The sequence below is a fragment of the Gossypium hirsutum genome, chromosome D02 (genome assembly GCF_007990345.1).
Source record: "Gossypium hirsutum isolate 1008001.06 chromosome D02, Gossypium_hirsutum_v2.1, whole genome shotgun sequence".
NCBI lineage: Eukaryota > Viridiplantae > Streptophyta > Magnoliopsida > Malvales > Malvaceae > Gossypium > Gossypium hirsutum.
Genome location: NC_053438.1, coordinates 66,301,122 through 66,424,346, shown reverse-complemented (window position 1 = coordinate 66,424,346; position 123,225 = coordinate 66,301,122). Strand labels below are relative to the sequence as shown.

At 33.5% G+C, this 123,225-nt stretch overlaps 8 protein-coding genes, 1 non-coding gene and 1 pseudogene across 10 annotated transcripts; 5 read left to right on the top strand and 5 right to left on the bottom strand.

Annotated features, from left to right (window-relative positions):
* Window positions 1–13,403: 13,403 nt before the first annotated feature.
* On the bottom strand, window positions 13,404–15,842 carry LOC107909316 (frataxin, mitochondrial). The gene is made up of 5 exons (XM_016836796.2): window positions 15,554–15,842; window positions 15,385–15,457; window positions 15,269–15,316; window positions 15,089–15,183; window positions 13,404–13,949 (listed from the first exon to the last, which is right to left on the bottom strand). The coding sequence occupies exons 1-5, from the start codon at window positions 15,778–15,780 to the stop codon at window positions 13,820–13,822; spliced, it is 573 nt and encodes a 190-aa protein (XP_016692285.1). The 5' UTR covers window positions 15,781–15,842; the 3' UTR covers window positions 13,404–13,819.
* A 2,620-nt stretch (window positions 15,843–18,462) lies between these two features.
* Window positions 18,463–18,543, bottom strand: TRNAL-CAG (transfer RNA leucine (anticodon CAG)). The gene has a single exon. It is a non-coding gene; the product is annotated as a tRNA-Leu (tRNA).
* A 3,214-nt stretch (window positions 18,544–21,757) lies between these two features.
* LOC107909315 (uncharacterized) lies at window positions 21,758–26,151 on the top strand. Of its 2 annotated transcripts, none has more exons than XM_016836793.2 (5): window positions 21,758–22,161; window positions 23,083–23,542; window positions 23,640–24,897; window positions 25,039–25,185; window positions 25,306–26,151. In XM_016836793.2, the coding sequence occupies exons 2-5, from the start codon at window positions 23,492–23,494 to the stop codon at window positions 25,926–25,928; spliced, it is 2,079 nt and encodes a 692-aa protein (XP_016692282.1). In that variant the 5' UTR covers window positions 21,758–22,161; window positions 23,083–23,491; the 3' UTR covers window positions 25,929–26,151. The 2 variants fall into 2 exon arrangements, with proteins under 2 accessions (XP_016692282.1, XP_016692284.1); XM_016836795.2 differs by lacking the exon at window positions 21,758–22,161 and adding an exon at window positions 22,206–22,521.
* A 1,818-nt stretch (window positions 26,152–27,969) lies between these two features.
* Window positions 27,970–34,403, bottom strand: LOC107909314 (universal stress protein PHOS34). The gene is made up of 3 exons (XM_016836792.2): window positions 29,074–34,403; window positions 28,507–28,551; window positions 27,970–28,211 (listed from the first exon to the last, which is right to left on the bottom strand). The coding sequence occupies exons 1-2, from the start codon at window positions 29,831–29,833 to the stop codon at window positions 28,544–28,546; spliced, it is 768 nt and encodes a 255-aa protein (XP_016692281.1). The 5' UTR covers window positions 29,834–34,403; the 3' UTR covers window positions 27,970–28,211; window positions 28,507–28,543.
* On the top strand, window positions 33,138–34,543 carry LOC107907783 (G-type lectin S-receptor-like serine/threonine-protein kinase At2g19130; annotated as a pseudogene).
* A 13,233-nt stretch (window positions 34,544–47,776) lies between these two features.
* On the top strand, window positions 47,777–50,793 carry LOC107909313 (G-type lectin S-receptor-like serine/threonine-protein kinase At2g19130). The gene has a single exon (XM_016836791.2). It carries the CDS (start codon window positions 48,077–48,079, stop codon window positions 50,540–50,542), a length of 2,466 nt encoding a protein of 821 aa, XP_016692280.1. The 5' UTR covers window positions 47,777–48,076; the 3' UTR covers window positions 50,543–50,793.
* A 1,966-nt stretch (window positions 50,794–52,759) lies between these two features.
* LOC107909312 (exonuclease V, chloroplastic) lies at window positions 52,760–56,979 on the bottom strand. Its single transcript, XM_041089029.1, has 7 exons — window positions 56,481–56,979; window positions 56,276–56,380; window positions 55,610–55,731; window positions 54,590–54,739; window positions 54,273–54,426; window positions 53,758–53,834; window positions 52,760–53,208 (listed from the first exon to the last, which is right to left on the bottom strand). The coding sequence occupies exons 1-7, from the start codon at window positions 56,850–56,852 to the stop codon at window positions 52,959–52,961; spliced, it is 1,230 nt and encodes a 409-aa protein (XP_040944963.1). The 5' UTR covers window positions 56,853–56,979; the 3' UTR covers window positions 52,760–52,958.
* Window positions 56,980–58,997: 2,018 nt separating this feature from the next.
* LOC107908217 (vicilin-like seed storage protein At2g28490) lies at window positions 58,998–60,487 on the top strand. The gene is made up of 4 exons (XM_041089028.1): window positions 58,998–59,305; window positions 59,406–59,576; window positions 59,674–59,754; window positions 59,843–60,487. The coding sequence occupies exons 1-3, from the start codon at window positions 59,122–59,124 to the stop codon at window positions 59,730–59,732; spliced, it is 414 nt and encodes a 137-aa protein (XP_040944962.1). The 5' UTR covers window positions 58,998–59,121; the 3' UTR covers window positions 59,733–59,754; window positions 59,843–60,487.
* An 18,445-nt stretch (window positions 60,488–78,932) lies between these two features.
* LOC107908216 (uncharacterized protein At5g23160) lies at window positions 78,933–80,598 on the bottom strand. The gene is made up of 2 exons (XM_016835457.2): window positions 79,848–80,598; window positions 78,933–79,736 (listed from the first exon to the last, which is right to left on the bottom strand). The coding sequence occupies exons 1-2, from the start codon at window positions 80,127–80,129 to the stop codon at window positions 79,257–79,259; spliced, it is 762 nt and encodes a 253-aa protein (XP_016690946.1). The 5' UTR covers window positions 80,130–80,598; the 3' UTR covers window positions 78,933–79,256.
* A 37,273-nt stretch (window positions 80,599–117,871) lies between these two features.
* Window positions 117,872–119,042, top strand: LOC107909311 (transcription factor MYB4). Its single transcript, XM_016836790.2, has 3 exons — window positions 117,872–118,107; window positions 118,204–118,333; window positions 118,465–119,042. Exons 1-3 carry the CDS (start codon window positions 117,975–117,977, stop codon window positions 118,967–118,969), a joined length of 768 nt encoding a protein of 255 aa, XP_016692279.1. The 5' UTR covers window positions 117,872–117,974; the 3' UTR covers window positions 118,970–119,042.
* Window positions 119,043–123,225: the final 4,183 nt, after the last annotated feature.

The following is a 123,225-nucleotide window of genomic DNA, read 5'->3' as shown; positions in this document are numbered from 1 at the left end:
CACCAAGATTCTGCTCATCGTGATCCATAGGTGCATCGCTAGTCATCATTGCGATATATCCTCCTCGCATCTATGTTACCAACCGATCCTCCGATACCAACTTCACCTTCTGATGTAAGATGAGGTACTGCCCCTGCTGAGTGTATCCATGGTCTCCCCAATAGACAGTTGTAGAGGGTTTAATATCATTACCAAGAAATCCACCTCATAAGTGACTGGGCCAATCCTTAATGGCACCTCAATTCTACCCATAACCTCCTTTTTGTTCCATCAAATGCCCTTACTATGCTCTGGCATGCTTTCATGTGCGAACTGTCTATTGGTAATCGACTAAGAGTGGACAAGGCAATACATTTAGTGTAGATCCATTATCAACCAAGGCCCCGGAGTGTGTACCCTTTGCATCGGACAGTAACGTGCAGGGCTTAGTAGAACCTCTTCCTCTGGATGGTATTTCATCATCATTGAAGAAGATAAATTGTCAGCACCAATTGTTGATCAACCGATCCAGCTTGTTTACCGAAATATCGTCAGCCACATATGTTTCGTTTAGCACCTTTAAGAGTGCATTCCGATGTACTTCTGAGTTTAAGAGTAAAGCTAATACCGAAATGCGGGCTGGCTGTTTGTGCAGTTGCTCCAACACTGTATTCGCTGTGTTTCAAAAACTTCAAAACTCATTTGCCTCCTCTTATTTTATTGGTTCATTTACCAATGGCTCAACTTCTACTGCTTTCCTTTCCTCTGCTCTTTCTTCCAATCCTCTTCCCTGGGCGACTCTGCTTGAGCGTCATATCCTTTTCCATTGCGCGCGTAAGAACCTATTTCCTGATTTCTTTCTGCTTCTTTCCCCAAAATGGTCACATTACACCCGTAATTCCACGGCACCATTTGTTATCTTTATAAGAGAAATTTGATGGTTTCTGGATTACAATTTTCGGTGTTACCTGAGCCCTAACCTCATTACCCTTAGGGCGTGAGATAATGACCACAGGATGATTTATTTTTGGAGCCTTTGTTCCCAACTCTGTCGCGCATATGCTCCTCATTTCTTTCACATCTTCATAAAACCTCATCTCCTTGTTATCCATCATGCTTTGAACCAAGGCCTTGAATCCTTCACATTCTTGGATTTCATGCCCTGTTTCATGGTGAAATTCACAATAATTTCCCATCTCATGCCCTTTCTCAGAATCTGAAATAACCAATCCTCTTTTCGCCATTTCTTTCCAGACCCGTTTCAATGGAGTTTTTACTTCAGCAATGTCAGTCTTGACTTCTTCTCCCGTACCTTCGCTAACTATATTCACCCCTTATCTGCGTGATTAGGTAACGGATTCTTTGCGTTAGGTGAGTCGTCAAGTTTGACAACACCTAAATTGATAAGTCCTTCTACTACCTTCTTGAAGGCCGTACAATTTTCTATCGAGTGCCCAGAAATTCCCGCATGATAATCACATTGCGCGTTCGTATCATACCATTTGGATACGGGGGTTGTAGAGGACTCAAGTAACGAGGAGCAACAACATGTGCATCGAATAAAGTCTGATACAACTCCTTGTATGACATCGGGATTGGCGTGAATTGGGGCTTTTCAGTAGTTTGCCTAGCTCCCGACTCTTGTCTTGATGATCCCTGTTGATTAGCAACCACTTTCTTTGGTGATTCACGGTAATTGACCTACCATAAGTATTCATATTATTCACTTCATTTTCTCTTTTCCTCGGGGGTGCCCTCCTATTATTTTCTCCTCCATCTATTTTTCCACTTTTAATGGCATGCTCAATCATTTCACCATTCATGATTATATCTGAGAAACTTCTTGAAGCGCTTCCCAACATGTGAGTGATGAACGGGGCTTTCAAATATTAATAAAAGCGTCGTCATCTCTTTTTCCAAAAGCGGTGGTTGCACCTGAACCGCCACCTCTCGCCACCTTTGCGCATATTGTCTGAAGCTTTCGTTCGATTTCTTCTCTAAATTTTGCAGAGTTATCCTGTCAGGCATCATTTCTGAGACATGATTGTATTGTCTCAAGAAAGCCTGTGCTAAATCCCTCCAAGTAGCAATTTTAGCTCGGCTCAGCTGATTGTACCACTTTGACGCCGCTCCCGTAAGACTTTCCTGAAAGCAATGTATTAATAATTGATCATTATTAATATGCCCCGTCATTCTTCTACAAAACATAGTAATATGGGATCCTGGGCAACTAGTCCCGTTGTATTTCTCGAATTCCGGCATCTTAAATTTGTAAGGGAGCACCAAGTCCGGAACCAAGCTCAGATCCTTTGCATCTGTTCCATAGCTTTCGATGCTTTCTATTGCCCTAAACTTCTCTTCTATCCATTTCCATTTCTCCTCAAATTGTTTTGGAAATTCCTCCTTCGCCTTGTCCTTTTTAACCATCTCGTCAAGATCTGGGACCGCAATATTATTCGGGCTATCACCGGGATTAAAGCCCGCTCCGGGTTGAAAATTCATTGGGATTGAAGCATCGCCTTGGAACTGCTGGGGTCTAACCGACACAGAGGGTCTCCGCGAATGCAGCTCAGTCTGTACTTGCGCATGCGGAGGCGTGAAACCTGGAGGATAAAGTGGTTCACCATTGTTTTCTTCTTCACTAACAATCACAGGACCTTTACCCTTATCTACTCCCTTCAATAATTACGTCATCTTAGCCACCAGATCATTTTGGGACTCCTCCATCTTTTGCACCATGTCACGCTGAATCTTTTCTATTTGCTCTTTCATTTGCGCCTGCAACTGGTCTTGCATTTCTTTTTGAAGTCGCTCTAGCTTCTCCAACCTTTGGTCCATAATTTTTGCCTTAGCTCGGGTGCCGTAACTTTGTTGGTTTTCCAGGTTAACTGAAATGATTTTATTCGATTAGGTTTTTTTTAATGGTCATTAATGCATATGATGTGATGCAATGCATGAAAAGAATGCAAAGAAAAAGAGGCACTGATTCTAATTCAACTTCATTAGAAAACTTTACTAGATAAAGAGCTTCTTTACATAAAATAGACTACATATACGGCTTTGCCCTCACACTCAAAGCCTTAACCTTTCTAAGAAGCCAAGCTAATTCTCGGCCCCTGTCCGACTCTGACTCATACTTCAAACTTAATAGATCAGCCTGAACCGCTAGAGTCTGCAGATGATCAGCTACTTCGCGCACTTGAGCCACCGCCTCTCCCATAATATAATCCCTTTCTCTAATCTGCTCTTGAGACCGACGGAATTGTCTTTGCCACTGCTCATTATTTCTTCCAGAAGCTCTATCCGGATTTCACTATTTTGCAATGCATTCTCTAGCCCTCCTATTTGTCCTTTTAATTCTTCAATTTTGTCTAAGCTCGCCCTTAATTCAACCGTAGCATTACGATTACAGTACTGGTGAAGCGATCTTTCTAGTTCAGTTATCCGGACCTTCAACTCCGTCTTCTCGTCTTGGCAAACTAGTAGACTCTTTCCCAAGGCGACTTCTCGAGCCCGAGTATCCTGAAATTTCTTTTCCCATTGATTAGCTCTCGTCTTTTCCTCCTGAATTTCTTGTCGCCATTGTTCTGGCGTTTTACCCAAGCCAGCAGTTCTTACCGACCTGCGCAACTTCTTGTAATCTGTCTTCAGGCTGTCTAAATCTTCTTCTGCTTTGTTCTTTCCTTTTCTCAATTTATCGGCCTCTAATCTTTGAATGTCCACATCTAGTCCTAACTGCATTTTTCTTCCTCTAGTTGTTCTATCTTCTTCCCCAATTCTAAACTCCTTTTTCAAATTCTTATTTGATGATTTCCATCTCAGAAGGCAAAACTTGTAAGCGTTCCTCTAAGGATCGAGCAGTTTCTGAATTTGACGCCGGGATGTCGTCGTTGATCCTTTGATCACGCCACTGACCATACTCGGGGGTAATTGTCGGACCCACGGCTAAGATCTTCATTCGACGAGTTTGGTTCCAGGCACTAGATATTTCTCGAACCTTCTTCTTGTAATTGTCCTCCCTATAGGAAAAATCACTATAAGCCAACCCCTGCGTTGCTGGTATGAATTGTCGTGATCTATACTGTCTTGATACGAGTAGAGGAGCATATCCGATAGCTCCCCATATCCCGAGTAGTGGAACCCAGTCAAAATCTCCACATCGGTACAATATCTCATCGGGAATTAACCAAGGAGCCCTCCATTCAATATCTTCATCCTGGAGATTCTGGAGTATCTCTATCCATTTTTCTTCTGAAATATCATCCCGTCTTGGCGTGGCCACCAATTCTCCTAGAGGGGAGTAGTTATCAGAGAATACCCGATAATAGACCTTTTCGACTTTCCAGAAGTGGCTATGGAACCATGCCAATAAGAGCTGCGCGCATCCAATAAACCTTCCCTCCCCTGCTTTTCGACACGCACTCAAGGATCTAAAAGTTTCAGCGAGTATTGCCGGAACCGGTGTAACCCCTTTACTAAGCCGATCGAACAAATCAGATACAGCCTCGTCTATGTGTCCTAAAGCTTTGGGGAAAACCACTAGTCCATAGATACCTAAAGCGAAGACATCAACCCTTTTCTTTAAGTCAGGATGTACAAGCACCAAGTCTCGCAAACTTTTCCAAGGAACACATTTACTGTCGCCCTTCTGTTGGATCCGGGCAGCGACCCACTGCTCGCTCATCCCAGTGATGTTCATTAATTTCTTTAACAACGGAGGGACACAAGCAGCTTTGGAATAAGCCTTGTCGACTTGAATCTTTGGGCACCGAAGCAAGGTCGTATACTCCTCCACAGTAGGCGTCAAATCTACCTTCCCAAAAGTGAAACAACTGTAGGCAGGATTCTAAAACTGAGCAAGGGCTCGGAATAAATACTTGTCCACTTTGACACTAAGTAGATAAGGTAAGTCACCGTAGTTACAATAGAACAGCTGCTTGGCCTCGACATCCCATTGATCCCAGACTTCTTTTATTTCTCGAAGGTCATTCTGGACTACACTGATACGGGTAAAATCCCACAATTCTGACACGTACCCTTCGGTAAGACTATCGCCTTTCTCCCGTTGTGTCGTTTCAGCCCATATTCGCACAGCCGCATTATCCTCTACTTTATCAACAAACCCCTTTTCCATAATAAGCTTTCTACCAAGAAACTGAACGCAAATCGACACCTCTTTTAGAATGAAGATGCCATGCAATCACAAACAAAGTAAATTAGCATTAAACACAGAATAAGATTTAAAATAAGCGACAATAAATACAACATTCATTTAGGTAAGCACTAAAAATTTGGAGTAGCTCTACCTAGGTCAGTTCCTATGGCTCATTACATGTGGTTTGGTTCTAAAGCAGGGTACCTGAACCAGCAAATTCCTCGATCCTCACCCATTATAGGCTCATATGGACCAAGTTCGATTCAGGGGGATACATTTCCCTATGGCCATGCGGAGATGAAAATCTCACGAAGACATAGGTACGGATATATCCCGAAAGCGATTCACTATCCTATGCGGAGGTGAAAACCTCACGAAGGCGTAGCTTCTCACTCCCACTTAAAGGTGTGACCAACGGTCATGCAATGCAATGCGGAAAGATACCAAAATTTAAACAAACAGAGCAAATATAAACCCCAATGGTGATGATTATGATAAAGACAGATAAAATGCGATGAAAGGATCGTAATTTTAAACCGAATTTTCAATTTTGACAGAAGACAAAAAGTAATCACCAAGTGGCTTGACCCTCTTATCAGTGTCCCCAGTGGAGTCGCCAAGCTGTTGACACCATTTTTTTGGATGAAAAAAACGGGATCGACTTGGGTTTTGAAAATGAAAAAGGGAGTCGCCACCAATTCTTTTTGAGGTGTGATTGGGTCACCTTGGAAAAAGGTTGTTTTTAATAAATAATTTAATTTTATTAAAACAACGGTTTTGGTCTACGAAATTTAGAAAATGGGTTCGGGAGTCGGTTACGTACGAGGAAGGATTAGCATCCTCGTAACGCCCAGAAATTGGTACCTAGTTGATTATTTAATGTCTCAATGTCGAAAATTGAGAACTTGAAAGAATTAAAAATACGATCCTTGTATTAAAATGAAAATTTTTGGAAAAAGAAATATATTTCACGTTAATCGAGAAAGAGAATCATATTCAGTAAGTTAGGACACAATGTCTCGAATTCTCGATACGCAAATGAAAAGTGCTTAAAAAGATCACGACCAGTAAGTTAGGACGCAATAGTTTTTAATTCCCAATGTTGTTTAAAACTTGAGTTTGAAAAGATTCGTGTAATAAAGTTTAAAAGAATATTCAATTGTTTAGATCAAATGAAGAAATCGCAACCCAATACGTTAGGGCACAATTTTTCAAAATATTAAACATTGAATATGGTATTTATTTCGAAAAATCCTCGTCTCGAGGAAACAACATGTCACATCCAATGCGTTAGGACACAACATATTGAATTCTCGATAACGAACTTTTTATCATTTTTAAAAAAGAGTAATCCCGATTATTTAAATTCAACGAAGAAAGTCGGAACCCAGTACGTTAGCGCTCGATTCTCTCGAAGATCCAAAATACCAAATATTACTTATTTTTAAAATTTTTCATTTTTGATAAATTTGAGTAAAAAATAGAAGCAAAATAATGATAATGATGACAATGTAAATGAGATAATACAAGCACAACTAAAATGAGCACCAAGTAAAATACGTAATAAACAAATCAAAGATACATGAAATAATAAATGAATAAAAAATCTAAAGCATTCCATAAAAATAATAAACGCTTCAATAAATGAATAAATAAATATCAAATATAACAATGATAACAATATGAATTATAAAAATGAAATATTTATGTATGTGCATCTATATATTTAAATTATAAATTATATGAAGGTATATATATCTATATATACATAAAAAACAAATACGCATATCTATGTATATATATATAAAAATTATAAAGCATAAAGAACATAAGTATATACATATATGTAAAAACGTATGTTAATATACGTATATATATATAACAAAATATGAAAAATGGTACAAATAAATAAATAAAATGCAATAATAATGATAATAATAATAATAAACTCAATAATAAATAAAATGATAGGATTAAACTGAAAACAAAACAAAATACCAGGGGAGAAATCAAAATAAGATAAGGCCACAAGATCGATTTGCGATGCACGCAGAAGAAGGGGGATCGATTGAGCAAATTTCCCCAACCTTATGCGCAGTGCTCCGCACTGGACTAAATCGAAACGCATAAAAAGCAAATAGCCAAATTTAAAATTTTGAATGGGACCAGATCGCGCCATATTGCATGAACAGAGGGACCGGATGTGCAAATAGTCCCTCCGAGCCAGAACGCGCGGATCTTAGACCCGTTAGGGACGGGTTTTCGGGTCTTATAAAAATAAAAGGAAAGAAAAAAAACTAAATCATACATCATTTTAAAAAAAAACAGAGACACCCTCTGGTTCTCTCTCCCTGCCACAGCCCTTAAACCCAGGCCACCGTCTCCGACTCCAAGGCCAGTGGCCGGAGTTACGCGAGAACGGCCCCTTTGCCTTCCCTTTTTGAAGCGTCCCCGAAGGCTAAGCCTTCTCAGCCGCAAGACCAAAAGGAAAAGGGATGAGATGCCCCTTTCGGTTCGAATCCAACGACGGCGAGGGTGGGGTTCCGACACCAGCCCGTCGAAGCGGTAAGGTATTTCTCCTCTCCCTTTTAACTTCTTTTTCTTTGTTGAACGAATGTAAAAAATATAAACAGAAAAATAAAAATAAACAATAAATGAAGAATAAATTAAATAAGAAACAAGAACAGAGAAGAATCAATCGGAGTCAACCTTTTGATCTGTTTTTCCCTTTTTTTGATTCAAAAAACGTTGTCCCCCCTCTTTTTACAGAGATATTGTTTTTGCTTTTATATCCCATTTACATTGTATTTTAGTTGTATTCTTTGCATTATCTGTTGTGTGCTCCGACTTTCTCTGCCATTTTGCAGGTGTTGATGAAGCTAGGCACGGTGGGTGGCGATGGGACAAGGCAGACGGCAGAGGGAGGGATGCGGCGCTAGGTTTGGCTAGGGTTTCGTTTTTCTGAAACCCTAGTTGGGTTTTTAGGGGGAATTGGGCTCGGGTTTTGGGTTAGGTTTTAGATGGGTTTGGTTTATTTTGTAATTGGGCTTGTAACGGGTAGTGGGCCACCGGGTAAATGGGCCTGCAACAACTACTACACATGACACCCTTCGTATTGTCGACTGTGTGGCACAATGGGACAAGTGGGTACCTTTTATATATAATCCCAAAACATGAGGGATAAAGGATCCTTTTCTTTCCCCAAAGAAAACCTAAGTATTTCTGTCACACCCAGACTTGTTAAAGTCTTAAGTTATGTGGGGGACTTGCGTATTAAATTGAAAAGTTTTCTAATCTAGAGGATTCTTTTTACAAATAAGCGTTTTTGGCAGGCTAGTTGAGAAAAAAAATGAATTTTAACTTTAGTCTGGTACTTAAGAATTAGATAGTCCTTAGTGGGAGATAGGATGATTAATATTATTCCAGGTGGTTGTTGATTTGATATTGATGATGTGCAAGAGGATTATATATAAGAGAGGTGTTATTCTCCAAAATTGTTCTTTCATTTTTTTGATCTTTCTTCATCTTTCCTCTGGTTTGCCATAGAAGAGAGGAGGCTTACAGAGCGTTTTTGCATGGATGAAGAGTTAGAGGTTTGAGACTTAGAAACTGGAAATTTCATAAGCTGGTAAGCTTATTAACCTTTCTATGCTAACGAATTTAAGAAAAGGAAATAAGGTTAAGGATTTTAGTCATACATCGAATTTGTTCTGTTAATTATTTAAATAGCATTTGCATGTAAGTAAAATATGATTCTTATGATGATGAATTATCTTTACTGGAATTCTAAAATGGTGGTTATGTTTGTAAACTGTCGGAGGCTCATGTAGCAAGGGAGAAGCGTATTAGATGGATTTGACGTCAACTTTCAGGTAAGTTTTTGGACTCAGGTCTTAAATGAATGTATCTTGTGTCATTAATACTGAATATGTTTGAATTAGTGTTTTACCAATGGTGAATCAACTTGTGACGAAGTGATAATGTCTTGTGTGTGCATGTGTTGTTAAATGCAAATATCGTTTGGTTGTGAGCCTAATCATGATTGGATAGACAAGTGGTTTAGCGTGATGTATATTGCTTAATGAGATGTAACTGTATGGTGAGTAAATATGAATATGATGCATAGATAGAATGATGGATATGGGACACATTATATGATAAATAGTATTTATTGGCTAATTATTTATGTGATGTGCATGTTAATTACAACTGTGGCTTTGCGGAGGTTCGAATGGACATGCATAGAGATCACATATGCATTTATTTTTACTATGGCTTTAAGGGAGGTTCGGTTAGACTGAGCTATTAAAGAGTTCAGATTTGTATAGGGAAAGGTGCGCACCAGTATATGAGAGCCCTTTATCGGACGTTTGAGTGCCCCTCGTGGGATGTATGAGAGCCCTTTATGGGACGAATGGAAGACCATGGCCATGGAAGTCTATGAGTACTATTTGATATGTAGAAGCCCGTTAGGACCATTTAAATGTGGAAGTCCGTCAGGAATGTCTTAAATGGGGAAGTTCGTTAGGACTATCGTAAAAGTGGAAATTTATCAGGGTTATATTACAAATGGGATTTTGCACGAAATGATCCGCTTGTATGAGTCTGCCAAGAATGAGTTCATTTTCTAGAAATCCATTACTATATGCGACCTATCTGTTTATGTGAAACCGTATAAGAAAGATATGAAAGTTCGCCACGACTATGTCATATGTATGATTCCACAAATAGGGGATTCATTGTTAAGAATCTGCCCACAAGTTATCTGTTTCAAAGAGATAACCACCAGGAGTGGACTATCTGATTGTGAAACAGAGGCAAAATGATAAGTATTGACCGATCTGTCTACTTGATTGGGATGAGTAGGCTTTCTATATTTAGCTGTAAGGGTATCTTCTTTATGGATCCAAGAGGATCGTAATACGAGTTTGATTTCAATAAGACAAATCGCTCTTAACAACCCGCAACAGAGATTATTCGCCAAGAATGGCCTTATGTGAATATCTGTAATCATTGGTGCAATGTGTGCTATGGGAATTATTTATGGATTATCTTTTCCAAGTTCACAAAGTAAGAATCTGCGAGGATTTCCCTTTTGAGGAAATAGATGCATAAGAAAATATGAAGGAAATTAATGAAAAATAGAATTACTAGGGGGAATCCGCCAAGAAATCATTCACTATTAGATCAGTATGCTGGTAATGTATCTATCAGATCTCATCGGTGGAAGTTGTATGTATACTATGCTTAGTATAACTAATTATGAAATCTTCCACTTCCAAGTCATCAACAACATATCAACTACAATCAAATATGATGGATTGTTCTTCAGTTTGCAAGAATAAATAAGTAATGGTAACACTAAAGGAAATTTGTCAAGTTTGAGTAGTTCAATGTATATGATGTAATTAATAGGACAATAAGATTGGCGTACTACCCTAATACGAGCAAGGCAATCGTGAAGCCCCAATGAAGTGCAAACATGTTAGCGTTGTGTCAAAAATGTATGAAAACTCATTAAATTCGTTAGAACTTACTTGTGTTATTATGTGTTGTAGGTGAATAGGGGATTTTGAGAGTTTGAGAATAGACCAAGCCAAAGTTCATCATGCAACGACAGATTTGTTTCTTAGTTGTAATATGCATACATCGGGGCGACCCAGAGGCGAAGTCTCAGGGTCTTTGTTGTAAATGAAATTTAGTGGTCAAAATACAAATTTTTAATACTAAGTGATTATTTTAATAAATTAAAGTTTACTTTGGTGAAGTTGTTGTATAATAAATTAAAGTTTTATCATCGACATAGATTCTTGAAAATTTTGAATTTACTTACTAGTTGTATCAAATATATTCTTTGCCTTCATTCTTTTATTATTGCGGATCATAATATTGAAAGTATCAGTTACATTTTAAATTGGTATGTGGCATCCTATAGTTTGGACACGATGATTAGGTTGAGTAAGGGGTGTTAAAATTTCCCCCTACTATCTCCTTCTTCCTCCGCTCTTAACCTCATCTTTTTCATATTTTCAATTCGTCTTTATTTTAAAAACCCAAAAATATAGATATGTAAGAAAATTTCGTGTTTTCACCTTTTTTTTTTCACCAAAACTCACTACCGCTAACCCTTTGGGTTCTTGATATGTTATTTCTCGCTGACTACTCTCTTTAAAACTTAATTTTGAAACCCTATATTTTTTGGATCATATTCTTCAAAAATTTTAGTTTATTATTTTATTTTTGTTGATTTCGTGTTGAGATTTTTGCTTTTGAGAACTACCTTTTTCATTTTTTTTATGCTAAGACTATTTTCAAAATAAATATTTTGAAGGTATTCAGAACATGCCTAGAACAACTATACATAGGGGCTATTGAATGGTTATTTCAGGACTTTATTGGTTGTCGCACAAAGCCTAAAATGCCCCAGTTATCCCCACATGAAATAATTTCAACCCTCAATTTGAAAATGAGTGAAAAAGAAAGGAAGAAAAATAAGAGAAGGAAAATAAAGAAATAAAAGGAAAAAGGGAAAGGAAAGTTAAAATAATTTAAAAAAAAGAAATAATTTCACTCAAAAGAAAATATTTAGGGATTAGTTATACAATTTAACCTAAAATGTCGTCTAAAATGATAATATTAATGTGCCATATCATTTTGTCATTATACTCTTAATGGGAGTTAACGACTGAGTGACATAACATAATATGTCAATAACGTTAATGATCATATAATAATGTTTTAAAGTTCAATGATCAAAATATAATATTAATCAAAGATAAATGAAACTTTAGTATATTGAAGCACAAAACAACTTGTATCAAACATTTTTATAAGATTGGGTATAGAATGAAAATGAGAACCCCAACAAGCATCTTTAGCTCACTTTAAAATGCCAACTTGGTTTGCACCTTTTCTATAATTAAAAACTTATTAATAGCTAACATATCTACAATTTTAGCTTCTTGAGCAACTTGTTTGCAGGAGGCATTAGCAAAATTTATAATGAAACTCAAATTATTGAAAAACACATGAACAAAATGCACCTCTCTAGTTGCAACAACAAAAGCAAATTGTAGGTAATGGTTTAGACAATGCATAATGTAAGCAGCAGGACAATCAGTAAAGGATAATGCTTGCAGTCCTTTACATTCCCTGCATATATTACTAGCCCTATTGTAACTTTGACAATGATATTCTGGAAATCAAGACTATGACAAGAAACAGTAACATGTATTTCATTCTTAAGAGATCAAACAAAAACTCTCTCATAAATCCATCCCTATCAACAAAATTTAAAAACAAGAGTTATTTGTCTTCTTTTCGACTCAATCAGGAGCTTCATCAATAATGATGCAAAATTTTGAATCTCCAATATCTTAACTCTTCTTCTTTCTCATTTTATTCATATTTTAAAATTTTAATGATTCACATTTTTATATCATTGTTCGATTAGTATAAGCAATGCAAACAAAGAAAGCCATATAACATTTATTTTAACAATCCAATGACTTAAACGAAAAATTTTAAATAATTTAATGACCAAATTATAACTTATTTTAGTTAAGTGACCAAAACGAAAACTTAATCATAATTTAGTGCCCAATGGTGTAATTTATCCAAATTTTTATGTATGTTTAATGTTATTATTAATTTATGTTTCAAAAAAGTTCCAACATATTTCCATCCGCCCATAATTTAAACAAGTGTCAACAAAGCATTGAAACCATAGGATGTTTTGATCCCCTTCGGACAATAGACCCAACTCTAAATTCTGCTTTGAACATATTAAGGCATTACGGTCAACTAAATTATCAGGAATAGGGTTAAATTTTGTTTTATGCATCATTGTTTCAAGCTATAGGAACCGTAGATTAGGCACTAAATATAGGTGGTATACCTGCCTTATCTTGTCTTCACATATCTTTGGGCGTGCTATGGATATATATGCTTTTGAGGCCAATACTTGAAGACTGTGAGATAACAATGAAATCTATACCTGCATTTATGTCGTTTTTTAGGCCAAATTTGACAAACAGACCCCACTGTCTTAAAGCAGTCTACTAGTATTAAAGGGGATAGATATATTTGATAAGAGTACGACCCTCAGCATCAATAATAGGCACTACTGCTAAGTGACATAAACACAAGATTCCATCTAATTGTTCAAACCATAAGAGTCTTTGATGCTCTTACTCATAATGCCTAGGCTCACAAACCTTGACTATAATATCTGTGTGCGTATTTCATCCGGTGGTTCTCTGTTTAGTAGTTGATAAAGTTGCTTAGGCTACTTTATTTGGCAACCTGTTGCAAGAAACAATGACACCCACGTTCTCAATATAAGTACAATCACGAGGGTGAACAGACAATCCTCTGACACTTGTAACTCAGGATCAAACCGCCAATGACCTTGCTATTTTCTTTAGAGGTGGTCATGGTCTTTAAACAAAGTACCGCAGGAGTTTCTACAACAGGAGAAGTTAGGTGAAAATACATGTTTGTTGAACCATAATTTATTGGGGATCAGTTCTAATTTCTAAGTTGACACATGGTAAAATTATATCCCAGGAGGGGGTTTAAGAATCTTGAGAGAGAGTTTGTTGAAGAAAATCAACTGCTTTAGAGGTGTGCAATAAGCTTCAAAGCTTTGAAAGTATGTGAGTATATCATAGGATCTACAACAGTCTATGAAAGATTGACTGGTTCACCACATAGTTGCTCCAATTCACTTTCCAAAAGTTTGAACAAATTTGCTTTAGTTCGTCGATACACCCAAGCTTGAGTATCATGATCCCAGTCAAATCTAGATGGACCACTGCACAGAGAACATTACATGAAGATAAAAAATGATAATTCGTCAAAACAGACAGAAACATGATTGCCGCAAAGAAATTGGGTAAACACACACACAAGCACTTTCTTTTGAACTGCCGGTAGTTAAACATTGTTGTCAACTAAAGTCCAAACATAAAATCAGATGAATATTAGAAAAATCATCTTCTACATCTAAGCGATTCCATTTAATAGTAAAATGTCAATGTAGAAAAAAAAATCAAATAAAGGGTTCAAAGCAGTTGGAATGTAACTAAGTAGTTCAAGAAAAGGAGAAAATGTCACCACTGGTAAATATATCTGTTTCTCTTAAAATAGGTGGAACTTGATTCCCTACAATTCCTACCCTCATTTTTCATCTAAAGAAAAAAAAATTGCATGTAGGAAGGTTCAAACTTTTTCCTGCCTTGTGGTGCATCACTCTAAAGGGCAAGCAAGAAAAAGGAAATGGCAACTGAAGTTGATAAATCAGAGATAATATGATATGATGCCAACATTAACCGGCCACTCTTTATAGGCTAAAGAGCAGTATGGTTTTAAGTTCAAAATGATATGCTAGTTATATATATATATTGAATGTTTACAGATGTTCGTGAAGAACGTTGATTTAAAATCACTAAAGTGTTCTACATTTCTCTTTGTTTTCCTTCAAGAAAATATACAGTTTTAGTTTGAAAGTTTTGAGCAAACGCCTCAGGAAATAACTAACAAAGGCCTCTTCAGAAGGCATCTTTTAGTTGCATAGCTGCTTTATTTTACAAATATGCACCCATGAATGATCTCGAAAACTCGGACTCAGCTAGTCCAGCACTTTTATTCATACAAAACCTGATATATTTTCTTTCTATCTTACAAAATAATCACCAGCTGAAATCTACATGAATGGTTTGAAAACATAATAACATTTTTCTGGAAACTAACGCAACTTTTCATGTATACATCTGAAGTCTTAGTTAATAGACAAGTGAAAATTACAATGTGTCAAAGACTAAATGAGGAATCAAGTCCAGCTCAAGGAAAGACAAATATAAACAAAACAGCACCTTCAATTCCAAAGAAGACAATGCCATATCCAGGATTTCACAAAACCAAATAATAAAGAAGAATAAGAAACAATGATACCTTATAGGTGAAGATAACCAAATTTGTCGATTAGGGGTCTGCTTATTCATCACATAGGTGCCCAGAGCCCCAAGTTTTAGTGTCAATACTTCATTCTACTAAATCCAAGCAAATATGTTAACTTCCACAAAGAAGCCAAGTAATTTCCAAAGCCAACAATCAAGTTTTTTTAACACTTACCCCATAATCTACATCGAAACCATCCATGTCAACAATATCACCATATTCCTGTCACAAACCCAAAACTAAATTTAAAATAAAAATAATAATTTAAATGAAAAAAAAGGTTAACTTACCTCTAATTTTTCTTGAAGGTCATGGATTGTAGAATTAGCTATTCTATGAAATTCATCTTCCGGCAAAACCGAACTGTTACAACAATAAGCATTAGGGGAAAAAAGGGTCATACTTAAAATGATTTTATAATCAAAATTTAACGGATGACTCGAAAGATGGTGTATTTACCGATAATCAATGGGAGCAGGTCCCTGAGAATCCTGGGGGAGATTAAGAGGGTCGGAGCAGAAGCTTCTAGAAGAGGCGAATGGCCAAGGAGAAACGTTGATCCTGGAAGCATTTCGAAGAAGAAAAAGAAGACGAGAAGAGCGGAGGGGTGGGGAAGGCGAAAGCGAAGGAGATAAGAGAAGTTTAGAGATTCGCCTGAGAAGGGTTAACCTGGAAGCCATTGTCATCGATCTACTCTGCTAATCGCTAGTCCAAAAGAGGAAAGACTCAAATGCTAGTTGGGCTTCCTTTGTGTGTGTTGGGTTGGGCCTAATATATTGTAATCATAAAAAAATATTTCATAAATTAATATTATAATTTAGGTAATTCATTAATTTTACAAAATTTTAAATATTTTGTTAAATTCTTAAAGAATTTGGTGATTAGGTTGGTGGTGAAGGATGTTCATAAATTCAAATTTATATTAATTCCATAAAATAATATTATTTCGCACAGAATAAATCCTGTAGAATATAAACAACACTCTTTTTCAAGTAGAAGAAGAAAACATCAAAGCCATTGATGAATTTCTAACAAATAGATGTTAAGATGCTGAACCAAAATTTTCTTAAGAAAAGTAGTATCCCAAAAGGACCTGATTTGATTTATTTTAGCAAAGCAACCCACTTTTTTGCATGCTATTTAACGGTTTTAAATTTTTGATACGTCTCTCTCTTTTCTTTTTCTTTTTCTTTTTTAATATTTTAATATATTTTATATGACATTTGTTGATCGTGAAATCTAATAACTCTACTAATGGTGTACCAAATATTTTTCCATAATAAATGGGCTAGTATTTGGTACACTTGCGGCTTTAAAAAATTGTCCACACGGCCTAGCACACGAGCGTGTGGTTGGCCATGTGACCCAAGTTAGAGAGTTACACAGGCATGGACATGGGCTGGGACACGGCTGTGTGCCTTACATCGAACACCCACACGGCCTGACCACACTGGCGTGTGTCCCCTGTACCTTGGAAAAATTTTGAGATCTTGAGAAAAATTCTCTAAGTTCCTAATTTAGTCCCGACTTGTTTCTAAAGCATAAATTGGGTCTCAAGGGCCCATTCAAGGGACATTATGATTGAATATGTTTGATTGTGGTCATGAATAGTAAATGATATGTGTAAACTATTTTTAAATCTGTAAACTCTAGTAATGCTCCGCAACCTTATTCCAGTGACGGATATGAGTTAGGGGTGTTACAGTACTAACATATGTTTAAAGCTTGATTTGGTAGTATTAGGGTTTTGTTATGGCCTATGAGAGTGCAATTTGAAGTGTTTAGGTTGGAATTAAAAATGGGTGAGCAAGTGGCCTTGAAATGGCCAATTTTCGTCCACATGGGCAAAGACACGGGCACGTGTCTCAGTTGTGTGTGACACACGGCCTAACACATAGGTGTGTGGTCTGACCATGTGTCCCTTGCATCCTTAAAATGGAGAAACAAAATGCCCAGGTTTTTTGCACATGGCCTAGCGCATAGGCCTAGCACGTGGGCGTGTAGTCTGGCCTTGCACCTTAATTTTACAAGTTAGTATGCTCACATGGCCTAGCACACGGGCATGTGGCTTGGTCGTGTGACCCAAGTCAGAGAGTTACGCGGGCATAGACATGGGCTGGGACACGGTCGTGTGCCTCATTTCGAATGCCCACACAGCCTAAGACACGGGTGTGTCTTTTGGCCGTGTTAGCCACATGGTCTGGCCACACAGGCGTGTGTCCCCTGTACTTAAGAAAAATTTTAAAATTTTGCGAAAAATTCTCTGAGTTTTTAGTTTAGTCCCGATTCATTTTTAACGTGTAATTTGGTCCTCGAGGGCTCATATAAGGGACAATATGAGTGCTTATGATTAGTTTCTAATATGAATGTTAAATGATATAAAATATTTGTATTTGATCGAAAAAGTTCGATAATGCTCTATTACCCTATTCCGGCACCGGATTAGGGTTAAGGGTGTTACATTCTCACTCCACTGATAATGGACAGAATAATTACTCTTATTTTAACAGTTTTCTTCCATCGGCCTTAAACCAAAGAGTGACTTTCAAGTTATCTATATATAATTATATAATAGATTATGGTGCACTCACAAGTCACAATGTGAGCAGAAAATATATGTAACAATTTAAAAAAAAAACTGATCTACTTATCAAATATGACTTTAGTTTTTAATCCTAATATTTTGTGTTTTTAATCGTAATAGTTTTTAATCATACTTTTCGATAATCTTATTATATAAATTTTTTATTTTGATTCATATGTGCATTGATGTGTTTTTATCACTGCACTTTGTACGCTTGTATCGACTTGTAATGTTCATGTTACTAAGTATTTGTTCACTCGAGATTACTTGATGTGACTAAGGTTGGGGGGCCATGAATGTCGCAACCCCTTGACAGAGGGGGAGCCGGGATGACTGCGCCAGGGAGTGAATTCGCCGGAGTTGACGAGCTGGAGATGTCAACGATATGTTGATTGCTGGAATTGACGAGCAGTGTGCAGGAGCTTCACGGGGTGTTAAAGTCAGGTGGAAGTCGTTGCTTCTTTTCCTTTTAGTCAAGCTAATTATTTTGAATGTTCAACCACCCTCGTTTTCCTAGAATTATTAAGGACTACGCCAGGAATTTTTATCTGAATTTATGTGCTTTGCTAGAGACTCGCATCAGTGGGCGAAGACTAGTGGGATATGGCTTGTTTAGAAGGTGTTGTATTTTATTTAATAACTCAATGGATAATTTATCATAATTATTCAAAATAATAACTTTATATAATTTAATTGAATAATGAAGTGAAGTACTTGTTACTACATGTAGTCACTCAGCCAATAAAGGTAAGGGTTATTCTTGTTGTCAAGAGATTAAAAAATTTGTCAAGAATGGGATTCGAACCCATGCCCTTTCGGACCAGTACCTGAAACTGGCGCCTTAGACCAACTCGGCCATCTTGACTTGAGCCCAATATCTTGCTTGCAAATAACTTGTATGTTTTTAACCTTTTTTCGAAAAAGGAAGTAAATAGCCGATAGGTAACTGGACTTGGTATTTCGTAGCCTATATGTGTCTTTTAGCATAAAAATCCAACGCATTGATAAAAAAATATAATATGAATATGTAAGTATATTAAATTATAGGTAAACTACATCCATTATCACTCTAAAATAAGTTTATCTTACTTTGATCATTCTAAATTTTTTTCTTAATATAGTTACTCTAATTAAGGTAATTGTTCAAATTAGTCATTACCATTAAAAATTTCGTTAATTCACTAACGGATTGTTGATATGGTGCATTAACTAATTGTGTCACTAAACCTAGAGACCTATTTATAATTAGCCCAAAACACTTTGTTTTTATTTTGTTGTTGTTTCTCTTCTTTTGCCTCTTTTTCTGTTGGTTTTTTAGTTTTGGTTTTTTAAAATGACATAAACATATTTGCATTATGAATACCTCCATAACATCGACAACATTACGAATCAGCTTAACTAGAATCCATTCGTCTTTATACCAAATTTGGAGTATAGTAACCTCATCATCTTGCGAAAGTAATGCTCCTATATCTAAATCAGAGTGAGGGCTAAAAAATATACTTATATACATAACTAACAAATAAAAAAATCACAAAGTTAAGCACTATTACTAACCTATCTCTTCTACAAGTTCCCCTTAAAACTCACAACACTAACTTCTTTTTTTACCGTTTGCAAAGTGGGGGAGTAAGGACGACTGTGTTTTATAAGAAGGGGGACAAAAAATTTCTTTTTGGAGTCACGCCCGTGCCCGACTAGTTAAGAGCGGTTTCACCACCCTATTGAGTGGCACCCCGGTCGTTGATGTGACTTGTCAATCACGACAATTGACCCTTACACACATGACAACTTGTTTTTAACTTTTAAATCGATGCCATCAACAACGGCAACACCAATATTTTCCTCGGTATTTCTTCAGTATTTCGTGTTAATACACACCACTTAAAAATAATAATTTTTTTCAGCTGGAACGATTTGCTCATGAAGGATGTACTGTTGGGGTCAATGTCACCTGACAACATAGCGTGACCGAGTTTTATTGTTCAAAACATATTATTTTCGTAAATAATCTACAACTAGCCTCAAGATTATGACACCTCTAAGCAAAATTGTGCAAAACTTACAAAGAAAATACGACATTTATCATTTACAAATTTATGAAAGGTTAAAATATGTCATAAGTTATATTTTTTGAAAATTTTAGAATTTAGTTCACGGACTTTTATTTTCAGAAATTTAGTTTCTCTAGTTTTCTGATTTCAAAATTTAGATCTAATAGTTAATACCATTAAAGTTTTTTTTGTTAGATTTGATGATGTGACATTTTGAAATAAAAAATTTCACCTGATAGCCATGTAATTAAAAAAATAGTGTTTTAATTAACTTGAATTTAACAAAAAAATTAATAGTGTTAACAATTGAAATTAAAATTTAAAAATTAAAAAAAAATAAAGACTAAATTTTAAATTTTCGAATTTTAACCTTCATAAAATCGTAACATCTTGGTATTAATGGTTGAAAATATTTATCTATAAATATCAAATATCAATTGGTGCATCTTGAAATAATGTTGTGAAAGAAGATAAATCCAATTCAAGGATTTGAAAAATATGAGACAAAGGAGATTACTCAGATGATTGCATGGAAAAAGAATCTCCAACTTGTTTTAATTTGCACAGCAAAAAGTTGACGACTAGATGTCTTAGATTTTTAATGTAGTTGTTCTAGTTTTCTTTGTTCTTAATTCATTTGGCAATCTTTTAAAGATTTCCAAGAATCCGAGCTATCAAATTCGACTCCTAAGGGTTAAATTTTGTTGTTAGCCCTTATATTATATATAACTTACGTATTTAGATCATGTATTTCTTAATGGTACATTATTTTCAAAATTTTATGTGACAAACATATCATCACATGTGTAATGCTACGTTAATTTGCTATTTTTACTGTCGAAATCATTTTAAAAATTATTATATTATTTTTATATAAAAATAAATTTAAAAATATAATACATCAAATACACTAAAAATATTAAAATAAATGTTTCTCAACAAATTGAAAATAAATTTAAAAAATATTTATACTTAAATAACACTAAAATAGGTGTAACTTAGCAAACAAATGTTACTAAAATAGTAGCAAAATTAACAATAAAATAATATTTATAAAATATCTAAACAATAACAACAAAATAGTAGCAATATAATAGCGAAATAACAGCAAAACAGTGGCAAAACAACAACATTTTTTTTTACAAATTCGGGTCTGACTCAAGTAAAAAAAACTTACCTAATGCCCAACTCGTATAGAAAACATACATTATTTTTTTTGTTAAAGTCTATTTTCTAGGGCCTATATTTTTACCCAAACCCTCCCACTTTCAGGTGGACCTTTTAACAGAGTCGGATGACTCGACCCATGATTAAGTCTACTCACACTATCAAAGATTATTCCAAAACTACTAATAGAATATTTAATTAATTTAATTCAGTGTATATATATATATATATGTATAAATCGGAGGAAACCAGATTCAATAAACAGAGATTGAATCTTGATAATTGAAATCTTAACGAAGGCTTTAATCACTAATAAAAAAATAATTTTCACTAATGTATTGATAAAATAGGTAGGTTGTTGAAATTTTGAAATGGTTAGTAATATTTGAAATTTAGTTTATTTATTTTCATATTTAGGAAATTGTTTTTTTGGTGGGGTTTAAAATTTAATTAATGAATTTTCATTAATTTTGAGAATATAATATTTTAATATTCAAAAATTAAAAGGCTATAGATAAGGCATATTTAAATTTAAAAGGGAAATTAATTAAAATTTGAAGATTTTTAAAAGCAAACAAATTACTAAAGTTAAATGCAAAAGTAGGGTTTTTAAAATTTGAATGTGTGGCAGTTAAAATCATAGTACTAGAGGAATATTAGGCATTGTTTTGCAGATTTGGTGGTCCAGGATGTATATATAATTGTTAAAGCCTACTGTTTGAAAATGTCAAATCTGGTTACCCATAATTTGTAGGGCATTTTGGCTTGTTTTGAACACACAAATTTGCCTTTATTTGGGGCGAAAGAGGCATCTTGAGCTGTATAAATGGTCAAACAATCCCTTCTTTCCTTTGCTCTCCTTTTTATTTGCACCTAAATTTTCACCAAAATATAAATGATTAATTGTTTTTAAAATATACAAATAAAATATTCATACCCTCCACGTGTAGATGAAAAATAAAAACAGATTTATAATAAGGAAAAAAATGAGGGCCGTAGATTTGGGTTATAAAATCAGTGCCAAAGCTTAGGGTTAGCGTTGAACCTTAAACTTACGCCATTCATTCAAAGGAAACGAATAACAAAAAGGAAAAAAAGAAAACTGTACATGGTTTTACAAATTAAACATAAAGTACTAACAGAAACCAACGTGCTTGTTATTTATTGTGTTTTTTTTCTCCATTTTCTAGTAGAAGCTGCCTCTCTCTCACCTCTTAGAGAACAATTAAAGTCCTTGCTTGTAATAATCTGGCTATTGAGAGGTAAGATCGTTCATTCTTCCATTTTTCTTCCTGGGGTTAATGTTTCTGTGTTTGCAATCTTTGTGCTTTCATCCAACATAGATTAAATTAGTGGGTCTTTCTTCATTTCATGCGATTTGAGTGGTTTTTATTCTTGGGTGTTTTTATAAATGGTTGGTCTTGAATGTTCTTTTGTGTTTCTGAGATAATTCTGTTTCTTTTTTGTGCTATATATGGGATCTTTGTTGTTCTGAATCTCCTACCTGTTTTTATTTTTCTGGGTTCATGTTTGTTTAGAATGAGGGCTAACAATGATGAGATTATGTTGTATTGATTTTCTTTGGATTGGTTTTCAGTGGCATATTCCTTTTAAAACTGAAGGTAGCTGATTGGGCTTGCGTTCTTATGTTCCATATGAAATCTAATTATTATCTCTTTGTTGTTTGACCATTGGTTGATTGGTCTTCTCCTTCATAGCTTGATTCATTCATATCTCTTTTCTGTATCTGAAGATTTTGATATGGATTTATAATTTGATGTTTTGAGGATGTTTGATTGCCTTGAATGAATATATTGAATAAAATAAAAGTGGAATCTTGTTGAAGTCTCATTAGATAGTTATTTACAACGTGCCCTTATAACAAGAATTGGAAGTTTCTTTCTTTTTCTCCTCCAATTCTTTGGACAAAGAAGCTTTGTTAGCTAGCTTAGTTGTTTCTTTTGTCATCTAGAATATTATCAAAACAAGAAGCATTAGGCATTGTAATCTGATTGTCTATTCTGTTTTGATGTTTGAATTTTATCTTGCATTTTTTCAATCTAGAGGCTAACAATCTGAAGTTTTCACTTTTTTATTCATTACTTGGCTTTAAACTATTCTGCTTCAATATCTACTTGTAGATTATGTGATCCTTTTTATGTTTTTTCTTTCATTATTGTCAGGCAGCAGGTGTCTCTTATGCTTGTTAGGGATTCAGTTTTCTTAGTTGTGAAAGACTCTTTTTCACTCTGGCCGCTGCAACGAAGCTAAAATTTTCTCGCACCTCAAAGTGGGTGTGGGGGGACAACAAAGAGCTGATTCTGCTTTGTGTTTTAAGGAGATCAAGATCATCCCATATCTGGAGACTGCGACGTGTTTCAGAGGGTCTTTCGCTTGATTATGGCTAATGTCTGTGTTCGCTAAAGCACCCAGAAGTTCGATTGTACCTTGTCTTTCTTTTTTAACGGTAGTAGAATTAGGTGCTTTCCTCAGGTTTTTGAACCTTAATGATTACAGTAGTTTGAAGCTAGCTTTCTATGTAAGACAAAAGGTAGGTCTCTTGTGGATGTATTGCTAATCTGTATCACCACAATGGTTAGGTTTTCCTGCTTCAATGCTCATATCGGAAGTCAGAAACCAAAGGTAAGTCCAAGATTTGCTATTGGTTCTTGACAACTTAAGTTAAATTTGGGCTGTATACTTTAGTGTTTCCTGACTCAAGTATCCACTTGGCCATCAGAAAACTGTTCAGCCATCTGTTGAAGCAATGCATACAACTATAGAAGATTTTTCTCAAGTTCAAGCCCCTAAGGAGTTGACTAAAGCTGCAAACATGGACTCATTCTTTCCAGAGACACAAACAACTGCTGAGATTCATGAAAGTGTTGAACCTGTTACGGTTTCTTCTTCTCCTAACCCTAGCTGGAAATCAGAGGACATAAAAGACGGAGTCATTCTTGATAGCAGTTCCAGGGTCCTTCAGAATCCGCATTATCTTAAGAAGTGTAGATCTCTCGGAAGTGGCCTTTGCCTGGAAGGACGAGTTCCTGGACAAAATGATACAGATGATCAGACTGATCAAGGATTTTCATCTGATTCCCATGACCATGGGTTGGTTGAAGATGGCAGCAAGCATATAGCAGTGAGCCAAAATGCTTCATTCTCAGAATCTGTTCAAGTAAGCTCTAACCATGTCTATAACGAACCGGTTTTCTCTATAGGAGACTCTCTACTTCCAGAAAAGGATGGCCATGATATCTCTAATTTGCCTTTGCCTTGTGAGCGTGCCAATGCCTCTGGTGATCATTCTCCCAATAATGCACCTGTGATTGTAAAATCATGTTCTATGCCGAATATTGTTGCATCAGCACTCCTTTTTGGAGGACATTCTCCTCCAAAATGTTTGGCACGCCGTACAAGATCCTCTGAGGATGTGCATGTTCTCAGCATGAGACAAAAGGAGACCTTAATTCATGATGTTGATACTGAGGTGATGCGAGAACAAGAAAGAGACGATGGCATGCATAAAAATCATAAAACTAACTTTGAAAGTTCTTATGAGGGATTTGAATCTTATAGTTGTTCCGCATCAGCGAAAGACTGGATAGTGCCAGTTTCAGATGAGGTAAGTTCAATGAAAATGCTGCAAGAAGAATTGCGGGTTCTGAATCGGAATGAATTGACTGGCAAGGATTTTAAGATTAAGCGAATTGAGGATTGGGTAAATGGTCTTCAACATGTCCGCCCATCAGAAGACTCAGTTGAATTATCCCATCCCAATGATCAGGTAAAAGCAGAACCTGCTGTCTATAATGATTTGACTGCTGCAAAGGTGGATGTTAAGGTAACTCCTGGCATGGAAGCTGCAAAAAGATATATATCTTCTTTGAGTGCCTCAGCAACCACAGCTCAACTGGCAAATCATGGTTTGGTTGTTATACCGTTTCTTAGTGCATTTGTCAGCTTGAAGGTACTTAATCTATCAGGAAATGCAATAGGTAGGTATCTTCAACTGCAAATAGTTTCAGTTTTGGATTGAACTTCTATTTTGACATCTTTTGAAGTCTTATGATCTGGAGTATACAGAACTGTCCTTTTGTATAAATCTGCTTTCTCATTATTTGTACATGTACTTACAGCAAGGATTACTGCTGGTGCTCTTCCTCGAGGACTTCACATGTTGAATCTGTCAAGGAATAATATATCCACCATTGAGGGTTTACGTGAGCTTACTCGACTTCGTGTGCTGAATCTGAGCTACAATCGGATATTTAGAATTGGTCATGGTATGTGACAAACTGCACGTGATTAGCTGTTCTATTTTCCTTGCTAAAATACTCGTTTACCTTCCAATATTTCAATCTTCTAATCTACTTCCTGTTATTCTGTCACATAATCCATTGAAGGTTTGGCTTCTTGTTCCTCTCTTAAAGAGTTATACTTGGCTGGAAACAAGATAAGTGAGGTAGAGGGTCTCCATCGTCTCTTAAAATTGACTGTTTTGGATCTGCGTTTCAACAAAATCTCTACTGCCAAATGTCTTGGCCAACTTGCAGCAAACTATAATTCCTTGCAAGCCATTGGCTTGGAAGGTAACCCTGCACAGAAGAATGTTGGAGATGAAAATCTGAAGAAGCATTTGCAAGGGCTTCTTCCAAATTTGGTTTACTTTAACCGGCAGGCTATTAAAGTCAGCACAGTGAAGGATGGTGCAGAACGATCAGTTAGGCTAGGCATCAGTGCCCATCAATTTGATCGTGGCCTTAGATCAGAACACAGAGCTACTAGGAAGAGCAGCCATGGTACTTCTATTCACCGGCCATCCTCTTCATCCACTCGTGGTCACAAAAGCCAAGTGGCTTCCCCAATGCAGTCAAGAGGCAGGCATGGGCGCTATCCTCCTAGTGGAGCGAAGGCAACAAATAATCGTCAAAATCATCATGTAGATCTTGGTAGCAAAGTTCTCAACTTTAAATCAGAGCTTTCTATGCGAAGGACCCAAAGCGAGGGAACTCTGGGGCTTCTATGAAGTAGAGTTACTTTGATGAGTGGAATCTGGTTTTTGACTATTTCACATTCGAGTTAGTTGGTTGTCGTAACTGCAATAAATGTCACTCAAGGTATTTGGTGTGACTAGACATTTTTAGAGTAGATTTTGCCAAAATGGGATGGAAGTTCTCATACTTGTACTGTTAGTAAGTTTCTTATTTGTATGCGGGGAAATGTGTGGAAAACAATAATGTTGCATCTCATCTCTTACGTTTTGTACCCTTTTTGCTTGCATAAGTTGCTGCTTTCTCTCTTGTTGGTTGCTGGTAATAGTGACACAACACACAGATCGGAGCCTTCTTACTTGCACCGCTCGAATGCGAGACAGAAATTAGAATATCCTTCATGGTACCTCAATTATTCTCCATTTAAGCCTCAATCGCCGAGGATGAAGGCTTTGTTGAAAATTTTAATCGCCTAATTATCTTAAATGAGTTTCATAACTCACTATAAACATGACAAGATAATTCTTTTTTACAAAAAAGAAGTGTGAAAAACTTAAGTAAATAAAAATAAATTCAATTATATTTTATTTTATTCTATTTCATTTAAAATCAAGTTGTACTTTATCAATTAATTTAATTATATAACGCATTTAAATTTAGGGAAAATATTTAGTACGTTACCAGTGAAGTTTGTACACTATAAAAAGTATCTGTCAATGTATCAAATACTAACCCCTAAATACTAAACAAATTGGATAAAAAAAGTTCAGCCCTTAATGTAAGAACAATTATGAAATTCATAGCCTACCTTAGTCCAATTGATTTATTCAATTTTTACAAGTCAACTCGAACAAGTAATCCGAGTTTCGAGCTTGAGTCGAATTTTACAATTCAAATAAAAAATTGATGTAAATACCCCTTTGATTCCTATTAATTTTGAAAATGAGCAAATTTATCTCTCTCAACAAAAAATTCTAAAAATTTCAAAAATATTTATAAAAATTCAAAAATTTATACTTTCAAAAAATTCTAAAAAAAGTTAAATATTTAAAATTTTTATAAAATAATAATTTTAGAACCTAAATAAGTTATTTTCTAAAAATAGTTTCTAAAATAATAATTTTCTAAAAAAGCTTATTGTTTTCAAATATATATGATTTCAAATTTATGAGTCATAACATAGAATTAATTATACCCTAAAACAATTTTAATTTAAATGCTTAATTTTTTTAATTTAACTCGAACAATTCAAATAGACTTAAATTTTATTTCAAGTTAAAAATGATAAAATTGAACACAATTTTTTTACTCGATTTGATCAAACACTCACCCTTAAGCAATCGTATTGCTCATTCAGTGTGGGTGGAACTACACGCATGGGTGAAAGACCGGCATGCTAATACATATCTAGTTGCATTCATTGTCATAGAGGTGTTCATGGGCCGAGTCGCCTGGCCAGACCCGACAGCCCACCCGAAATATGAGAAGGTTCGGGCAAAAATATAAGCCCAAAATATGAATTTTGGCAAAAAAAGACCCGTTTAGAAAATGGGCTGAGCCTCAAGCACCTCTTTTTTGGCCCAAACTCAGCCCGAATATATAATAAATATACATATTTTAATTTTTTTAATTTTAAAATATTTTTAAAATACTTTTTTATTTTTATTTTTAAAATAATTTTTGTGTTTATTTAAAAAATGGGTCAAGCCGGGCCGGACTCAAGCTTAGAAATTTTTTCGCGGGCCAGGCCTGGACAAAATTTTAAGCCCATATTTCGGGCCGGGCTAAGCCCAAGCCTAGGATGCGGGCTGAATTTTTTCTAGGCACAGCCCAAACTCGGCCCGGCCCATGAACATCTCTACATCGTCACATTTCATATCATGAACATGTTCTCAGCCAGTTTCGGTTCTACACTAGTCCAACAATTCAACCAAATCAGGCATCAATAAGGTATGGTTAGCCATGGTCATTGAACCAAATGACCAGGCTGCCGACCCCGGTCCCATCCAAAGATAGATGACCGCTCACTCGACCATGATGATACCAAACAAGTGCAACACCTGAAAAAGGGTGCAGTTTTGAAGTACAAATATCTGGTATTCCTACGGTATTATTAACATGCCTGAGCAAAGAAATCCAGTACGGCAAACCATATACATATACATTGAAGAGTTAATTGTCGAAACACAATTAGCAGGAAGCACACAAGAGAAACCCAAGAGCCCTATACAAAGCATACATGTTCGTCACCACACAAGATTCTCACTCTTCTTTGACACCACAAAGTCTTCACATTTTGGATTGCCTTTCACCCTTTGCTGCAATATCATTGCAGGAGCCATATCAGTAATCAATCACCTCATCCGGTAATTCAAAATAAAAGTTGACACTTAATTAGCAAAGGAGTTCACTAGATATAAACATATGTAAAGCCAAACTATAAGTCCGAAAACTAATAATGCATTAAATGGCACATTATCAATATGGGTTTTACATTAAGAACAAAGCGTTTGTTCTCTGCTACTATTAAAAGGCAATTCATAGGTGTGAAGGGAAAGAAAGAATTCAGAAATGGGTCTCAAACAGATTAAAGCTAGGAGTCATATTAATTACCTGAATCAGTAGGCACTCGTCAGTGCTCCAAGTCATATTAAGCATCTGAAAACAAGAAATATGAAGCAATGAGAAGTAATTTTTATAGTTAATATACATAATTGTTTAACTTAAAGATTACAAAAAAACAAATAATACTAAGGCCTTGCATGTTTCTGCGGCTCTAGAAACAATGGTAACACCAAACACAACATGTAAGGCCTAAAGTATTATGTGTTATGCACTAAATTCCGCATCTCCAAGTCCATAGGCCATTTCATTAGGTTAATTCCAAATGTCTATAATCATGATTTCTAGGCTAAAATATCATGTGCCAGTGCTATCCCTTCAATGGTTTCATAATCTTCATTATTTTCATTATCTTTCCCAGCCAATACCCTAACAACTAAGCAAAACCTCAATTCAGGCTGCTACTTGTTACTTCTCACAAGTCATAAACTATAGTATTTGGAACTTCTACCAAGCATTTCATCATGTTCATAAAGCCATAAAAACTCAATTACAAATGGAACCAGTTGATAACCATCAAACACAGACAAAATCAATTACAAATACGAAAACCCAAACCTGTGTGTCCCTCCTCCGCATCATGATACTCCTGTTCCTCTTCAGGTACCGGCTGCAGCTCCACATCTTCAACAATGTTCTTCTTCGTCACCTTCTCGGCTCCACCATTTCCATTTTCCTCATCAGGGTACCGGACCACTACCACAGGACAAATGCAGTGGTGGACGCAATAATCACTAACGCTTCCTAGCCTTCCCTTGCAGGTTCTTCTAGAGGCTCCGAATCCTCTGCTCCCCATGATCACTGCACTCAGCCCTAATCTCTCCACTTCCAAACACAATCTCTCCTTCATGTCATGGTCTTTTACTATGTGGATTTTAAACGGAATCTGAGCATCCACTAACGGCTGGGCCAGCGTATTCGCCTTGGTTGTCGTGAAAACGTCGAAGTCGTTCTCGAGTTTTTGCTGCGACTCCTCGTCGGAGTGATCGCCACTGATGGCGGTGGCGTTTTCGCGATTATTCGTGGAGTTGGGAGTGATTTGGAGTTTGATAGAGCCCCAATCGGCTCCGTAAAGGACGGAAGTCGGACGGACGTGGAGGAGGACGACGGCGTCTCCCGGACGAAGGTAATTCTGGACAGCCCAGCGGACGGCATAAGCACTCTCGTCGCTTAAGTCAACGGCGATGGCGATGCGACGCTGAGAACCGGCGATGGGGGTGGAAAAAGGGAAACGTGGGGAAGAGGGCTGGATTCGGAGGGAAGCGAGGGATGGAACCTGAAGGTCGGGTTCCGATGGACTGGGTTGTTGTGGATTCATCAGAACAGAAGACAAAGGTTTTTGGTTGACCTTTTTGGGGTTTGGGAATTGAAAATCACAGAAATTTGGGTGAGCTCTGCCGCTAATGGGAACTATAGATCGAATGCGCCATCCAATTTTTCTTTAACTTTCCTCACGTGCAGTAAAGTTATTTTTTTTTTCAAATTTAATAAAAATAGAGTTAAAAAATTTAAAATATTTTTTATAAAATTAAAAAATTCAAATAAATCTTTTTTTATGAGTTAAACTAACCCACTACGTTTTAAACAAGATTCATACAAATATTTATACTTAATATTTTGTCACGCCTTAGTATTTTAATTAGGCCGCTTTCTTTATTACTTTTCAGATGAGCTTTTACATATGAAAGTATTTTTTTTTAAAAATTAAAAATTAAAAATTAAAAATTTTAGATATTTGAAAAAATTGAAAATCTGGAAAAAAAAATTCAAAATATGTAAATTCTAGAAAATTTAAAACATTTCTCTTTAAATATTGTTCTGCTTCTAGAAAACGTATATCATGAGTTTTTCCACTAGGCCCATAAACTTGAAGTTGCGCCATTGCACCTTGCTAATTTCCCTGGATTTGGTATTTGGGCTTCCAACTGTGCTTTTAATTTGTTTATTTTATGTGAGAGCCCCAGTTCCGGAGCGTTGCTGCACCTGCATTTTAATGGAGACCAAGCTGCCTTTGCGCTATTTTGTTTACTGGTACGGCATCTAAAGCCGGTGTTCGGCTAGAAATTGTTCATTGTGTGATCTGTAAAACTAAAATGCCAATGCCGTAAGCCAAGCATTTTATTACATGCAACACTTTTTATCGAAAAAGGTTTAATAACTAAAATGCCCATGTTCTGTGCGGAAAAAAGAAAGGCCATACTTGCCTTCTCAACGAGCTTTGATTGAGATTCAACAATAAAACTATTCCATTGCAATTGTTACTTAGATATGTTTTGCTCTAGCAATCCGTGACCTGTTCTTCCTTGTCCCAAATAGCTTTGTGATTGTCCTTTGAAATATCTGTGTTTTTTCCCCTCCCAGGAATCCTCTTACAGCCTTGGACAACAGGAATAAAAATCCATGTTTGAAACTATCCCTACCACTCTTTATTTGGTTTTCTTTAAACAGCCAACTCTCCTTAGGAGCAGACACCATCTCCGCAAATCAGTCTCTCTCCGGTAATCAGACCATTGTTTCATCGGGTGAAAACTTCGTGTTGGGCTTCTTCACACCAGGTAAGTCTTCCAACTACTACATAGGCATATGGTACGGCGGCAAGGTCTCTGAACAGACCCCAGTTTGGGTTGCAAACAGGGAGATACCGGTCCGTGATATATACTCTTCAGAACTGAAAGTATCTGATGGTAACTTAGGTTTGTTCAACGAGTCCCAATTACCAATCTGGTCCACCAATATTAGCTCAAGCAACTCAACTTCTGTAGTAGCAGTCCTTGAAGATACAGGGAATCTTCTTTTAAGAGATGGTCCTTGTTCCATATTGGAGTAGAATTCTTTATTTTGAAGACCTCCAGTATTTTCTGACAATGGCTATCCAAGATGAAATTAGCCCAAAAATGAAGAACTTAGCCACCTTTTTCAAATGATTTTATCCTCTAGAACAATGGTATGATATGATTATGTTTGAATTTCTCAAAAACACAAGAGCCCAATGGATCTTAATAATCTTTTATAAACCCTAGTACTTCATGCAAAATGGTCCTGCCGCACAGTTAGGAGCATTTCCTAGTGCATGCTTATTTCTCATAAGTTTAAATCCTTATGACTACAAGGAGTTGCAAAAGGATCTCTGCCAAATTAACAGAGTTATCCCTTCATAAACATGGCCTTTAGGAAGTACATTGGCACCATGGGATATAGATAATGATCCACCGACACCTTATCAAAAACAGTTGAAATAGGCTCTAAAATAATATCAGACAAATATACCAGATCTAAAAGAATGGTCACAGGAGTATCCAATATATTGCAGCCAAGCAGCACAAGATACACCAGCCTGGAAAGATATTTATGAAGATACATCTGACAAGCCACCTGATGACTTGGAAGAAAGAATTGAACAGCTGGAATTAAAGTGCTATACAGCTAGAGAGGAGAAGAAAAGAAAATTAGAATAATTAAACATTACCTTCGACATAAGTACAAATTATGACACTAATTGAATGAGTCATTGTCTGCTTATAAATTATTATCCTTTACTTTTATAAAAGTTTGTATGAGTCATCGCCCTCTTGTAAATTATTGTACTTTTACTTTATTAAAGTATGAGTGAGTCATTGTCCTTTTGTAAATTATTGAACTTTACTTTTGATAAAGTTTGATGAGTCATAGTCCTCTTATGTATGATTGTCTGTATGAGTCATAGATCAGATTCCATCTTATCTAGAATTCCTTCTCTATATAAGGAAGGAAAACTCTCAGCAAGATATAGCAAGTTTTGGAAATAAAAATAGAAGTGTGATTTTATAAAATGTCTAGCTAAACTTTTTAATTCTTTTCCTTCTTGATTTGGTATATCGATGAAAGAAAATCTCCCGTGAGTTTAAAAGTATGCTCTGTGCTTGCCATACACCGGATCCTGCACATCAAAAATTAAGCTTAGACCAGGGATACTAAAATTCATGTAAATTTAAGGAAGTAGTCTAAATTAATAGTATTAACAGATAAAAAGCAGTGCCTATTTAAGTGGCCAAAAGGAGAAGTCTTGTTTTTGGCATAACATACATGCTGTTATGATCTATTAATTCCAGATATCCCGGCCTTGTCTTTACCTGCTACGTTTGACACCTTTGCGGTAAAGTTTTGATCATCCAACACACATGGCTTCCTGGTGGTAAGATTGGCTTAGATAAACGAACCAAACAAAGTCAACTTCTTATTTCATGGAAAAATTCAGAAGATCCTGCGCCGGGTTTCTTCTCTCTGGAGCTAGATTCCAGAGGAACCAATCAATATCTTATTCTGTGGAATAGGACCGAGTATTTCTGGGCAAGTGGACCTTGGGGTGAACCAGCAAGGATTTTCAGCTTAGTCCCAGAAATGAGATTGAATTATATCTACAACTTCAGCTTTCATTCGGACGAAAACGGAGAGTTATTTTACTTATTCGCTTTATAATCCTGATACCATATCTCGATTTGCTATGGATATTTCAGGGTGTGTAAGGAAGACCAAATTGCAGTGCGACAATGCTAGTGTTGGCAGGGGGGGACCAATTCTTAGAAAGCCGCAACACAACTTTCCCTGCACATCCACGAATTACGATAGCTGGTAGCAGCATGTAATGCAAATCAACCTGTCTAAAGAATCGCTCTTGTACTGCTTATGCTTATGCTTATGAAGACAATCACTGTTCTATTTGGATTGGAGGCCTCTTGAGTCTGAAACAACTTGGACAAGATGATGGATTCTAATATTTCTAATGAATCTAGTTCCACAAATAGGAAGAGAGTGATTGTTATTGCAATTGCTTTTTCAGTAGGACTACTACTTGTAGGCCTAATGATTCTTGCAATTATGAAAGGGAGGACACAAATATCACTCCAGAACCGGAAGAAGGTCCACTCATGGTCTTTGGATACAGAGATTTACACAAGGCAACCAAGAAATTCTCTGAAAAAATGGGAAAAAGGAGCCTTTGGAACTGTTTTCAGAGGGACTTTGCCAGATGGAAGTACTATAGCAGTGAAGAAGCTTGAGAGCATCAATCAGGGAAAGAAACAATTTCGTGCAGAAGTCAATACAATTGGGAAGACCAATCATATTAATCTCGTTCGTCTTCGAGGGTTCTGCTTGGAGGGTTCGAGAAAGTTGTTGGTATACGATTTCATGGCAAACAAGATACCAAATTGCCCTTGGTGCAGCAAGAGGACTGGCTTATCTCCATGAGAATTGTGTAAACAGTATCATTTACTGTGACATCAAGCCAGAAAACATTCTTTTAGATGTTGACAATTGTTCAAAATTGGCAGATTTTGGACTAGCAAATCTTCTAGGACGAGAGTTTAGTCGGGTCCTGTCCACCATGAGAGGGACAGTGAGTTATCTGGCACCAGAGTGGATATCAGGAGTGGCTATAACACCCAAAGCTGATGTTTACAGCTTTGGAATGATGCTTTTGGAACTTGTATCAGGAAGGAAAAACTCCGAACAAACAGTTTATGAGGAAGGTACATTCTTTCCACTTTGGGCTGCTAGACAAGAGAACGAAGGCACTTACCTCCTCAAACTCTTAGATAACAGACTGAATGGAGATGCCAATTTAGAAGAACTCTCTAGAACATGTAAACTAGCTTGTTGGTATATCCAAGATAATGAAATCCAAAAGCCATCAATGTGCCAGGTAGTTCAAATCCTAGAAGGGGTTATGGATGTAAGGTTGCCCCCAATTCCACGATTTCTACAAGAAATTAGTAATGATGAGGAGCACTGATTTTTGTTGACTGACTCAACCATAAGCGTGAGTTCAAAGGCGTAGGGCATGCTTAGTTGTCGCTACTCCAAGTAGAAGTCTTTCATCCTGGAATGATTTCACGAGGCATGGAAACAAAATACTGAAAACACATTCAACATGTTTAATTAAAAAAATTCGAACTCGATTTGATATTTATCGAGTAGAGCTCAAGTTATTGATTGAGCTGCATTCAAATTTGGTAATACTTGATTTGAATGGTTCATAAACTTTATCAAACTTTTTATTTTTAATATATTTTTTAAATAATTTTTTGTTTCTAAATTTGATAATAACCCTATGCTTAATTATTGTGTCTGACTTTAAGCTCAAATTTTAATAAGAAAGTTAGTAAATAAACTTAATCAAATTCGAACTTAAAAATACTTTTTTATTTGAGCTCGAGTGACTCAACTCAACCGGATTTCACCCCAAAGTCATTTTTACAAGTTTTAATTTCTTGATAGTAAACTCATGATTTTAAATACAGTGGCTTGTTATGGCTAGCTTGTACTTATAATTATTTACAAGATAAGTATAGTCAGAATATTTGGAATCTAAAAAAAAAATCAAAATTTGAACTAAAAATATTTTCCAAATATATATATATTAAAAAAAATTCAAGTAAAATTTACTCCTATCGAACGATTAAGAAAAACCAGGCAATTAGTGGAAATCAAACTCATTCAACAAGTGAGAATGAAATAAAAAATGAAATTGCAGCATTCATAATGAAAGATTCAAATAAGAAAAATTGACAACAAATTCACTATGCAGCTTTTTTGGTAGACCAGATATTGGGTTTAGAGTGCTGGGCTTCACCACAGCAGGACCATACATGCCGCCACGCATTCATGTCAGAGTCTTGGTAGCGCCGCCCAGTTTGATTTGGTTTAATGTAAGACAAGACAGGGGGAAATAAAGTCAATTAGGCAGTTGAGTGAATGGTGGGTAATGTTGCAAATGCAGTCCTGCTGGAACACCTCATTGTTTCGTCATTTAGCATAATCCAAATCTAACAACACAAAAGAAACTTTTTTTCAGGATATATCAAACAAATTAGATTTTGTCCAAGAACTTCATCAACCATCACTATCTCTCAGTCCAGGGCAACAAAGATATCTAATATCATACTAAAATAGCATAAAACCATAAAAAGTAGGCTAATGAATGAATCAATGGTGTTTAAATATTTTTTAACAACATTTTAAAATATCAAAACATAAAAGTTTTAATATGGGATTCACTTATGTTGGTGTAAAAAATATATTTTTATATGATTAATATTTTAACAATTCAACTATTATCGATATAATAGTACTCGTCATGTATGTAAATTTTCAAACCAATCTAGTATCCCTATCATATCAATTTAAAATAGTGTATATATTAATATTTATTGAATGATTGAATTTTCTTATACAAAATAAATAAATAATTTTTTTTATTTATGTCAAATTTGGCATACATGATCTATATAAATGAATAATTGGATCGTTAAAGTATTAATTGTACAAAAAAATGGTGTAAAAATACTTTAGTTTTACAATGGTGTAAGCTAATTAAAACATTATTTTTTAATGATGTTGACATGTCAGACCACGTGCGTTTCATGTTGACATGACATTATTTGTCTCATATATCACGTCAACAAATAATTTAGAAAATATAAAAATATTAGAAAAAGAGTTCATAATAATTCAAAAAATTAGCATAGAGTACACATGAATTGCTATGCAGGCCACCATGTTTAAAAAATTAACATTTTAGTTTTTTTTGTTAAAAAAAATCAATTCAACTTGTTCTCAAAGGCTGATGATTAAATTTAACTGGCATAAACGTCATTTTAGTATTTCTTTTAATTTTTTGCTTTTGAACTTGGGTTTTTTTATCAAATCTCCCAAAATTGAATGGAGAAGTTAATGTTTTTTTAATTTTATTGATTTGATATACAAATGGATTGCCACATGTCAGTATGTAATTAATTTTTAAAAATTTAAAAAATATAAAAAAAATATTTTTTTAAAATTAAAATCATAAAATTATTTAAAAAATATAAAAATTTTAATTTTTTAAAAATTAATTAAATGTTTATATGTGAATATTCTATACATAAATTTGGAGGAAGAAAAGGTCAATTATACATACAAAAGATAGAGCATGGAATGTTTCTTGTGGTGACTGCAGTTGATAGTGGAGGAAAAGGTCATAAGTCATATTCCAGGCTTCTAGATCTTGCATAGATTTGGGTAAAAGTTCTTGAATGGAATATAATATTGACTTAGACAGTACTAAACAGACCTAAAAAGTATTGTATTTCTTATAACACAGCCTTCCAAGGGAAAATAAATCTCTTTTTTTCAACATTAGTAAAAGATCCACAAATCATATATTAACTTTTATTATAATAGTAAAACTAATATGAAATAATATCATTAGGTTGATAGAGTTTATTTATCCAGTATTATCAGTGAAATATTTTAACTTTATCAACCAATTTTAAATCTTTAATTTTATTGTAAATCATACATGTGTTTCTCTTTAAATTTCTTGGGTTAATGTAATATTTTTCTCCAAAGTTTCCCCCAATTTATTTTGGTATTTAAAGAATTCTTTATATCAATTTAGTACTTAAGTTTTCAATTTTATTAATTAATGCCGTTTAAAAACAAGTGCGTCACCTAAACTTTATTTTCTTGAAATAAATTTAAAAAATATATAAATATAGCAAAAAAATCAGAAAAATTCTCAAAAAATTTATAAAAATAATGCAAATTATATAAAAAAAATCCTAGAAATTTAAAAATATTTATTTTGTTATAGAAAAACTAAGAAAACAATAGTAACAAGAAAAAAGGTATATGAAAAGTACATGAGAATTTTTATCGTATTCAAATTTTATTTATAAACTCCTTTACATTTAATAGTAATAGTCTCCCATTGTGTACCGCCTCGTTAAAAACTTTTGCTAAAAAAACTCAATGGGACAAAATATTGATTAAAGGAAAAGAGAGCAACATATTTTGGATTCCCTCTAATGATGACATCACTTAACATTTTTTAAATGGCGCATTCTAATTTTGTATACCAGACTCTCAAATGTTGTGGTTAGTAATGTCTTGATAAACAAATCTGTTAAATTATCACTAGAATGAATTTGTTAAACTCCAATATCACTTTCTTTCTCAAAATCATGAGTGAAGAATAATTTTGGTGAAATATGTTTTGTTCTATCTCCTTTAATGTATCATTCCTTTAATGGAGCTATACATGCTGCATTATCTCCGTATGGTTGGCGCATTTTCTTGTAGAGGTAAATTGCACATGTTCTGGATATGTTGAGTCACTAGTCTTAGCCATACACACTCTCGGCTAGCCTCATGCATTACAACTATTTCTAGATGATTTGAAGAGGCAACAACTAATGTTTGTTTTGTTGAACGTCATGATATGGTTGTACCTCCACATGTAAATAAATAACCTATTTGGGATCAACCTCAATGAGGATCCAATAAATATCTAGCATCTGCATAGCCAACTAATTGAGAATTTAAATTATTTGAATAAAATAACTCCAAATCAATTGTTCCTTCCATTCCAAGCTTTACATGTTGGAGAAGAGTTAAATCTTGTTAAAAAAACTTACAAAAAATGTTACATTAGGTCGTGTGTTGTTCGCTAAATACATTAATGCCCCTACGACATAAGATATGGTACTTCAAGACCAAATAGCTCTTCATCATCCTCATAAGGACGAAAGGGGTCTTTATTCCCGTCTGGTGATCTTAAAACCATTGGGGTACTCAATGGATGTGCTTTATCTATGTAAAATTTCTTTTAAATCTTTTTCGCATAAGATGATTGATGGACATGGATTCCATCCTTTAAATGCTTGATTTGCAGGTGGAGACAAAACTTTGTTTTTCCAAAATCTTTCATTTCAAGTTCTTTCTTTAAATAATTTACTGTATCTTGAAGCTTTGCAAGAGTTCCAATAATATTTAAATCAACAACATAATCTGCAATTATCATAAATTTTGATCCAGATATTTTTATAGAAACACATGGGAAAATTGAGTTATTTGTATAATCTTCTTTCAACAAATATTCACTAAGATGGTTATACCACATTCATCCAGATTCTTTTAATCTATATAATGATTTTCTTAATTTTATTGAATAATCTTTCCTGGAAACTTTATATCCTTCTAGGATACTCAGTCTTTTAGGGATTTTCATATAAATTTCACTATCTAGTGAGTCATATAGATAGTCTATAGCAACATGCATTAGACGCATATTAAGCTTTTCATGTACTGTCAGACTTATAAGATATCTAAACATGATTACATTCACCACAGAATAATATGTCTCTTTATAATCAATATTGAGCCTTTTGCAAAAATCCTTATGCTATAAGTCATCCTTTATATTTAATGACTTCATTTTTCTTATTCCGTTTTTGCACAAATACCCATTTGTACCTAATCGGCTTTACATCTTTAGGTGTTTGGGAAATAGGTCCAAAAACCTCACATTTAGCAAGTGAATTTAATTTTGCTTGTATTGAGTCTTTCCAATTTGGTCAATCTTTTCTATTTCTACATTCCTCAACAAATGTAGGTTCAAGATCCTTATTTTCTATTGTTATTTCAACAACAATATTATAAGTAAAAATGTTGTCGACAACTATATCTTTTCAGTTCTATTTTTTCCTATAGTGGCATAACTTATCAAGATCTTTTCATTATCACTATTTTCAGGTACTTGAACATTTTTTGGGGTTTTCTAATCAATTATGTCTTTGGCCTTTTCTTGGGCACTTGCCTTTATAATACAACCATCTTGAGAATTTATTCCTTTATTTTTACGAGGATTTGCTTACTTTCATTTGCACTAGTAGATTGTCCTATAGGAACATTGTTAGAATTAAGTGACCCGAATCTTTATTTAAATAAAATACAGTGGTAAAATAAAATAAAAGTAAAATCCCTATAGAACTATACTTCTTTTATTTTATTTTAGAATAAGGTTTTTTAAACCTTATTAAACTCCATCTATTTGATATTGATTAGAATAAGGTGTTTCAATTTTACAACACTCCTATTAGAATATGGTTTTACAAGCCTATAAATAGACATGGTCTACTCCTCTTGTAATTATTCAAATTCGACATAGTGAATTATCTTCTCCTCTGCCCATAGTTTTTTTTCCGAAAGGGTTTTCACGTAAAATATGTGTGTTCTTTATTTTTCTCTCTCTTTTTCTTTGCGATAAATTGTCATTACCGACGTTTTATTTTTTACAAATTGGTATTAGAGCTTCCAGGTTATTTATCTCAATCACGGTAGTGGCTTCTTTGAAGTATAAAATTCTGCTGTTGGATCATAACACTAGATTCGCGTTGTGGCAGATAAAGATGCAGGTAATTTTTACACAGATGGACTTAGAGGAAGCCCTGCTATGGGTAGATAAGATGCCTTCAACATTGACGGAGGAAGAAAAGAAATGCAATGATCAAAATGCGTTAACACAGTTACATCTGCATTTGTCTAACGAAATTTTGTAGGATATGATGAATGAGAAGTTCATCGCTGGATTATGGAAGAGTTTAGAACAAATATGTATGTCGAAAACTCTAACTAGCAAGCTGCATATGAAACATCGTCTTTATGCTCATCGTTTGGAGGAAGGTGCACTTGTGCATGAACACTTAACAGTGCTTAAAGAAATTCTCTCAAACTTGGAAGCCATCGAGGTTCAGTATAATAAGGAAGATCTAGGGTTGATTCTACTTTATTCGTTGCCTACTTCTTATTCAACCTTTAGAGATACGATTTTATATAGCCGCGAGTCTCTCACAATTGATGAGGTATATGATTCTTTAACCTCGTATAATAAAATAAAGCATCTTGTGGTTAAAAACAACTCTCAAAGAGAGTGTCTCATTGTTCGTGGAAGACAAGATTAGAATGTTGATGATGATCTGAATAGAATCCTCACGGTAAATCTAATGGTAGATCGAAGTCTTCAAACAGAGGTAAAATTTATAACTTCTACAAGAAGAAATGACACATTAAATCTGAGTGTTATAAGCTGCAAAACAAGATCAAAAGGGAGGCTACGAATCAAAATAGAAAACAACCAAAAAATTTCGGTAAAGCTGATGTTGTAAAAGACTACAGTGATGGTGAACTTCTAGTCGCTTCTATCAACAATTCTAAAGTGAGCGAGGATTAGATCCTTGATTCGGGCTGCACCTTTCACATGAGTCCCAATCAGGATCGGTTTACAACTTACGAAACAGTGTCTAAATGTGTTATTTTGATGGGAAATAATACTTTATGTAGAATTGCAGGTGCTGAAACAATTAAAGTTAAGATGTTTGATAGAGTTGTCAGAACACTTAGTGACGTATGACATGTTCCAGAATTGAAGAGAAATTTAATTTCGTTGAGTACTTTTAATTCAAATGGGTACAAATACACAACTGAAAGTGGAGTTTTGAAGGTTTCCAAAGGTTCCCTCATTGTGATGAAGAAGCAAAGAAAGACTACCAAGTTATATGTTTTGCAGGGTTCTACTGTTACTGGTGATGCAGCTGTCGCATCCTTTCCCTTGTCAGATGATGATATTACTAAACTTTGCTATATGCGCCTAGGGCATATAAGTGAGAATGGCATGGCAGAATTGAGCAAAAGAGGACTTCTTGATGGGCAAGGAATTTACAAACTGAAGTTCTGTGAACACTGTATTTTTGGGAAGTAAAAGAGATTCGATTCACCAGAGTAATCAATAACACGAAGGGAATGTTGGAGTATATTCATTCTGATCTGTGGGGGCCATCTAGAGTGCCTTCGAGAGGTGGAGCTAATTATATGCTAACTTTTATTGATAATTTTTCCAGAAAAGTATGGACGTTCTTCTTGAAGCAGAGAAGCGATGTGTTTTCTACATTTAAGTCTTGAAAAAATATGATTAAAAAATAGATGGGAAAACAAATAAAATACCTCCGCACAGACAATGGCTTAAACATCTGTTCTGATGAGTTTAATAAACTGTGCAAGTTAGAAAGGATCGTGAGACACTTGATAGTTCGTCATACTCCACAGCAAAACAGCGTTGCAAAACGAACGAACATAACGATCATGGAGAATGTTCAATGTATGTTGTCAAATGCCAACTTACCAAAGTCATTTTGGGCCGAGGTAGCCTATACTGCATGTTTTTTTATCAACCGATCTCCATTCGTTGCCATTTAGAAAAAGACTCCACAAGAGGTATGGTTTGGTAATCCTGTTAACTATTCTGATTTAAAGATCTTTGGGTGTCCTGCGTATGCTCATGTTGATAGTGTAAAATTGTAACCGAGATCCATTAAATATGTTTTTCTTGGTTATAAAGCTGGTGTAAAAGGGTATAAGTTATGGTGTCCTGAAAATAGAAAAGTTGTGATTAGCAGATATATTGTTTTTGATGAAACTGCTACGCTACCTAACTTATCTCTTAAAGGCTCTTCCAATAAAAAAAATCAAAAGCAGGTGGAACATCAGATTAATGTAGAATCTACAACAGAGTCGACTCCTCAAGCTAGTACAAAAATTCAAAATAGATTTGCTTCTTCACCATAATACTTTATCGTCAAAAACAGAACTAGAAAAGAAATTAAACCTCTAAAAAAGTATGTCGAGGCTGATCTAGTTGCTTATGCTTTAAATGTGGCTGAAGATATAGATGAAACTAAGAGCCATCTAATTATTCTGAGGTGGTTAGTTGTGAAGACTAAAAAAAGTGGATGTTTGCTATGCAAGAGGAGATGAAATCACTCCACAAAAACAAAACATGAGATCTTGTCAAATTGCCTAAAGGTAAAAAGGTTGTTCGTTATAAATAGGTGTTTAAAAAGAAAAAGGGGACTCCAAGAGTTGAAGAACCCAGATATAAAGTAAGGCTTGTTGCAAAGGGTTACAGTTAAATTTTAAGAGTGGACTTCATAGATGTGTTCTCCCTAATTGTGAAGCATAGTTCGATTCGAGCTTTGCTTGGTATTGTGGCCATGCATGGTTTGGAGCTTGAGCAATTAGATGTAAAAATTGTATTTTTGCATAAAAAACTTGAAGAGAATATTTACATGCAACAACCAGAGGGTTTTACAGTCTCAGAAAAAGAGGACTATGTTTACTTGCTGAAAAAGTCCCTTTACGGTTTGAAACAACCACCAAGACAGTGGTACAAGAGGTTTGATTCCTTTATGACTTCTCATGATTTTAAAAGAAATAGCTTTGACAGTTGTGTTTACTTTAAGAAAATAGTGATGGTTTTTTTGTGTATCTACTCTTTTATGTTGATAACATGTTGATAACAGTGAAATATAAATGAGAGATAAAAAAGGTCAAAGCCTAACTAAGTGAAAAATTTGAGATGAAAGATTTGGGACTAGCAAAGAAGATACTTGGTATGAAGATTCTCAGAGATAGAAAAGCAAGTAAATTGTACCTAAGTTAGAAGGGGTACATTGAGAAAGTTCTTTGCAGATTCAATATGCAGAATGCTAAGCCTGTTAGTGCTCCTTTAGCAGCCCATTTCAGACTTTCATCTACTTTGTCTCCACAATCAGATGATGAGATTGAGTACATGTCACATGTTTCATACTCTAGTGCAGTGGGATCTCTCATGTATGCTATGGTTTGGTCACGTCCAGATTTATCATATGCAGCCAGTACAATTAGCAGATACATGGTGAATCCCGGTAAAGAACATTGGAAAGTAGTTCAGTGGATTTTAAGATACTTACGAGGTACTACTGATGTTTGCTTATAGTTTGGAAGAACTAGAGATTGAGTTATTAGGTATGTTGATGCTGATTTTGCTGGAGACCTTGATAGAAGAAGATCTCTCACAGGTTATGTCTTTATAATCGAAGGTTGTGCAATCAGTTGGAAAGACACTTTGCAAACTACAGTTCCTTTGTTTACCACTGAAGCTGAGTACATGGCGATTACTGAGGCTTGTAAAGAAGCTATTTGGTTGAAGGGGCTCTTTAGTGAACTCAATAAAGACCTTCAAATCAATACAGTATTTTGTGATAGTCAGAGTGCCATCTTCCTTACAAAAGATAAAATGTTTCATGAGAGAACAAAACACATTGATGTTTGGTATCATTTTGTTTGTGATATTATTGCTTGTGGTGATATTGTTGTGAGCAAAATCACTACTTATGAAAATCCTGCAGATATGATGACTAAGTCACTTCCTATAACCAAGTATGAGCATTGCTTAGACTTGATTGGTGTTCATTGTTGAAGTTAAATCCTTAAGGGGTTTTATGGAAGAGGTGGAGAACTTGTTCGTTGAGAGTTCGCGATGAAGAACTTATTCATTGAGAATTTGTGTCAAGGTGGAGATTGTTAGAATTAAGTGACCTGAATCCTTATTTAAATAAAATACAGTGGTAAAATAAAATAAAAGTAAAATCCCTATAGAACTATACTTATTTTATTTTAGTTTGGAATAAGGTTTTTTAAACCTTATTAAACTCCATCTATTTGATATTGATTAGAATAAGGTGTTTCAATCTTACTACACTCTCATTAGAATATGGTTTTACAAGCCTATAAATAGACATAGTCTACTCCTATTGTATTATTCGAATTCGACATAGTGAATTATCTTCTCCTCTACCTGTGATTTTTTTTCCTGAAAGGGTTTCCACGTAAAATCTGTGTGTTCTTTATTTTTCTCTCTTTTTCTTTGCGATAAATTGTCATTACCGACGTGCTATTTTTTACAAACATCAATTCTTATTGGAGCATTTTCAGCTGGTATATGAGATTTATTAACTCTTATTAGGTCAATAAATGCATTCGGAAGTTGATTTGTAATATTTTGTAAATGTATTATCTTCTGAACTTCCAATTCACTTTGATTTATTTGAGGATTTAAATGAGATGGTAATGATGCATCCCATGTAATTTCTTTTACTAGTTGTTTTCTTTTTCCCCATAAAGTTAGAATATTTTTCATCAAAGTGACAATCGAAAAACCATGTCGTAAATAGATTTCCTGTCGTTGGTTCAAGATACTTAATCATTAAAAGGGATTCATACCCAACATATATTCTCAATCTCCTTTGAGGACCCATCTTTGTGTGTTGTGGTGGAGCAATTGGAACATATACCACACATCCAAAAATTCTAAGGTGGAAAATATTTGATTTCTGACCAAAAGCCTATTTAATAAGGAGAATTTATGATAACTTGTTGGTTTAGCATGCAAATGCTGCAACATGTAAAACAACATATCCCCATGCTGAAACTAGAAAACTTTATTCCCATAAGTAATGTTCTAGTAATAAAATAGAGGTGTTTAATAAATTATTAAGCTTGACCATTTTGTATATAATCTGGATTTTTTAATTTTCATTTTAATAGACTTACAATAGTCATTGAAAGCCTGAGATGTGAACTCACTAGCATTATCAAGACGAATTGTCTTGAATGCATAATTTGAAAATTGTGCCCTTAATTTAATTACTTGTGCAAGTAATCTCACAAAGGCCAGGTTGCGAGTTGAAAATAAACACACATGTGACTATCAGTAGACATATCTATTACAACCATAAAATATCTAAATGGTCCACATTGTAGATGAATGAGCCCACATATATCACCTTGAATATGTTCAAAAAATTCAAGGGATTCTATCTTAATCTTAACTGTTGATGCACTAGTAATTAATTTACCAAGATAACAAACAACACATGAGAATCCTTTGAATTGAAGAACCTTCTAGTTCTTCAATGGATGACCATGTGAATTCTCAATTATGTTCGCATAATTGATGATTTGGGATGGCCTAACCGGTCATGCCAAATAGTAAATGTATTTGAATTAGTAAACTTTTGGTTTACTATGACTTGTGTTTCAATTGTACTAATAGTTGTATATCACAAGCCTCAAGATAAGGCGTGTAATTTCTCAAAAACACATTTCTTTCCAAATATAACTTTTAGATTTGCAAACACTCAATATGTTTCTCATTTGTAGTCTTAATATGATATCCATTTCATTGGATATTTTTGAAACTCAACAAATTTCTCCAGGACTTTGACGAAAATGGTGCATTATTTATAATAAACATTACCCCTTGGGGTAATAATATCATAGCTCTTCAGAGCCTTCAAATAATTTTGCACTACCAGATATAGTGTTGACATTTTTATTGCTTGCAATTAAATAAAAAATATATATATTCTATCGTTAAGTATAGCATGCATTGTAGCACTGTCTACAAGACATGTGTTTTCATTCTTGATTTTGGATTCAACCAAAAGATCCATATTTTTCATTAAAACAAAGCACATCATAAGAGATATTGTAAATACTCAAAAATTATAACAAAACATACTAAAGTCACACAAACATGAATAACAAGAATTATAAAATCATTAAAGAAATATAAAATATTATTATATATTTTAAAATTCTTGATTTCTAGCCTCAAAGAAATCCTCTACATCAAAATGGGTTATATCAACAAAGTTTTTAAAACCATCATCATTGTGAGCAAGATTAGCCTCTACATTTTTCGATATGCCAAATTTGTTTCAATATTCTTTCTTTTCCTTTGGATGGAGGCTTGATAAAGCTTTAGAAGATGTTCAGACATACAATAGGTACGTGAACAATATCCGCTCATACCACATCAATGTCACAAATATTCAACACCTTTTGAAGGATTGTTTGGACAATCATCTTTCTCTTTCTTTTCTCTTTTATTTTTATTTTGGTAGTCATAATAATTATTAGCACCTTGGTAATGATAATTTAGCGTCCTCGACCACATCCATGGACATGGCCCCGACCACGACTATGAACACGATTGCGAGTTCTTTCATTTATATAATTAATGTGTATTGTCACATTCACTTCTGGAAATGAAGCAAAACAAATAAGACGACTTTTATGATTTTTCATTAACAACTCATTATTTTGCTCAGCCATCAAAAGGTATGAGATTAGTTTTGAGTATTTCTTAAAATCCTTTTTCACTATATTGCTACTGAATGAGCACATTAGATGCGTGAAAAGTTGAGAAAATTTTCTCCAATAAGTCATCATTAGCTATGTTTTTTCCGCATAATTTTTATTGAGAACTTGTCTTAAATATTGTAGTATTATACTCAATATTTTATAATCTTGCAACCTCAAGTGCATCCAATCATAACGAGCTTTTGGTAAAATTACTATTTTCTGATGTTAATATCTTTCTTTTAAACTGTACCACAATTCAAGTGGATCTTTTATAGTTAAATATTCTGTTTTCAATCGTTCATGAAGATGATGATGAAGGAAAATCATAGCTTGGGCTTTATCTTGTTTAGATGCCTCATTACCTTTGGCAATTATATTTCCAAGACCTTTAGCGTCTAAGTGAATTTCGGCATCTAACGCCTATGACAAATAGTTCTTGCTTAATATGTGAAGAGCCGTAAATTTAAGAAATTAGAATAGGAAGTGATCCCTAGAAGTTTAACCAACTTTGTTCTTTTTAAATTGTTTAATACTGAAAACCTAATGGTGGTTTATAAGTCTTAATAGTTATTTTATGTAGGATCAAACTTTACTTTCTATATAATACCAATAAAAAAAGATAATCATATTGATAACGTGTTATAGAAAAATTAAGAAAACAATAATAAAAAGTAAAAGGTAAAAGAAAAGTATGGGAGAATTTTTCTCGTATTCAAATTTCACTTACAATGAACTTTATTTATAAGTTTGTTTACATTCAATGAAGTAAATGAGCCTTAATTGTTTCATTGAAACATCTAAGTTACTCTCATATTTTATAAATGAGCTAGAGAATTTTATCTCATCACTTTAATGAAGGATTAATGGGGTTATAGATGTTCATTGTCAATGTATTTACAACATATTTTTATTTTTTAAATAAACAAAACACAAAAAAAAGAGAAAATATAAAAAAATTGTCAAACAAATTCAGAAAAATCTTAAATATATGGAACCGCCTTTTTTGTTTAATGGTGTTAATGGTTAGGAGAAATTGAAAACAGATTGAAAACTTTAGGTACTAAATTGATATAAAAAATCTTAAATATCAAAATAATAATTAGGTAACTTTGAAGATAAATAATATATTAATCTAACTTTATTTGAAGAGTGTTAAAAATTGTACTCTAAGGATATCAAATAATTGTTGTTGTTTATTTTTAATAAATAATTCATGTTTATTATTATTATTATTTTTGGATAAAATCTAACTTCATGGGTTTTTATAATTCAAATAGAATTTAATAAGTAAATTAAATTATATAAATTTAAATTGTCATCATATATTTAAGCACTTGGATTTAAGGTAGATAGAGGTAAGCTTTGCAGGTGTAAAACCAACCAACAGCACTGGAGTAAATCATAAGTATATGAAAGAGGGGGGAGAAGTGCTACGCGGTCCAGTTGACCTTTTCAAAACAACCTATTTCTTTGACTTTTCTCCTCCATTTGTATTATCAATGACCGAGAATGATTGATGCTGTGTCGATACGAGGTTACTAAAACGCCCATGTTCTGTAAGGAAAAAACAAAGGCCATACTTGTCTTCTCGACTAGCTTCGATTGAGATGCAACAATAAAACTACCCCCCATAGCAGCCATTGTTTCCTCACGACATGTTTAGTCTCGTGTTTTAAATAGCCTTTTGAATTGTCCTTTGAAATATCTGTGTTTTCCCCTGCCACGAAATCCTCTTACAACCATGGATCCATGGCTGAAGCTTTCTGTACTAGTCTTTATGTGGTTTTCTTTCAACAGCCAACTCTCCTTAGGAGCAGACACCATCTCAGCAAATCGGTCTCTCTCCGGTAATCAGACCATTGTTTCATCGGGTGGAAACTTCGTGTTGGGCTTCTTCAAACCAGGTAATTCTTCCAACCAGTACATAGGCATATGGTACGGCAACAAGGTCACTCAACAGACCGTAGTTTGGGTTGCAAACAGGGAGATACCAGTCCGTGATACACAATCTTCAGAACTAAAAATATCTGATGGTAACTTGGTTTTGTTCAACGAGTCCAAAGTACCAATTTGGTCCACCAATATTAGCTCAAGCAGCTCAAGTTCTGTAGTAGCAGTCCTTGAAGATAGTGGGAATCTTGTTCTAAGAGATGGTCCCAATTCAACAACACCTTTGTGGCAAAGTTTGGATCATCCCACACACACATGGCTTCCTGGTGGTAAGATTAGCTTAAATAAACGAACCAATCAAAGTCAACTTCTTATTTCATGGAAAAATTCAGAAGATCCTGCGCCGGGTCTCTTCTCTCTGGAGCTAGATCCCGAAGGAACCAATCAATATTTGATTCTGTGGAATAGGACCATACAATACTGGACGAGTGGAGCCTGGGATGAACAAGCAAGGATTTTCACTTTAGTTCCAGAAATGAGATTGAATTATATCTACAACTTCAGCTTTTATTCAGACGAAAACGAGAGTTATTTTACTTATTCGCTTTATAATCCTGATACCATATCTCGATTTGTTATGGATATTTCGGGGCAGATTAAGCAACTGTCTTGGTTGGAAGGTAGCAAGGAGTGGAATTTGTTTTGGTCACAGCCGAGACAACAATGCCAGGTTTATGCTTATTGTGGGGCTTTTGGCAGCTGCACCGAGGGAGGTTTGCCTTTCTGTAATTGTTTGAGAGGTTTCCATCAAAAGTCGCAATCCGCTTGGAATCTGAGCGATTTTTCTGATGGGTGTGAAAGGACAACCAAGCTGCAGTGTAAGGAGAATCGCACCCTTACTAATGGAAAGCCTGATAAATTTCTAACAAGCCCCAACGTGAAATTGCCTCAAAATGCTCAGCCTGTGACCGCTACGAGCATATCGGAATGTGAATCAACCTGCCTTCAGAATTGCTCTTGCACTGCTTATGCTTATGACAGTGATGGGTGTAGAATTTGGATAGGCCAACTCTTGGATCTGCAACAACTTGCGGATGATGCTAGCGATGGCAAAACTCTATATCTCCGATTAGCGGCATCTGAATTTTCCAGTTCCAGCAACAATAATGGAATCATTATTGGAGCAGCTGCAGGGTCGGTGAGTTTAGTCCTGGTCCTTGTAATATTTGGAATCTGGAGATGGAGGCGGCGGACAACGATAAACCCGAAAGCTGTTGACGGCTCGCTTCTAGCTTTCGGATATAGGGATTTACAGAGTGCAACCAAGAATTTCTCTGAAAAGCTTGGGGGAGGAGGCTTTGGTTCTGTTTTCAAAGGAACGTTGCCAGATTCGAGTGTCATCGCTGTGAAGCAGCTTGAGAGCATCAATCAGGGAGAGAAGCAGTTCCGCACAGAGGTCAGCACAATTGGGACGATCCAGCATGTTAATCTAGTGCGGCTTCGAGGGTTCTGCTCTGAAGGTATAAGGAAGCTGTTGGTGTATGATTACATGCCAAATGGTTCTTTGGATGCCCATCTTTTCCATGAAGAGAAATCTAAAGCTCTAACGTGGAAAACAAGGTACCAGATTGCACTTGGTACGGCTAGAGGCTTAGCTTATCTTCATGAGAAGTGCAGAGATTGTATTATTCACTGTGACATCAAGCCAGAGAATATTCTCTTGGATGCTGAACTCTGTCCCAAAGTCGCAGATTTTGGCTTGGCAAAGCTTATCGGGCGGGACTTCAGCAGGGTCCTGACAACTATGAGAGGGACAAGGGGCTATCTTGCACCCGAGTGGATTTCAGGAGTCCCGGTTACAGCTAAAGCTGATGTCTACAGCTACGGGATGATGTTGTTTGAGTTTGTGTCAGGAAGGAGAAACTCTGAACAATCTGAAGATGGAAAAGTTAGATTCTTTCCGACTTTGGCTGCTAGCGTAATGACCCAAGACGATGATGTGCTTACCCTATTAGACCCCCAATTGAATGGAGATGCCCCTGAAGAAGAGCTATCAAGAATATGTAAAGTGGCTTGTTGGTGTGTCCAAGATGATGAAACTCGCAGGCCATCAATGGGTCAGGTAGTTCAGATCCTAGAGGGTGTTTTGGATGTGAACCTGCCTCCAATTCCGAGGTTTCTACAAGTGCTTGGGGACAATTCGGAGCATGTAGTCTTCTTCACAGAGTCATCTTCAAACCAGAGTTCACAGACACCGAGCTACACCTCAACTGCGTCTTCTCAGGCGAAGAGTAACACATCATCAATGAGTTCATGAATCTTGAAAAACATTTTCCGGAAATAAGTTACGGTAGTTTGGTTTCAGCATGTGTAAATATGTTGTAATTTCAGAGCTGTTTTTACATTATTTTCCTAATACGCAAGCCATTCCTATTAATAGTTGCTTTCTTTATGGAGATTGGAGCATGTTGCTTGCATAATTTGAGCGAAGCATTGCTTCATATCATGCGATATATAAATGTAACATGGTATGCATGTTTCTGTGGTTATAAAGCTTTGTTTTACGTATAATTGTTTGTTACCTTATTTTTTAGTGATCAATTGTGTAACATCTGAGACATTGGTTTATATCGGTAATTTAGAGACAACAATCAAAATTTACTTGTTATATCAATCATGCATTGAGCCAGTTAATATAAAAATCTTGATCAAAATTTTATTATAGTTTCTTGAAGCAAATTAAGAGACGTATTATGGTGTAACTAATAGTAATACGTAACCTAAACCATTGGATAAGGCTTTGAATTCACCCATCCCGTAATGAGACCGGTGCTGGAGCTTACTCGCGAGTTGCCGGTCTTATTATTGAATTGCAATATATGTTTTTTATACGTATCGCATTTTCTTCAATAAATATTGCTGTTGTTGCAGCCACCGCTGTGAATTATCTTGCAGTTGTGGCTATGAAGACCAAGAAAGTTAGTCCCGCCTGGTTCATGTTTTCAGTGTTGTTATTGTTCATGTGTTTGTCTCTACAAACCCAAGTCTGCTTTGCAGTTGATACCATCTCCAGAAACCAATCTCTTTCTGGTTGTAAAACCATTGATTCAGCTGGCGGAGTCTTCCAGCTTGGTTTCTTCAGACCAGGAATGTCTTCCAACTATTATATAGAGATGTGGTTCAAAAAAGTGTCCCAGCTCACTACAGTTTGGGTTGCAAACAGAGATAAACCTATCCATGATATATATTTATCGGTTTTGAAAATCTCTGATGGTAACTTAGTTCTGTTCAATGAGTCTCAAGTGCCAATTTGGTCTACAAATGTTAGCCAAGGCTCAGGCTTAGCCATCTCAAATTCTGTAGTTGTAGTTCTTTTAGATGATGGGAGTCTTGTTTTGAAAGACGATCTGAATTCGTCGACAATATTGTGGCAAAGTTTTGATCATCCAACAGACACCTGGCTCCCGGGTAGTAAGCTTAGATTAAATAAACAGACAAAGCTGATGTTTGCAGCTTTGGAATGATGCTTTTGGAACTTGTATCAAGAAGGAGAAACTGCCAACACACAATTGATGAAGAAGGTACATTCTTTCCAGTTTGGGTTGCTAGACAATTGATTGAACGCACGGATCTCCTCAAACTCTTAGATAGCAGACTGAATGGAGATGGCCAATTTAGAACTCTCAAGAACATGTAAAGTAGCTTGTTGGTGTATCCAAGATCTGAAATCCAAAGGCCATCAATTGGTCGAGTAGTTCAAATCCTGGAAGGGGTTATGGATGTAAGCCTGCCCCCTATTCCACGATTTCTACAAGATTAATGATGACCAGGAGAACATATTTTTCTTACCTGACTCAACGATAAGCATCAGTTCACAGGCACCGGCCATACTTTAGTTGTTGCTACTCCAAGTAAGAGCATTTCATCCTGAATGAGTTCATGAGCCTGGAAAACAATATGCTAAAAGCAAATTCATGATGTCTATATTTGGCAATGAATATAGCTTACACTTCCCTTAATTCCTAGGAGGGTAATTAGCACAAGCATCATGGTTTCGGACACAGTGGCTATCGTACTTGTTAACTATCCGTATTTCTATGATCCATATTCATAGTTTGAGCAACCTTGACTCATCAAATAAAATAATGCATCAAACTAGAGATTTAAGAATCAGAGTTGATATTATGGTGTGAAGCAAAAACTTCTTACTAATATATAGTCATAATACATATTAAAGGGCATAGTAGCATATTGTCTTTATTCTAGATGAAAGAAGGCAACAATTACGAGAAAAATGAGTCAATGTTGTTAATTCAATATAGCCACACACAAAAGGAATAATACAGTAGAAAATGGAAATGGGAAAAGGAAAAGACATAGAATACATCATGCAAGTATTTCGAAACTGCTAGAAAGCACAACAAAGATCTTGGTAATATACTTTCCTAAAACGGTAGCCAAAACTAAGTATCTATATATCCTAATCGCTTTCAACATGAATAATAAATTTAAAATAGAAATCCTTGAACTCAAGTTTTAATAAAAATATGTATAATTCATAAATAACAATTAACTGTATAAATTACAACAATCGTTCACCTAGTCCTACATACATTTTTGGAGCAGATTTTACAGCAATTCTTGCAAATTGTCAATGTTTACATAAGAAGTAAAGAAGAAAAAATGCAGAAATATGATCTATACATTTAGGATTGAACTGTCGACTATCATTTCTAGCTTGAAGAGCTGCTATGATCAGAGCTAGAAGAAGAGCCTCGCGGAATATTAGGAAATGGGTTTCCAGAGCAAATTGAAGCAAATTGACAATGGCGACACTTCCAACGTTCTTCTTGCGGGGTGTAACTGGCTTCTCGTTCACCTAACCAGAATTCAAGATTGCTTTGAATTTGTCTTTTGAGCCAATCAGGATTATATGCAAATTCATCTTCACCCAGCACTGACTGATCTTTTTGTAGTTCATATCTGCTTCAAAACAACCACATCATACAGCTCGGTGAAAAAAACGTTTGCATATAACTCTAGCTAAGTTGATTCACGTAGTTACTCTTGAAAAGTAACATCCAACAAATCAAGGTCCTTCTTAACTTTCCTAGTCCTCCGTTGCAACAAAATGAATATATCTCATATGATAAATTCTATTGAGTTCCCACCATAAAAAGTTTAATAATAGGGCTTCTCGTCTTAATATAACAAAGGTTTCTTAACTTTCCTATTTTATTTATTTTACTGTCAAGACAGTTGTAGGGGATATCAGTGAAACAGAAATTAAAGTGGCATTGGAGCACACAAGGCTGTTAAGTGTCAAAATATATTTTAACATTTAGCTGTTTCTGATTTGACTTCAATCTTAGCAACTGTCAAAACATACCATGTTTTACAAAACTTAATCAAAGGCCTCTTCTAAAACAATTGTCCATTTGATTCTATCTATCATATCCTAAATGTTATCATGTCACTGGTAAAGCAAAAATATTCAACTACCCTGTCAAAGTGCTTTAGTTTTTCACTCACCTCAATAGTAGCCGGTCGTGAGAGGTGGGAAGCATGCTACATGTGTTTATGTAATATTGAATCACATCATCGAGTGTCTGCACAGAATACAAGGAGAAAAAGCAACTATTTGAGTTAAACTGGATGCCATGAAGATAAATTGGTTACCTTGGTTACTCTTAACTCCATGTTTCACCCTTCACCATAATGCAAAAAACAGTAAGAATTATTTGCTTGCAACAGATTAACCCATCCTTGAACTCAGAGTTCACTTCAATTGGTTTATGCAGCTACCTTTAAGATGTGCCTTTTGGGGTTTGAATATTAATATTTGCAACCCCTTCCCTTAGATGCGACCTCCTTTGTACCAAAAAAGAAGATTAACCCATCCTCATTGATGAACAAGACACCAAAACCAAAAGATATGAATAGAAGTATCATCGATTTTGTCTAATAAAAAGATGGTACATCACCCTCTAAATACCCTGGCCATTGCAGATCAAATGGAAATAAATAAATAAGATACATAAAGTTACCTTAGCTGGAAAACCTGAACTAGCAGTTCTCTCTCTGATATCCTTCGATAACATGTAGCTACGATTCAATGAAAAGAAATCGAAAAATTGTCCAGAAGGGAAGCTATTTGCAGCCAAGGTGTCCCACAAATACTTGTAGCACATCAATTGAAGCCTACCACAGAAAATAAGTTAGATTCATGAAATTTGGTAGAAGCAATATGATAAAAGTGGATAAACATGCTAGTGGCTAGTCATTAGGAAGATTCTGATGCATTGTATATATATCAAATCTTGATAATAATTGCATTATTACAGAAGCCAGTAAAATATCCAACCTTCCATTTCTGCTTTGTGGTTCAGCAGGAAGAGTGTCTCGTACACGAGTCTTTGTGTCTACTAATATCGGGTTTCTATCACTTCCATTTTCAGGCATTCGCAACTCATCAATAACTCCTACTAGCCATATGCCTTCCACAAAGCCTACTCTGATATTATATAAGCAACAAATTCCATGGTAGGGAAATAACAATGAAAACCAATAGCTCTTATTTGCGTAGCAAACCATTATTTAAATGTCATTTCACCAACCTTTTCAACAAACAAAAACTTTGATAAACAAAAGCATGCTGAAAAAATTGTGCAGCATCATTTCTATGACAATTGAAAATTTGTAAGTATTAAACTTCTCTTTGATTGCTTCGTCTACATACCAATTTCATTAAGCCCAGAAGCATCACAGGAATAAGAAAAAACTATCTTGAATGTTTAACTGGAAGAAAAGTAATTAAAAAATAATATATATACACATATATATAGCCAAATCTCATTAAAATTGCTATTTTGATAATATGATCTGAGTTTTACAGACATTTGATCTAGACTGCCCACAAGTACATGCCTAAGAGAAAAAAAAAATTCTGCTAATCAAGATATGACAATCTTGAACTATGGATCTAAATTATGTTGTTTTTACTCTTCATTTTTCTTTAAGTACCCATGTTTGCCACATATCTAGACATAAGAATGAGGATATGACCATCCAAGGAACTTTACATAGAAAGCTTTAAAAAGATTAAGCGTATTTGTGTTGGGCACATACCTATGTCTGACACACATCCAAGTTCTAGTAACACAGGATCTAAAAACAAAATCTTTGAGAGTTTCTTAAAACCACTTTCTTAGTCAATTTGTCAAAGAAAAACCTTACGTGAAAGATGTAATAACCTAGAGCTCAAGCATGAAAGGTTATTCTTTCATGCACAGTAAAATTGTTTATACGGCTGAGTGTTTTGTGAAGCATGAAAAGCCAGAGATGGATTTTGATTGTGGAGATAACATAAACTGTTGGAACTTACAGTGGCAGCTCACGTGTTATTCCTTCAAATAGTAATTGATTTGCACAAGTTATGAAGTTAATGAACTTCAATGCCCAGCTATCTTCAACCGACTTGATATGAACTTTTACTTTTTTAACAACCTGCAAAGAAACACAATTTATGTCAAATCCTTACATTAAGTGTATCTAAAGTGAACAATAAAAGAAAAGTTGACAATGGAACTCTAGACAAGATTACCAAAATGAATGAAACAAACAACTTTAGAACATATAAGGTAATTTAAGCTTAAAAGTAAACCTCAGAGCTATGTACAAGCGTCACTTGGAAGTATTTCCATTCAACCCAAGTTTTGTTATCCAGTTTAACCATTAACCGGGTAAGTTTCAGAAATGATGCATGGAATATGTGTTAAAAACTAGTGTAGTGAAGAATTTGGGTAAATGTGTTAAAAACTAGTGTAGTGAAGAATTTGGGTAACACAGCATTTGATATACAATGCACCGTATAAGGAAACAAATTTAACTAATGAATTGAAGAGAAAATTTAGCCTAAGTTTGAGAATATGAAGGTAAATGCATAAACTATAAAGATTCTAACCGAGACATGTCAAGTAAGCTGGACAAGCATGTAAAGAGCAGTCGTATTTAAGGGAAATTTGAAAATTCATGAGCTTAAAAACAGCACCTCTTCTTCAAGTTTCACATGGCGAGCTTTACCAGCTTTCATAGCTTTACTGATTTTTCGTTTCCCAAAGAGGAGGGAAAATTCCATTTGCTTTTCACACCATTCCTATGAAGATTTCCATTTAATTAACAACTAACTAAAATTGGAAAGCAAACCAAACCCATAATCTAAAAATCCTTGAAAACGTAAAAACAAATTTCAATACTGTGGCAGTAATATCTGTGACGGATAACGCCCGTTTCCTTCTAAACCGATGCAAAAAGGGCTGAGCAACTCTAATCCTCTTCTGGGGATTCTTTAAATAGTCGGAATCCTCTATATCAAGCTCACTGGAACCATTTAAACCACGCTTAGATAAGAGGGTAATGGAGTGGATTGTCCTGGAGTGGGTTTGAAAGCGGGAAGTGGGTGAACAAATTGAAGAAGAACTGGAGGAAGAGAGGGAAGAACGAGTTGCGGCATAAGCTGCTTCGATGAGAGCCATTTCTTCTTCACTCACGAACTCGATCGGGATAGTGGGAATCGTTTCGTGTTGAGAGTTTGAATTGGGAGGAGTGTTTGGAGGCGACTCAGTCATTTTTGTTTTGAATCTGACGAGTTTTTTGCGGGGAAATGACCGTTGGATTTGGAACTAAACAAATAATCGTTTCTTCAGATTTTGCAGTTTGATAATTGAGTTTTCCACGGTAAAGAAAGATTGCTTCAGCTTTGGGTTTGCTTCATCCCTTTTCGAAAAGGGTAAATTTACTTTTTAGTACTCCTTTTTAATTGATACTTCCGTTACACAAAATGGACCAAATGGTACTTTTGACAAATAGTATTAATTCTTTTTATGTAGAGGGTTTGGACAAAAATATAGGCTAAAAATAGATTTGTACAAAAAAATAAGGTTGTTTTAAAAATGGGCTGGGCCTCGGGTAAGACATTTTTTACCTCGAGCCTGGCCCGGCCTGGCCCGAATTCACTAAATGACAAAAAAATTGCTATTATTTTATTATTTTAATAATATTTTCTTGTTATCTTCTCCCTATTTTGCTATTATTTCACTATTATGTTTACTATTTTGTTGTTATTGTTTAGATATTCTATAACACTTGTTTTATTGTTAATTTTGTTATTATTTTAGAGATATTTTCTTGTTAAGTTGCATATATCTTAGTATTATTTAAGTATATATATATTTTTTAATTTTTATTTTCAATTTGTTCGGAAATATTTATTTTAATGTTTTTAGTATTTTTGATGTATTATATATATTTAAAATTTTTTTGAAAAAAATTAATATAAAAAATTTAATATGGGTGGGTTGGGTCGGACCCGGGTTTTAGTATTTTTATTCAAATCGGGATTAGACAAATTTTTAAGCCTATTTTTCAGACCAGACCTAACAAATGGATCTAGAGTTTTTACTTTGGCCCGACCCGTGATCGCCTCAATTTCATATTGAAACTAATATTTGACATCACAATAATCTCATCATTCAAAATTTTAAAAAATTTATTAAAAATCTGAAAAGATACATAAAATTACATTACATGTAATATAAAAAAAAGCTACAAGACTCAATGAATATTTTCATGATTTTCATTTTATTTTTTATAGAATTTAAAAAAATCGTTTTTAATAAAAAATTATTTTTAATTTTTTTGAAAGATTAATTTTTTTTCTATTTTTATTAAAAATATACTTTTTAATAAAACATCATGTAAATTATAAAAAGAAATGTTTCTGACAATTTTTCTTGATTTTATTAAAATTTTTTAATTTTTTTAACTATTTGAATTTTTAAATACATTTTAGATTTTTTGACTTACATTTTTTTTTAGATTTTTATAACTTCTGAGCGTGAGATGATCACAATCCAAAGATACGTATACCAAAAAAGTAGATTTAAGAAATAAAAAATGACATCTTTTAAAAGAAATATCTTTATTTTTCCTTTTTACACTTCAAAGAAGAAAGAGGTTTGAGGAAGAAAAAGAAGATTCAATTCCTTGCATGATAACACCACAAAAATAGTGTTATTTATATGTGATTTAGTAAATAAATTCAAAGTTGCGTGTAATTTGAATTTAAAGGGAAAACATGCAATGAAAAATTAAATAAACAAACAAAAAGAAAGAGCGAGGAATATCAAGTACAGGTGCCCATGGGCCGGGCTGGACCCATAAAAAATCCTACCCACGTCCTAGGCCCGGCCCGTATGTGCCTGAAATTTTGTCTAGGCTCGGCCTGAGAAAAAATTCTTAAGTCCGAGTCTGGCCCGGCCCAGCCCATTTTTAATAAACACCAAAACTTTATTTTAAAAATAAAAAATAAAAAAATTATTTTAAAATTAAAAAATATATATATTTATTATATTCGGGCCAAGCCGGGCTAGGGCCAAAAAATTGGTGCCCGAGGCCCGACCTTTTTTCTAAACGGGCCTCAATTTTTTGCCCAAACCCATATTTCGAGCCTATATTTTTACCCGAACCTTCTCATATTTCGGACATGCCGTCGGGCTGGGCCGGGTCGCGTGGACATGAGCACCTCTGGGAATATGGATTGGATCCTTACTAAAACATACATCGACTTTGTCATGCATATTTCTCACCCAGTTTTAAATCATCATCCGCCACCTAAACAGACAAACCATGGATGATTTACACGCGTCTCCCCCCACTTCTTTACATAAACCACTTCAATCACCTCAGCTCAAACCAAACCAGTTGCGAAAGAAACAAAAAGATGGGTAAAAGAGTGTGGCTTTTGCTGGTAGTGATTGTTCTTGGCTATGGAGCAACAATGGCAATGGGGTACAAAGGAGAGAAACCAAAGAGTGGTGAAGGAGATGTAAAACAGGAATGGTTCTTGTTGCCAAACTCAGAGCCTGTAATAAAACTGATGCTGGAGAAATGAGGGTTGTGAAAAGCCATGGACGAAGGATTTTTGAGAAACTATTGCACATTGGGTTCATTAAAATAGAGCCTCAGACCCTTTTCCTCCCTCTTTATCTTGACTCTAATCTGATACTCTTCGTTAATACCGGTATGTCAGTTTTTGTTTCTCATTTGTGATTCTATTGCAATTTATTACTTTTTTCAATTTTCATCATCTTTTGCTTCATGGGACTTTGGAACCAATGTAGGTCAAGCCACGGTAGGGTTGATCTACAAAGATCACATGGTGGAGAGGGAATTGAAGAATGGAGATGTGTATCAGATCCCAGCTGGTTCAACGTTCTGCATTTTGAACACAGAGGAATCTCAGAGGCTTCACATTATTTGCAGCATTGATCCCTCTGAGAGCCTCAATATAGGTACTTTCTAGGTATAATAACAAGTTACTTGACTTGTATGCGAGGGTCGAATCCAAATATGTATCTAACATGGGCATTTACTATATATGCATTGCAGTCTTTCTATATTGGTGGAGCAACCTAGCCAACATCAGTCCTTGCTGGGTTTGGCTCTGAAACTCTATTAACAGCTTTCAACGTAAGAAAAATACATTATAGCTGTAGCTACTACCATCGTGGTTGGCGGTGCACTGATGTTAACATAATAATAGCCATGATTTTTACAGGTCTCGGTGTCGAAAGTGAGTGGCATTTTGAGAAAACAATAGGAGGGGCCAATTGTGTATTTGACCCACTCTCATGGATCAAGCATTTGGACAAAATTCCCATTACTTGAGCAACAAGATAGACTGAAACACGTAAAGAGAATGGTCCAAGAATGAACTAAAGAAGAGAAAGAATGGTCATGGTGGAAACTATTACCCAAGATTTTTGGAATTCAAGACAGTAATAAGAAGCATAAAGCTCTAAAATCCTACAACATATACAAGAAAAGCCCTGATATCAAGAACAACTATGGATGGAGAACTGAAGTTGATGGATCCAAATATAAGCCTCTCAAAGACATTGAAATTGGCATTTTTCTTGTCAATCTTAGAGCGGTAATCAATCTCAATCAATTTACCAAGTTTTAGCGTATTAATATGATACGGAAGAAAATGGAGGAAGATAGTAGAGAGAGAAAGGAGAAAACAAAATTCTTCACTGAATTTTCATAACCGTTTTACCACCCTCAATCCTTTGCTTAAAGATGGAAATCAACAACGATTATGGAGTTAGTTGAACGAGCTGTTATGCTACAGATGCACCCTTCCCATACGCATTGTTTCATTAAACTAATAATACTCAAAACACATAATTTTTTAACTCGACATAGACACTGACTCGCAACACATCCTTTGACTAAAGGTTTTAAGTTTTAGTCCAAAACGTTCTGCATCAATACATCTAAACAGAACAATAAATAACAGAAATAATAGAAATACAAAACAATGTTTTCAGTCCATAACAATTACTCCTTCCCCAAAATAGATCCTTGCCTTCAAGGATCAAATGTTGGAAATTGTTGCTTTAGGTCCTGCAGATTCCCCTAAGTTGAATCTTTAAGGAACGTGTTGGCCCATTCTACCAAGACTTCTATGACAGCCTGATTCCCTTTCTTCACCATGCGTCTGTCCATTACTCAAACTGGTTCCTTGGTCATAGCTCTATCAATGCCCACCAGTGGCAAACTAGTATAACTTAGGGCCTTTCCTACATATTTCTTGAGTTGAGAAACGTGAAAAGTAGGATAAATCTGATAACCCAATTGTAGTTTTAGCTTGTAAGCCACCTTTCCCACTTTTGCTTCTATACCATAAGGACCAAAAAATTTGGGAGAAAAACTTTTGGTTGAAGATTCTTCTTATTGTATGATGCCTATAAGGCTGTAGCTTAAAATAAACATAATCCCCAACTTGGAATTCTCTGTCATTGCTCTTGTGGTCTGTTGTTTGCTTCATGTTGTCTTTGGCCTTTTTCAAATAAAACTTAAGCAACTTCCTTGTTGTCTCTTTCTGTTGGAGACTTCTATCCACTATGTCAACAGAAGATGAACCAACTAGGTAAAATAGGCGATGAGGAGGATCTTAGCCATATAGAGCCTCATATGGGGTGGAGTGAATGGTTGAATGGAAAGTGGTGTTATACCACCATTTAACTAGGGGCAGCCAAAGCATCCAATCACCAAGTCTTTTACCATTCACACACTTGAGATATTCCTCCAACACTCATTGAGTACCTCTATCTGCCCATAAGTTTCAAGGCGATAGGTAGTGGACAAATGGAGGCTGATGATAGTCCCTATATGAAATAATAGATTTTGGAGTGCCATGCAATTTGTAGATCTAATTTTGGTACTCTTGAGCTATTGTTAGGCAGTAAAGGTGTGAGACATAGCCACAAAATGGCGATACTTGGTTAGTCTATCAACCATAACCAGTATAGTATCCTTTCCCCTTGAATTTGGTAGGCCTTCAATGAAGTCCATACTCACAGCTGAATATGCTCTATCAAGAATTAGTAGAAGTTGCAAGAGTCCAGGGTGAGCAAATTTATCTTTTGCATTTTTTACAGATGTCACATCTTCACACCCACTATTTAACATATATTGATAAGCCTTTCCAATAGAGGAGTCCTACAAGCCTATGACTGGTTGTATGCATGCTAAAGTGACCCCCAACTACTCCTCCATGAAAATGCTGAAACAAGTCCTTCTTGATGCTGCCACTATCACTAACAACTACCTTTCCCTTTCTCCTGAGTACCTTGCCATCCCATGAATATTTGGGATGCAAATTTGGAAATTATTGCACCTTTGAGTAAAGTTGATGAAGCTTAGGGTCAACCAACTAGAAGTCCTCCACTTTAGTCCATATATCAGACAAAAGAGTGCTACTAGTGTACTAAAGAAACTGGCCTACCTATACTTATGACCTTGATAAAATATTTGTAACAGCCCGATTTTGGTTCTAGTCGGAACAGTGGTTTCGGGACCACAAATCCGACGAGGAAAAATGTAATGGCCTGAATTTTCAAAGGTGTCAGAACGGTGATTCGAGATCACTAAATTTGACAAATGAGTAGAAAATATTATTAATTTAGTGAGTATAAGTTAAATGTGAAGTTAGAAAAAAATTTTAAATAGTGAATAGTGCACTAGAAATAAATATTAAAATAATTAGAATAAAAAACGAGGTATTGAGACATCAGAGATTTTAAAACGAGCCATAAATATTTTTATAAAAAAGTTAGTATTAAAGTTTCGTCAAGAAATTTTAAAGTTACGATAATTAATTGAACAAAAAGGACTAAATTGTAACAAATGCAAAATTATAATAAATGATTAAATAGCTTAAATGATAAAAGGAAGAGGACTTAAAAGGAAAATAGACCCAAGGTCTATTTGGTCTGGACGGCAAAGGTATGAAATCAGCAAGAAAGTCAGGAGAATTAAGGGTAAAATTGGAATATTGCAAAATTTACTTAATAAAGTTAGGACCAAAGTGGATATCTAGATTTCTCTTCATTTTTCTGCATTCTCATAAGCTAAAACACCATAGAAGGGTTTCTTCAATCTGGTTCTTCATATTTTTACTGCAGGTAAGTTCAATTCTTGATTATTTCTTGAAATTTTTGTGTTTTTGGGACTTTTACAACTAGGCCCACTTGTTGAATTCATTAGTTTTTGATTCTATGAAAGAATTTGAAAGTTGCTATGAATACATGCTGGAATTATATGATTATTTAGCATGAAATTAGAGCTTTAAATTGTTCATATGCTGATTTTATTGAAAGAATTGAATAGAAAGTGAATGTTTGGGACCTAATAGTAAAAGAGTTTGAAAATAGAGTTATATTTGGAAATTTTGAATTTCAATAGTTGTGATACAACTTATAATGTCTAGGGAAAGTATTAATTAAGAAAATTAGATTAATTGAGGGGTTAATTGAGAAAGGACCAAATAGTATAAACTATGAAATTTGGGGCAAAATGGAAATCAGCATTTTGCACTAAAGTAGTTTTGGACAGCAGAATTAGTATAACTTTGAAAAATCACCAAAAATTATGGAAATTGAATTAGAGGGTGAATAAAATATGAAATTAAATCTTATTGAGTCTAGTTTCTTATAAAAGAAACTATGTAAGCAAAGGAATTATAAATCATGAGATATAATAGATTTTGTGAGACAAGGTCATAATGAATTCGGGTTCCCCTGTTTTGATTTTGTAAAATCATTAAAAATTTTAAAAAAATGATTATAAGTTATAATTTATATGGTTAGAATCCTTAATGAGTCTATTTTCATAAGAAACAAATGGAAACATCATCCGAATTTTTTATAATGAGATAATTAATTTTTAGTGAAGAGTGGTCGGAACTGTCAGACAACGAAACAGGGGAAAATTTAAAGAATAAATTGTACTATTTTGCTGAACCAAAAATTCTGAAAATTTTATGGTAAGAAGATATGTGAGTCTAGTTTCAGGAAAAATTTACAGATCTAATTTGGAGCTCTGTAACTCTAGATAAAAATAATTTAGTGACTCAGACTCAGACGGATAGCTTGAATTTTACATACAAGAAAATAGTGAAAGTATGAATAATGTTGTTTAAGTGTGTTATACACATTAAGGATGCGGAATAGAGAGGAGGAGGAAAATTGAGAAATATATGAATGATTTGTGTATAATTGGTCATATGCTTGATTATAATTGATAAACGATGAAATAGAAATGATGCTTATATTTGTGCATTATTGGTCATGGTTTAAGTTCATGTGTGAAAATAAAGTTTCATAGTATGTGTGTATGGTATATTCGGTATATGATTGGCATGAATAATGTCATGAATGGTTTATGAATTAACACATGTTGGTAAGCCTGATACATGAATAAGTGTTGTGCTCATCCATGCTTATAATGCTTATGCTATATGTGTATTTGGCTGACATATTTGATGTATATGCTTAGGCTTTGGCCAAGTAGTGGCTAGATTATGCTATGTTAAATTTATAAGTTATGCATTGAAATGGTTTATCATGTGGTTAGCCCCAAAAAGAGTTATGTTTAAATACAGTAGCTGGCGACTATGGTTGAATGATATGTTTATATCTTATGTGATGTGCATAGAAAACGAGTGTGGAAAGATGATGAAATAATAAGTTCATATGGCTGAAATTTAATGATTAAGTGTTAATTTCATGAAATATATAATGTATGATGAAATGTATTTAGTGTTGAAATGAGAGTAAAATAAAATTGTGAAAATCGAATAAATGATCAAATTAAGCGGAACGTCGGATTTGAGTACTTCTGATCAAGAGATAAAGTGATAAGTGGTAGCTTTAGCTACACTTATTTGATCAAGTGAAAAAGTGATAAGTGCTATACTTATCTGATCAAGTGACAAAGTGATAAGTGGTAGCTTTAGCTACACTTATCTGATCAAGTGAAAAAGTGATAAGTGGTAGCCTTAGCTACACTTATCTGATCAAGTGAAATAGTGATAAGTGGTAGCCTAGCTACGCTTATCTGATTAAGGACAAGTAATAAGTGATCATACGTAAGACCATAGTTATACTATGGCAAAGTGAAAGTGAAGTACTCAATTTTCCGTAACCGTTCCTTAATTTTGATCAAGGATGGTAAGTGACAAATGGGCCCAAAAGAATTAAAGCAAATGGATAAGTGGTTGTGTATTTATACCAGGATGATGTTGTTATTTAAGCTAAAGTGATATTTTCATTGCAAAATTGAGAATTTCATAAATGTGTTAATGAATGGTATAATCGATAAACGTTGAGTTAAATGGTAAATACGTATTAGTGTTAAACTTAGTGACATTGAATTGTACGTGAATTAAATGGAAATTGCTAGTGATATGATTTAAATTGTGAGCATGAGAAATTGCGAATTGAATGAAATGTAAACGAAGCATTGAATTGCATGAGTATGTATCGGGTCTCGTAGGCCCAATTTTATTATGATTATAATGTTTTGAGGATATATTGTGAAGAGCTATAAAAGCATGTTAATAATTTTGAAACTTTTAATTTAGATGAAATTTTATAACTCGGTTAAATACGTTCGCAAGTGTATGTGTTCTAGTAATGCCTCATACCCTATTCCAATGTCGGATACGGGTAAGGGGTGTTACAATATTTGCTACCACATTCTGTGTGCCCTTTCTATAAGTGACTACAGAGTTATATCCCAACATCTTAGCCACCTAGTTTTGTTGGTAAAGTGTGATAGGCCTATCAATTAGAAACCTCAGACTATGATGATTAGTTCTAATCTGAAAACGCCTGCCAATCAAATAGGGATGTCACTTTTTGACTACCAATAGAACAACTGGCATCTCCTTGTCATAAATAGAAAGTGCTTAATGCTTGACTCCAAAGGCCTTGCTTGTAACACCTCTAACCCACATCCATCGCTGGAATAGAGTTTCGGAGCATTACCTATCAAACAGACATAATTTCAAGACACAATCAAACGCATCCAAAATATATCATAACAATCATCCTAGGTGCCTAACCAATGTACCTTCATAGGTACACAATTATATCAATAAAACATATCAATAGAACATCATTCAAAGCCAACTTGTAAACATGCCAAATTTAATCTATTTTACCTAAATCATGTTCATTTTAGCATTAACTTAAAATATGTCATAATATGACCTCAAACATAAACACATATTATATGTATATAACCAACAAATATTAAACTTATAATCCCATTTACTTTACAATCAATCCACAAAATAATTATTATTTAGACACCCTAGATACATGCCGAAATAAAAGGATAAAACATCACCACGTTTGAGATCATGACCGTTGTTGGATGCTAAATCGGCGATCAAAATTAAATACCTAACCTGCTCACCGAAAACAAAACTGTACGCTAAGTAAAAACTCATTGGTATTTCTATAATCCGAATAAAAAATATGAAATCACAAATATACAATCTAAATATTTCAATAACTATATCACATTTCATTTGTTTCACAATATCGCAATTCTCATATCTGTTATATAAATAACTTTTCACAATATAATACACATATCATTTAAACAATAATTTTGTCCATTCCATATCCAATTTATGAATACGCAATTCATGTGTGTCAATCCATATTTCAATCCACTGTCCCATTTTCATTTCACATACAATATCATCTAACATCAATCATAATGCAATTTCAATTAATTACCCCTATTAACACGACTCGGATTCGGACGGATACACGGATCCAACCAAACACACCAGTTTGACACTAAGTGCCTCATCGGATAATTCGAAGTAATAATTTGACACCCAGTGTCCCATCGGCTAAACCGAAGTAAATTGGCACCCAGTGCCTCATCGAATATATCCAAAGTAATAAATTGACACCCAGTGTCTCATCGACTAGAAGTCGAAGAAATCCCTGAACTCTTCTAATCCTATGGCATGCCATCTATATCCGACTCAGCTCGATATAGTTAATAGGGTTTAATTTCATATTTTAGATATAATCAATATCCAATACTGATTTTTCATATAATCACATAATTACACATATATTCATTTCAATTTAAAAAAATCAATTCATTCATAATATATATATCAATTCAATCAATTCCCATCAATTTAAAATCAATTCAATATCAAAATGTCAAATACTCACCTCAACTACTTACCATAAGCATTAAATCAAAATTTAATAATTAATAACTAGATTCGGATTATAGAAATACAAACCGGATATTCCGAGCTATTCCTCGTCAACTTTATCTTTTTCCTTTTTAGTCGAGGGTTCCGGTACGACATTAGCTACAGAATTAAAATAATTAAAATTTATCAATACAACACAATTCAATCTCATATTTAATATTTTAAATTTTTACTCAATATTTACTTAAATTCCAATTTAGTCCCTAAATCGAGACTAACTTTATTTATTTACAATTAATCCTATATTTTCATACAAATTCAACTTTTAACTAAATTTAACTCCCTAATTTAACTTAAATCGCTAAATTTCAAAATTTCACAATTTAGTCCCTATTACTCAAAATTTACAATTTATTCTACAATTTAATCCTTTTTCATTTCTAGCTTAAAAACCTATCAATTTAATCCCTAATACTAAAATTATTCAACATAGACAACACTTAAAAACTCAATAATTTCTAAAATTTTGACATGGGTCGGGTAGTATTTAATACCGGGATTCCAAAAACATAAAATTACAAGAAAATGGACTAAATCGACTAACCAATTGAGTTTTGAACAATTGAAAGCCCTAGCTTGTCTTTCTCCTTCTTTCTTTCCTTTTTCCCTTCTGTTTCGTTTTCTTTCTTTCTTTTCTATTTCTTTTATTTCTTTATTTTATAATATAATATAATATAATATAATATAATATAATATAATATAATATAATATAATATATATACTTAAACATTAAGTTTTAATATTATATAATATTATAATTTATATTTTTACTTTAAATTTTATAATAATATACTTATGTCGTCTCATTTATGAGCAATGGCATAATTACTTCTTTAGTCCTTTTAATTTTTCGTTGATCTATAATTCAACTTTCACCCTTTATGCAATTTAGTCATTTTACCTAATTACTCTTAATTCATGTAAATTCACCTAACCAAAACCTAATTAACCACACAACTAACTTCGTAAATATTTCTAATAAATATTTACAAGTCTAATTTATGAAAACAGAGCCTCAAAAATACATTTTTCAACACTCGTGACTATCGGGTTGTTACATTGCTGAAAAGTGCTATTGGTTTCCCTTTTTGTTGTAAAATAACCTCAATCCCCTGGCCACAAGCATCAGTATTAATGTAGAACTCAGATCGAAACTCAGAGAGGGCAAAAATTGGAACTCTACATATAGTCTGCTTGAGTTGTTAAAAAGCATCATTAACTGAATTGGACCATTCCCACACCGCATATTTCTTTAAAAATTTAGTTAAGGGCTTAGCCATAGCACCATAGTGCTTGACGAACCTTCTATAATAACCATATAGACCCAAGAACCCTTTTAATTCTTTGACACACTAGTATTGGCTAATTAAGCATACTCTCAACCTTGGAAGCATCCATTACCATTGACCCATTTGAGATAATATGATCCAAATATTCTATCTTGGTGGTGCCAAAGTTGTATTTGCTTTTCTTGGAATATAATTAATGCTACCTTAGCAACTGTAAAGCTATCTTAAAGTGTGACATATGATCAGACCAATCAATTGAATAAACCAAAATGTCATCAAAGAACACTAGAACCGATTTTCTAAAGAGGGGTTTAAGTACATCATTCATCAAAGCTTGAAATCTAGAGGAGGCATTTGTGAGACGAAAAGACATAACTAAGAACTCATAGTGGCCTTCATGTGTTCTAAAAGTTATTTTATGAATGTCTTGCTCCCACATTTTAATTTGATGGTAACCAGACCTCAAGTTTAGTTTGGAAAAGAAGGTAGCTGCCTAAGCTCATCTAGAAGTTTATCTATCACTAGAATGAGGAACTTATCTTCAACAGTGAACTGATATAGCTGCATATAATACACACAAAGTCTACAACTGCCATATTTATTTTTAACATAGAAGAAGCAAATGAGCTATTGATATCCCTGATAATGCCTACTTGTAACATCTCCTGTATCAACCTTTCCAACTCATTTTTTTAGTTGTTGGATAATGGTAGGGCCAGATTTTCACCACCATATTCTCATCTCTAAGTGGAATTCGATGATCTTATAATCGAGAAGGGGGTAATCCACTAAGAACCTAAAACACATTGTCATATTCTACCATAAATTGTTGGAGGTCCTAACTAGAAAGTTTAACAAGTGCTATCAAGGATGCTTGATTGCTTGAAGTCAACTCTAATGTACAAGGACTCTGTCCTAACATGAAGAAGTACTTGAAGGACTGAGTGGCAGAAAAAATTTGAATTGCACTAGGCATTATGCCTTGTAAGGTGCAAGTGTGCCCTTGATAGTATAATTGCATTGTAATGAAAGTAAAGTTTCAGACAATGGACCCTAAGGACAGTAACCATTGGATCCCCAATATTAAATCATGAAATCAGCAACAAACTAATTCCTTTGTGCTTCCTAAGGAATTATTCTACAATGCCCTTGGGTTGACATACTGGCCTCATTAGCAATGGTGACTTTCAACTTGCAAGAGTGTTCAATTGGTAAAAAAAGCTTCCTTACCCGCTTGGCATCCACAACACTGTAAGTACTGCTTGAGTTTACCAAGATGATGACCCAAGTTGTCCCTATTTGAGCTGTCATCCTCATGGTATTATGACCATGAGATCCTTATATTGCATGTAAGGATAAAATATGATGTGTGAGGGCCTCTTCCTTCTGCTCAGTGATCTCGATTTGTTCCTAATAGTCTTGAAATTCTTCAGATTGAGGACTCTTTACTTCATCATCTACATCTAATTAAAGGTCCAACAGAAGTTGATACAACTAAATTCATGCACTTGTGATCAGGAGTGTACTTGGCTACACACCAGAAACATAAACCCTTCTTCCTTTTATGCTCCATGTCATTTTGTGTGAGGGACTCAGTAGGACCTTTCTAACCATTTGTACATAAAATAACCCCAATAGAGACAGAAATGTAATTCAAAGTAGGGCTAGCTCTTGTAGTAGGGAATAAGGCTAGTAATCAAGGGTGCCTCCCAACTCTTATTAAAAGATCATTCTTCTGATTGTTCAATATAATGCCCTAAACTTGTCTAACAACTGAAAATCCCTTTACTAGTGTTTTAGGCTTGAACAATTGTAGGTATTGTCCAATCTCCATCTTCAAATTACTAATAAAGATACTCAAAGTATAATTCTTAGGTAATTGTAATTGGTTGAGGAGACTTACAAAAGTATCATGATATGGTTAACTGAACCCTATGACTTTAGGGAGACCAATTTTACCATAGGATCTAGGAAAGAGTTGGATCCAAACCATTCTTTCAGACTGTGAGCATATTTGTACCAGGTGAGTAGATGAAATCCTCCTTACTTCTGAGTATGGAAATGATGTCAGTCAAGAGCTTTTCCCTTCAAATGTAACATAATTGTCCCCACATTGGCATTATCAACCACATCTTCAACTTCAAAGTACTGTTTTAGGTTAGACCACCAACTTCTGAAGTTAGTACCTCCAAACCTTGGATACTCAAGCTTATAAGTGTGCATGAGTCCTTCCAAGTGGTGCAACTAAGAAGGTGGTCCAATACTTCCTAGATCCACCACAAGTGAGACAATCAGAGCCACCTTTTTGAAAAAGGTGAAGGGCCACCTAAAATGCCTTTCCTCTTGTCCTAAGAAGATCTAATAATAATAACAAAATATGAGTGACCTAGGTTTTGTTCAAACAAAGTTTGCAACTCAGATTTATTTCCCCTTGAAAGTCATCTCTTAGTTCTTTTAAGTGAGCATCAAACTTAGTATCCCACTGAGAGAGCTTCATTTGAAGCTGAGCGATCTCCTATTTAAAATGACCCATGTCTTTTTACACTCAAGTTGTCAATCTGTCTTCAGTCATAAAGGATCGAAAGGCATTGATACCTTTAATACAAAAGAAAAGGGAGGAAGATAATAGAGAGAGAAAGGAGAAGAACGAGATAAGAAAAAAGAAAATAAAAATTTTCACTAAATTTTTATAACCGTTTTACCACCCTCAATCCTTTGTTTAAATATGAAAGTCAACAACAACTATAGGGTTGGTTGAATGAGTCATTATGTTACAGTTATACCCTTTCAATACGCACTGTTTTATTAAACTAATAATGTTCAAAACAGATTATTTTTTAAATCGAAATAGACATTGACTCGTAACGTATCGTTTGACTAAAGTTTTTAGTCCAAAATGTTGTGCATCACTACATCGAAACAGAACAATGAAATAGAAATAACATAAATACAAAACAATCATTTCCCTCCATAACATCCTATCTTTCATTATATTGATATTGATATTGCTTAAACTATCGGGGATTGATGTTGGCACCGCATTTGAATCCAAGAGCGGTGGAGTACAATGTTGTATTAAGGGGAAGAGGTAGAGTTCAGGTAGTGTATCCAAATGGAACCTTAGCCATGGATACCTATGTAAAAGAAAGCGATATGTTTTGGGTACCAAGATACTTCATTTTTAGTCAAATAGCATCAAAATTAGAGCCATTCGAGTTCTTGGGATTCACTACTTCATTACACAAGAATCGACCTCAGTTCCTAGTGGGCGCAACTTTCTTTCTTCACACTTTAAACAACCTTGAACTTGCAGATGTATTTGGTGTGATCAAGAAGAGAATTAGATGTTTAATCAATGCTCAACGTGAATCTATAATCCTTCCTTCATCATCATCTATTAATGATGATTATAAGAAAAAAAAGGGTGTTTACATTTTAAAGCAATCCAAAAGGTGATCAAATAACTTTAAGAATGAAATAATTCATTCTGGGTTATTATTAATGAAGATGAGTTATGGATTTAATTGATAAGAAATGGCTGATAATGTAGGAATGTTGTAGATTAGGAAGATTTTCTTGTTTTCATTAATTTCTTTTTTCACTTCTTTTAGTGTTTGTCAATGAAATTTTGATTATTAGTTAATAAAATCATCACCATTTTCTTTTTTATTTCCCTCATTTTTGCCCATCATTAAACATTTGAATTTTGTTACTACCTTAAGTTGTTTGTTTACTTAATATGAAAATTGTAATAGAAGTGCTTGACTACAGTGGCTACTACAATTTGGCAGTTTGAAAAATTGAGCCAACAAAACTAAATAACACTAAATATTTTTTGCGCAATTTAATTTCCCTATGTTTGCGAAGCCTAGCTCAGTGGGTAATTTCACTATCTTTATTCACAAATACAATAAGTGATTCGTGTTGGAAAAAATAGATTCTTGGAAGCTTTGAGGCATATTCTCGATTAGTAAAGGTAGAGATTTGAATCATAAAATTATGGTTTTATATTCTACCGCATGAGACCTTTACAATGGTATATCATGTGCTCTTTGTAAAAAAAAATTGGTATATCATATGCTCAAAATGGTTGAGTGATGAATGAGAAATTGATGCTCAAAGTAAGCCACATGTGAATTATGTTAAGGAAAATAGAAAGCTTAGTCCCACATTGGTTAGATATCAAGTGTGGAATATGTTTACATATATGAACCAACTTGGTGGTTATTGAATGACTAAATTAATGCTCTCCCTCACGCGAAAGGGGGTGCAAATCCAAACACGCTAAGGTTGGGGCCACACCCGTACGACATGGGCGACGCGAAATTTTTGAACCAGTCGAGCCCTTCTAGGCCTATAAATATTTTAGTCCAATATATAATTTTATTTTCCTCAGTATAGCTTATCTCTTCAAATTCTGTTTGGAATTAAAAGGACAAATTAATGTTAATGGCTCTTTTAATTCAGATGTTAATGGCTCCTTAGTTCACCGACGTTATTGGCTTTATTAGTCAAATTTTTCAAAAAATTTTGAATTTTATTTAAAACCAAATAATTTGCAGGAAAATATATACATAAAATTTTTCCAATATCTCAAGATCTTTTCCCTGCCTATTTCAAACCTTTTTTCGGTGATAGAAGAAAGCAAAGCTATAGTTTGTTGATCACTGTAGTCGTGCTACTTTTGTGCTCATCTCATTGTTGTATCCTGGAAGACAGTTGACCAACGTTTCTCCAGCACCGAAGGAGCGACCAAATCTATCTTAAGGAAACTGTGAAAACATGCCTCAACTACCAGCTGGTTTTTTCCTGCGTACCTATGAGTATAACATTTCAATCAAGTTTTTATTTCTGTTTTTAGATTATATATATGTATATATATATATCTATATTGTTCTGGTTCGATCTTGTGATTTAAATAAATATTTTACATTATTGTTTATTTCACTAACATGTGTGCATCAATTCTCACTTTATCACTCCCCAAGTATAAATATTTCACCTTTGTACCTAAAAACTAGAACATTCACGTGCAAATCCTCCTTTAAGAACTTGGGTAGTAAACATTCAACAATGTTTACAATTGAGTTTACACTCTCTCACAAAAACAATTCCTCAAATGAACATATTAGAATATACTTAATGAGCTCTCATATATAACCTAAACAAACCTCAAAGCATATATCAATTTCGGCTTGCTAACATAAAATCTAAGTGAATACAGAGTAACTCATTGAAAATAGCTATTACAACATAAACATTAAAAACACAATCAACTGAAGATTTGTTCTCCAAATTCAACAATTTAATCTTAATCGAATCTCCACATTCCAAGGGTTGAATTGATTCACTCGTATTCAATCCAATATTTAAAAGCCAATTATCGGTTTCCATAGATGGACTATAGTATTTTCAATATAACAACATATTAACATGTCCAAAAATCTTCTTCATTAAATTGTCAACTCAAATATGACAAGTATTTAAACTACCTTAATGACTACTTGAAGTGTTACTCAATTTCATTTTTCACATCTTGTCTCAAGAACTTTGAAATTTGCTCATCTCATTTAAATAACTTTTTTTAATCACTCATTTACAACGAACAACCTTTTTACCTTTAGAAAGTTTCACAAGATCCTATGTTTTATTTTTGTGGAGTGATTCCATCTCCTCTTGCATAGCAAACATCCACTTTTTTGAGTTTTCACAGCTAACCGCCTCAAAATAATTAGATGACTCTTGGTTTGCATCATATCTTCAGCCACATTTAAAGCATAAGCAACTAGATCAGCCTCGACATACTTCTTTGGAGGTTTAATTTCTCTTCTAGTTTTGTTTTTGGCGATAGAGTATTGAGGTGAAAAAGCAACCTTATTCTGAATTTTTGTATTGGCTTAAGGAGTTAACTTTGTTATAGATTCTAGATTAATCTGATACTCCACCTACTTTTTATGTTCTTTTATTGGAATATTCTTTAAGAGATAAGTAAGGTAGTATAGTAGTTTCATAAAAAATAACATCTCTACTAATCACAACTTTTCTATTTTTATGACACGATAAATTATATCATTTTACACCAGCTTTATAACCAATAAAAACTCGGTTCTAATTTTTTATTATCAACATGAGCATATGCAAGACACCCAAAGATCTTTAAATCAAAATAATCAGCAGGATTACCAAACTATACCTCTTGTGAAATCTTTTTCTCAATGACAATGGATAGAGATCAGTTAATAAAAAAATGTAGTAGAGGCTACCTCGGCCCAAAACGACTTCGATAAGTTAGCATTCGACAACATACATCGAACTTTCTCCATGATCGTTCTATTTATTCATTCTGCAACGCCGTTTTATTGTAGAGTATGAAAAACTGTCAAGTGTCTCACAATCCCTTCTGACTTGTATAGTTCAGTAAACTCATCAGAACAGAACTCTAAGCTATTGTCTGTGCAAAGGTGTTTTATTTGTTTTCCCGTCTATTTTTCAATCATAGTTTTTCAAGACTTAAATGTAGAAAACACATCATTTTTCTACTTCAGGAAGAACACCAAAACTCTTTTGGAAAAATCATTAATAAACGTTAGCATATAATTAGCTCCACCTCTCGAAGGCACTCTAGATGACCCTCACAGATCAGAATGAATATACTCCAACGTTCTCTTCGTGTTATGGATTCCTCTAGTGAATCGAACTCTCTTTTGCTTCCCAAAAATGCAGTGCTCACAGAACTTCAGTTTGCAAATTCCTTACCCATCAAGAAGTCATCTTTTGCTTAATTTTTCCATGCCATTCTCACTCATATGCCTTAAGCGCATATGACAAGGAAGAGGAAGCGACAGCTGCATCACTAGTAACAGTAGAACCCTACAAAACATATAACTTGGTAGTCTTTCTCTGCCCTTTCATCACAACGAGGATACCTTTGGAAATCTTTAAAACCCCATTTTCAGCTGTGTATTTGTACCCTTTTGAATCGAGAGTACCCAACGAAATTAAATTTCTTTTCAATTTTGGAATATATCGCACGTCTCTAAGTGTTCTGACAACTCCGTCAAACATTTTAACTTTTATCGTTCCAACACCTGCAATTTTACACAAAGCATTGTTTCCCATCAAAACAACACCTTTAGACATTGTTTCGTAAGTTGTAAACCAATCCTGATTGGGACTCATGTGGAAGGTGCAACCCAAATCAATTATCCACTCCTCGTTTACTTTAGAACTGTTGATAGAAGCAACTAGAAGTTCACCATCATTGTAGTCTTCTACAACATCAGCTTCACCGAATTTTTCTGGTTGTTTTCCTTTTTGATTCGCAGCCTCCCTTTTTATCTTGTTCTACAACTTATAGCACTCAGATTTAATGTGCCATTTTTTTCAAAAGTTACAAGTTTTACCTTTGTTTGAAGACTTTGATATACCTTTAGATTTACCGCGAGAAATTCGTTCCTGTGTCATTCCACGATCATCATCAACATCCTGATCTTGTCTCCCACGAACAATGAGACCCTTTTCCTGAGAGTCGGGTTTAACCACAATACGCTTCATCTTATCATACTAAGTCAAAGAATCATAGACCTCATCAATTGTGAGAGACTCGCAGCTATATAAAATCGTGTCTCTAAAGGTTGAATAAGATGAGGGCAACGAACAAAGTAGAATCAACCTTAGATCTTCCTTATCATACTGAACCTCCATAGCCTCTAAGTTTGAGAGAATTTCTTTAAACACTGTTAAGTGTTCATGCACAGACGCACCTTCCTCTAAACGATGAGCATAAAGACGCTGTTTCATATGCAACTTGCTAGTTAGAGTTTTCGACATACATATTTGTTCTAGCCTCTTCTATAATGCAGCGGCAGTTTTCTCCTTTATCACATCCTACAAAATTTTGTTAGACAAATGCAGATGTAACTGTGTTAACGCCTTTCGATCCTTACGCTTCTTCTCTTCCTCTGTCAATGTCGAAGGCATCTTATCTATTCCTAGCAGGGCATCCTCCAGATCCATCTGCGCAAGAACTGCCTGTATCTTTATCTGCCACAACGCGAATCTGGTGTTGCAATCCAATAGAGGAATTTTATACTTCAAATACGCCATTACCGTAATAGAGATGGACAACCTGGAAGCTCTGGTACCAATTTGTGAAAAGTAGAATGTCGATAATGACAATGTATTGCAAGGAAAAGGAGAAAGAAAAATAAAGAACACACAGATTTTTACGTGAAAACCCATTCGAGAAAAAACCACGGGTAGAGGAGAAGATAATTCACTATGTTGAATTCAAATGATTACAAGAGGAGTAGACTATGTTTATTTATAAGCTTGTAAAACCATATTCTCATAGGAGTGTAGGAAGATTGAAACACCTTATTCTAATCAATATCCAATAGATGAGGTTTAATAAGGTTTTTTAAACCTTATTCTAAAATAAAATAAAAGAAGTGTAGTTCTATGTAGATTTTATTTTTATTTTATTTTACTATTGTATTTTATTTAAATAAGGATTTGAGTCACTCAATTCTAACAAATTGAGTGATCCCCAATTTCATAATTATGAACTCATTTTTAATGTGTCCTCCATTTTTATTTTCCTCGAATAAAGGGATAAGAAAAGGAATAATCTCCATTGATTTCCATTCCAAATTACAATGACAACTTTAGATTATGAAAAGAGAGGGCCAAAGCCAATGAATTTCTATTATAAGAATCAAAGATTAGGCGTATAAGTATCAAGCTATTAAGTTTTACCAATACCATTCAATTTTTTAAGTCCTAAAAAAGCTTAAGCCAATTTTATATATCTCAATACGTGAATGAGAGACCAAAATGTCGAGAATCATGTGATACCCAGGGGTTTGTTTTTTTTTTATTTTTCATAATAAAAATTCAAATTTAAATTTTTATAAATTCTTACTTTTAACTTTGTTATTAATTCAAGTCATAATTAATTTAGTTGATTGAGTTTTAGTTCAATTAGAATGAATATTATTATTAATATGGGAGGACATGTGTTGAAATACATTATCTTCCCGTGGTGATAATAATGGTGGGTTTAGATATGAGAATGTCCCTTTCTTTGCCTTTTTTTCACTAGAGCCATTTTGAATGTCTCTGTACCATCTTCCTTTTTTTGGTTCTCTTTCATTAAGCTTAGTATATACACCATCTACTTAATCTTAATCTTCTCTAGAAGACCCTGAATTTTTTTTTTATTTTTGAGAAAATTTATAAAAATATATTATAAAACATAACTAAGGATGCATTTAATTTTAAACACTAGAGTGCCAAATCTGCCAGCTTTTGTGAATGGGGGCAGAAAAGTACCTTATGCCTCTCTTTGATGATATTTATTTATTGTACAAAGAAAAAGATCATTGTTTCTCAACTTTATTCAATTTTATAAAGCTTCCTTCTTCTTTTTTTCATTCTTTTTCGTATTTATATAGTTATTATTTTATAATTTCTCTATACGCATTGGACGTGCATCCTTTACATGCGGACCTTAATAAGGCAGCACGTAACTAATCATGAGAATTTTTTTCTTTTAACACTTTACCAAAAATTCCATAAAAAATAGAAAATGAAAAATATTTAGAAAATAGTTCTTTTCCATAATTAATTTATCTTTTTGAAAAAGGAGGTCATTTATGTATATTTAATAATATAATAAATTATTAATATAATTTATATGTACTACTACAATATTATTTTAATCATATATTATTAGAAAATTAATAAATATATATTACAATTTATAAATATTTTATAATAAAAAATACGATTATTTTAATTATATAAATATGAATATTTGTTTAAATCATGTAAATTAACTATTTGTGATTCAAACGGTATTGTGTTATTCTATATCATACTTTAATTTCTATATTTTATTTTATTTTATTCAAATAACGACTTCAAAATTATGAAATGTATTTAAAACTATAAAAGGCAGACAACTTCCTATAAATTCCTAACATTTATATTATGGGAACGAAAGTTGATGTGTTTGATGTTTGGCAGCATGCATGCATGCATGCCCACTAACCCAAGCAAAGAATAATTGAAGATCAGCGATTCATCATATTTAACTCCTGCTTAAATGTCTTTGTTTTAATACCAACTTAATCTGATGTTATTCTTTTATTAGAATACTGTGATGCTATTTTCAATAATAATAAAATCTTGATCTACTACTATGTTTAATGCTGTATCTGACAGGGTAGCATGCTTTCTTAGTATTTCATATCAGATTCAATGCTTCTGTGCTCTGGATAAACACTGCCCTTATCAGAAACTAGTTTTAAAGAGGGATAAAGCAAGGGATCCTACTTTAACATTAACATTGTCTCATGGAGAGTGTCACATCATTACATAGATCAAAACTAAGAAAAATTTTTAAGATTAAATACTAAATAGAAATACTATTAACATGTTGGTATTATATGCTCCCAGTCAATACTTAACAAACAAAACAGGTGAAAAACATGCAATTCAATCTTATTGAAGCGAATTTCACTTAGGATCAGGTTCTCTTCTCTTTTTTTTCCCTGCAACTTTCTTCTTAATTACACCATTCTTTTTGACTAAAAATTCAGTATCCAAATATATTCTCATGGTATCCAATTTGATGTAGAGTTTTCTTTAGTAATTGTGGATTCTTTAACATCTGATCATTTTTAAAATTTGTGGGTCTGAGTAACTTGAGCTTAAGGTACATCAAGTACAACAAAACCATACAGTATACGCATTGCAGAACTTCATTTCCCAGCCCACGTATTGTATTTAATCCTTAATGAGTCAACAAGCAGCAAGCTGAAACGGGATTGGGTTTGATTTTTTTTTCTAATGATAACAAATATTTTGAGATTTTGTTTGTATTGCTTTCAATATCTAACCATATCTTTCGTCCCCCCCCCCCAAAAAAAAAGAACAGGGGAATTGGAATGAAAGAATTTAATAAATAATGAATGCCCTGAAATCTTCCCCAAATAAAAAGAACAAAAATTTACTGCACAAGAAAGAAGAAACTGATGCTTGTGTATTTTGTCTGTTGCGAACAGAAATTTTTAATGTCAAAAATTGAATGCCCCTTTGCTTTGTTTCCTTTGAAGTAACCCTTCCATTATGACCTTCTTTCTGTAATAATCTTTTGACTTCTTTTCCGAGCTTTTTGTAATGCTTTCCAGGTTCTCAAAAACTCCTGCAGGCTGTTGGTGGTGAGGGAGAAAGTACAGCCAAATTGATGTAAGAAGTATTGCACAAATTTTGCCCCAGAATATGGTCACTGCCAGACTAATAACAAGCATAAATATGGCATTGCTTGAACTTGAACTTGAACAACTCTTCTGGATTCCTTCTTGTTTCGGCTTCATCTCTGGTTCTTGATGTTTGCTTGTTTTTTGCGTTGAGTTTGGGACTGAGTTAGGCTTTGAAACAGTACTTTGAACTCCCTCGGCAGCTGGAACCTTGTTTACTGATTCATCAGCACTTGTATCCAACAACTTACCATGGCTGCTTAATGGGATACCTTTTCTATCTTTAACCCTCTTAGCCTATTGATAAGATAAGATATGTCGATGAGTGATGATAACAGGCGGTTAATCACTTCATCAGGAAAAAAAAAAAAAAGGATGAAGAACAAAGGAAAGAAGGAAAGAACTTACCAATAAGATCTCGAATACAACAGCTTTGATGACATGGGGAAATCTTTTCTTCCCGGGACGATGAACCATGATTGAATTCTCTGTATCAGAAACTGAAGAAGAAGACGAAGACTGAGTGGTTGAAGGCTTCATAATATCTGCCTTGTTTTTGACGGTGAGATACGTTAAGGCCCGACGATTTTGGGAAGGATCAACCACGACTGCTTTGGGGTCGAGCATCAAGTCCATATCAACTACGGGTCTAAAACAGAGCAAAAACTTGTTCCTCGAAACGTTCTTCATTAATTTCCGTCTTATTGTAACTGACACTTGGAGCTCAGCCGCTGGTAAAGAAATGAAGCCAAAAAAAAAAACTGAAACGAAACAAGGAAAAGTGTGTTTTGTTGGTCTGGAAAAACAGCAGGCTTTCTACCTGAAAAAAAAGAGGTATTTCCAATAACCAGACTAAGACGTGATTAGTGGGGCATTATGTGCATATATATAAGGAGTAGTTGGCAGTGAAAAAGGGTTGAGGGGATTAGGGTTGGATGGGATAAAGCAACTTTGAGGGCATCTGCCCGTAAGGGACAGGTGAAAGGATATTATTATGAATCAGGGCTTTGGTGTTTTGTTGGTTGAAAAAAGAAAGATTGCAATTATGGCTTGGTTGGTGAACTGGAGAAGAAGAGGTCGGAATAGCCGTCCACCAATTCAGTGCTGATCTTATTTTAAAAAAACAAACTGTTTTTGTTGGACAGATAATGAAAAACTAGAATTCAGAATTTATTTTACCTCATGTATTTTCAGAAGATCGCTCTAAAAAATTAAATTGATTTAGAGTGATTTTAAAAGTTGTTTTTCGGAATAATAAAAAAATATGGAATAATATGTGTTTTTTATTAAAATAATATGAGAGATGTATAGAAATTCCAAATCGGCACGGTGGTTGACAATTTGGGATTTCATATGTTTGAAATGAACAAGAAATCTTGACAGTTAACATATCAATTTGGGGTTCTAATAGTTTGTCATGCTAATGTAGGTGTAGCAGAGATTCATTGTCAATTTGGGCTTCTTAGGCAGCAACGAATCTCTACTACCTACTATCTGACATTATTAAAGGTCGAGAATTTTGAATCTACCATATGCAAGAGTATTTAAAAACCCTAATTTTTTTTAAAACAAATTTCTTAAAAAAAAATTTGTGGACAGAAGAAGAGTTAAGAGAGAGAAAAAAAGGAGTTAATAAAGTTGAAAATTTTCTATTTGTTAGATTATTATTAAATTTGTTAAAAAAAGTTTTGTTTAGATATTATATGTTAACATTTCGAGAGTGGAAAACCAGTAAATTAAGTATTTGGTAAATTTTAATTATTATTATACGTAGATTTAAATTGTAAGTGTTTTTAATTTTTTTAGTAATCAGAAGAGTAGGTAGGAAATATAAGAAATTGTAAACGATATATGGATCGTAAATGTTTTAATTTTTTCCAGCAAAAAAGAAATTATTAAAGTAAAAAAAATATGGAAAATTATAAATGTTATTTTGCCTTTTTTTCCCGAATAATATAGAAAAAAAATTAATATACCTAAATAATATAAAAAATTGTAAATGTTGTAGGTTACTATTGTATTAATTGGTGGAATTAAATTTTTTTCAAAATCGAAGTTAGAAGAGGCAAGCTCTAAGAAAAAAACATAAGAAAACTTTATAATGCAATTATAGTATGGTTTTACGGTTTACGAATAGAATAAAATGACATTTTACGAATTTGTTTGTGTCATGATATAGTAAAGTTTAGAATTTATGAAATATGATTAGTTTAAAATGGTTAGATGGATTAGGGCTAGGGTATATATTGTAATAAATACAATGCTTTATAAATGTTTTGTGTAGAGAAAAATGTTCAGGATTATTGGAACCGTGAAAAATATAAGAACTGAACAACAATGAAAGGTTGTTGGAACTTTGGTAGAAAATTAAAAAAGTATAGGATGAACCCGAACAACAGCTACGTTATTGCCCACATAATTGTTGTAAACCTCATTATGCAGGAGTTACTTTGGTCATGTTATACTAGTTTTAGGTGGGAATTTCAGAAATACCGTTTTCTAATAGAAACATTTATATATGTTGAACATAAAGTTAGCTTCGATAGTATGTGGTTGAAGGTATCTTTCAACAAGAAAAATAGAACAAAATAGTATGAGATCTTAATCAAAGATTTTTTGAAGGTGTAAAAAATAGAATGTCGGTAATGACAATATATCACAGAGAAAAGAGAAATAAAAATAAAGAACACACGGATTTTTACGTAGAAACACTTTTGGGAAAAAACCACGGGCAGAGGAGAAGAAAATTCACTATGTCGAATTCAAATAATTACAAGAGGAGTAGACTATGTCTATTTATAAGCTTGTAAAACCATATTCTAATAGGAGTGTAGTAAGATTGAAACACCTTATTCTAATCAATATCAAATAGATGGAGTTTAATAAGGTTTAAAAAACCTTATTCTAAAATAAAATAAAAGAAGTATAGTTTTATAGAGATTTTACTTTTATTTTATTTTACCACTGTATTTTATTTAAATAAGGATTCGGGTCACTTAATTCTAACAATCTCCACCTTAACACGAATTTTCAATGAACAAGTTCTTCATCGCGAACTCTTAACGAACAAGTTCTCCACCTCTTCCATAAAACCCCTTAAGGGTTTAACTTCAACAATGAACACTAATCAAGTCTAAGCAATGCTCAAACTTGGTTATAGGAAGTGACTTAGTCATCATATCTGTAGGATTTTCGTGAGTGCTAATTTTGCTTACAACAATATCACCACGAGCAATAATATCACTAACAAAATGATATCGAACATCAATGTGTTTTGTTCTCTCATGAAACATTTGATCTTTTGTAAGAAAGATGACGCTCTGGCTGTCACAAAATACTGTATTGATTTGAAGGTCTTCATTGAGTTCATTAAAGAGTCCCTTCAACCAAATAGCTTCTTTACTAGTCTCAGTAATCACCATGTTCTCAGCTTCAGTGGCAGACAAAGCAACTGTACTTTGCAAAGTGACTTTCCAACTGATTGCACAACCTCCGATTGTAAAGACATAACCTGTGAGAGATCTTCTTCTATCAAGATCTCCAGCAAAATCAGCATCAACATACCCAATGACTCCATCTGTAGTTCTTCCAAACTGTAAGCAAACATCAGTAGTACCTCATAAGTATCTTAAAATTCACTGAATTGTTTTCTAATGTTCTTTACCAGGATTCGCCATGTATCTGCTAACTGCACTTACTGCATATGATAAATCTGGACGTGAACAAACCATAGCATATATGAGAGATCTCACTGTACTAGAGTATGGAACATGTGACATGTACTCAATTTCATCATTTGATTGTGGAGATAAAACCGATGAAAGTCTAAAATGGGCTGTTAAAGGAGTACTAACAGACTTAGCATTCTGCATATTAAACCTGCAAAGAACTTTCTCAATGTACCCTTTCTGACTTAGGTACAATTTACTTACTTTTCTATCTCTAAGAATCTCCATACCAAGCATCTTCTTTGCTGGTCCCAAATCTTTCATCTCAAATTCTTCACTTAGTTGGGTTTTGACCTTTCTTATCCCTCATTTATCTTTCGTTGCTATCAACATGTCATCAACATAAAGGAGTAGATACACAAAAGAACCATCATTGTTTTTCTTAAAGTAAACACAATTGTCAAAGCTATTTCTTTTAAAATCATGAGAAGTCATAAAGGAATCAAACTTCTTGTCCTACTGTCTTGGTGACTGTTTCAAACCGTAAATGGAATTTTTTAGCAAACAAACATAGTCCTCTTTTTCTGAGACTGTAAAACCCTCTGGTTGTTGCATGTAAATATTTTCCTCAAGTTTTCCATGCAAAATACAGTTTTTACAACTAACTGCTCAAGCTCCAAATCATGCATGGTCACAATACTAAGCAAAGCTTGAATCGAACTATGCTTCACAACTGGGAGAACACATCTGTGAAATCCACTCCTGGAATTTGACTGTAACCCTTTGTAACAAGTCTTACTTTATATCTGGGTTCTTCAACTCCTGGAGTCTCCTTTTTATTTTTAAACACCCATTTACAACGAACAACTTTTTACCTTTAGGAAGTTTCATAGGATCTCATGTTTTGTTTTTGTGGAGTGGTTCCATCTCATCTTACATAGCAAACATCCACTTTTCTGAATCTTTACAACTAACTGCCTCAGAATAATTAGATGGCTCTTAGTTTGCATCTAAATCTTTAGCCACATTTAAAGCATAAGCAACTAGATTAGCCTCGGCATACTCTTTGGATGTTTAATTTCTCTTCTAATTCTGTTTTTGGCGATAGAGTATTGTGGTGAAGAAGCAACTCTATTCTGAATTTTTGTACTGGCTTAAGTAGTCGACTCTGTTGTAGATTTTGGATTAATTTGATGTTCCACCTGATTTTGATTTTCTTTATTAGAAGAGCCTTTAAGAGATAAGTTAGGTAGCATAGCAGTTTCATCAAAAACAACATCTCTACTAATCACAATTTTTCTATTTTCAGGACACCATAACTTTTACCCTTTTACACCAGCTTTATAACCAAGAAAAACACATTTAATGGATCTCGGTTCCAATTTTCTATTATCAACATGGGCATACGCAGGACACCCAATGATCCTTAAATCAGAATAGTCAGCAGGATTACCAGACCATACCTCTTGTGGAGTCTTTTTCTCAACGGCCATGAATGGAGATCAGTGGATAAAAAAACATGCAGTAGAAGCTGTTTTAGCCCAAAATGACTTTGGTAAGTTAGCATTTGACAACATACATCGAACCTTCTCCATGATCGTTCTGTTCATTCGTTCTACAACACCGTTTTACTATGCAGTATGACGAACTGTTAAGCGTCTCACGATCTCTTCTGACTTATACAGTTTATTAAACTCATCAGAACAAAACTCTAAGCCATTATATGTGCGGAGATATTTTATTTGTTTTCCTATCTATTTTTCAATCATAGTTTTCTAAGACTTAAATGCGTAAAACATATCACTTTTCTGCTTCAGGAAGAACGCCCAAACTTTTCTGGAAAAATCATCAATAAAAGTTAGCATATAATTAGCTCCACCTCTCGAAGGCACTCCAGATGACCCTCATAGATCAGAATGAATATACTCCAATGTTCCCTTCGTGTTATGGATTCCTCTAGTGAATCGAACTCTCTTTTGCTTCCCAAAAACGCAGTGCTCACAGAACTTCAGTTTGTAAATTCCTTTCCCATCAAGAAGTCCTCTTTTACTCAATTCTGTCATGTCATTCTCACTCATATGCCCTAGACGCATATGCCAAAGTTTAGTAATATCATTATCTGACAAGGAAGAGGATACGACAGCTACATCACCAGTAACAGTAGAACCCTGCAAAACATATAACTTGACAGTCTTTCTCTGTCCTTTAGTCACAACGAGGGAACCTTTGGAAATATTCAAAACCCCACTTTCAGCTGTGTATTTGTACCATTTTGAATCAAAAGTACTCAACGAAATTAAATTTCTCTTCCATTCTGGAACATGTCATACGTCACTAAGTGTTTTGACAACTCCATGAAACATATTAACTTTAATTGTTCCAGCACATGCAATTCTACATGAAGCATTATTTCCTATCAAAACAACACCTTCAGAAACTGTTGCGTAAGTTGTAAACCAATCTCGATTAGGACTTATGTGGAAGGTGCAACCCGAATCAAGGATCCACTCCTCGCTCACTTTAGAATTGTTGACAGAAGTGACTAAAAGTTCAACATCGCTATAATCTTCTAAAACATCAACTTTACCAGATTTTTCTGGTTGTTTTCTATTTTGATTCGCAGCCTCTTTTTTGATCTTGTTTTCCCTCTATTTGAAGACTTCGATCTACCTTTAGGTTTATTAACTGTAGTAGGTGAGGATCGTTCGCACTGCACCCACCCCTAAGTATATGCTTCAACAAGAATCACGCACACAAGGGTAGATAGATAGAATATAAACCTCTAGTAAAATGCCTCCGTAACCCAGCGGATAAAGTACATTACATAGTCCGTTTTAGGGATTGGTGACTTACTTATTCCGTGACGTTGGCACTAGACTTTCTAAAAGGGGTACTATCGGGTCAGGTGAATTCAATAATAAACGCCTAGTGGCATTCCAGCTTTCCTTCTCCTTTCAGGACCTATCAAGTGAATCTCTACTCTGAATCTTGTATGTATATTGTTCATACTGAAGTATATCTATAGGAAAGTAATCAAACTGGAATCTGGAAATCATGGATAGCATAGCATGAATATGATACTTATACAACTATAAGAATAAAGTTATGATTAAATAAGATATAAGTTAGTCTACTTGAAAATAAGTTATATGGGATGTATGAATAGTGTTATGAAAGTATGAAATTTTGGGTTTGGGATGTGTCTGGTTCATAGAGTTTGTAATGTGTGTCGAGTCGCCGCGGTGATAAATAAAGAAGTTCGTCAGGACAGTAAACACGAACTTTAATATGAAACTCTGAAGGAAAAAGTCAATGGCCATGGCATACTCTGAAGAAAAAAAAAAGAATCTTTGAATGACATTTTATCTAATGGGATTCTCTATGTGTCCCAGGGTGGTGATGGACAAACCTCACTCAATGTGAGTTTAGGCAAATCCATATCACAAACACGACAGTTTTGGGATGCCTATGTGGCATCCTGTCAGCCTTTATGGTGTACTCCAAATGAATCACCTTTATGGCGTGCTCTGATTAGATTGCTTTAGAGTGTATTCTTTAATAAGGATTTATGGCACATTCGATATAACGTTTGTTTGCCTCTGATGTGTCCCGTGAAGCCTTCCGGGACAGTGAACAAGAGACTCTATATGATTGTTTGTATGGCGTACTCTATTTAATCTACGCGGTGTGAACTATCAAGAATGTTTGGTATGATTTGAGTCTAAATCTCTGTCTCTGTTGTAAGATATGATGAAATTCTTTTAGTTTTGTAAAAAGAACAACAACGTTTCATAAATCTTATTTAATTCCTAAATGAAAGCGTTTCTTACTCATATGTAACACGACTCAAAATGGATTTTCTCCTTTTTAGTTCTTCAGTTTTTCATTTTTCAAATTCCTCTCATTTAGGGGAGAGCAAAATTTGATTTGATTCGAAAAATTCGATAAAAAATTCAAATTTTGAATTAAATAGTTTGAGTTAATTGAGTTATTCAGATCAATTTGAATAAAAATTAAATTTTTTGGTTTAACTTTTATGAATTACACAATTCGAGTTATCCGAAAATCCGAATAAGAAAAGTTAAAATTACGTCGTTTTGATAAATGTTTACTTTTTTCTGAAGTTAAAGACAAAATTATTAAGTTAAAAGGCAAACCTACTATATGGTTTATGTAGTTAAATAATCTTGTACTTTCTCTATTAGTTAAATATTGGTCCATGTAAACACAACATTGAACATAAATAATAGGATTCGCTAACTCGACTCGAAATTTTTTGACTCGATTCGATTCGGTTCAAAAAAATTGCAAATTGACTTTGGTTGCTAAAATAGGATTCATCAACTCGACTAACTTAGAATTTTTTGACTCGATTCAACTTGACTCGATCAGATACTCACCCCCTACTCTCATTTATTATATTGGATGTTCTATTATTATTATTATTATTATTATTTAGTTATTGTGGGTTGTGGAGGTCTATGGGGATAGGTTTGTGTTATGGGTAGATTCGGTGATACAATGATCAAAATGAGGGTTTTTTTTTTTTTGCTAAATGATGGTGAGTGGTGAGCCTTGGTGAGATTGATAATGACTGGTTCAATTGAGAGAAACAAAAGTGAGGGAGTTGTGTAGCTATGGAGAAGGCAGTGTTGGCAGTGGTTTATGGAGCTTAAACAAATGCTCCAATGGTGATGGCAAAAGGAGACAGTTTAAGGTGATGATGAAGTCGAGAGAGTGGAAGAGTGTTTGTGATGGAGGGGAATGATGTGTCCAGGGTTTGATTAAAGGAGGCAAGGAGATGGTGAAGTGAGAAGTGAATGAGGGGGAGAGTGAGTATTTGGTCAACGGCATCAAATTTATGGTCCACAGAGGGCCGGGCAATAGCTGGGCCAGTAATGGGAGAGGCGACTGCTAGGACGAGAAGGAAAAGAAGTAGATGATGGGCTTTTTATTTTGGAAATTATTTATAAATGTTTAGATATATTTGGAATTTTTAGTAGTTTTTAAAGAATTATTGTCAACAAAGATTTTAAAAATATCAAAATAATATTTTAACTATAGTTGAAGGGTCAAACTAGCTATTAATCTTTTAAATTAATATGTCCCATCATTCTTTTTATAGGAGAGTGACCAAAATAAAATAATTAAATACCGATAGTGACTATTATATAACTTTTAAAAGTTAAGTAATAAGAATGTAATTCTAAACAAAGCTTAGGGACTACTGAAGTAGTTTATCCTCAATAAGTTATCATAAATTTGTACCTTATAGAAATATCTAGCTTGCGATAGCATCAAAACTAATTACATTGAACTCTTGTGTTTGACTTGATGGCTAAAGGTTGTTCACCCATAAAACTCACTTAAGTTCAAGTTTACAAAGAAGCAAATGGTGATATATCTTTATTTGAGCAGCTCCCTTTAGACATAATATATGCGTGTATAGTGTGATTTCCAAGTTTACAAAAAGAAAAATTATTTTAGTTTTTATTTAATTTTTCATTTCTTTTAACATTTGAATTAGTAATATTTGTCAAATCACATTATAAATTACGTGCATGTCATGTTAGTACTTAATTAATTTTTTAAAATATAAAATTTTTTAATAAATGCGTACGTCAACTATTAATTTTTTCATCCATTTTAAATCGCCTTACAAATAACATAAATTTAAACACTGAAAAATTAAAATATTTTTTCATAAAGTTTAACAACAAAACAATTCATTATTTGTTTTAAGAAAAACACTAGGAAGTAGATTATAGGCATAGCCCAATCTCACCAACACATTTGGGGGCTTGGAAGGAGGTAATTTCGCCTCTTAAAACTTTTCCTCACACATACAAAAGGTGAGCCTTGTGATGTTACAATTCAATTATATCTAATATGTTTCTTAATTGTTAGGAATGAAAACAAATTATTAAAAAAAATCTTGTTTACCTTTACTCTTATAGATTTAGTTTATGTAGTATTATTTTATTTTTATATTTTTTAATTTTTCAGATTCCGATCTTAGTGAAATAATATTCATTAAATTGATTAAGTTAAATCATGTTATTTTTTTTATTTTTTTATACAAAAAATATATTATCATAAAATACTTGCAAAAAACCCGGCATCATTTTAGTTAACGAAATTAACAATTACCATTTAATCACAATTAAAATTTTAAATTTTGAAAAATATATAGATTAAAAATGACCAAATTGGAGGGTATGAACTAAATTCATAATTTACACATAATACAAGACTAATAGCAAAATTTGACCTAATGAATTTAATTACTACAATTTGATCAAGATTGAATTTTTAAAATTGGAAAAATATAGAGATTAAATTTAATCATATGAAAAGTATATCACTAAAATTAATCAAATTAGAGTATATGAACTAAATCTATAGTTTTTTGTATAGTATTGGGACTAATAGTGATTTTAACCGAAATTTTTTAGAACTCAATTTAATATGTTCTCAATTCAAATTCAAATATTGACAGTTCTTCTCTTATATGTGAACTCCTTTAAATAAATAAATTAAAAAAAAAAGTGGTAAGAACATTAGCTGGCTATCTATCTAGTTCGATATTTAGACAAATGTTTAGACACACGTTCGAAGAAAACACAAGAGAATGAGAGAAATAAATATAAGAGATTTGTTAACGTAGTTCAAAAGCAATCTTACTTTGTGGAGTCTCACTCAATGAATGATTTTATTTAACAAATTTTTGGATCACTTATTGGTTTAAGCTCAATTTACCATTACATAGAAGTAATTGCAGCCCCAACAATAAACCCGATTGTTATATATCACTCACCCCAAATAACCTCACAATATAATCAATAAAACTCTACAATAAAAAGCCTAACACAATACTGCAAAATTACACAAATAACCAGCCAAAAGAAGTCAAAAGGCACACCCTATGTGCATGGCACAGTAGCTTATTTATAGGCTAAATTCGAGACTTTTTCCAAATAGTCTTGATAAAGTAAAACTCTCAATTATAATATAAAGATATCTTCTTGAATTATCTCCAATAATTATCTCAAAATAAAGCTTAAAGGATAAAGATAAACCTTATGTGATAAGGCATATCGATCTCCAACTCTTCAATAGCCAAATTCGATCACCATAACAACTCTCTAAGATAAATCCTTCCATTATAATTATCAAATAAAATCTTCAAGTCCAAGTAAACTAACCAACTTGATCTTCAAGTAAAAAGATAAAGTTAAGATAAATATAAACTTTTGATCTCTAAGTCGTTCCACCCTTCTCCTCCTTACTCTAATTCGATCAACACCATTAAAGGATGAAATGAAACATGTTCTGAGACTCGTTTGCTTATAGAGAAAACAATCATGGAGGACCAAATCAAAAAGCCAACATCTAATAACACCTAGGTTGTCCCAAAGGTCTTGTTTGACCATGTGTTTAAACAACTAGTTAAACAGGTTGTGTCCAAAAAGGCGTTTGAACAAGATTCAAGTCATCAATCTTGGACAACCTCGGTCCTAACAAAAGTTATGAATGCTTAAATAATTCGGCAAAACATTAAAAATTTTAACATTCTAAAAACCCCTTTTGGTTGAAAACAATACAATTATGAGAGATTATGTGTTAAATTCTTCTTGGTAAATAAAATATAAATTATTAGTGCTAGCATAGAAGATAGTTGGGTACTAGAGAGAATTGAAAAGACTTGTGTGTTAAGAGAAATAAATCTGGTGTATAGACTAAATTGTAAGAATGTGAGAAATGTAGGGGAAAAGTGTGAAATATAAAAGTAAAAAATGATTAAATTGAATTAAAGAAAAAAGTAGAGAGACTAGAAGGGTAATTTTACCAAAAGTGAACGAGAAAGAATTGTAGAGAATTTTCAAAGACAAGATGATCATTTATTAAATAGGATATTTATTAGAAAAATCATAAAATATTAGCAAATTATGGACCATTTGATTAAATTGAAAAGTAAGAAGAAATCTTAGCTATTGGATTAAAATTATGACTAATAGATTTTAATATTTTATTAATTAATTCAATAAAGACATTTTTATGGAAACATGCAGAATTATCTTAATGCTTAATTATTCCAATGCCACCACCATTATAAATAGAAATAAAACTTCCCATTTCTTATAAGTTCGTCTTTTCTTACTAAATTCCACTAATTCATTTCAAAACCTTGAAATTTTCCATAGTCATCAAAGAGGAAAGATGAAGTATAGGTTTTGCAGAGCTTGTATAACATCTTAAAGGCAAGAGATAAGAAATTATAAATAAATAAAATTGAAAGGAAAGTGAAAGATTGTGATTAGAGTGAGAAAGGAAGAAAAGAGAAGCAAAGAAAGTGAGGTTCTAGCTAAAAGAGGAGTAAGTATTTATTGAACTCTTTTGTTACCTAAGAATTTAATTATGTTAATTGTATTAAACATTTATGATTAAGACAAGGGCTTGAAAGGTTAAATTATGTGGAAGAATATGATTCATAACTGTTAGTAATTTGACAGAAAACTACAAACTAAAATGTTAGAAATTATGCTAAAACTGTTTTTTGGATAACAACCTTGTTTTAACTTTGAAAATTTACCAAAAATTGTAGAAATTGAGTCAAAGGTTGAACCAAACATGAAATTTAATCCTATTGAGTCTAGGTTTATATAGAAAAAAATGTGTAACCAATGGAATTGTAGATTATAAGATAAATAAATTTAAGTGAGACAATATTGGATTGATTTCGGGTTCCCTTATTTTGACTTTGAAATAATCATTAAAAGTTGTACAAAAATAATTAAGAGCTAATCTTTATATTCTTAAAAAGCTTATGAGTCTATTTTGAAAAGCAACAAACGGCAACATTGTACGATGTTTTAAAAAATGTACAAAAATATTTTTTAGTAAAGAGGATCAGAGCTGTCTAGCAGTAGAACATGAGACGGTTTGAAGAAAATACTGCATTAATTGGCTTATTTAAAAATTCTGATTTTTTTTATATTAGTAATGGGATATCTAATTTTGGAAATTTCAAACCAAACTTTATTATCAACTCCAAGGAATGAGATATGAATAGAAATGTGATTGCTGCGCAGTGGACTACTTTGTCATAAAAGTTTAGTATTAAGTGTTATGTGAATTTTAAGTGAAAGGTTATACATTTTGTAAGTGGTTCAGATTGTTATGTTATATTTATTTGAATGTTTAATTTGATGAGATGTTGTAAAAATTAATTTTGTATAATTATTTTATATGTTCTAAGTAAAGAAAATATTCTTTTTATGTATGAAGTGAATGGTGAATGATTTATGGATAATTTGGTGGATTAAGTGATTAATATGATAAAAATTGAAGTAAAGACCAAATTGTAAAATTTTGAATTCTAATAGTTGAGTAGTGAAATCTGAAAAGTTGATGTACTAATTAAATTATATGATTATGAAATATGAAAATTTGGAAAATTGAGCATAAAATAGTAAAGTTTGAAAGTATAGGGAATAAATTGTAAAGATTTCAAAACATGAGTTTTAGGATTAATTTATATGATTCAAAAATTTACAATTCTGAAAATTTAATGGTTTGAAAATCAAGGCCTAATTTGTGGTAATTTTGACAAAATTTTATTTGTAGAGGACTTTAGAAAAAAGATTTAAATATCATATAGAGTCGCGGTAATGTTAGAGAATTCAGAAAGGCTTAGAGATTGAAAATGAAAATTTTAATGTGTATCGATCTATTAATAAATTGGATAAGGGGTATTACAAAAAGGAGGTTTGGTTTATAGAATGTAAAATTGCTTTGCATACTACCAAGTGTGTTATATTACATTGTTTGGTTTATTAGTTGAAACAAAAGATTTTATTATTTGGTAGATAAAAATAAAACTATTTAAAAACAAATTTTTATTAAATTATTCCCATAGAATTTACTTTTTTTTTATAAATTAAAAACACCATGGTTGAAGCCTATAGTATTTTGTTTTACACATTTTTCATGTAAATTAATTTCATATCTATTTTTTAAAAATAATTAATTTCGATTAAGAATGAAAATTATTAAGTTAAGGTAATGTTTAAAATTTGGAACCTAATTTAGCAATTAGGTAATTAAGTAAGCTAAGTGGGCCAAGGGTTGCACATTATCAATGCTGTGGGTCAAGTCAAATCCATTGGGTTTAATTGACTCATCCGTCCGCTAATGTCGGGGGACCACTGATACTTCTCTTACATTTTCTCCTTGTTTTTTTTTTTTTATATCATGCTTGTTTCTTAACAAATAAATTAATAAAAACATAATCATTTTAACAAATATAAAATTTTAAATTGAAATATTTAGGTTTCATTTGGTTTAAATAAATAGTCGTTTTTCTTGAAAAATAAAAAAGGAAGAAAACACATTTAATTGATATTTTTAAAAATAAATTTTACAAAATTAAAATAAAATTGTGAAAATTAAAAATAATAATAACAACTTTTTTTTACCGTTATCACTAAAAATAGTTTTGCAAAAGTAAAAAAATTAAAATAAGAATTTTTAACTTTAAATAAATTGACCTTAATTCAAACTCATATAAACGTAAAAAAATATTTTTTTTCAACAATTTTTCTAATATTAATTTTACTACCCAATTTGAATACATATAAAAGTTTAGACCAACATATTAATAATATACTTTGTCATGTTATTTACACAAAGTCCTTAAACTTTTATTTCATTCAAATAAACTCTTAAACATTAATTGATACATAAATAATAGCTCTTAGATTATGCTTGGTTGGGGGAAAAGCGGAAGGATGGAAAGACTGTGGTGGGGCCAGAAAGTTTTTTTGGGAGGGCCCGAATTAAATTGTATATTTTTGCGATAGTAAAAATGTAATTTCATCATTTTATAGTCTATATCTTTAAATTTTTTTAAAGGATCAAAAATCAAATTTTTATCACTTTTGAGGGTCAAAGTGTAAGTTTATCATTACTAATTTAAAATTTTATAAATTATAAAAGGCTTAAATAGACAATTTTTTGTTTTAGGGGGTCGGGGCCTAGTCAGCCCCGTTTGGCTCCCACTATGGGAGGAGGGAGTGGAAAAGTGAAAGGAAAATAAAATAGAAAAATAGAGGATCATTTTCTATCCCAATGCGTAAAAATCACTCCTCTCAAGTCTGAAAAAAAATTAATTAATTAAACAAATAATAATAATAATAATAATAATAATAATAATAATAATAATAAAGGACCGCAAACTTAAAAGAAGATAAAAACAAATCAAAACTTATGATTGGATTTGGATCATTTTGTAAGACGTTAGCATGGATCTCAAGTCAACTTAGGTTAACACGTCACCTTTTAAATTGAGAATAAAAGTTATTTTATTTTAGATTAATTAAACTAAATATCTTTAAATTACCACTTAATCTCCAAAGTTTAAATTTGAGTCTTCAAAGTATTTGTATCACATTAATTAGGTCATTTCGTCAACATAGCGGGAATTTTAACGTTAAACGTAGTTTGAATCTGACGTAGAGTATATTTAAAGCATATGAATCAATTTGGTAACACATTTTTACCTTTGGCAAGAATATTTTTGATCAAATGTGATAAAAAATAATGTTAATAAAATTTATGAGGACTATTTCTTCTTTAACATGTCAAATACAAGTTATTTATATAGTAGTTACAAATGTGTTTACAATTTAATCCATATGTTTTAAATCTACTCTACCTTAAGCTTGAGCTCGCATTTGATTATATAGATATCACATTTCTATATCGAATCTAGTGATTCATTTTGTTTCCATATCGGCCTCCGAACTTGTATAAACCTGCTCATATGGTTTTTCAATGCTATCTTTAATCATATTTCACATATATGCACTCGTAAAACCAAATTATATCATCATTTCAATTCAAATCTTATTTATCAAATTCGTGTTTTATAATTTCAATTAATCGGACTCAAGCTCAAAATTGATACACGAATAATCCAACCATCACACCAATTTGGCACATTGTGCCTCATCGGAATGTTCGAAGTATAATTTGCGCCCAACATTCATCCGTATTGTTAAAGTATAGAAGTAACGACTCTGGTATTGTTAGTGGTTAGTTTGGTTAGTTTTTTATTCAAACTGTTATACTGTTAGCAGCAGTTATTTGCAGTGTCTAACTCATACACTCTATAAATACTATTGTTGTATAATTGAATGGATCAGAATAATAATACACAATACCTCTTCTTCATGTTCAATGTTATTCTTACTTAGCTCACTATAGATCTTGACATGGTATCAGTCACCTTGATGCTGAAGTCTTGATTTTTGTTTATACTCATGACTACCACTGCTTCTGCTGATTTTACTTCTGTCGAGCCTGGTTGTTCGACGTTTACTGGTGATCGGATCATTCACTCCTTTCCTCGCCATGACACCATTAAGCTAGATGATGGAAATTTCGTTCAGTGGCAATAACACATTCGGTTAATCGTTGAAGGTTACGAATTAACCGAATTTTTGGATAGGACATTACCTCTTCCGCCGTATTTCGTGCAGTCGTCTGAAGTATCTCTCGTTCCAAATCCGAATGCATCAGTGTTTACTCAACAAGATCGATTGCTTGTTTCCTGGTTACTCTCCACTATTCATCCCTTGCTATTATCCTCCTTTATTAACGCTTGACCGACCTGTGATGTTTGGACTACGACCACTCATTTCTTCGCGGTAGTCACCGGTGTAAAGTTGTCAAGAATTCGTCATGAATTGCATTCCCTTAAGAAAGGTAACCTCTTAATCAAAGATTATGTAGCAAGAATACAAAATACATGTGCCTTGCTCGATGCCTCTGGCTCTCAGATCTCGAAGGCAGAGAAGTTGAGATTATCCTTATAGGTCTTCTACTGGACGTCGATGTCGTGATTACGTTAGCATCATTTTCATCTGAACCCTTGCCATTTCAGTGCCTCGTTGACATGCTACTCGAATATAAGAGTCGACAATTACTAGCGCTTCCAGAGGTGCGATCCATGCCAATCTTGTGGAGTTTGTTCTATCGCCATAAATGGTAGAATCGGTTCGTGGTGGCCGTCCTCTGAATAGCGGTCGTGGTAGAGGGTTTCGCTCCCGAATTCAATGCCAAATATGCAGCTGCTTTGGGCATTTAGCCCAGCGATGCTATTATCGCTATAATCGTGATTTTAACGGTTCGATGTCCATGGCTCGGGCGTCAACTCCGGCTGCTGGCCTATAGTTTTAGTCGCACTCGCGTGCTTCTGGTGGTTTCGCTGGCTTCTCGACAATGCCAAATGATTTTGCCTTTGAAGGATTTTGTGTTGCACCTCACTTGCATCGGTTAACCCCTAGGGTTTTTAACCCATTTGCTAACACTGGTGATGGATTTAGGTGCATGGATGGGTCAATTTTGTATCTTGGGCCTGGGCGTTTCACTCATCAATTCGCACCAAGTCCAGACTCACAGTTTAGGCCGCGTGCTGTTGATTTTGGGTCTAATGCTATTGCTGATAGACCGAATGAATATGGTCTTGGTCTGCACGTGAATGATAGGCCTTCTGGTCTTCATTATGAGTTTGGGCCGCAAGCAAACAATATTTCAAGTGGGCCAACTTCCAATTACGTAGAGTTTGCTAATTTCCTTAGGCGTGGGCACGAACTTGGGCCTTCTGGTGCCAGTGATTGTCCTACGTTTGGGCCCTCAGTTCCTTGGCGGACCAAACCAAGGGCTTGTGTATACACTGGGTTTGATCCGTGTATTGGGCTTTCTTGTCTACCCGATTTGCATACGTCTGATGTGTCTAACTCTATTGGATCTAATATTCATGCTACTTAGTTTGGGTCCAATCTTGATTGTATTGATTCCTATGTTCCATTGCTCGTTGGTATTGCATCCTGGTATCCAGATCTAGGGGCCACACGCTATGCCTGTCGTGATGCTTCTGCGTTGAATGATTCTACTCCTTACTCAGGTACATCTTCTCTCTTAATGGGTGACGGGACTTCTACCAGGAACTCGTCTATTGGCAATTCAGTAATTCTTACACAACATAAATTACTTCACTTATCTAATTTTTTATGTGTTCCGACTATACAGAAGAATCTCCTGTCTGTGTCTCAGTTTGCCACTTACAACAATGTGTTTTTTTAATTTCATCCAATCTATTGTGTTGTTAAGGACATCAAGACTCGAGATTGTTAAGGACATCAAGACTCGAGACATTTTGATGAGGGGTCACATTCGTGATGAGCTCTATCATTTTTCTCCACTAGTTGAGTTTACTCCGTCTGACGTAGCTCCTTCTATTGCCAATGTTGGACTTCAAATTCGAACTGATAGGTGTGATATTTGTAATACCCAAATTTTTCCTGGCCCGAGCCCAACTATTAAAACCCAGATATGAAAAAATATCAAATAAATAAAGGTCCAATAATAGTCCAGCTACAATCTAATATAATAGGCCCAATTTCAAAACACCTAAAATTTAAACCCAGACCCGAAATAGACCCTAAACCCGATGTAAACAGATCCCCAAGCCCATCAACTGAACCTAAACGGATCCTAACTTGGACCCAATTGGCTAAACCCGGATCACCAGGTCCAATGATACGAGCCAAGGAGGTGACACTCAAAGGGTTGTCTTTCCTAGTGGTCCAATCACTCGAAGCAAGGCACGGCAATTAAAATCAAAGATGAATGCTTTTGTCCAAGACTTTGTTGCGACAAATTTAATTCATCATGTTCGTGACATTGATAAATACGAGAATGCAATTCACTGGACCAATCTTGGAATAGTAAAAGCCCATAAATTGGTGGATTAATTTTTTATGTATCTTATTATTATTATTATTTACTTAATTCTCATTGGTTGGGACACATCATTTATGAGTTAAGTAATTTTATTGGTTAGGTTATTATTTATTTATTTTCTTAGATAATTTTAAAGAGTTTTATTAGGATTCAATTACTCTTTAAAGAGTTTTTATTAGGATTCAATTACTCTTGAAAGAGTTTTATTAGGATTCAATTACTCTTGTAATTTGCCTATAAATAGGCTTGTTTTCTACACATTGAAGGGAGGAATAAAAAAGAAGAGTATTTGTTTTCTTTCAAATTTGTGTGAGGCAAATTTTTTAGAGTAGAGTGATTCTTCTCTTGCTATTTAGTTTGGAGTTTGGAGTTTGTTACTTTTCGAGGGTATTTCGGAGTTGCAAATATTCAAATTCTTTCCCGTTCATTGGTGTTTCTAGAGGTTCTTCTTCTAGGGGTTTCGTAGGGAGCCGCTTAATCATTGGCGTTTTTGGTTACAAGTTAACCAAGGGTTCCATAGGGCAAATCTATCCTTTTTATTTATTTATTTATTTATTATTTAACTAATTTTATTTATTCTCATTTTATTTCTAATTTGTGTTTCTCTTATGTCTAGATCCGGGATTCCGCATCAGTTGGTATCAGTTTCAGGCCATTCGGTGTTATTTTTGAAGCTAAAATCATACCTGAAACGAGTCAAAATATCAAAAACACTTTTCATCGATTTTGTCGATTTAAAAAAAATTAGTTAATAAAAAAAAGCAAAAAGCGCAAAAAAAAAGTTGAGAAAAATCTAAAAAAAAAGTAAACAGCGCAAAAAAAAAGAGTTGAGAAAAATCTTTAAAAAAAAAGCAAACAGCGCAAAAAAAAAGTTGCCTACCTCTTATACGTAGGTTTCTTCTTTTCCTATTATTATTATTTTTTTATTTTTTTCCAAAATTGAATTTTTTCCTTCTTCTTTTCTTGACTCAAGTATAATTAAAGCTTCAATTTTTTTTTGAAAATCTTAAGACACCGAACGTTTCTGATTTTTGTTTTTTTTTAAATTGGGTAAAGTTTTCTTAAGTTTTCTTTTTATTAAAGCTTTTCTTTGACTCTAGAGTTAGGGATCGTTGCAGGTCTACGTTTTTTTTCTCTTACGCTTTTTAACACATTGTTTCTTCTTGTGTTAGTAGATATTAAAGGCACGCACAATTCCTTCATCCGTGTAGCCTCCATTACAAATTGCATCGTCAAGTTTATTGGCCTCTTAGAGCAATTAGGGCCTTCATTGTTTCTTCGACGTTTGCACCTTCGTTATTTGATCTTGATTAGTAACTCTCTCCAAACATATTTACAAGTTTTGAATCATTCAGAGAGTTATTCTTTTGAGAGCTAACGAGTGAGGTTATTATTATTTTTTCTTTCTTGTTCTTGTTTGTTTGATCTTTCACAGATACCATGCCGCTCACTAGATCCTAAACTAGTAAAAATGAAGAGGATGAGCAAAAAAGATAGAATGATCCTTTGGTCGAGTTGTTACAAAAAGAGGTGAAAAGTTGCAAACTCAAGTCGAACATCGCATGACCTAGATGTTACAAGAGTAAAGGGAGTATCTTGATACAAAACTTACAACTCAAGAGAGATACATTGCCGATAATTACAAGAAGTTGAATGAAGCCTTTATAAGCCGATCAAATTCACGAGATCGAACTTTTAAACGAAGGGAGGACCATGTTTTTGATGATGACTTTGAGTCCGAGTATGTACCTAGAGAAAGGGTGGAACGAAACAATGACACCCCCAAACCAAAATTTCCTTCTTTCTCAGGGAAGAATGATCCTGATGCTTACCTTGATTGGGAGGAAAAGATGGAAGCAGTCTTTGCTTGTTACAATTACTCTGATGAGAAAAAGGTAACATACGCTGTCGCTGAGTTCATTAATTATGCACTAACATGGTGGAATCAATTATGTAAAAGCAGGATTCTTTATAGAGAACAACCTGTTACTACTTGGGTTGAAATGAAGCGCATCTTGCGAAAACGGTTTGTTCCACCATACTATTATCGAGAACTCCATCAAAGACTCCAACATCTTGTTCAAGGAGATAGATCTGTGGATGACTACTACAAAGAGATGGAGACTATTCAGATTAGAGCCAATCTTGTTGAAGAGGCTGAGGTAACTATGGCTAGATTCCTTGCCGGCCTAAAGCCTGAGATTGCAAATCGAGTTGAGTTACAACACTACATGGATATTGAAGAGATGCTTCAAACCGCACTCACCATTGAAAAGCAATTACGAAAGAAAGGGACACCGAGGGGTGCTAGTTCAGTTTCTAATCCTGCTTGGAGAGGAAATTGGCAAAAACAAGATGATAGATTGTGGAATGGGAGAGATGCACGGTTCAAGCCAAATGAGCCTAGAACTTATTCCAAAGATAAAGGTATGCCTAATTCATTTAAAGGTTCTACTTCTACTAATCAAGCTCCATCTTCTTCTTCTACTTCTCCTAGTGCCATTAAGTAGCCAAAAGATATTACCTGCTTCAAATGCCAAGGAAGGGGTCACTATGCTCGAGAATGCCCTAATAAAAAGTCATTGGTGATTCGAGAAGATGGCGAGGTTGATTTTGAGTCTGATAACGAAGATGAGATGCCTCCTTTGGAAGATGCTGATGATGTGCATACTCATGATAAGTACGAAGAATACTTGGAGTATGGTGAGAAAGCACTTGTTGCTCGAAGGGCTTTAAATGTCCAGTTTAAAGAGGAAGGGCACGAACAAAGAGATAACATTTTTCACACGAGATGTTTGATTGGTGGACAGCCTAGTTCATTGATCATCGATAGTGGAAGTTGCACCAATGTGGTAAGTTCTTCCCTTGTTGAGAAACTTGGCCTACCTTGTGTGAAGCATCCAAGACCATACCGCTTGCAATGGCTGAATGATAGTGGGGAGGTAAAAGTATCTAAACAATGCTTAGTTTTATTTTCCATTGGTAGATACTCTGATAAAGTTTTGTGTGATGTTGTTCCAATGCAAGCTGGGCACATATTACTTGGACGGCCATGGCAGTTTGATCGACGAGTAAATCATGATGGGTTCCTTAACCAATATACCTTTGTGTTCCTTAGAAAGAAGTTTACTTTGGCTCCACTTCCTCCTCAAGAAGTCTACAATGATCAACTCAAACTTGCTAGTGAGATGGGTAAGGGAAGTGAGGTAAAATCATTGAAAAAGGCTGAGAGTAAAGAGGCCATTAGTGTTAAAAGCCAACTTAAAGGCCCAACATTGGTGAGTGATTGCACACACAAGTCACGAGATGAGAAAGTGAGTTTATTCGCTAGGTTTCGAGATATCAAATTTGCTCTTTGTACAAAACAAACATTTGTAATAATTAGGTTTAGGGAAAACTTTGTTTTGACTAACCCTAATACACATTTGCCTAGTTGTTTTGTTGATCTTTTGCAGGATTTTGAGGATGTATTTCCTTTTGAAATGCCTAAGGGATTACCTCCTTTATGAGGGATTGAACATCAAATTGATTTTGTGCCTGGTTCGAGTATTCCGAATAGACCAGTCTATCGAAGCAATCCTGAAGAAACTAAGGAGTTGCAAAGACAAGTTGAAGATCTCTTAGAGAAAGGGTTGATTCGTGAGAGTCTAAGCTCTTGTGCGGTTCCTGTACTTCTCGTCCCAAAAAAGATGGTTCTTAGAGAATGTGTGTTGATTGTCGTGCTATCAACAAGATTACGGTAAAGTATCGATATCCAATTCCTCGATTAGATGATATGTTGGATGAGCTTAATGGTGTATGCATTTTCTCTAAAATTGACTTAAAAGTGGTTACCATCAAATAAGAATGAAACAAGGTGATGAATGGAAAACTGCTTTTAAGACTAAGTATGGCCTGTATGAGTGGTTAGTCATGCCATTTGGCTTAACTAATGCTCCTAGCACATTCATGAGATTAATGAACCACATACTTAGACCTTTTTTAGGAAAATTTGTCGTTGTGTATTTTGATGACATACTGATTTATAGCAAAACTTTGAATGATCATGTTGGCATGTTAAATTAGTATTGGATGTGTTAACGCATGAACGACTCTTTGCTAATCTTGAAAATGCACATTTTGTATGGATAAGCTTGTTTTTTTGGGTTTTGTGATAAGTTCTACAGGAATCCATGTGGATGAGGAGAAAGTAAAGGCAATTAAAGAATGGCCTATCCCTAAAACTGTTTCTGAGGTAAGGTCTTTCCTTGGGTTAGCCGGTTTCTACCGCAGGTTTGTTCGTAACTTTTCCACAATTGCTTCGCCTTTGACTGCACTTATTAAAACGAATGTATCTTTTCATTGGACAGATAAGCAAGAATTAGCATTTAATGAACTTAAAGATAAATTGTGTAATGCTCCTATTCTTGTTTTACCTAATTTTGAAAAGACTTTTGAGATTGAATGTGATGCTTCTGGTGTAGGTATAGGTGCCGTCCTCATGCAAGATAGTAAACCACTAGCCTACTTTAGTGAGAAACTTGGTGGAGCACATTTGAACTATTCGACCTATGATAAAGAGTTGTATGCCTTGGTAAGGGCATTAGAAGTTTGGCAACATTACCTTTTACCAAAGGAGTTTGTGATTCACACTGACCATGAATCACTTAAGCACTTAAAGGGACAAGGTAAGTTGAACAAGCGACATGCGAGGTGGGTTGAATTCATTGAATCTTTTCCTTATGTTATAAGGTATAAGAAAGGTAAAGATAATATTGTGGCTGATGCTCTATCAAGGAGGTACACTTTACTTAGTACTTTGCATACTAAGTTATTAGGTTTTGAGTATCTTAAAGATTTATATGCCACTGATTCTGATTTTGCAAGCATTTATGACGCATGTGAACATGGTGCATTTCATAAATTTTATAAGCATGATGGCTATCTTTTTCGAAATAATAGACTATGCTTACCAAAGTGTTCAATGCGAGAATATCCTAGAAGCTCCGAGGGTTCTCGCTAGTGCTGCAACAGGGGATCTGGATCCACGCGCGTGCAACGTCTTTCCTCATGTGTGCTCTTCTGTGGCTCCAGGCTGGTGGTGTACCTACAAACATACATGCACAAAAGGAGCAGATAGAAAAAACAAAAAAATAACAGAACGGGGGCGATTTATTTTTCATTTTCATTTTTATTTTTCATTCTTCTGTAAATAGAGACTATAAAAAGACCAAGAGTGTACTGTAACTTTTTTATGCATTCAGAATACAAAAATAAAAAAATACAAAGAAGGTGATTTCGGGGTTCTTTAGTTGCTTTTTTTGTAAAATCGTTTGTTCTTTTCTCTTCTTTTTTTTTTCGTTTTGCATTTATTGGTTGCTTATTAAAGAAAGAAACAGTAAACAGTAGAGGGGAGGGATGTACCTGGAGGCCAGATTTTCGCCTTCTCTCTGCAGTCATCGGAGTTGGATCAGAGATTGATGGCCTCTGGAAGAGACGAATCGACAGAGCGGCGCATAGTTTTTTTTAGTTTAGGTTCTCATTTTTAATAAAAGTGATAAGCTTATTTAGGGTTTATTTTAGTTAAAAAGGGGGGGTCATTAAAACGCTGACGTTCAAAGTCAATGTAATGACTGCGAAACGGCGCCGTTTGAAGACCCGATCCGAGCGGTGACCCGACCCGGGGAGGATCCGCGCATTCTGACATTGGTTTATTTGCGCTGAGAGTCCCTTTATGTTTTGCTCAGTTTCAATCGAATTTCTTTCCATTTTTTTAATTTGTATCGCATATTTAACCTTATTTTCATTTAAATCCATGGTCAAACGGTGCCGTTTCTATGATTGATTTGTATTATCTCAAAGTTTGTGTATAATTGCTGATTTGGTCCTTCATTTTTAAAATAAATTTTTAATTTAATACTAATTTAATTTTCTTTCTCAAAATTCAACGTTATTTTTATTCTATTTTTTATATTATAGTATTTAATATTCTTTATAATATTTATTTTGATAGTGTTTAAGTTTACTATTATTATAGTCTAAATTATAATGAATTATTATTTTAGTTTGCTTTTTTTATATTTTCAAAACCATTATACATCAATATTTTGAATCTATTGTATATCATTTAATTTTGTTTTCTTGTTATTATTATTTTATTTTCATTTGAAACTTTGGTTTTAAAATTTATAGATTATTATTTTCAATTTCAAAAACGATTTCTTCATATTTTATTTTGCTTTCAAAGTTTTTGAATAAATCTGTTATTATATTCATATATATTTTTTATTATTTTTCCTATTGGCTTAATATTATTTTCAAACCTATTAATAGTATGATTTCTAAGATATGATACACTATTCTTTTAAAATTATTATTATATGTTTTAAATTTACAAAAAAAAATTAATTTTTTTTATACTTTTATTTTTTCCAATTTGATACATTATTATTTATTTTATCACACTTAATATATTTTAAAAATTTGATATGTTACTTTATATTTCTCAATAATGTATTTAAGAATTTGATATATTGTGACTATTATATCTATATGTATAATTTATATGGAGTTGTTGGTGTATATAAATAAATGTAAAGTATAATAGATTTCAACTTATAAAATTTTATACGCGTTTCATACATAAGTATCTTATTTCTTAAAGGAAGTTATTTATTTTGCTTGCTTTAGTTTAATTATTTATTATTAAATTGTTTCTAAATATCTTTTTTCAAAAATATATTTATGAGATTGATTATTGATTTATTAGATACTTAATTATTAATGTTGATGTATTATATGTTTGGTTGCTGCATATTATAAACTTGGTTTGTTATTCATCATCTGCTTTATATATTGCTATTCAAATTATGTTGTTTGCAAAAATTGCATTTCTTTAAAGCATTACAATCGTTTTATTTCAAATTCCTAAAAAGTGTTTGGTGTTTATGAGTTCTCGAGAGAATTGTGCCCTAACTTCCTGGGCTTCAATTCTTCTTAATGAATTTATATCATCAAGTATCCATTTTATTAAAACCATAAAATTATTAAAATAAAGCTCTTAAGATTACAAAATGTTGGATCCTAACTTACTAGATGTGGCATTTTGTTGTCTCGATTTTCAAAAATAAAGGCAATATTTGAGGTTTAAGAATTTTGAGAAATTGAATCCTAACTCACTGGATTTTGATTTCTCGATTGACTTAAACAATCAAGTAACCTTCTTTAAACTCATGATTTTCATAAAAAAGGAACACATTTAATTTCAAAGATAGAATTGTAACACCCTAACTCATAGGGTGTGATAATTTATTTCTTCGAAATAAGTGCGTCTTATCATTCAAGCTAGTTCATCCACGTTTTCTCATCAAGGATCGTATTTTTAAAATCTTTTCAAAAATTCGACAATAAAACATTGAACAATCAAATCGATACCAATTTTGGGCGTTACGAGGGTGCTAACCCTTCCTCGTGCGTAACCGACTCCCGAACCTATTTTCTCAAATCTGTAAACCAAAATCGTTTTAAGGTGAATCGATCACACCCCAATAAAAGATCGGTGGTGACTCCCATTTATTTCAAAAAGTCGATTCTCATTTTTCAAATACTTAAAAAATGGTTTCGAAAATATTTTTACTTTGTGGCTCTTGGTCATCCTTCTGCTTCTATTGTCAAGACTGTTTTAAATAACTGTAATATTGCTTGTAATAAGGTTTGCCTTGATAATGCTTTTGTTGCATGTCAAAAAGGGAAGTCTCATAAACTGCCTTTTCCAACTTCTACTACTGAATATACTAATCCTTTTGATTTGGTAGTCTCCGACCTATGGGGACCTGCGTTAGTTACCTGTGAACAAAATTGGTATTATGTATCGTTTATTGACATGTGTACTCACTTTAATTAGATTTATATTATTCGTCAGAAGTCTCAGGCAATGGATTGCTTTATTCAGTTTCAGCAATTAATCAAAACTCAGTTTGGAAAAAATATCCGACAATTCCAAAGTGATTTGGGGGTAAGTTTCGAGCTTTTTACTTTCTTCTTGGTAAATAAATGGGCAATTCATAGACTATCCTGTTCTCATACATCTGAACAGAATGAGGTGGCTAAGCGCAAACACTGGCATATTGTCGACATGGGTCTTACTCTCTTGGCCCAAGCAGATCTTTCTATGGATTATTGGGGTTATGCATTTAGTTGTGCTATTCATCTCATCAATCATCTTCTTACCTTAGTGTTGAAAGGACAATCTCTGTACAAGGTTTTGCATGGGAAAGATCTAACGTATGATCATTTACGAGTATTTGGGTGTTGTTTTTTTCCATATTTGCGTCTATTTTTACGTCACAAGTTGGATTTTCACTCTCAACCGTATACGTTTTTGGGATATAACTCTCAACATAAAGTTTATCAATGTCTCACACCGGATGGTAAGATCGTTATCTCTCGTCATGTTGTGTTTGATGAACATCGCTTTCTATTTACTAAGTCTGGTCTGGGAGGTTCCACATCTTTGTCAGGTCAATCTCTTTCACCAACATATGTTCCACTTGTTAAGCCTGTCTATTCTTAGCTCACAGAACCCTCGTCCGCTCAACCTCCTGAGTTGTCTTCACCTTCTAATATTAGTCCCTCGACCTCTGCAGTTCCTCAGGATAATCTAAGCTCTGGTCCTGCATCGTGTCATCTCTCCTCTTTTCCTTCTAATAACAATATACCCACTAATACTCTAGCCTTTCCTACTGTTCAATCATCTCCTTTACCCCCAACAAACACTCTAGCTTTTCCTACTATTCAGTCCTCTCCTTTACCCCCAACAAATACGCATCCAATGGTTACTCGGTCTAAGGCTGGCATCTGTAAACCCAAGGTGCTGTCAGTTGAAACTATTGAGCCTCACACGATTGAGGAAGCATTTTCTACCGCTACTCAGGCTGAATACGATAATCTCATTAATAACTCCACCTAAGAACTTGTTCCGTTATCGAGTGGTCAAAAGGTGATTGGGTGTAAATGGCTTTTCAAAGTGAAGAAAAATTCTGACAGCACGGTTGCCCGTCGAAGGCTCGATTAGTAGCTAAAAGAATTACAACTCCACTCTGATGATTCACCTACTATTTGGTGTGACAACTCAAGTGCAGTCGCAGTTGCTGCTAATCTTGTCTTTACATTCTAAATTTAAACATGTAGAGCTTGATTTGTTCTTTGTACGCGAGGGAGTTGCTGATGGTTCTATAGTTGTTGGTGAGGTACCTGCGTGTGATCAGGATGCTAACATTCTTACTAAACTGCTATCTGTTTCGTCCTTTGCTCAGTTTTGAAGTCTTCTTCGGGTTTTACCTGTCGGGAAGATGGATGAATATTAAAGTATAGAAGTAACGACTCTGGTATTGTTAGTGTTTAGTTTGGTTAGTTTGTTATTCAAACTGTTATACTGTTAGCAACAGTTATTTGCAGTAGCTAACTCATATACTCTATAAATACTATTGTTGTATAATTGAATGGATCAGAATAATAATACACAATACCTCTTCTTCATGTTCAATGTCATTCTTACTTAGCTCACTATAGATCTTGGCACTGGCACGTATATAATCGAAGTATAACCCGTACACAATTTAATCCGACTCTACCCGAATAATTAATAGGGTACCAATGAACTTACTTTTTATAACCAATTCACATATCATAACTTCATTTCAATTCACATAACATGCCATTATCAAGTTTATCTTATACTCTTTTATGTTATACACATCTCAATTCATTTCTCGACATATTATCATTCAATACAAATGAACTTGTATGATAAGTATAAGTTTACCTCTATAGCTAATTATGCAAAAAAAAACATGCATATTTATATAAATAAAACAATCTTGAATCATAAAAATACAAATCAAAATTGTCCGCTATTCGTCTATAATTCTTGACTTTTCCTTCCCTCGCAATGACGAACGTGATCTTTAGTTTCGCAATTTAAATGATCGAATGATGATTGCAAAACTTGAATTTTTTCCCTTCTCTTGTAAGTTTTAATGAACGGTGGAAGAAGATGATGAATGTCATCCTTCTTCCACTCAAAATTATATATATATAGCTAGATTAAGACTAATTAAACTTCGTTAATTTTGATTACTTAATTAATTAATATTATTTATATTTCTTTAAGTGTGATTTTACTAAATAAAGGACAATCATTCTCCACTAATTTTAAAAGAACAATGGTTTAATAATCATTTTAGTCCTTTAGATAATAATTAATTAAGTTCTCAAGCATTTTTTTAAATTAAAACTCAATAGCATTTAGACTTTACAAGTTAATCTCTAAGTTTTAATTCACTATTTTTTAGTTAAATTAGTTAACCAATCTTCAATATATTTTCATGTTAAGTCCATTAATCTTTATATTTCACCCTATCAAACTCGATTTACAAAAATGAAATTTTAAAACCGTATTTTTCGACACCACTTAAAATCTAGTCGTTACATAAAGACATATTTACATTATATGTTTCATTAAAAAGGGTTTCACACAAAAAAAAATGCAAATTAAAAATATAAAGATTTCTTTAATTATTATCACCTACTATTTAGGGATATAGTTAAAAGATACACAAATTTTCATTCATAAAGTATTGATTACGATATTATTTTGCAATGTCTACTTTTAATGCTATAATTTAGAAATTATTTAAATACACTAAAAATTGATTACTACATAATTTGTTAAAAACGCCTTTAAAATACACAAAATTAAATATTCTTTAGTCAAATATTTAAAAAAAAACTCCTAACCAATATAAAAAAAATGCTGAGTTGGAACATGGGATAATGATTAAGGCATTATTTAATATAATGAGGGAATTCTGAAATTAATTTTGTCAATTATCATCATCGTAAAAAAAAACAATAAATAATTATATTTATTCATTTTCAAAAATAATACTGAAAGTATTAAGTCTAAAAGTATATCAAGTTTTTCTTAAATTACTTAAAAACAAAACTAATGATTCATTTTTATATTTTTAAAAATCATTTAAAACATTTTAATGTTGTAAGAACAATTTAGAAATTAGAGGAAGTACGATGAAATTTAAAATTTTCTTCTTCCATTCTCCATCTCTTTTATATAAATTACTCTCATGCAGGGGTAAAGTCAAAATTTTCTTTTAGGGGGCCAAAATTAAATTATAATTTTTACATTAGTAAAAATGTACTTTTATCGTTTTAATAGCCTAGAGGTGCTTATGGGTCGGGCCGGGCCCAAAAAAAATTTAGCCTTGGTCCTAGGCCCGGCCCGACCCGAAATATGGGCCTAAGATTTTGTCCAGGCCTGGCCCGGGAAAAATTCCTAAGCCCGAGCCTGGCCCGTCCCATATTTTGGGCCTATATTTTTACCCGAACCCTCCCATATTTCGGGTGGGCCATTGGGCAGGGCCGGGCCGCCTGGCCCATGAACACCTCTATAATAGCCTATATCTTTATAATTTTTAAAGAATTAAATCAAAATTTTATCATTTTTAAAGAGGTCAAAGTGTAATTTTATTTTTACTAATTTAAAATTTAGATAGAAATGAGGCAAAATCCATTTTCAAAATCAAATTCAAAAGGTCCTTGAAGCATGCAACATGATCCATTTTCAAGATTAAATCTCAATCATCCTTGAAGTGGACTTCATTGAATCAAATCAGGAAAACTCTTGAAGATTATCTTGAAGTGGACTTTCCTAATTTAAGATTAAACCAAATTCTCAAGCAAATATCTCCTCAAATTATTTTCAAGATCAAATCTCGACAACACTTTACACACATAATATCTATCTAAAATCAAGTCTAAATAATCTTTGAATTGATGCTGAATCTAAGATTTCTCAATATTCGAAAAGCTTACCTAAATTTTAAAAAATAGTTTTATTTGATATCAACTTCAAAAAGAAAAAATATATATCAGCCACAACCTAAAGTTAGCTTTTGAGACAGACAAATTAAGAAATCCCAGAAATCAAAATTTCCAAAAAAGAAAACATTTACTTTCAAATTTCTTCAATCTATTTTCTCCTTTTCTGAAATTATAATTTTGGTGTATTGTGAGAAATCTCCTTTAGTCATCGTTCAAAAGTCGAAACTCTTCTAAACAAATTTCTCTTCTTTTTCAACACTTATCATGTCTGCCACCATCCCACTATATGCGATTAATTTTTAAGCTGAAGCCTCTTCATTTAATATTAAAATAAAATATATTGCAAAAGCTTATTTAAACAAAGATTAGGCGTTTAAAGAATTTTTTAAATATATTAAGTAAATAAAATTTAAGAAAAGAAAAAACAATTTTGTAGCTTCCTAACCCTATTTATAAAGAAGAAACAAATATGTGACGCAACATAGAATTAAATTAATAATGTAGCTTCAAACAGAGATTGAATCATTTCAATATGGTAATGAGAAAAGTTATAAATTAAGTCATCCTTCAATCTTACTGAATAAATTATTAAAAGACTTTAATGATTCAATCCATATATAATAGATCCACTTGATATTATAGACCATACCAATTAAAATAATTTCAGTATTATAAACTTTTTCACTACTCAAATTCAAATTTTATCATTTTAACTTTTGTCAATTTTTTCTCATTTTTTGCTCCGCTATATTTTTATATTCTACTTATTCGAATATAATAGTATATCTTTCAAAAAAAGAATAAAGAACAGTCAAACACATACGATGCATGTGAGTTGTAGTCCTTGAGCCACACTTTCGGGAGTTGTAACTTTCCCAACTTTGAACATTTTGATTCAATAAACTAGAAAGATTTGTATGGTTTAATTTTATTTAAAACTTAAGTTATTTATTTATATATAAAATATAAAATTTCGATTGCTTCAAAAATAATGTTTTTTAAAAATATTTATACACTCAAATTCTAATATTTAAAATCTAAGTGTGGCCTAATCCAACCCGTTTAAAACCTTATAATATGTTATTCGTCTTTTATTATATATTATTTAATTTATATCATATGAAAAATAAATATTATTTATTATAATAAAAAAATACAAAAAATTAAATTAAATTGTTTATGCTTGAAATTTTTGCCGACGGCGGAACCAACTTCTCTGAGAGAAGTCTTTAAAGTGTTGTCTTTTAGGCAGCTGATCCAAACTGTCAACAATGGAAGGTATTGTCCTTGGGAGAAGGTTTTGCCTTCTCTCCGTAGAGAACCATGTAAAGTTCACAGAGGGGTGGTGCTTTGATTTTACGTGAACGTACGACCACCCACCAAGAGGCAACATGAGTGATATTATATACCCAGGGGCAAAGCCAGAAAATTTTTTTAGGGGGAGGCGAAATGAAATTTTAATTTTTAATAATCTATATCTTTATAATTTTTAAATGATTAAATTAAATTTTCATAATTTTAGGGGGCCAAAGTGTAATTTTACCTTTACTGATTTAAATTTTTAAAATTTTCTAAAGGGCCAAAACAATAATTTTCTATTTTAGAAGGGGTGAGAGCCCCTGCCAACCTCCTGAGATTCGCCTCTGCATATACCCCAACAATTGACCTATGTACCATATGTCAAAGGCTCAAATCCCACCAAGGGCAAGATGCTAACGTTGCCTCTTGGTGGGTGGTCGTACATCCATGTACAATTAATGTGTCATTCTCTGTGAACTGTACACAGCTCTCCGTAAAGGAGAAAAAAAAACTCTCTTTTAAAGAACAATACTTTTCATTATTGAAGGATTAGCTTGACATCCTCAGAAATGATATTTCAAAGACTTTTTCGAAAAAACTGATCACCCCTCAACAATTTTAATAAAACGAAATATATTTCTTTTAAGTCAACGAAGCTAAATAAATTTAAGCTATGTATAATATTAATAAAGTACATAACTTCAAAAGGATATAACCCTGGCTACAAATGTGAACAGTTTGAATCAACAAACATAATAGATATATTACCGCGTGGAAAAGTAGGTTGGCCAAACTACTAATTTCTTCCTATATATTTAATTTCTGGACCATGAAGATCTTTCAAATCATTAAAATTACAACGTTATTTTAGGGTTGACTTGGGTTCAAATTTCCCACATCTAATATCACATTGGTCCAGCTGCTGTTGGAAATTATAGATGAGAAATTAATTATTCATGAGCACTATTCAAATTAAAAGTGATGATTTATCATCTAATGGATATATTTTTATGAGACATGTTTCTCTCAAGAAGTATGTCAAATATGAAGGGTTGTGGCTTTTCAAAATTGTATTCATTTAGTATATATAAATAAAGATATTCTAGTGCTCACAAAATATACAATTACAATCAATCTTATTTTTAGAAACTGGAGTAAGAGTTAGGGAATTCCTCGATTTTGCTAATCAAAGGAAATTCAAAACTTCGTTGTATCTCTAGAGTACCTTTGTCTTAACCCTCTAACAACTTTGTGTGGGGACAAATAGTTCTCTTTGGAAACCGTCATCCACGTCTCGAAGTGTACTGTTTATTTCCATATAAGTCTCCGATTCTATCGTCTCCACTCAAATATCCAACAATCAAAGAGAACTATTGTTAGAGATGGCGACGAAAGCGTCATCCACGCCTCGAAGAGTACTGTTTATTTTCATATAAGTCTCCAATTCTATCGTCTCCACTCAAATATCCAACACCCCTTTCCCTTACGTCTTAGAAAAATATATTTCTTTGTATATATATATATATTATGGTTTAGTTTCAAGGCATTTCCAAATGAATAAATAAACATGCTTAAGTTATACAAATCAAGAGTCGATATCAAACTAACGCGTCTACCAGTTAATTGGTTTTTGCATTGCCCCCTCGTTATTCTCTTCTTCAATGAATTTGACTATGATTAAATTGCATAATGTAAAACCAAAATCCTAACTATACCCATTTTGGGGTTATAATTCGTTTGGCTCTTGCTGTCAAGATTGGGACGTGCCGTTTGATTAATATAATGAAAATAGAAGTTAGTATTAAGCCACAAGAGAAAGAGGACAATGTTAATTTCGATGCTTCAGTGCACTGGGACCATGAAGACACAGATATCATCGGCCCTTGTCTCACATATATCCAAACCCACCCGAACAAGTCTTGTTGTGAATATAAGATACTAAACATTGAAGCTTTCAAAGTTTTAAAAATACATTAAAAATTCAGCTACTAAGACATGATGTATATAATATTTGAAATTTAGCTGTATTTGTTTATATAAAATAGTCCGTTAGTAGGTCCAGATTTACATTGCTTTTGTATTTGAAACTGTACGTAACATAAAAATTCGCATGATAAGCAGCTTTGTGGATATGAAACGAAGGGAAAATGGGAAGTGTGAATCCAGAGACAAGTTTAGCGGCTTTGAGGTGTATCTTCAAAATGGATTCCCCCACTTGGACCTCATGCACTTCAAAATATTTGCCCTTCTTTTTCTTCCTCACATATGACTTTCCAAAGACTTCAAACACACATCCCATTTTCTTTTTGAAAGCTTTCAACAACTCATTGCCAAGATTCTCTACATCATAAGTCAGCTGATTAGAAATGCTGGGTGTTTGAGGCCACTTATTGCTGGACTAAAGTCTCAAACCAATGCCTATTTTTGGTTCAGTAATACACTTAAAACAATTCACAATATTATTTTAATGGTGAAGCATAAGTGAATCCAAAATAATACCATTTTAATTTCAGTGTTATTTGGTAAACTGAAATTTTAAGTCTTCATAATTAAGTACTAAATTTAAGTTATAAAATTTGTTTGATATATTGCTTAAAATTAAGTGTGGAATTTAATTAGATTGTTTGATAAATAATAATTTTCAAAATTTTAAAGGTAAAATGTTTAAAGGATAATGTTAAAAGAATAAAAATCCACTTTAAGTGATAAATAGCTATCTATCTATGTATTATTTTCAACCATTTTTCATTGAAAAATTCTATCATTTGTTTTTTTAGTTTGGGTTATCAAATAAACTTAAAAAATTAAATCACTGAAAATATTAATTTTCAGCTGATTTAAATTTTTTTTTTCAATGGGTTATCAAACCTTGCCTTAGATTCAGATTTTAAAAATCACTTTTGAGGTTCCCAATAATAACATAACATGTGTGTTGATACTAGTGTTCAACAAGAAGGAGAAGGTGGTGATTGTTTGGAGAGCCGGAGTAAGGGATTAAAAGAGGAGGAAGAGAGGTAAAAAAACTTAGGAAGATATGGAGAGGAGAAGTTTGTGAGAGGTAACAAAGCCAGAAAATTGCTTTGGGGTAGAGATGAAACATAAATTATTAGAGGGCCAAAGTAAAAGTTAATTTAACATTATACTAACATTTAATTTCATAAAATTTTAAGGGACTAAATGAAAAATCTACCATTTTTTTATGGGGGCAAGAACACTGCATGTCTCCCTTTGTCTTAGTCCCTAACTGTGAAAGTCTAGGTACCAGGTAGAATGCACGAGGAGGAAGATCATTTTCTCTTCTTGAAATAGGGTACATAGGGGAAATAAGTTGTTTTGGAGAGAGTGTGTGAAAACACGACTAATTGGGCACGTTTTTCCTTTAAGTTGCATTTTAAAAAAAAAATATAATTAATTTCTTTGGTTAGATGGTTAAACGTCAATGATATTATTTTTGAGTTTCGGGTTCAATTCCTCTCTTACTCACATTTGTATTTTGTTAATTCATGTTGTTTTAAGCTTTTTATTATTTTTAATTATGTTTTTAGCATATCATCTGCTTTGGTTAAATGATTAAATAATAATGATTTCATCCTTGAGTCTTAGATCCAATTCCTTTTTAAAACACATTTTTAATTTTTATTTCACGTTGTTTCAAGTTTTTTTTATTTTTAATTAATCTTTTTAATTAATAACTCTTTTATTCATAAAATCAAATAATAAACATGTAATGAAATATTTTTATATTTTTATATTTTAATTAATTATTTCAAATATCATTATGTTTATATGTGAAATATTTTAAATACACATACAAAAATATATAATATAAAATATACTACACTTATTATATGGATTGAAAAATAAACATTATACATATAAAAATTATATTTACTAAAAATAATAGTTATTTTATTTTATAAATAAAAGAGTTATTGATTAAAACTATGAAATAAAAATAAAAAAATTGAAAAAAAATATATTTACCAATTAAAAATAAAAAAATTGAAACAACATAAAACAAAAATTATAAATTTTAAACTTGAGACTCAAGTATAAAATCATTATTATTTAACCAATTAACCAAAGGAGTTGATATGTTAAAAATATTAATTAAAAATAAAAAAGTATTAAACAACATTAAATAAAAAATATAAATGTGAGTGGAAAAAGAATCAAACCTGACAAAACCACTAACATTTAACTATCTCATCAAAGAAACCAATTATATTAAAAAAAATTCAAAAATTGCAACTTAAAAGAAAAAGTGCTCCCAGCTTGATGCGTTTTCACTTTCTCTCTCAAAAAAAGGACTTATTTTCTTAAAATTTTTTAAAAAAAAAACCCGGCCTATTTGACCAATTAACATTTTTTTAGCATATATAACTAATTTAACCTATGGTCAATAATGTTAGATAGTTTATGAATGTAGAATGAAAATAAAATTCCTTGTATAATTGCTCCAGATCATTCAAAAAAATTTTAATTAAAAAATATAAGTATAATGATAGTTTAGTCTTTTTATTTTTTAGTTAAATTTTACCATTAAAATATAAGCTGTAGTTTGTGGTTGGTTCCTTCTAATTTCCTTTATCTCAGTCTTGCAAGGTTTTCTTCCGTTGACTGGTGCTAAACGTCAAAAAGTCAATGGTCAATGAAAAGTTCACACGCGATATGGAACCCCCCTGTGTATTTCAATTTTGACAAAATATTTATTATCTGTGGTATTTTGGATTATTTTTTTAATAAATTTATATTTTTCTTTTTTATGATTAAGGTATTATATTAGTATCGTTTCTAAAATAGTATTTCACTCAACACACTTAATTATAAAAAAGAAAGTAAATAACAGGAAGCCTTCCTCTTACACTGTCATAAACCTGGTCAAGGGATGATTAATTATAATTTCATTTCCCTCCTAACCTTAACTGACTTGAATTGTCTACTTGCACATTAAAATTACGTATACGATGAAATGTGGTACGACTAACCACGAAGTTTTGGAAATTATGGTCAATCAATTATCACTAGTAAGTTCCATTTTTCTTCATCTCACACTTGTGGGTAGTAGGTCATGTTGGTTGGCTTTGAGAATTATAATTCTAATATAATTTTAAAATTCATTGAAGCATTGAGGGACAACAATTCTATTAATTCATACCATCTTCCAAATGTAAGACATATTTTGCAAACAAAGATCAATTGATCAATTAAAAGGATGTGATGATTCCTTAATTATGTGTCATATGGAGAAAGTAAGAGAAAAATAAAAATATCCAATAATGTAAAGCCACTGTTAGAAGTCCACATCTTTTCCTTACTTTCTTTTTCTACTTTTTCTCTTTCTCGCCACTGGGGCAAGTCAGGTCCTGTTTTTATCCCAACTCTACGTTTTGGTTGGGTTTTGATCGTATGAATAAATTTACGTATTATAGTTCACTTGTTGTTGATGCATAATATGCTCTCATTCTTAGATTTCAATCTGTCTTGTCAGAAGAAATGGTTCCCTGTGGGCTAAGTATCCTGGACACCGGCCATTCAATTGAAATGTATCAACCATGTAATAGTGTTGTATCCAACGACATGATCCTCGTGGAACGCAAGACAAGTATCTAATAATGTCTTACTTTTTCAAGGCAGCATCTCCAACGACATAAATATTTTATTATTATTTATATGTATTCGCAAATCTTGCCAACTGCAGTTTGTACTCACTGTAAGAGTTTGACCGTTCAAGTATTCGTACATTTTCCTCTTTATTACACGTAGCCACTTATGATTCAATCCATCATTTTTACAAAACATGATAATTGATGTACTGAATAAAAACATGTATGGAGTATATAAACCTAAGTCAAAAAAAAGCTAATATTCAAATAAAACACCTCCAATTCCAAAAATAGGAATGAATTGTGTGCCAAAAAACGTGCTGATCTGCACAGATTAGTTGAACTCACCTGACCTTCATCGAAGTTTAGCTTGATCGAGTGCAGATATCACGTTTTCTGCTGGCGTGCTTTATCATAATCATGTTCCTCGAAGGTCAGCTCCGTAATGGGTTACACATATTTTAATTAGGATCCAATTTCTTTTTAAAAAGTTCTCCCAAAATTTTGTCTCAGGATCCATAGAGGTGATCATGGGCCGGGTGGTCCGGCCCAGCCCAATAATCCGCCCGAAATATGGGATGGTTCGGGTAAAAATATAGGTCCGAAATATAAGTTTGGGCAAAAAAAGAGGCCTGTTTAAAAAATAAGCCGGGCCTCAGGCACCATTTTTTTGGCCCGGGCTCCGAATATATAATAAATATTTTTTTTTATTTTTTAATTTTAAAATATTTTTAAAATAAAATTTTGGTGTTTATTAAAAAAAGGGCCAGGACAGACTCGGGCTTAAGAATTTTTTCCTGCGCCGGGCTTGGACAAAATTTTAGACTCATATTTTGGGCCGGGCCCAGGCCTAGGACGCGGGCCAAAATTTTTTTCTGGACCCGGCCCGGGTTGATCACCTCTAAGGATCCATCACTGTTACTGTGTACCAGGATTAATGTTTCACAAAAGAAAGGAAAGCGACATCTTGGTGAATTTTCCTGGATATCGACTACCCCATAAGGATTTTTGTTTGTTTGTGTGTTTTTTTTTAAATGCAAATGGGTACTTAAAGAAAAAAAAACATGAAAATGAAAATAATTGTTGACGATATTAAATTGTAGGAGCAAAACGTGTAACATGTTTTGGTCTAAAGATGGTACATTATAAATAGCTGCAAATTTTGAAGTCATTTGAGTGGTGACTGGTGTCAGGGGAAGCTGAAACCCAGAGCAGCAAAACAACAACAAAAATTTCCAAGAATAGAGAGAAAAGAGGGAAATATTAAAGGAAAAATGGTGAGAACACCTTGCTGTGATAAAACTGGACTGAGGAAAGGAACCTGGACTCCAGAGGAAGATCGGAAACTAATGGCTTATGTTACCAGATATGGCTGCTGGAATTGGCGTCAACTCCCAAAGTTTGCTGGTAAGCTAATACCTCTTTTAATAATATGAATTTGTGTGTTTGTTTACCCTCGCTGTTGTTGAATATGTTGTATTTTTATGAATGCTTTGGTTTCAGGTCTGGCAAGGTGTGGAAAGAGTTGCAGGCTGCGATGGATGAATTATTTAAGGCCTAATATCAAAAGAGGAAGTTACAGCAAGGAAGAAGAAGAGACTATCATCAGATTACATGACTCATTGGGAAACAGGTACTTGTTAATCAAATGCAGTGTCGTTTACGTAGGACAATCCAAGAATTACAAGTCCATAGAGTGATGACTTAATTGAAAGTTATGGGAGGAGGGTCTCTAAATTAAGATTTTCCACATTTAATATGCAGGTGGTCTGCCATTGCTGCGCAGTTACCAGGAAGAACAGATAACGAAGTAAAGAACCATTGGCATACAACTCTGAAGAAGCGCTTTAAACATAAACCATCAGCAGCAGCAAAAGATGGGAAAGATAACAGTAGTCAAGATCCAAAACTCAGGCGTGGGACAAGTCGAGAGAAAGAAGAAACAAAGCTAAACGACGTTGATCATCTTCTAATAAGTTCCCCAAATCCTCCTTTGATACTTGAAAGCTCACTCTCATCTCAACAACCAGCCTCAAGCGATCAAAACTCCTCCAATACCAATACCGATATCCATACCGATACCTTGTTAGAAGCCTACGAGGCAGAAAGTAGCAATTTCTGGACAGAACCATTTTTGTCCGACATTAATTACATGTGGAGTGATGTATCGTCGGTAGTACCCTATGAAGCTGATCAGTTTCCATTACTCGATGGAGAAATATTATACCCTTTTGATTTCTACGATCAGGTTCAAGGCCTCGACCTCTAATTAGACACCCATTTTCTGGTTTTATTATTTCCCCTACATAATCTGATAATCTTAGCCATTGTTGTTGTTTGAAGTGATGTATGGGGTTGTACAGAGTTTTCCTCTTCTTTTTTTTTTAACAGGTAAGGAAGATCTAATAAAAGAAACAAACAAAAAAGAAAAAACAAAGTATCCCTTCTTTTCAGCTTCAGTCAACAAAACAAAGTATCCCTTCTTTTCAGCTTCAGTCGACGCTTAGAGGTGCAGTATAATGAGTCACAAATGAATAAATAAAAGTGTCGTAGTCTGATCACCGATGCTTCTTCAGGCCTTCCGGTAGTTTTGAATGAGCAAACTATTACAAAAAAATATATATGTTTTTCACTATCCCAATTTAAATAGCCGTCATTGTCACAGTGGCTAGATTTTGAACTTTTTGGGTATGTACATTATCATGATAACTACAATTTTTGCTATTTGTTGCTTTCAATTATTATTTCTTGTTACATATAAATGATTCAATTAGTAATTTGGTGTAAAACAAAACCTAATTAAACTAACTACCTAAAACTTTTTTAAAAAAAAAACAACCTAAACTAGATAAACAGACTAACTTTAACAATCCGTTACCTTATTATTCCAAAACTCTTTTAATACATCGGATTTTAAATTAGCTCTTCTCAACAATTCTAAATTATGCATTATGTTGTACTGTTTTGTCCAACTTACTAAAATATTAATAGTGTTCATAAAATTTCAAGATATACCTTAAAACACAAAGAGATTCCTATTTTTTTTAAATTTAATCAAAATTCACTTTACAAATATGAAGCTTTCTAAATACCGCGTTAATGCCATAATAAAATATTGATAGTTCATGTACCATATTGGACATTTTCAAAGTACATGTATCACATTGAACATTTTATCAATGCACATATACCATAATAAAATCTATATTAATAATTCAGTCACCACATTAGACATTTTCAAAGTATAAATACCATATTAGGTAGGTACCAAATATAACATTATCTCTGAAAACAATAACCATATATAAGCCTCACTCAACGACTTAGCAGACAGTGCATCAAGTTCCTCATTTATTCAGTTTTATTGGAACCTATAATGTGGATGGAAAATTTTATAAAAAAACTTTGATTTAAAGATTCAATATTAAATCGAATTTATAAACTAAATTATTAAAAAAATTATAATTGAATGGTCACGTGTTGAATACGAAAATAGTAGGATTGAATCATTAAGTGAAATTAAATTAGATAAATTACTAAGAATAGTAATAGGACTTAATTGTATTATAGCAAACACTAGAAGGATTTAATGGATAATTAATCAAAGTCTTTAGGTAGACCATAAAAAAATTTGAAATAATTTTTCTTACGGACTCGGATTTGTGGTCCTGAAACTACTGCTTCGATTTCACTGAAAACGGGTTGTTACAATAGTTGCTTCAAGTTTGTGCTTCTTTAATACAATTTCAATTTGCTTTCATAGACTAATTAATTATTATAATGAATATAACTATGCATTGAGGTAATGGTATATTTCCTTACAAACTTTGAATGATGGACTCGATTGGTGATATTTGGAATATGCGATAAATATTTGAAATTGTGTTTGCTATGCATACAAATTTTGAAACATTGATATTATGATGATATGTGTTTCAAAGGTGATTATGATGTTAATGCCCCGTTAAATGATGTTAGACGTAGCTTGGGTATAGTTGGCATTTCATAAGATCATCAATATAGTGATTTATTAGCCATTGTTGTCGGACAATCCGATATGGTAGAATGAACAGTATAGTCAAATATTAAAAAGTCATTGTTGTTGGGAAACCCGAGATGACATAATGAAATAGTCCCAATTTCCAAAGGATTATGAAATTACTTGTTATATAGATCTGAGTATCTGTCTAAATATCTATCATCGAATAATAGTGACCAAAATGAATAAGCTTTGAAATTAATATTGAAAAGTGAAATGAATAACAATAAGATGAGTTAAAGCAGTATTTATTGAAGTCATTGATACTTGTTATAAACACACATATATATTCTCACTTTGACTTATTCTAAATACTTACCATACGATTATGTTTGTTTCCGTGCATAGGTATTGAACATGAGTAGACGTAGATTTTTATGGTCAAACATCTAACTCAAAAACTCAGCTCAGAACACACCTTATTACCTATTTTGTATGTATATATATATGTGTGTGCGTGTGTGTGTGTGTGTGTGTGTTTGAGTTGAAATGGCATGTACCTAGGTTGTTTTGGTCATGTAGCTTAAGTGTTCATTTTGGTATTTGGTATTTGGCCTATAAAGTTTTATAAGTGTTCAAATCCAACTCTTTTTCTTCTCTCTAAACTCTCAATTCTCTCAACTCTCTCAATTCTTTCATTTTACTTAAAGTTTTGTTCGAAATTTTCCAATATACTTGTTTAAAAATACTATAGTTTTATTTAATTATTTTGTATATTCATTTTGATTAAATTTTCACAAATGGCAAGCTCTCTGATTCGTTTTGACGACAAGCACATTACCACCGCTCAAGCGATAATAGTAAGGCGAAAATTTAAATTTCGTTATTTTCAATTGAGTTAAATTTAAAAATATTTTATTTTGTCGATATAAATACGTAAATTATCGTGTTTTGAAAGGGTTCATACATAATTTGTCAATGATCCTAGAGATCGAAATTCGTGGTTATTTGCAAGAAATTGGATTCTTACATGAGTCTCGTATGTTAGGGGGCTGCAAATTGGATCCTACACTTATCAACGCGTTGGTGGAAAGATGAAGACTCAATACACACACATTTCATCTTTCATGCATTCAGTGTACAATCACACTCGAGGACGTGGCTTTACAACTTAATTTACCAGTGGATAGGACGGTCGTTACGGGATCAACGGTTGTTCCTAACAAAGAGGACCTTTGCGAGGCATTTTTGGGAAAGGTGTCGAACAAGTTTCAAGGTGGCTGGATAGATATGAAGTGGTTGAAAAGTAATTTTAAAGAACTTCCTCTGAATGAGACCGACGTCGTCAAAAAATAATACGCACGAGCATTTATCTTTAGGTTAATCAGGGGTATTTTAATGTCCGATAAATCTTGAAATTTGGTACACATAAGGTGGCTACTACACCTATTCGACTTCAAAGAATGCGGACGATTGAATTGAGGATCAACTATGTTGGCCACGTTGTACCGGGAGTTGTGTCCGACGACGGACCTGGCAAGATGTCAATCGGTGGTTGTTTGCTCCTGCTGTAGTCATGGGCATGGTGGTGTAACACCCATAACCTTTATCCGTCGCCAAATTAGGGTTACGAGGCATTACCGGACAAAACACAACTCAATACAAATGTTCAGTAGAATTCAAGAATTTAACATTTATATGCAAATCGTTTGAACACAGGTTTAAATCAACTAGTTCCAAATCAAAATATAAGCATTGTATATATATAAATTTAAATATATTAAGCTTAGTCAAATTTTAAGTAAGTATAATTATAAATTCTACTTTAACCTTTTAAAACAAAACATGACTTTTCAATCCAATTAAACCATAAGAAAATAAGCCATTTTTGTATGGTTATTAATTATATATGCAGTACATCAAAGTACGACTTCCAAAACATTATCTAGCCTATACATGCCATAAGTTAAAATTTAAACATCTCAATACCGAGACAGTAGATAGAGTGATGATCTTTGCTGATGATCCCCGAGTCTGCAGCTTGGTTTTTATCTATAAAACAAATGGACGTAAACAAACAAAGTAAGCTTTTATAACTTAGTAAGTCTATAGCATATCTAAAATACATATAAAAGAATCATATAATTCCTTAAGTAAATTTAATTAAATCACAAATACCAAATATAATTACTATTCAAACATTGCTATTTTAAGTTATTTTGTTGATATCTAAAAAAATGTATGTTTAACTAATACATATAAACGAACATATGTATATACATTATATGCATATAACCAAGTTACAAACATAATCATTAACTGCATATACTAATTGCTAGTGTACTTATCGCTTGCAGTTCATCGATTGCATTTATATATATAATTTTTCAAATACATATGCCAAAAGCATATATGTATACTTATCAACTACATGTGCCGAATGCACATATATACTTATAATCCACATATGTTGAATGCATACATATATATATACAACAATTTCACGACAACCAATATATGTACATACTCACTAAAGATCTGAACGT

Coding starts and splice junctions, on each gene's coding strand:
- LOC107909316 (XM_016836796.2), bottom strand. CDS start 15,780: ATGACAATGGCTTCCAGGTTAACCCTTCTCAGGCGAATCTCTAAACTT. Junction 15,184..15,268: donor GTTTCGATGTAGATTATGGG/GTAAGTGTTAAA, acceptor TGGATTTAGTAG/AATGAAGTATTGACACTAAA. Junction 13,950..15,088: donor TGGTTATCTTCACCTATAAG/GTATCATTGTTT, acceptor TTCTCTGTGCAG/TGGTCCATCTAGATTTGACT.
- LOC107909315 (XM_016836793.2), top strand. CDS start 23,492: ATGGTTAGGTTTTCCTGCTTCAATGCTCATATCGGAAGTCAGAAACCA. Junction 23,543..23,639: donor TCGGAAGTCAGAAACCAAAG/GTAAGTCCAAGA, acceptor CTTGGCCATCAG/AAAACTGTTCAGCCATCTGT. Junction 24,898..25,038: donor TCTATCAGGAAATGCAATAG/GTAGGTATCTTC, acceptor ATGTACTTACAG/CAAGGATTACTGCTGGTGCT.
- LOC107909314 (XM_016836792.2), bottom strand. CDS start 29,833: ATGAATCCACAACAACCCAGTCCATCGGAACCCGACCTTCAGGTTCCA.
- LOC107909313 (XM_016836791.2), top strand. CDS start 48,077: ATGGATCCATGGCTGAAGCTTTCTGTACTAGTCTTTATGTGGTTTTCT.
- LOC107909312 (XM_041089029.1), bottom strand. CDS start 56,852: ATGACTGAGTCGCCTCCAAACACTCCTCCCAATTCAAACTCTCAACAC. Junction 55,732..56,275: donor ATGTGAAACTTGAAGAAGAG/GTGCTGTTTTTA, acceptor GTTTCTTTGCAG/GTTGTTAAAAAAGTAAAAGT. Junction 54,740..55,609: donor ATAACACGTGAGCTGCCACT/GTAAGTTCCAAC, acceptor ATATAATATCAG/AGTAGGCTTTGTGGAAGGCA.
- LOC107908217 (XM_041089028.1), top strand. CDS start 59,122: ATGGTTCTTGTTGCCAAACTCAGAGCCTGTAATAAAACTGATGCTGGA. Junction 59,306..59,405: donor GATACTCTTCGTTAATACCG/GTATGTCAGTTT, acceptor GAACCAATGTAG/GTCAAGCCACGGTAGGGTTG. Junction 59,577..59,673: donor CTCTGAGAGCCTCAATATAG/GTACTTTCTAGG, acceptor TATGCATTGCAG/TCTTTCTATATTGGTGGAGC.
- LOC107908216 (XM_016835457.2), bottom strand. CDS start 80,129: ATGAAGAACGTTTCGAGGAACAAGTTTTTGCTCTGTTTTAGACCCGTA. Junction 79,737..79,847: donor TTGTATTCGAGATCTTATTG/GTAAGTTCTTTC, acceptor TCTTATCAATAG/GCTAAGAGGGTTAAAGATAG.
- LOC107909311 (XM_016836790.2), top strand. CDS start 117,975: ATGGTGAGAACACCTTGCTGTGATAAAACTGGACTGAGGAAAGGAACC. Junction 118,108..118,203: donor TCAACTCCCAAAGTTTGCTG/GTAAGCTAATAC, acceptor CTTTGGTTTCAG/GTCTGGCAAGGTGTGGAAAG. Junction 118,334..118,464: donor CATGACTCATTGGGAAACAG/GTACTTGTTAAT, acceptor TTTAATATGCAG/GTGGTCTGCCATTGCTGCGC.